This window comes from Ornithodoros turicata, chromosome 1 (assembly GCF_037126465.1).
Source record: "Ornithodoros turicata isolate Travis chromosome 1, ASM3712646v1, whole genome shotgun sequence".
NCBI lineage: Eukaryota > Metazoa > Arthropoda > Arachnida > Ixodida > Argasidae > Ornithodoros > Ornithodoros turicata.
This window is the reverse complement of record NC_088201.1, coordinates 62392720-62535226: the sequence shown is the minus strand read 5'-3', so window position 1 is coordinate 62535226 and position 142507 is coordinate 62392720. Positions and strand designations below refer to the sequence as shown.

The window sequence follows — 142507 nt, the reverse complement described above, 5'->3', positions numbered from 1 at the left end:
CCCGGCGTGGAACGGAGAGAACTGCTCTCGCGCTAAGCCTGGCGACAGCAGGGATCGGAACCGAAACTGAACCCGAACCGAAAACCGGAAAAACCGTTATTTTCTGACGAACCCGAACCGAACCGAACCCGAACGATTTTTTTGCTTGTCCTGAGCCGAACCGGAACTGAACCGAAAAAAATTGATACGGTTACCGGTTCGGGAATCGGTTCAGAGGTGAATTAATTGTACTACTGACCGACCTTTTTTTTTTTTGCTCACCTGAACGGTTATCTCACGCCTTTCTCTTACAATCGTGTAGGTGAGCGTAAGCTTGCTTGCATGTAGCAAAATTACTGCCCGTGGACCGGTTAAACCGAGGCCGAAAAAAGTAACTGTTCCAATCCCTGTAAATGCCCCGACCGCTGACAGATTTTTTTTTGTCTGTGTATGTGCGGGGGTGGGGGGTTCTCCCTGAGCCGAACCCGAAACGAACCGATATACCTGAACCGGTTCAAGCTGATAATTTCAGTTCAGCGGAGCTAAACCCGAACCGAACCAATATGCCTGAACCCGAACCCGAACCGGACCGAAAAAAATACCGGTTCCGATCCCTGGGCGACAGTGGTATACGGCATTCAAAACAGAGAGTAGAACCGAAACGTTTATTGGTTCGGTTCGGGTTTAGGTTCGACGATAAGGGTTCAGTTCCGGTTCAGCTCCGGAAGACAACTATAATGGTTCGAACCGGTTTTTCCCAAACCGTTCGGTTCACGAACCGGTTCAGTGGCCACGGGTGGGTTGTGAGGTGGTGCTTGAAGTGGACAGGAAGGCGTGAACGTCGTTCAAGATCTTCAAAAATTTTGCGCGATATGAAAGACAAGATTATAAGCGGTTACGACAGGAGCATAACCATGAATTACAGGTTTCGGTTGACTTCCCAGCACGTCGCTCATGTTGCGGTGGTTAACCAACCTACCTGGTTGTTCGCAGAATCTCTGCAGGAATATAAGAGTCAACCAAGTCTGCCACCTTAGCCTAAATCATTTAAGTCATTGAAATAATAATTACCATAATTGAAATTATTCATTACCAGACAGTAGACGCGTTAAGCAGCGAACGACGCTTCATGCTAGTTGGATTGGCTCATTTTAGCTCCCAGGCACTGGAGGTTTTAGCGTTTTTAATTAAGTTGGATTGGGACGGTGCGACTCTGAGACTGGGGTCTTAATGTAAAAGGCGCGTTATCGTGTTATCACTGACCGCCGCCGTGCTACCATGTCGCCCTAGAGTGAAGTGTCTGTGGACAAAAGACAGAGCACAGGTAAGAGCAAGTGCAAACCCAAACAGAGGGTTCGACCCATTTACGACCCATTGGCGATTCTTAGATACTATGTCAGTATGGTTCTTTTTACCTATTTTATTTCAAATGCACAAAGATAACCTCGATATGTTCTTTTCATTCTGACCAGCATGAGGGCGGCTGGTCCTTTACTTATACAGGGTGTCCCACCGAAAAAGGGCCAGGGGCTAAAGAAAAAACGGAGTGCTCTACACAAATGGAACTAGCTGTACGTGCTTGGCAGTTGTATGGTCTATCCAAAAATATTTTTTCATCGCCCCTTGTCAATTACTTAGCGGTAATTAATTTTCTAACTTTTTAATTATCGGTTTTAGCACTCAGATGTCAATGATGAAGTTGTAGTACACGTCGAAAAAGACGCAACTGATGTGGTTCAAGGTTGCTATGGCTTGTGGTTTCGTTTTTTTTCCCGGGTTTAAAAGTTGGTTTCAGATGCCGGGTGGACCGCAGATCGCTGCAGACAATCCGGCACCCGCGCGCGACGACTCCAGCGCCCTCCGGCGTGCATTGACCTTGAGATTAGCGCTTGGAGACCATCCTTGGATCACGTCACACAAGAGGAAGATATTTCACCTGTTTCACGGCACACCTATCAGAGTGCACTGCAATCGTCGCGCGCGGGCGCCGAATTATGGGGAGCGCTCTGTGGACTCTGTGGGACTGGCCGCTAATTAATTGACAAGGGGCGATGAAAAATATATATTTTTTATAGACCACACAACTGCCAAGCACGTACAGTTGGTTCCATTTGTGTAGAGCACTCCGTTTTTTCTTTAGCCCCGGCCCTTTTTCGGTGGGACACCCTGTATGTAAGTTCACGCGCTCTATGTGTCAGCAATCAGTTCTGCAGTTAGGGTGGACGTCCTGTATAGCTGAGGCTGATTAGAATATTATTATTACATATGTCGCTTCATGAATGCTACCCAAAACTGGTGTTGATCCCTAATTCTTATACAAGGTGTTTCAGTTAAATCCGGAGATAAATAATCCGGAGAACTTCCTTTTTTACAAGTATCTGTCCAATACCACCTACAACCTGCGCCCCGTGTGAATGAGTGGGTAGCGCTCATTATTTAAATAAAAATTCTAAAGCAGGGCGCCGCCGGCATTCATATGGGTACTACCCATTTGGAGGCCCTCAGTGGACACCTTTTAGAGAAAAATCTACCACCAAAGCGGGTCATTTGTTGCAGTAATTAATTGGTTTCGGTTTACATATTTTTGTCGCAGCCGGTCGCGGCGAAGCGCAAAAGGATGCAATTCATTGGCGCGTAGGAGAGCGTCCTTTTGCGCATCACCGCGGCCAGATGCGACAAAAATGTGTAAACTGAAACCAATTAATTACTGCAACAAATGACCCGCTTCGGTGGCAGATTTTGGCTAAAAGGTGTCCACTGAAGGTCCCAGAAGGGGTAGCACTCAAGAAGTAGAATAAAGTACCAATTGGGGCCTGTTGGTCACACATAATCCGTCCGTCCTAACAGCACTGCGTCCGTCCGCTGTCGTCCATACAGGGTGTTTCAAAAAACGTGTCATTCGGACTTTATAAAAAAACGGGGCGACGGAAAAATACGGAGTAAACGGCGTTTGTGTGGCAACTGAACTTGCCACCTTGTAAAATTATTTTCATTTAATTTTAATTAAAAGAAATTGAATTTCTTTAATTGAACTCCAAAATTTCCCAAGTCAACCTACCGTTTTTTTTACAGAATTAGAGAGCCCGTAGCGAACTTAGTCAGATCCACCAAGAAATCCGCTCGATATTGCAAATCGAACTGCCCAAAAAAAGTCCCGAAACTGAGGCTTCAGAGTTTTGAGTATTCAACGGCGCACCAAGTCAGTCGCAAAGATGCGCAGAGAACAGCACATGCTCCTGCCCCCATGAAAGATAGAAGGTCGAAAAAAAGAGGGCGGGAAAAAAGAGGCGGAATCATTTTTGTTTCCCGCTTATCAACGTATGGTGGAATGTCACCCGCCTTGTTATCGGCGCGTCTTGCGCTGCACGCCGGTACGACGATAAACTGTTCTAGCTTCATGGGGGCAGGAGCATGTGTGCCCTTCGCGCATCTTTGCGACTGATTTGGTGCGCTGTTGAATACCCGAAACCCTGAAGCCTCAATTTCGGGACTTTTTTTGGGCAGTTCCGTTTGCAATATCGAGCGGACTTCTTGGTGGATCTGACTAAGTTCGCTACGGGCTCTCTAATTTTGTGAAAAAAACGTTAGGTTGACTTGGGAAATTTTAGAGTTCCATTAAAGAAATTCAATTTATTTTAATTAAAATCAAATGAAAATATGTTTGCAAAGTGGCAAATTTAGTTGCCACACAAATGCCGTTTACCCCGTATTTTTCCGTCGCCCCGTTTTTTTATAAAGTCCGAATGACACGTTTTTTGAAACACCCTGTATTGTTTTTAGCATTGTTTTAGCGTATTTACCCATTTTAATGCCGACAGCGACTTGCTTTAGAAAGAAGAAAGTCACTGAAAAGGTTAGCCAGCTGTAGGACTCGAACCCACATCTTCTGGATTGGATAACTTTAGAAGTTATGCGAAACTCATTTGAATTTTTATTTAAATAATGAGAGCCTCCCACTCATTCACACGGTGCCCAGCTTGTAGGCGGTATCTGACAGATACTTGTAAAAAAGAAAGTTCTTCGATTGGTGCACCCGTTCGCGAATTATTTAGGCCGGGGCTTTTACTGAAACACCCTGTACATATTCACGTGCACCGCCTTTGTTGCTGTTAATTCGCAGCTATAGAGGATCCAGAGCATTCCTGCAGGGCACGACGTTTTCGGCAAGCAACAGGAAGGCTACACTCTTAAAAATGAACTTCACCGCATAGCACGCTCCTAGCCAACCATAATCTCGAATTATATCGTTATCTGCCCTGATTTGCTGAAAACGGGAGGCGTACGCCTTTTTTGTGACAATTATGAACAGCATAAGTGTCACAAAAAAGGCGTACGCCTCTCCTTTTCAACAAATACGGGCAGATAACGATATCATTCGAGATTATGGTTGGCTAGGAGCGTGCTATGCGGTGAAGTTCATTTTTAAGAGTGTACACTCTTAGAAATGAACTTCACCGCATAGCACGCTCCTAGCCAACCATCATCTCGAATGATATCGTTATGTGCCCTGATTTGTTAAAAACAGGAGGCGTACGCCTTTTTTGTGACACTCATGCTGTTCATAATTGTCAGCGTACGCCTCCCGTTCTCAACGAATCTCAACGAATCTAACGATATCATTCGAGATGATGGTTGGTTAGAAGTGTGCTATGCGGTGAAGTTCATTTTTAAGAGTGTACGAAGGTAATAAAAGAAAAAAAAAAAGTTCATGTGCAAGGTTCCGCCCTCAGTTCTGTACGGACCGTTATATGAAGCGGTTACCGGTATTTTTTAACGGTTCAGTTCCGGTTCAGCTCCAAGATGGCGTCGATGTTTCGGTTCGGTTCAGTTCGGTTCGGCCAAAAATAACGGTTTTTGGTTCGGGTTCGGTTCGACTCTCTGATTCAAAATTAATGGGCTCCAGCATTCTTCGACTCAGAAAATTAATCTCGTATAAATTAAAGCTTGTGTTTTTCGGAAACTTCTGACAAAACTACGGTACACCCTACAAACTGAACTTCACCGCATGGCACGCTTTGCGCCAACCATTGTCACGAATGATAGGGTTGTCGCTCCTTATTCGAGGAGAGAGGGAGGCGTACGCCTTTTTTGTGTCAATTATCATGTATCCAAATTGACACAAAAACGCCCCCTCCCCCCTCTCTCCCTTTGAATCAGAAGCGATCTCTATCGTTCGTGGCAATGGCTGACGCAGAGCGTGCTATGCGGTGAAGCTCTGTTTTTAGAGTGTAGTGTACCAAACTTCGTTGTTATCAGACATGCATACGATTTTTAACGCTATTTTGAAATGTGTCCGAAGATCTTGCCGCACCCTGTAGTGACAGGTCGGATCAGCTGGCGAAGAACTGGCAAAGCGTAGTATCCACCAAAAGCCCATTGCAGACTTATGCAAAAGGGAAAAGGGATATTAGACCGGAAAGATTTTTTGACAATTCTATTGGAAGTTCAGCGTTGAGGACCAGGGAATGGTGGGCCCCGTGGGTGGGCGAAGATTAACAAGGACAGGGACAAAACGAGCACAGTGTGCGCCATCTGCGAGGAAGACGCGGAGACTATAGAACACATTGTGGTGAACTGTGAACTGCGAACGCATTGCCCCCCAAGCCGACACAAACTCCCTAACTGAGGCGCTCGGGTTTGACAAAAGAGAAGACTTGAGTGACTTGAGTTCCGGTGGAGAAGAACAAGCAAGATGAAGGAATAGGATAATCTGATCTGAGGAGGGGAGGCTAGGACGCGCAGTACACACTGCGCGCGTCCGCAGTTTCAAAGGGAATAGCGGAATAGCCAACAGAATCATCGCCGAACAGAATTTCGTGATCTCGTGAGCGCATGGGCGCACGCCTCTAGCGGCTTTGCGCTTTGCGTTGGCATTATTGTTATTACCGGCTCATATGTCTCGTCAGTTCGGCTTTGCCGGCTCTGCCAGTTTTATCAACATCGTGGTGCAACGTCATTAATGCGCTGCTCGCACAGTGTTTTGGAAAGGGTAAATCTTACGTGCTTAGGCTAGCAACGTTATTTACACTGGTAATGCTGAGCAGTGTCGGTAGTATTGGATGCTGACCCTTCGATGCGCTGCGGCATATTTAAGGAGGCCTCTGCACAAGGAATTCGGCGAATGCCTTTTTAGGGCACGTAGGAGTGCTCCCAGGCAACCCGGTAATAGGCTTGTGGCCCGAAGTGTGCACGTTACAGGTAACGCAAGACCCAAACGGGTTTTTGAACTTTTATATTGAACGCTGCCACCCGAAACACCGAAAGGGCAAAAGAAGCCCGTCGACACTCCCATTCACTGTCGCAAAGCGAGAACCGTAGAGTCGCGGCTTTGCCTGCTTGTGTTGTTTTGCGTCACGCTCTGATTATTTTTGGCTTTCACGGTTCTGGCAGGCATTAACACGATGGACCAGAAGAAGGATCCCAAAGACATTACCGAAAAGGAATGGAAAGAAAAATTAACTCCCGACCAGTTCTACGTCTGTCGTCAAAGGGGTACCGAACAGGTAAGTCTTTTGGAAAAGCTGTCAGTTGTGGAAACGTCCCGCCTTGTAACTGTTTTAATGTGAACTTGTTTGCATGCGTTGCCATTTTGTAACATACATACACTGAAGAATATACACACTGTGTTAGGAGCTCTCAGATAAGTTTAGATGCGTCGAGTATGAGGAGTTTCCTTGTTGGTTTAGCGGGCGTGGTTCAACGTGAACCTGACCAGAGGATACAACAGATATGGATGACCTTATACATGGCATATATGTTGGATGTATTTAAATGTACAGCCAAGTCATTCTTGTGCAACGTTACTGATTCACACAACGGCTTTCACATAGCGTGTACTGTCCAGTCATTGTGGTGTTATCGCAGGGTTAGTCAGTTGCATTGTATAGCCCACTATGGTACTCTTTGTTATTTTATCATGTGTGTTATTCCAACAATGAATGTGTGACACAAAGCAGAGTTCAAAAAGCTGTGCTACGCTATAATGCAGAGAATCTGCTCAAATGCAGGGTGTCGGAGCGAACCGAAAACCGGAACCGAAAACAAAAAAAAACACTATTTTCGTGCGAACCGGAACGGAATCGAAACCGTATACGTTTTTTTCGCTCAGGAGGGAAACCGAAAAATATATTTAACGGTTTTCGGTCCAAGAAAAAACTTCGCCGGTTTGGACTACGGATAGGCGAGTGAAACAGACGTCTTCTGCTCTGAAGTCATGTCATGGATACTATACGAGGGTTACGGTTACGGTGGAATGTATGTCGGTATACTATGACCCTTAGGCTCCCTTTGTAATGGTTTATCGCGCACGCACACAGACTTAGAGGTACATGTGACTCTCTAGCAATGTGCCGTAGTGTTCGTTTTAATTTGATCCCCGCCAACTCTTCTCAACTAAACAGCGACCCAAGGGGGCTGCAGAACTGCTTCTTTATCGGTAATGTCGCGCAACGCGTCCCTTGTTGGAGAACAGCTAAGTTGAATACCTTTACGTATACGCGAGGGCAAGCCCGTGCGAAGTGGCAACTCTTTTGTGGACAGGACACGAAGAAAGTAAAACGGAGCCGTCGAGCGCGTTTGCGAGTGAAGGTGTCTCTCGATTTGCGTCCTACTCGTGCGGTGGTGCTTGCTGGCTAGACAGTAGCAACAGACATTCGGATGGGACGCGATCGCTCCAACCCAGCAAGAAAGTACTTTACGTATGACATCACGACAAACAAGTCCGCTTGTAGCACGTGCTTCAAGAAAGGAGAAAGCCCATTTGAACAGACAGTAACCTACAGGAACCATGAGCTACCAATTTCCCAGCTGTCTATTAATATTAAATACCATGTATGCGGAATAAACGGGTTTACATTTTGTAACATTGATTTTTTTGTGTGGAGATGAATATTCCTAGCAGAAGCGGAACCGGTTAAAAACCGGTATGAACCGTTATTTTTTTGCTCCGGAGCAGAACCGGTACCGGATCATTTATGATGTAACCAGAACGAAAACCGGAACGAAAAACGTTTCGGTTCGACACCCTGCTCAAATGTATATGCAAAATACAGTTGTCAACATGGCTTAGACATCACAGATGTTTGGGTTAAGGCAATGGGAACAAACAAACAAATATGTGAGTGCAGTACTGTTCTCTGTTTCGTTGTTGTTGCTGTGACAGGAATAAAGCTTGAGCCCTGTAGCCGATGCATCCTTGACACAACTTTTGTGCCTTGCTTGGCACAAAAATTTTCAGTCCCTGTGCTTCAATCCTAGTCCCTATTCCTTCCCCCATACTTGTTCTTCATATACAGGGTGTCCCAGAAAACGTGTCATTGAATTTTAATGAAAAAACTACGCCACATAGAATATTGGTGCCAACGGTATTTGTTCTTACTAGGTTTTTGCCACCTCCTGATGTGCATGTCATGGAACCTAAGTTTAATTATGTAAATTTTTGCGAACTGAACTCAGAAATTTGCCAAGTACAGGTCACCTTTTTACCCCACCAATGTGAAGAGCGTGCCGAAGTTACTCAAATTAATGATAGTTGACAGGAATATTGAAGAGCTATCGTATCGGAAAAAATAGCCGAAAATCAAGCTCTGCGGAGCTCGCAGAGGATAACGTATGGCAAATTTTTCAGTGAAATCATTTCAAAGGTGGTTGGAAACCCAGCCCACACCGGAATGGTAGAAAGGGATAACACAGACATACCTTATCGCGCCCGGCTTCGGCTGGGACCATACCTTCCCTCTCCCAATTTCTGGAACTGTTACTTTTTCTACTATTGCTCTGTGGGCTGGGTTTCCAACCTCCTTTCGTCGGACTGACAGCGATTGCGCTAAAAAAGTCCTCACACGTTATACTCAAGTGTCCCGAGAAGCATGATGTTCGGCTATTTTTCCTGATAGGATAGATCCTGAATATCATTGTCAATTATTTGAATTTGAGTAAATTTGGCACACTCTTCATGTTTGTGGGTAAAAAAGTGACCTTTACTTGGCAAATTTCCGAGTACTCTTCGCAAAAATTCACATAATTAAACTTAGGTTCATGACATGCACATTAGGAGGTGGCAAAAAACTAGTAAGAACAAATGCCGTTGATCGCATGATTCTAGTTGGCGTAGTTTTTAGAATTCAATGACATGTTTTCTGGGACACCCTATACACAGTGCACCTACACCAGATACACCTTGTACAGTACAGTACAATATCTGTGTATGTCATTTGTGTGATGCTGCTGGGTGCACCCTTGTAATGACGTACAGCAGATGATAGAAATCCATCCTGTATGTGCCTCCTACACAAATTGGAGCGTGAGAACACGCAAACATAGAGTTAGCCATGTGAATGCATAATCTGCCCAGTACTAGATAGGCCTCTGAGATGGCTTACTTGCAGAAGGGCAAGGGTGCTGTCCCCCCCTTTCCTGATGTCCACGTGTGTACGCTGCTCATAGTTGCTTCACGGCGCTAACACAGAATTTAAGAAAAGGGCGCAGGCAGGCTGGTGCATGATAACGAGGAAGATAATAACCTGTGAGAACTAAAGACAAAACACACGTGATCTCAAGAGATCTTAAGATTGTGTGGCTTTCATCTTGAGTTCTTCCTGTCTCTGGTTTTTATCTCCTTCCTCATCTTGTTTGCATTATAGTTTTTATGCATCATGCACATTTAAAATATTGTCTGAAGATAAATTGGCATATTGAGTTGTAATAGTCTGCAACTCTATAACTGGCCAGATGTACAGCTCGAAGAATTTAACATGAACTTGTCAGGGTTACTTAGTTTCACCCCCCTCCCCCAAGCAAAAAAGATCAAAATCCTACGTAAAGCCCTGGCCTGAGTGCATGCTTTTCTGTGGTTTATGGGTGAAAACAACATGCACAGCACACCTGTGAAATGACATGTGCAGGCTGTCCACAGAGGGGTTCCATTTGTAGAAGCAACAAATGCCCAAAACGTCAAATACCTTTAAATTCCACTGAAATTCCTCTTTAAGCTGCAGGCATGAGCAGTCTGCTTTGTTGTTCCCATGCTGTGAGCCTTTAATGTTTGGTGAATAAATAGATGTGCGGTAAACGATGCTTCTGTTGTATATTGTCCTGCTTTCCTTTTTTGTTTTCAAGTAACAGACCTTGTTTCCTCGAAGTATTGTTCTTGCTAACCTTAGGTTACAGAATGATTTGTTGTTTCTTCTTAAGAGTGCAGCATCTTTCCCGACCTATTTTACAGGCAAATCGTGGCAAATGGGTAAATCACAAAGCCAAAGGAACCTACACTTGTGTCGCGTGTGGAGCAGATTTATTCAGGTACGCATACATTTCTGGTATCATCCATAATTAACGCGTGGCATACTCATGTCAGAGAAGGACATGGGTATGTCCTTCTCTGTAGTGTATGTAGAGTAGAGGTCGAGTGTGTTAACCACTATGCTGTGCTGGCAACGACTTGCAAAGGGATCTCATTCAATGAATGGGACATGCTCTCACCCTCTTACCATTCTTTCCTACATGTCTTTTCACCAGGTACGGATCCAGGAGGGGGGGGATGCCTTGACCCCTCCTGAATTTCTGTCTTTACATAGTGTATCTAGCACGCTGTCCAAGGCTGGGCCCCCCCCTCAGAAAAATCCTAGGTCCACCCATTCTGTACCACCCGTAGTAACTGTACTGAGGCATGTCCCACTCCCCCGGCGTCGGGAACTTGGCGCCCCCATCGCCCGGCAGCAGCCGCAGTAGCCCCCTCCTGCACCAACGGTTGGGTCGCCGCAGGAGGGAGACCCCCACGTATAGCTGTGCGTGGCTTTCCCGTGTCTGGGGAAAGGGGGATCCTGGCGGTTGAGTGGACCCGGAGGTTGTTTAGGACCCTTCTGGGCCCCTCCGGGAAAGCAACACACCGCTTTGGCCCCTGCTTCCCATAGTCGGGTGGTCCTGGAAGACCCGGCCAGGATTATTCAGCTAGTCGCCATCTCCCTTTTCATTACTTTCTCTTCCTTGGTCTCCTTCTTTCTCTCCTTTTCCTCTTTTCACCTTCTTTGGCAGCAAGGGTCAACCTTGGGCAGTCTTTCACTCTCCAGAAGCTGCACTTGGGTATAGTGCAGAGGCAAGTGTTAGCGTGTGGGACACGTTCCCTCGTTGGGCTCGATGGTGGGCGACACACCTCCTGCACTGAATCAGTCTTCTCTTTTATGGATTCATCTCGTATAAAAAAACATGATCAGCGCCAAAAGAGGCGCTGCACCGATGCACCAGCTATGCAAATCCTCGACTTGACTCCTGAACCTTGGTTTGCGAAGTTCCTCATAGTCCACTCGGAAGATGAGACCAAACCCATGGCTAAGGTATCCCCATTCACTATTGCAAGAGACTTAGAAAGGACAATAAGGAAGTCTTATAATGCTCGAAAGCTGACCACAGGAGATCTCCAAATTGAAGTAACCACAAGGCAACAAAGCTCCGCTCTCCTTTCACTTGACAAAATTGCCGATATATCAGTCACTGTGACCACACACCGAACACTTAACATCGTGAAGGGCGTCATCTCAGAGTCTCAACTCCTTGACTGCTCAGACACTGAGATCGAGGAAGGGCTTAAAGACCAAGGCGTTGTGACGGCGAGGAGAATTGTGATGCGTCGGGATGGTAAAGACATCCCGACGAGGCACATTGTCCTTTCCTTTCAATTGCACAGGCTTCCTCAGACCATCAAAGCAGGCTATCTTCACTGCCATGTACGTCCGTATATCCCGAATCCGCGACGCTGTTTCAAGTGCCAGCGTTTTGGACATGATTCGCAGGTCTGTCGAGGACACGCGATCTGTCCAAAATGTGCTGGCATGGACCACTCTGCAGAGTCCTGTGCAAACGAAGTCCGCTGTGCAAACTGTAAAGGGAGCCACCCAGTCTACTCCAGGTCCTGCCCCCGTTGGCAGGAAGAGAAAGAAATACTCAAAATGAAAGTAACACAGAATATCTCATACAGAGAAGCAAAGACACAGGTAGAATTTGCCAGAAAAGGCACGTTCTCCGAAGTGGTGCGGCGGGGGGTGGCACCACTGCGGAAATCTGTGGAGACGCAGACTTCTGGGTCTCCACCCCACACTCCCCCCACACAAGAAAAGCCTGCGGAGAGCTTGCTTCCGCTGGCACCAGCTGCTCAGGTGGGCAGCCGGGAAGTAGCGGCCACAACCTCTACGGAGGTTGATGGCGAGCTGTCAGTTTGGGACGGGCTCACAGGGGGCTCATCCCAGGCTGCCACACACACGATGGATGTTGACGATGATGACTGCATGTCGCAGAAATCATCGTCAAGCCTTCCCCCCAATCCTTCCCCATGGAAGGAACAGAGAACGAAAAAAGGAGGCCGAGGCAGGGGTAGTACGTCCCTAGGGAAGCATAAGCCCCCAAGGGTTACACCTCCCACATAATGTACAGTCTCTCTTTGTTGCTATTTATCACTACTTTCTTTATGGGACAGGTAATCCTTCAGTGGAATTGTCGAGGCCTCTTTTCAAATATAAATGACATTCACGACCTTTTTGAAAAATACAATGCAGTCTGTTTTTGCTTACAAGAGACATATCTGAATGAACAAAGTGTAAACCCATTTCGCAGACACAATGTTTTCAGAAAGGATCGTATTAACACCACACGTACATCTGGAGGTGTGGCTGTGGTCCTTCCACTATCCACACCTGCAAAACAGATCCCACTCGTGACACATTTGGAAGCAGTAGCTGTCCAGGTATGCCTGGACAGGGTCATTACGATATGTTCACTGTACCTGCCCCCTTCAGTGGTAATAGAACAGAGAGATTTGGAACAGCTCTGTGACCAACTTCCTCAGCCATACCTAATTCTAGGTGACCTGAATGCCCACAATCCCTTGTGGGGCAGTTCAAAGGTAGATAGCCGGGGGAAAATGGTAGAAAGGTTATTCCTTTCACGACCAGTCTGTCTACTAAACACAGGATTACATACATATATAAACTCCTCAACACAAAGGTTTTCATCCTTAGACATATCTCTTAGTAGTCCTTCCATTTATAATTGTATTGACTGGACCGTTGAACAGAACCCTCGTGGGAGTGACCACTTCCCCGTAGTCCTGACAATTCATGGTTCCACAAACACTTTTCTTACACGACCACCACGATGGAAACTGTCCAAGGCTGACTGGAACTTGTTCCAAAAGGAAGCCAGTCTTGTGGCATCATCCTTAGCTGGTAGGTCTGTTGAAGATGCAAACCGTTTTGTCACCGGGATAATTATAAATGCTGCTGAGCGATCTATCCCGCAGACATCTGGCCGTCTCCCCAAGCGTCCCAAACCTTGGTGGACAGATGAATGCGGGAAAACGCGGAAAGATCAAAATCGAGCGTGGGGTATCTTTCGTAGGTACCCGACTCCAGACAACTTGATCCGATTTAAGAGAGCTCGAGCGAAAGCTAAGTGGACAAGAAAAGAAGCTAAACGTGCATCGTGGAAGAGCTTCTTGTCATCTTTGAACAGCAACACTTCTTCTAAAGTGGTTTGGGACAGAGTTAGAAAAATTAAGGGCGATTACACAGGATTCACAATACCACTCTTACAAGTTAATGGAGTACCTTGCAAAAACATGAGTGAACAGGCCAATGTCCTTGGCGAGCACTTCCAAAACGTCTCCAGTTCGTCACATTACAGTAGAGACTTCATAAAAATTAAGAAAAGTGCTGAAAAAGCAACAATTCAAAGCAGTGGAGGTGACAGGTGCCTCTACAACATGCCTTTCACAATGATTGAACTCTTGAAAGCTCTGTCAATAACAAAGCAAACATCACCTGGACCAGATCGTATAACATATTCCATGCTCCAGCATTTGTCTAAAACTTCCCAAGAAGCACTACTATATTTCTTCAATTTAATTTGGCAAGAAGGGCACCTTCCTTCCAATTGGAAGACTGCAACAATCATACCGCTTTTGAAGCCAGGGAAAGAAGCTTCAAACCCAACAAGCTACAGGCCTGTAGCACTCACGAGTTGCTTAGGAAAGACATTCGAACGAGTGGTGAACAGCCGCCTCGTGTATTACCTAGAACAACATAACCTGCTTGACAGATACCAGTGTGGATTCCGGGCTGGCTGTTCTACCACTGATCATCTTGTTCGTCTGGAAACTACTATTCGCGAAGCCTTCGTTAAAAAACAACTCTGTGTATCAATCTTTTTTGACCTAGAAAAGGCATATGACACAACTTGGCGGTACGGCATATTGCTTGATCTCAAATCGTGCGGAATACGCGGGCGCCTTTTCCAGTGCATTTCGGACTTCCTCACTGGAAGAACGTTTAGGGTGCGACTCGGTACGACTCTTTCCCGCCCGTTTGTACAAGAGAATGGCGTACCGCAGGGATGTGTGCTGAGTGTCACCCTGTTTCTTCTCAAAATGAACTCTGTTGCCAAAGCGTTACCCGCGACTATCACATACTCACTCTATGTCGACGATTTACAGATTTCATGTTCATCCTCTAACTTAGCCACATGCGAAAGACAGTTGCAACTTGCCATTAACAAACTGAGTAAATGGTCCACTGAGAACGGCTTCAAGTTTTCAGCAGACAAAACTGTGTGCGTGCCCTTTTCAAGGCGGAGAGGGGTGCTTCCTGATCCATCTCTTCAGATGAACGGGATATCTCTTGCAGTCAGGCCGGAACACAAATTCTTGGGCCTGATTTTTGATAGGAAACTCACTTTCTTGCCACATATAAGTAACCTGAAAGTGAAATGTACAAAATCTTTGGATCTGTTAAAAGTCCTCTCGCACAGGTCTTGGGGAGCAGATCAACAGACTCTTCACAGTATTTTCACCTCTGTTGTCCGATCAAGGCTAGACTATGGAAGCATCGTCTACGGATCGGCACGCCCCTCCACATTGAAACGTCTGGACCCCATACACCACCAAGGGCTACGACTAGTCCTCGGAGCTTTCCGGACCTCACCAGTACAAAGCCTATATGTTGAAAGTGGTGAGATGTCCCTCGAGAGGCGACGTACTTATCTCGCTATCCGTTATGCGTTGAGGACGAAAAGTTACCCTCAACATGCGACGCTTCCATGTGTCAAAAGTACACGTCTTAGGCAGCTGTTCCTTAACAGACCCTCTGCTACATGTCCCTTGTCCATGCGTATTGCACACCAGGTTCAATGTTATAATTTCACTGAATACAATTCCTTGGTATCCGAATCTGGCAAAGATCTTCCTCCATGGTCAGCACCAACACAGTCAAACTACTCATTAACCAAATACAGGAAAACCGATACCTCCTCAGTTGTACTGCAACAAGAATTTAAACACCTCAGAAACAGTTTTGGTGATCATGTGGACCTTTACACAGACGGATCAAAAACAAGCACAGGCGTATCGTGCGCAATGGTAACGACAACATCGACAAGGGCACATCGCCTAAATCTGGTGATGTCAATATTCAGCGCTGAAGTTTATGCTATAATTTTGGCGCTTAACTTTATCTTACAGAATCATATCACATCATCAGTCATCTACACTGACTCTCTTAGTGCCTTGCATGCGATATGTAGCTTCCATAAAACAAAAAACTGCCTTATTCAACGTGCGAGACATTTAGCATCATTGATCACTAGCAAAGGGTACAAGCTAACCATTTGCTGGGTGCCCAGCCATGTGGGCATTGCAGGAAATGAATGTGCTGACCGGGCTGCAGCTGCCATCCTGCAGTCCGATGATGTTACCCCTTTTGATGTGCCGTTTGGGGATTTAGTTCGCGTGTTAAAATACAAAATGAAGGTGAGGTGGCAGCAGTTTTGGGAAACTCAAACCAATAATAAACTCCGTCTCATCAAAGGTAAAATTGGGAGGTCTACTTATCCTCTTGAAAACCGGCTTCAAGAGAGAACACGTTGCCGGCTAAGGATAGGACACACATATGTTACACATGGGTTCCTACTTGAGGGAGAGGAGCCACCACATTGTATGAACTGCGATACACAACTTTCCATTATACACATTCTCATAGAATGCCCTTTGTACAATTTTCATCGTCAACGCTACTTTCAGCACTTTTATAAGAACTTTATTCCTTTTCATCCAGCTCTTTTACTGGGTGATGAACCTCTTGTTCATTTTGAGAACGTTTTTAAGTTTTTTAGAGACGTCGGTATACTCGACAAGTTGTAACTTTTTAATCCCGTTTGCTCTTTTATCTATGCTACCTTGTGGTTTTAAATAAATCACTACAATTTTAACTTTCACCAACCTTGGCGCATTATGACCTTCGTTGTCGCTGCGCCAAAAAAATCCCAATCATCATCATCATCATGTCCCACTCCTTGAATAAGGTGCCTCGGCAAGTCGTCTGCAAGCTGTTGCCAGCATAGCATAGTGGTTGGTACACTCTTACCGGGTATTGAGAGGTGCGTGGTTCAATTCCCGCCACTGTCTGGCTTTTTCGACGACTGCCATATTTGAAGCTTTCATGTTGAAAGGCACCTCGAGGCTTGTGTTGTGTTCGTCTGTTTGCGTGTTAGCCTCGGAACAGTTAATTTCCATCATGTTCCTTCAATACCATTGTTGATTCAATGCGTTGTAAGTGACATATACTATTTTAATCTGTGCAAGCATCAGTGCACTTAGTTGCAATGTGCCAGTGGGTCACCAAACAATGCATGCTTTCCAGCTCTGAGCACAAGTTTGTGTCCAATTGTGGCTGGCCATCATTCTACATGGCACTAGGCACTGTGAATGGCGATGAATCTCAGTCCAATATTAGACGGAGGGAGGATACCTCTCATGGCATGGTACGCACGGAAGTTCTTTGTAAACAGGTAACTCCCTCACTTCATTTAGCACTAAACACTGTCATGGTCTGTATAGGATGTAACTCTCAACTGTCAGTAGTAAATGATGAAAGAAGGAAGTCACTAAAAAGGTTAGCCAGCTGCCACAAGCCGGTCCACAAGCTAAGCTAACACACCTCCCCAGTGACTTCCAAGGGTGCATCATATGAAGGGACAAACCAACCACTCTCACACTGTGTGTTAGCCTAGCTCAATTGGTAAGAGCCCTGGACCAGTAATCCAGAAGATGTGGGTTCGCGTCCTACAGCTGGCTAACCTTTTCAGTGACTTCCTTCTTTCATCATTAATTTCTTAGACACTTGAGGCTTTGTATGTATTCATCCCTTATTCTGTGTTCCAGCTTCAGAACATCAATTGCCATCATGTCAATAGTATTTCACCGTCAGGTTCTTTTCACCAAGAATTTGGGACACTACACTAAGACTACACTAGCAGTGTATGCATGATGATAGGAAAACACGAAAGGATGAGCAACACATCGCACGAAGACGACAGGAGAGCACTTTACGTGTTCCTCGCGCTTTCCTATTGTCATGAATCATAACTAGGGCCTGAAGTCTTTGGGAAATATTTTTTCTGAATTCAGGGGGTAAAAAATCGGGTAAATAAGCATGTGCACTAAATTTGTGTGAATTCGGCTGAAAAAACTTCCAGCATGCTAAATTCGGGGAGAAATCGGGCTTAGTTACTCCAAGTAACTGTAGTGATTTGATACAAACTGTGATTGAACTGCATTTGCTGCCAAACAAGCAGATTAGAGCATTCCTGCGGACATCCCAGTTAGAGCAATTTGACGGCAAAAAAATCTGGTTTCACCCTAAAGAGGCACCCTTCAATACGGGATGCAAATTCGGGGAAGAATTGGGAACCCTAGAACTTCAGGCTCTAATCGTAACCAGCCCTCTCCAATGTCACTTGTGCTTCGCTCGAAACGTAGCTGACCTCAGTTAAAATTGAATCATAATTTAGTTACAGTTGGAAGTACAAGAGTACACATGAAAAACAATCTGCGATCACTTCAGAGTTAATTTATGTCCAAGTAGGTGCCGTCAAATCACGATGCCTAATGAATATTTACATGATTTTTTCCTCAAGATGAAAGCATTAGGGAAATAATTGCAAACAGAGCACACATAGCATCTGCAGTGCATGCAGTGCTTGCTCTTTTTGGCATTTGCCATGTCAGTGCAGTTTTAACGGGATATATAATGAGAAACGCCAGTAAACTCGAAACCTGTGTATGTTTGCTTCATTTATTTCAGAAAGCTACAATATAGTGTTAAATGGAATATTTATTAAGGTTGCAAAAAAAAAAACAGCGAAAATTGTCTTCCTACTGCACTTAATGTTTGTCATTTCTAATTCCTAAGTACTTGTGGTGTAGCACATGGTGGTCCTGCGCCCATTAACTAATACAGTACAATAGCCGCATTGTCCAGGTTCAAGCCGTGTTTCAAGTCACCATGTTTTAGTTTTATGAATTTGTATAGGACACAGGATTGGATAAATTCTGTAGTATTGTTACTTGTGTAGCTTTGAACTTGTGTTTTAGAGTATTTTGCAATGTATAAGCCGCAAAAAGCAATATGCATGGTAAATAAGACTCAAGCTTTGCATTAGGAATATATGTATAGCTTACAGACTTTTTCCCCCATTGTAGTGTAACTCCCACTTGGGTCATGTATTCACCGACGGGCCCCTTCCAACTCGGCTCCGTTTCTGCATTAACAGCATCGCCCTCAACTTCAGGCCAGCCCCTGAAGAACCTTCACAATGAGTCTTCATTCATCCACCACCGGGTGGGAAGCTCCTTTGTGAACCTAGAAATTTGAATACTACAGAAAGTGCAAAGCGTATGTGATTAGCCATGGAAATCTTTGTTTGCACCTTAGCTGTTCATGCTGCTCCCAAATTTCCCAGCTTTACTGATCTTTAATTTCTCCCACAAGTGGCAAGAATTCGAGGTAGCTGCTGTGAGAACAGATTTTACTGATTTTAGTAGTGTAGTGCTGGCATAAGTAATTTATTATTTGCTTTTAAATTTTCCAAATCCAATGCTGTGCATTGGTATGCTCGTCTTTTTTTTTTTCAGCAAATCATTTAGAATGGTGTAGATGGCGCTTTCTACGCCATTGATTAATGTTTATAGGCCCCGTGCGCTAGTGCTTCGAGGAGGCGATGACAGCGCCCCAAGCGGCGAGGAGGTGCGAAACCGTACTGAAGGCGAATCTGCTCTCACCTTCCTGCCGTACGCAGCTGCTGTTGATTTTTTTGTTGTTGTTTTTTCGACTTTTGCAATGACCAGTACGTTTAGGGTACCCCAGATCCGCATGCTTCACATTGCTGCGTCGGAAGTATGAGGTTGTATTGTTTGTGCTTGTACGGCTGTACAAGCGCGACCACAAGCAACACTGGACACGTAAGTCATTTAGTGCGATGACGAAGCATGGTCAATCCTGCAAATTCTACTCATGTGATACCTGCGTCCTGTTTTACAGTAAATGTGAACGTCTTCATTTCTGCATATCATTATTTTAGGACGTATCAAAAGCATCGAGGTAAAACTTCTGTACACACGTCATCTGCTGTGCATAATGTTTGCACACCAGTTTCATTGTAGGAGAAAATAGCTAGAGAGTGACTTTTTCGGGTTCAACCAGATTCCGGCCACCCCCGAACTGACCTCCGACCAGTTCGTGTTAAACCCGATTTCTCCCCGAATTCCAGTCACTATGAAATCCTGAAGTGACGTTTCCACTGAAAACGAACAAAGGTCGCCACGTGTAACACATGTAAGAATGGGTTACTTACGTTCCCAGCTACACCCATGTGTGTCAACACTGTCTATGCCTTTGGGGATTACCGCTGGACTGTCATGATCCCGCAAAAAAACAAAGATTAGGAAATGACTTAGACCAGTTTCCGCGAGTGACGTCACAAGGCCGGTGTGGGCAAAACAAATTAACAGAGTGTCCGAGACAATGAGAATAATGTGACGCAGTTTGCCAGAAATTACCATTCGACAACACCTGAATTAATCTGCAATTACATACAGCAATCAGGAGTCGCGTTCGTGTGGTTGTCCACACAACAATGGCGTCTTTTGTTTGTAAACGGAAAGAGGCCTATAGACGAGGAGAAACAAAAACGCCCGATAACACCCGAAGGCACAATTATCGCCTGCATTTAACCCGAAAAAGTCACTCTCTAAAAATAGCTGGTGTTGAACACAGTAAGGCTTCCCTATTGTCTTCCCATCCTTTCGAAATCGGGATTTATCCCGCCACTGTGGTAAATCCCTGACAGACGGAAATTCGTGCCGATTGAGGAGTATCTCCTCTGCTGCACCGTGTTTCCATTTGCCGGCCGCTCCCGCTTTACACTCTGTTTTTCTTCATTATACGTAGAGTATGTGGTTTTCGGGATTTGCTTTCAAGCAAATTCAGGGGGTGTTTATCGACACTTATATGGTTTAGTAAAAATCGGATTCCTTCTGCAGCTATGTTCCGTCGGGACGGACGGGATGTCCGAATGCGGGCATTTATTTAATTGCATGTGAAGCAATGCCTATTTCGTGAGTGAAGGAAACAACCAACTAGCAAAAGTGATGCTAAATGAACAGTGATGTTTATCAGTACAAAACAGGAAAACCTATCTTCTGTTGTAATAAATGCAATTAGCCGAATTTGAAAAAAAGTCATTCACAGGGTGTTCGTCAACATTTTTCGGAAAATATTGAAAACCACAAAACCTACGTCTGAGATAAGCATGAACCTGAAATTGGAGGGACTAGTTGACAAAAGGCATGGTGCTATCACCACACTATCGCTTCCCAGGTGTTCGCATCTTCATTTCAGAAACGTGTCCGGACTCGTAAAGCCTTCCACATCTGAGTTTGAGTAGCCCACCACAGCTTGACGCTAGCTGCTGCGTTCGCCATTGCGCAACCACACAACACCAGCCACCACTCAGTTCAGTCATACAGATTTTCTCTGCAAATGGCGCGCGTGTCAAATTTTGGCCACACCCTCTGGTTAGCGCACGGAGCCTATAGTGCCACTTCAACTCTGCTGAAGCTGTGTAGAAAGTAGTGATCACTGGCTCTCGCTGGTGTTTGGTACCTAATAATATATGAACCTTGCGAGTGTCTTCCTAATGGATAAGCATCACATTGCCAGCAGACACATTTGTGGGCACTTTATCCACGTGTTGAACTTTTCAGCTTGCCAACATTATTTTAAACCTTGCAATCATACAGCAGTACCCACAATTTGTGTTACTTTTCTACATAGTTAATGGCAATACTGCACTGCTGCTTTGTGTAGTGCAGTGCCATTTGCATTTGAAGCGTTGCTATACAACTGGTCTGTGGCAAAGCAGAGCAGCATCCACATCTTGTGCATGTGCTTGACAATTTATGTGGGTGCTATGTAGAGCGTTGTGATTTTAGAATGTTTAATTTATTGCACCAAATATTTTGGTGCAATTAGTGTATTAGTTTGGTGGCGCATAGTCATTGGTGTTTGCATTGTGATCCTCATTGTGTTTTGGAAGAGTTTTTGATCACTTTACCAATTGTGAAATTAGTATATTATGAATCTTATTGCGACAAACAACATTAAGCCTCTGATGCGGAGGGCTTGGGCTCCCTGCGAGGTGAAAGGCACTAGATGCACGCTCAGTGTAATACCTCAGAGATGGCTTTTTCGGGGACTACAAACTATACTCCCATCCTGTCTTATTGAGTGTTCTGTGTTGTGACCTTAGGTGCGTTTCATATTCTGGCAACCCTCCGTTGAGAACTACTTTATTTAAGATTAATCCGTGTTGCATAGAAATAAAATGGAAGCTTCTAGACAGTCTTTCTGTACACAGTTGAAGATGCTCTTCTGCCAGTTGCACAGAACTGGAAAGGGGATATACACATAACTTCATTTATATCCTCTGAATACCCATCATAACTGAAGTTTTCTGTCCACTACCTTGGGTAACATAAGCAAGTGGACAGAAAACTTAGTTACAACAGGTAACGTCACCAGAACTGGAGCCTTCAAAGGACCAATGAAGGGATTTACCGTAATTTCACGAGTATTAGCCACGGCAAATGTGGGATTTTATTTTTTTTCTCATGGGCACTCTGCGGCTTATCCACCGGTGCGGCTTATCTCATGGATATTTTTTTCCTGGTATTTTCCTCATACAGCAGTTTTCACGAAAAGGCCGACAATGTCTCTGGAACAGCAGCACCCTGCCAATGCACGAGCAGTGCGTAACAGGGGCGTGTTCACATTTGAGTAGATTGACCTTCCTGGTGCCTTCTCCCAAACAGCCTTATTGAAAGTGGTGACAGTGATTCAGGTCTTCTGGAAGGGCACTGACCCGTTGATCCATGAAGAACACGCAACAAGGGCACAATCCAATTTTGGTAGAACACTAGACCTGACCCTTTTGTTGTACACCATGCCGACACCCGAGTATGGACCACAGGGTTTATAGTAGGGGTGTGCGAATATTGGAAATATTCGATATTCGTACCGAATAACGGTACCGCGCTATTCGTATTCGAACCGAATAACATTCCGAATTCCGCAAGCTGGCTTCAACTCATGGCTCTGAGCGTTTGGTGAAGCCTACTTTACAGTGTTGTGCGTGCGGACTGATGATATCCTGCAAGTTGGCTTCGCCTCATGTCTCCAAGCGTCAGGTGAAGCCTAGTTTACACTTCTGCCAGTGCCGCGGGGTTGCAGGCATGGTTTAAAAGTGCGATTTGAGGGATCACTGAAAATTGCCACTTTTGAGAAATATTTTAGCAAATGTTGGTAGGGATGTTTAAGTTAGTTTAATTATTTCGAGCTTTGGCTGGACCAGCTATGACGCCATAGAAAGAGGGATTTAATCACACAGCCAGCTACTTTATGTCTGGAATTACAATTTTCAGGACAATTCTAGCACAAACGTATTCATCAATGAAATATGTGTATAAAGTTTGCAGTCAGTCTCACAAACTACAACTGAGCACCAGGTTTCAATGCAAGCTTTTGCTTACTATTCAGCAATAAGCACACATTTTTGTGTGGTATTCGACATTATTCGATTCGCTACTATTCGAAGATTTTACTATTCGATTCGTATTTGATTCGAACCCAAAAATCACTATTCGCACAGCCCTAGTTTATAGCCTTCTCTATGATCTCCTTTGTCGCACAAATCAATCGTGTCGTATTGCCCGCAGCTTATCTGCAGGAAAATTTTCAAAACGTTCCTAAAAACAGGTCATGCGGCTTATACGCGTGAAATTACGGTACAATCTCCAGTTCAAACCATCTTTACCAAAGCACACAAGTATCACGACATGGAGCACGACACGTATTTCCCCTGGACACGGATTGCTAGCAGTATGTCTGATCGTGATGTGTTCTTGCAAAAGGATGCCTTTTGCCCAGAACAAGAGAGACCAGGGTGTGACACCGACTTGTCTTTGCGACATAAGTGGTATGCGCAGAGAGTACGCACATGTTGTGTTACAGTCGGACCCACACCAAAGCTAAGAGGTGCTGTCGAGTGCTTGCTTTATGATGCTCAGGGTAACCATGTGAAAGATTTCAATTAAATTCAAATGACAATTATTTATGATCCTGTCTCTAGGTTCTGGCTTTCATTCTTTCGAGCAGTCAGTCTCCCAGTTCGAGACGATACTTGCTGAGTGCGTTTTCTTGCATCTCAAAGCAGTCCCAAATCACCTCTGTCTTGGGCAAATGCCCTTTTGACGTCCTCCATGGCGCAGTAGCTTGTGGTTACATCATCGTGAAACATGCTGTTTGTTTTTGTTTTTTTCCTAAAAAAACTGACACTGCTGGACAAATTTGCATGCAGCAATTACATGTAACTTACAGTTGAGTACACCTCTAATCCCTTTTTTTGCTCAGTGACCTCTGTCAAGGATGAAATCAGTGCCAGGATTAAAAGACATCCCACCAAAGCGGCAGGCTCACCCTGACCGTTTTTCCTTATATACAGATATGTATCAAAAATGGAAATGCAATTAACTGTTGTACATGTGCATTTTATTTTGCTGCTGCCATAAAGTAACATAAGACTTCGCGTTACAGAATTGATCTTCTGAGACTGCATGGGTATGTCAAATGATGTGTCAAAAATAGTGAGTACACGTTTGTGAAGTGTGTCCTGAAGTACAAGTGTGTGTTTATATGGTTGAAAGACACTTCTGTTTCCCTTGTCTTCAGTGCAGAAGTTGCAGCCTAATTTGATAGCTTGTGGCTTCGTGTCGCGAGACAGCTAAGTGGCATATTTTATTACGCACTCTTCACGCACAGGTGGAGGCATTCATTATGGCATTAATCCAGTGCCATCCAAGTACCATTACTTTTCAGAACAAAAGTATTTAGCATAATGAAGTAAACACGACGCAAAAGACAAAGGGACGGTGGAACAGACAGGACTGTTCCTCCATCCCTTTGTCTTTTGCGTCGTGTTTACTTCATTATGCATTCGCACCATCTAGCCCAATTGCTCGTCGTATTTAGCATGTTAAGACCGGTGAACACTTTAGAATATTATTTTGCTAAAACATTTCAGCTATAGGATATGTTTCTGTGTGGCATTTTTAATTTACTGGTTGGGCTCATCTCACTCACACGTGCTGTTGCACGCTCGAGGTTGCAGATAGAAAGTATAAGCCAAGTACTGAGGAACCTATATTTTTGCTATGTGTACCCCTTCTCTAGAAATTTCATAGAAAGTGTGCAGGTTACTTTTTCTGCCACAACCTTGGACAGAAATTGATATTTGTGTCCTAGTGTTTGCATACCTACAGTAATCTTTCTTCAACAAAACCTTAATAAATGTGTTTCTATTGCGACTTTCCTCCACCACACCAGTGAAAAAAAAAATTATGTATATAACGAGGAGGTTGCTTTTGGTTCAGGTTGGATACTAAAACTAGTTCTACTCTTAGTATTTGCACTACCATGTGAATTAAGAGGCATTCTGGTTTCTACAACAGCAAGATTCTGACACCGACTTGTTCATACTGTGCCCCGCATCATACAGGGGTAAGATGCAAGGAGCAAAATGTAGCCTGGCTGGTCATGACGAGTTTGAATAAAGAAATGGAATTTATTGAAAAAAAGAAAGGCGATGTCATTTCTATTCAATGCACAAAATTCCTTAAAATCTGTACCTCCCCCAATATGGCCATTTTTGGGTGGTTTAACAAATATATTTTTTGCGGCTGACAGCATCGCTTCAAAATACGTCGCTATATAGGAAAATGTAGCCGAATGAATGCCCTATTGAATGATGTCAGTTTCAGAAACAAAGCTATCCATGTATGTCCAAAATTAATTTTGGAACAAAAAAAAAACATTGTGCAAACAGCAGAAACCTCATGAAGATACGCCTGTATCTTCCAAAATATTTTAAAAATGTGGCAAATTTTGCCCCGAAATAATATCTACATCACTCTGGATCAAGACGTTCATCAGTTGAGGAAAATAACACACATGTTCATGTAACTGAGTGTAATCTGTAAAACAGAAGCTAACCTCATAATTTCTGCAGAAAACATTAGTTTTATGCTCAGCTTTCCTGTTCTTGTACCACATGTTATTTCACCACTTGTCTAGTCCTCCAGACTATCCTTGAGTTTGCTGACCAAGAGCGAGGGAGACTGGATTATATTTTGACATGAGAATGATTGGCATATACACAGCTAAGTTCAATATTTTTCCCTTACTTGTTTAAAAGCTTTTTGCCACTGCACAAAGCCATGTAGCTCTGAGGGAAAAAAAACATGGTCCTTCTAAACTTTGCTCCAGTGGAAATTTCTGTTCCAGATATATTCCACTATATTCCATAAAGAAGTGAAAAATTGATATGTTAGTAAGATATGTAATGTAGATAACATTATGCAAAAATGTGCAAGCCTGTTTATTATTTTATTTCAGAGTTATAATACAGCTTAATGTGGAAAGCTAGACAATGCAGACAGCAAACACAACATATACAAAAATATTAAGTTACGCTAGCTCCAGAGCCAGAACACTGCTGGGTTAGCTTTTTCATGCAGGTCCATTTAGCAAATATTTCCCTCATAAGGCATATGTGACAGAGGTGGTGGTCATGGCATTATAGATGAATGTGTTGTCAAATGGCACATATTGCCCAGTTGTAAGCTTGATCACTTCCTGAGCTGCACACCCACCAATAAATGCTGCAACAGTGTGAAGCTCACAAGCTCCATACCTGCACCTAAGATTAAAAAGAAGCTATGACAACTTAAAAACAATTAGGTAAAAGAAACACCCAAATAAAAATGGCAACTTGCACACTTGACAACTGCATTCCTTACATTTCGTGCACGTAGTCGTCCTTTGCAATATGACCCGATCCCCATTCTTGTAGTATGCGACCCAGCGATGCCTGAAATGCAAATTGAAATGCATGTGAGCTAAGTGACAGCTAACTTTGTGTGCAAAGTTATTCAAATTTTATAACAATGCAAACGTGGAAGTTGTGATCAAAGAGCCATACACCAACGTGGGCACTGCTCTCAGCAGTTAACTCAGTGCTTGTTACAAAGGCTAAGGTAGTGAGCCAGCTCCGAATGAAACAATGCGCACTGTGCTACGTGCTTCATTGTTGCTTCTCTGTACATCACTGCTCTGTTGCATTTGGAGACTGCTAGCAACAAAGAATGAAATCGTTCCACCATCATGCAAGTAAACGAAGCCAGTTCATCAGATACTTGATCGGTTAGTAAAAACGGGCACAGCAGCAGGAAACTCCACAAACCTTGAGCTTGCTTATATCTGTCTCGAGCTGGTCTTCAAAATAACCTGGGTACCGATTGAATTCTGAATAGAACCTATCCACAGCCCTTAGCATTACGTAGAAGATCATCTCACTGTCCGGTGAATCTAGACTGGACACTAAAAGGGGATATGAGAAAGATACCATAAGGACTTGTTTACCCGATATACAACTTTGGCATCAGGAGTAAGATATGTCTTGCAAATACTGTGAACACTGGTTATCACTAACTTAGGTGATGTACAAAAATTGTGTGTTGAAAAATTTATCAGAAGTTTATTGTTTGGGCCCAGTGCTTCGGGATTAAACCCGGTAAGACCCGTATTTACCCCAAGATTTGTACCATCATCATGTAAGATGGGTAAAACCAGAAATATAGCTGTTCAGAACTGCCATTTGGGCTTTGTGGTGTGTTCTCCGTGTGGTCATCCCTGTTTAGATTTTAGTTTTACTCATGAAGTCAATAAAACCCAAAAATACTGGAAAAAGAACCTGCAGAAGTGCACGGCTAGCCACCAATACAGGCACTGGAGAATGCTAAGCACTGCGCAATCAGCACAAGCCGCTAGGCATCTTAACGTTTGTCTGAATTGCCATCATTTATTTTCCACGTGATATACACCTACATAGCCCAATCCAAAACCACAAGGGTCTATTTATTATCTGTTTACTGATCACTTCAGAGGTGTTCAAGGCTAAAAATAAGGGCACAATGCAACTAGTCAGAATATTATGGCACATTCCATTAGCACAGCTGGGTCAAATTTTTGTCCCGGGAAGGGACAAAAACTGTTCCATTGGCAGAATCGTGTCAGACGTTGAATGTTTCATTGGCGGAGCAAGGGCAAAACGTTTGCTCGAAAGAGGAATAGCTTTTGATCCGCGAGACCAAAGCTAACCCGGGAAAGCTTGGGTTCACGCAAAATGCGCAGCGTGTGCTTCGTTACCTCGAACGATTGTTAGCATTTTATTGATGAAGCAAACCCGTGTGACCCCGCCGGGAGCATGCACTCAAACCCCACCCAGCGCCGGGCAAAATCTGCTCTCCTAATGGAACACTCCATTAGATAACATAATCATCCATCTTTTCCACACGTGGATCAACTATTAGTGTTATGGTAATACTGCCACAATGTTGTTAACTGTTCCTTCACAAGAGAGCCTGACTTCGATAATGTACTGAATGCAGAGCTGAAACCTCTTATTGCTTTTGTTCGCACCTTTCTTACCCTGAAGGTTAATATGATGATACGATACATTCAAACTCACAGATTTCCTGCACCCTTGCAGACTTTGGATCATATTCCTGGTCCAACGACCTCCCACGGTACAGATGTAATGTGTAGGCATTCTTACCTGAAAAGTAAAGCAGACAAAAATATAAATCACGAACAAATACGCATATTTTGTGGACATTTTTTCCAGTAATTCTTATGGCCATTACAGGTCAATGTCATCAAACCAAGCAGCTCTTTATCTCGAGGAAATTTGCACATCATTTTCTACAGCTCATCACCATAAAATATTCGAAAGTAGAAAAAGCAGTTGCGTTTCATAGCATACTATTTCATATTGTTCATTTTCATAATTCACACAAAACTCTGGTGCACCAATTTCCGAGTCACATACAACAGCGTGCGTCTGTCAGCCAGGCTAGGAGCTTGTTTACCAGTTAGTTCCTCAGCCACCAACTGTTAACATCCCTCACCACTTCCTGTAGCACCTGATGCACAGTTAAGGTCTTGTGTTTTATGGTTAGACCTGGTGAAACTGCATTTACCCGCGATTTGCATCATCGTTATTTAGGATACAACCCGCAAAACCCTGAAGACAAAACTTGCTGACGTGCAAATTCAGCCAGCAATATAGGCATCAGAGAATGCTAAGCACTGTGCATTCGGTTGAGTTGCTCGTGTTCATCTGAAATGTGAGACGCCCTTTCACTTGACAAATCTGATATCGCCCGATTTGACCATTTCACAGGTCTTGAAATAAGACTCAGATTTCCAAGAAACAACCCAAAACCACAAGGGTCTATGCATGGTCAATATACTGAGTTTCAACACATTATTTTAAAATTCGTAAACAATTGCTGAATCTCGCTTGGAAAGAAATACTTTTTGGGTATTGTTTGACATGCCCTTTCAAAGTGTTCTTTTGAAGGTCACTGCATAGCCCTGGACAGGGCATTTTACATGTACGTGCACCTACTTACAGAACAACTTTGTGTCACACTCTGTGATGAAGTCTTGAGGCTGTCGAAAGTGCAGTCAAATTACTGTAACTGGGAACTCTCAAATTTCGTGGCTATATCAACATTATGTACCTTTCCCAAGTTGGTGAGCAGCTGTTGAACTCTAGAGTGCATGGCTTGTACATGCCTTTCCGCTTCTGTGTGATAGCTGTGTCGAATTACCACCATCAAATTAGATTATCACCAGCATGCTGAACTTATATCTACATACAGAGAATCATGGTGAATATGGCCTTCAAGGAAATGCAAAAAATATTGTATGTATCATGCGGGAAATCCTATGACATGGGTGGGAGAGCATTACAGATGTAAAAAATGCCAAGAAATCGAACATCTGTTGACATTACATAGACAACTGTATCGTCATAGGCTATTGCGACTGAGAGATATGGATAGAGCTCCCATGAAATTTTGGACCATGACAGTCGATCTACAGGTTTCTTCACTCATTTTAACTGAAGTACAAAATTAATCCCTCTTGCATTTCAGATAATCACAATACTGAAAGTGTGATTCACCTTTAATATTAAAGAAATCATTAAGAATAAATGATATGTCACAACAATTGTCCTTTGATTACTTCTGTTCTTGCTGCAATTAGTGCAGTGTTTGGAGATGGGTAATGACAGGGAGCATTGACTTTGGTCTTTAGAAATATGCCAGAAGAGTGCCTTTTGCCCTGTCAATGAAGACAATATGGCCTTAAATAAACAATTTATTTGAATAATAAGTGGGGAGTTTCGTAAATAAATAAACCGTATGGTACCAATGCATTTTCGTTCATCTTCCAGCCATTTGGTTTCCTGGGTGCTACCTCATTATCTTTGTTTTCATCATCTTAAAATAAAGTTGTTGTTTGTCTGTTTAGATTCTCTTGAATCTCCCTACCATTTTTATATGGATTTCACTTTAACTGTCTTCTTTTTTATTTTTATTGAAGTTATGGTTCCTTTATGCATTTTTTTTTTTATTGCGGTTGCGGTTATGGTTTCTGTTAGCTTTCATTATGTTTCGAGCAGTTCTTTTGAAGTTCTTTGGATTCTGACTAGATACTAATGAACTCATCGTAATTTGTTTGTTTTCATTGGATTTTGGTGCTTTCATTTACATTTTCTTTTTCGATAGCTGGTTCCAATCTCTTGTTCTCCTTATTTGTTGCAAAATCTCTACTTATTAGAGGTCGTCGAATGAAAATGGGTGCACTAGCTGGTATTTTCAAATGGGCATTGCTTTTGTGAGTACATGAAGAGCGTCAAACTACAAAACTGCAGAATTTGGAGGCATTTTATTCGAGATGTCCATAAGAAAACAATAAAAACCGCACTCACATATTAAGCAACTTGACGTAACGCTCCGTGTCTGCTGTCATATCAGGAATGCTACCCCTCAATGGCAGTGTTCCTGCAATTCGCAGTTTCACGGTTAAGTGCCACAGACCCGTGGTTGTGATTTCACTTACCCTTTCCTTCATTTGCAACAAAGTCCTTGAGAGCCCTCACCAATACCCAGAATGGTTTGCTCTAAAGGAAACAATCAAGGGTCACATTGACTTCTGATGCTACACAGTGATTTCTGTCAGTAACTATGTGACATATATAAGCACGTGTCTGTGAGATTTACACTGCAAATGTTCTCTCTTACATCTACAGTAAGGTTTAAGCACGATGGGTCATCGAAAAGCTCTTTCACATGGGCAGGAACCTAGAAGGTTTAAAGAGTTACACCAGCAATTAGTTAAACCCAAAATATTAGCGTGCACACAGTTAAACTTTACGAAGATTGTAATGTATGTGCAAAAATTCAGATATCTACTACACAAGCACCACTGTTCCTGTGATCTATGACAAATTGTTGTGTCTTGTCTCCTGAATATTGAGGCTTACATCTACATGAGCCTAATACAGGCCTGTAGCTGTCACAAGTAAACAAAATTCTATCCAGAGCTATACTGGAGGAGGGGAACTGCCAACCACCCTAGGCACCAATATGTGTAGCCTATGCTAAAAGTACCGTATTTTCCGGTGGATAACGTGCACGCACGTTATACAGTCCACCCTCGATTTATGAACACCCTCGGTTCCCTGAAAAATCGTTCATAAATCGAGAAATTCATAAATCGAAAATTTCATTAAGTGAGTAGTGTCGAGCAAATAGAACAGCATTTTGGAGTTGGGATAGTGTTATATTGTGTAATTTTGCTTTCAACCATATCTTCTGGCGTATCAATCTCACAAAGAACTGACGTTAGCGCTGTCACACTCTGTTTATTATGCAATACTAAATTGTTTAGTTTTGCTCTGGACCATGCCTACCGCTGTGTCAATCTTGGAAAGAGATGTAAGCACATTCGCGCTTGACTGGTCTCGGATTTCCACAGGGAATTTTAACCTCCGTTTATTAATCTCCGTGTGACAGCGAACACCTTATTCATCAATTGAGGTCGGGAATACTTGGTAGCCCCTTGTGCGACCCCGGAAAACCCGTTTGTTGTTCGGACTTCGAGGGGTTAAGAACCCAGGGTGCAAGTATCTGGAAAACGTCTTGTCCGTTCAGGCGTCATTCGTAAGACCACTGAATAATCCCTTTGAAGGTTTCTGTTGACCTCGGAACGATCCGTTCATAAATTGAGGGCAAAAACGCTTTGCAACTCCTAGTTGGTTCCCAGAAATTCCATTCGTTATTCGAATATTGAGGTTCATAAAACGAGAGAAAAATGCATGTAAAAAGTTTGGTTCCTCGTGCTCGTGTTCATACAACGAGGGAATTCATAAATCGAAGGTTCATAAATCGAGGGTTGACTGTACATGGGAAAAAGTGCTGCAAAAGGGCACTGCACGTTATACATCGATTTTTTTCCAGGAGGATGACAGGCGACCTGTAAACCCAATGTATAGCCTCGTGTGGGGTTCAATGCGGCAGTCTCTTGGGAGATTATGAGGGGATTGACCTCTGGCAAAACAGGACACTGAGCTGCTCTAGGTTCCGGATGGATGGCGACCTTTCTCTGCAGCGCCACAGTTCTCGACAGAGGGTGACATGGCACATGTGGTCATGGCACACAAGGGTCAGGGACGGGTTGGATTGTGCCTAACACACAATAAATAACTTGTTCTCAACGTACAGGTTTTAGTTACTGCATACATTAAGGTGATGTAGAATACAGTTTCTGCTCAAAAGTACAGTGTTGGGATCTTCGGCACTGTGGTGTGCATTATCCTTCAGTGCACGTTACACATCAAACTTTTTCTATTTTCCGCTAATTATAAGGGGGTGCACGTTATACATTGGTGTGCAGTACACATTGGATATGGATACCTATGGTTCTGCATTTTCAGCTGTTTTTAAATACGCATGGAGGTCTCAGATGTACAGCTGTGATTTTATGCACCCACTATGTAGAATCTCTAAAGTTGACTCAAAAGGAAGCATTCTCCAGAGAGGCTAAGCAAATATGAAGATAAAGCTCTAATATGAGAATCTGAAGACTAAAACTTTATAGCAGATGATGCACCACTGGTTATTGTCAGAATGCTACCTCAGTTGGGCAAAGGGATACGTTGACGGCTCTCAAAGCTTCTTCAAAGTTTTCCTCATCCTCTTTGACTAAATTTTCTTTAACCCGTATTCCTGTAGGAACAACAAAAATGTACGAGTGAACACATCAATGCTACGCACGTGCAGCTCTTGTCAATCACTTCACAATCCGTCAGTACGCAAATTAATGTGCATGATTTCACCTTGCTTAATTATCTCCTTGAAGGCTGCCTTCTCTTTGTAATTTTGTGGTAACCTTTTACCATTCTGCACAAAGAAAATGGAGGGACATAAAAAATTATGAAAGCACGACAGCCTTGCAAACTTCAGTATATGTATATACACGCAGCACATTACATACCTGTTGCTGCCATTCATCTAACGCCTTTAGGAGGATAACAACATAGGGAGTATGACTGTGGTCCTGAAAAACATTTAACAATGAAGCACAGGTATAAATAAGAAAAACAATAATAACAAGAATACATTGGTGCAGCCTCACAAACATACGTTGCATTCATTTGCACTGGTGTACAGTTGAATACTGCATCAGTCTTGTGTGTGTATTACTTGTGAAGTGACTATGTTCAGTATTGAGCTTAGTTACTCGTATGGGGACAAAACAAGTTTAGTTTTGGATATGTTGGGCCAGTAGTGGATGAAATGTCTTTGCTTTATGTCGAAACAAGAAATGAATGAACACCATTAGTCTGTAGAACTAAAACAGCAGTTATAGGATGATACGGCTCTACAGCCCCACAGTAGCCATTTTCAAATAAGGCTTAGGGCAGTAGTTCCCAAACTTCGCCACCCCACGGCCCATTAAAATGTGGACGACCCTGTCGCAACCCCCCCCCCTCCATCATCAGTTTCCCTCGTCGCGATGCCGGACGTCTTCCAATCTCAGTGCATGGCGGTTAGCCAAAGCGATACGCTGACATTTTATTGGAGCCATATTCAGAGCGAGTTCTCTGGGCCAAAGAGTCTTGTACAACGGCACACTGCACAACTGCATGCTTTGCTCACCGACAACGCACGCGAAACGGTTTTCTTAGGTTTTTGGCATCTGCTCCAATTCGAGAAGACGCCACTGCGCGGTGCACCGTCAAGGCAGGGTGTCCGTGTATGCCGCGAACCCGCGATATAGACGCAGACGCTGTGGCCTTTAGTGGCAGTGAGTGGACCTCACGACATAGATTTTGGCCCTCGTGCACAAGTGAAAGCAGGCGTGAAAACGAGGCTGTGTGTGTCGAAAGCGTCGCGTACACCGCATGCAACCCCATGTATGAGAAACCTCCGGTTCCGCTGCCACGGGCTCCCTGGTAACGCAGGACAGCGGTCACGGCATGGAATTATTTTTTTAACTTGTGGACCACGTCGCAACCCCCCTTGGACCGTGTCGCGACCCACAGTTTGGGAACCACTGGCTTAGGCCATCATCGTACGAAGAAGAATTTATGCTGCACACAATTGGAGTGCAGCTTCTACTCGTTCACGGCTGTGATGTCAGCTGAAGGGAGCACACGCTCTCTCATCCAGTCTAGACGTGACCTTAAGCGGTCCCTCTGCCTCACCGTGAGAGACAATCACCCATTGTACCCTGTCATCTGTTCACTTTCTTTGTTTTGCATAGCTATGTGGCAGATGTAATTGACCCATAAATGGCCACCAGTGGCGTATCTAGAGCTACCTGCGCCCATGGCAACATGGTTAACATGATGTCCTTGGGGATGCGTTTTCATGTGGTCCGCACTAGGTTTCACACTACAACCTCTCTAATGGCGGGTGCTTTAGATCATTTATGAATGTGCCAGGTTGAGTGCCCGACCTGGCACATTCACACCCGACCACATAATGGCGCCCCTGTTCACCTGGCGCCCATGGCACCTGTCCACACCTGCCACACCCTAGATACGCCACTGATGGCCACAGCAACTTTCTACATGTTATTGTCACATCGTGCATACCTTGTTGCTCAATGCCTCCATGTGAATAGAGTCCACAAACTGACGTAGGGCGGGGAATGGGTTGTCGAGCCGCAAGTCATCGAAGGTGTTGTCAGGATGCGTTTCAATGACTGCAAGTGGCAACCACATCAAGTTCTTACTTTACTGAGTCAGAAAAAGAGCACAGGTATTTATCTTGTACCTGGATGTTCATTTATCTGAAGCCTCATATACCCAATCATGCCATAGCTACGGCACACAAGCAGGGGCACGCCCGCATCCCACAGGAGTGACCCCAGCCTTCGTAAGCTTCTACAAGGAAACAGGGTACAAGCTAATGAGTGACGACTGAAATTAAATGAATAAGATCGGAACATTAAAAAATCGTTGTCTATCCGTGAAGATCTCAGTTGTGTCACAACTGGATCACTCATTTGTGGCTTTCAGTGATACTCAACTGATTCGACGAGATTGCTACTGGTGGTGGCAGACTTAGGAAGGTTGATGAAACATATATGCACATACCAAGTGTAGCAACTTATAGTGCCATACACAAATGTTGCGATTTGGCTGCATTTCTAGCAAGTACCATACACAGCTTACTTCTCCAAGAGGCCTGTTGCGATGACCACATTAAAGTTAGAGAAATAACTTGGGTTATGCTCCATAAGATTCTCTGGCATCTGAAAGTCAAAATGTGAAATTATGTTTGAATGTAAAGCTGCAGAAAATTCTGGAAATTGTATAGTGTATCATCTTTACCTCATCTACAAAGTCTCCTCGTACATCAGGATTCAATTCAAGCACAAGATTTGTTGCGACTTGGGCTCTTGACTATGATGCAAAATGATAAATATAAAAGGGTACTCCAAGCATACAACAAATTCTACTATATGAAGAGTGTTCTCTTACCCTGCCGATGCTTTCCTTGTCAAGAAAGAAGCTGCAATATTGGGCTTGCGTTTTCAAAGATGTCAAAGAGTGATTGCGATAGAAAGATGTCTTACTTGTTTCCGACATCTTCAGCCGTGACTTTATTGCCATCAACGATAGTAAATGCGCCGATCCCTACGTGACGAAATGGAACAGCTTGGCATAAATGTGCTCTAGTTGTTTTGAGTGATTGCATGGAGTGACGAAATATGTTTTGATAATGATAATTCGTGGCTTCACGTCGCAAGACAACTGTGATCAATATCATATGTTGGTTCAATAAATGTCTCCCCGATTATCTTGACGGAAGTGGGAAATGCAACTCAGTCTCAAAAGTAACTGTTTGTTACCTGGCAATACGATGCTTTTCAGGATTTCCGTCCCAGTGGCTGTAGCGTTTATCAGGCAAACATGAGCTGATTCCAGTGCTGCCTGACCATGGTCGCCCCATAACCTGTCACAGAACAGTCACTTCGAATTTCATTCCCAAAATGTGACGCTGCGTCATGACTCGCGAACAATGCATCCCATTCGACGAGGCTTTAAAGCTCTGAACCATGCAAGTTGATTCTAATGAGAGTGCAAACACGTTTCCAACGACCACATTATGTACAGTAATTGTTACAGTTTCCAGCAACAATGCCTCGTTCAACGAGTTCGTAAGCCGGCATCAGTTGATGACACTGTTTTTTGCATCTAAGAGGCTGAAGTATGAAATGGGAAGACATTTTAACTTTAGGCGCAAATAGAATTTACCTTCCGGTTTCAAAATATCGTACAGGACGGTCACTTACCTTAACTGTCTATCATACTTCTTACTTTTCTCAGATTCCGGCGATTTTGCTGCCATATTCATGGAGGCCGCCATTGTTGATACTTGCCATAATCACGTGAGCCCAACAAATGCTAATAAATAAAAGTAACGATTACGTTCTTATTTTTTATGAGCGCAAAAATGACTAAAAATGTCCTCAAAGGAATCATAATTTCTGTTACCTGACAATGAAAACTTGCTAGATGGCAGGTGAATCGAAACATAAAAGTCATGATGGCGTCCTAGAAGAAGGTAGCGTTGAATCTTCCACACGAAATTTTTGATTTGCAACGTCATCTGCGCATGCATGTGCCTTGTTCATTCCATCTACAATCAAATGATGAGATCAACCGACCTAGCAATCTTAGCGCATATCGCTTGATCATAACGCTATCATAGTAGCCATCTACAGTTATGATCACCCTGTCGAAGAAGCTTAAAAAAAGCTCAGAGAACAACAATACGGACACCGCTCACAATGTGGTCCCTGACGGCATCCGCAGAGCTTCTGTACGAGACAAACTCCTCGTCCGAGAAGTTCAAGAGATGGAAGCCAATCTCCCATGCACTTGCACTGTGAAATTTGATGATCCAGACGTTTTGCACCGCTTCGAGCTCATCATCATGCCTGAAGAAGGCTACTGGCAAGGTGGACGATTTGTTTTTCCCGTTGAAGTCCCAGAGGATTATAACATGGTTCCCCCCAAGGTGAAGTGTCAAACCCGTCTATGGCACCCCAACATCAACGAAGAGGGCAATGTTTGCCTAAGTTTGCTGAGGCAGAATTCCATCGACGGCATGGGATGGGCACCAACACGAACTCTGAAAGAAATAGTGTGGGGTTTGAATTCTTTGTTCACCGATCTTCTTAACTTTGACGACCCTCTCGATAATGAAGCGGCCGAACATTATCAGAGGGACAAAGAAAGTTTCAAAGCCAAAGTCAAGGATTACGTTCAGAAGTATGCAAAGAGGTGAATGGGTTCTTTTTCTTTTTGTTTCTTTTTCTTCATTGTATGTAGATGCGTGAATTTACTCACCTCTCACCCTTTTATTCGCAGTGTGCGTATTTGAAATACTGAAATAAGTATGTCATGTTGCCCTCATGTATCGATAAATGAAAGCATTTCACCGAATTTGCAACTGTCGCATATTATAATATTAAGTAGACATGCTAAAAGCCTTATGATGATAATGAGTGATTTTATTGTGCAGTAATGTGCCGAGGCAGAATGACTGTTATTGAAGTAAATCTATTGGATGGCATAGCTTTCACTGTTAAATATGTTCTTCCCCGAGGATTGTGGTGTGAACTCTATTTTCTTTTTTGCAGCATTTGAATATATAAATTCTCATGTGGACACACGAAGTGCTGTGTATTTCTTGCCACTGGTTTCTCTCCATTCCTTATGGTGAATCACAGAAACTTGTTTTGAAATGTTTGTATGCTTAAAAAAATGGAAGAAGGCTGGTGAAAAAAAAAATCGTTTTCATGAGCTTTCTCTCATTATTGTTTATCTTGTAATCGCTTTACACAATCACGACCAACACTACTAGTTCTGCCAGTAAGTTAACTTCAATCATTAGGAAAACTTCTGAACATCACCAATCCGTAGCTCACAAGTACATATCAACCGGCATGCGTAGGGTATTGCTCCTTTGTGGGTGTTAGCATTGTGCATGATAATGGCTTTTGTCATCTAATCTTATCTATACATTCTGTAGAACAAGGACACAAGCTAGTTGGTGTAAACATGACGAAGGCAGCATCTCCATGAGTCTGAGGGGTAACAGGACGACGGTGAAGAAAGGCAACAACTGTTTCCTTCGTCGTCAGCCAGTTACTCCCTAGACACAAGGAGGTGCTACCTTTGTCACATTTTCTGTGATACTGTAGGCGAAAAATGTTGTTGGAAAATGCACGACATGCAAACACTTCACTTCCTGGCATTGAACCAGCAACGATGACAAAACCTTTGCAGCCCGTAACAGGACTCTGAAGCATTTCTAACATTTTCATGCGGAACTATGTCTTGCTGCCAAAAAGATCTGCATTACCAGAGCCTGTAGCTGTGAACGGTGCTTCTGAGCTTTGTTAGCCTTTACTTTGACTGGGTGTATAATAAGTATAATGTTTGCATTCGTAAAGGCATCCACCCACTCTTGTTCTCAGTCTGGCCTTTTACAGCTTATGCCACAGATGTTTCCTCACAGTGGAGAAGAATGAGATGAAGCCCGTACAATTTTCGTGACTTCAGGACATGCAAGTTTACTGGTGTGCCCTGCAAATTACACTAACAGTGGGGTTGTGGCAGTCTTATATTACGAAGCACAAAACATGGAAGGAAGCTTCGTGAAAAGGGGAAGCTCAGTTTATGAACGAAACAAAAGATCGTGGATAAGAAACTGCTCGTAAAATAGCTCAGTGCCACATATATTCAAAAGGAATTGTGCGATGTGAGCAATAATATTGAAATTGTGGAAGGCAAAACACAATTGTGCACACATCCTCATCATATAAAATGTGATTCATTTGAGGAAAGTCAAACAAATTTCAATGGGCATTACCCCCTCATAAAGTCTGTGGGGCTCGTAATGTCCTATGAACCATTGCAGCTGTGAAATGTTAGCATTACATATGTGGCATTACATACACAATGTGCTCTGCTAACGTTTGTACAATTTCTTGCTTTTTCTTTACCTTTTTACGTACAATTTCTTACACCTGTTCCAGGGGCGTAAGTGAGCTTGCAAACTGCGTAGGCTTTGTGAATTTGTTGACTCTTTTCTTAGAAAGTTATTGGTCCGTTACAATAGTGTGCACAATTAACTGTGTATTCATTGCGAATTTGTTACAATAGGGGCAACATGACAAAGTGTGTGGGGGCACAATAATATAACTCACTCCCAGCAAAACCTGAATATGTTCAGAGCCTTGTGTCTTAGGTTTAAACGTGGAAAAGCCAATTTTTATCCTCTTATTTGCATCATATCACTGACAGTAAAACCAGAAAAATCCAAGAAGCTAAACTCGCCAAAGTGTAAATTGAGTCACCCATAAAGGCACTGGAGAACACGAAATACTTCATAGTTAGGGTATCACTTTTTTTAGTTAAACCCGATTTACCCCCTCCCCCCCCCCCAATTACTCCCTCCCGAATCAGTTCAGAACCAATTCGGGTTAAACCCAATTTATAACCCAAATTCCAATCACATATCAGGTTTTACCACGTATCACATGCACTATTTACTGATAATTTATACAAATGTGTGATGTAGGTGTTATTTGAGTGCTACAGTAAGTATGCAAGCTTTTGATTTTACAACATGTGGTGCTGGTTCCTATAAATAGCGAGGCATGTATGTCTGACAAACATATGCACTTTAACCGGGGCAGTTTGCTGGACAGAAAGCGAAACGTAACAACCCGATAACACCCAAATGTATCAGTAGCACCCGATTTCACCATTTCAATTCCATTTCATTTCAATTACAGGTTTAAAAATTGTACAGATTTTTCCCTCCCAAATCCGGAAAAGGCATTTAACCCGAAAAAGTCGGACCCACTTGTTTCGTCTATCATCGTATTTGTTTCCCTTGCACTGAAGGTTTTTTTTTTTATTCGTTTTAATCATGAACCAACCTGGCCAATTTTTAACCATCTTCAGTTTCTTCTCATATTTTCCGCCCAAAAATCTGCTCTTTCACATGATATCACCCAATTTTACCCTATTTTATAGCAGATGGCGCTTTGTCCCCAAGCCGATCAACTGAGACTGCAGTGACTCACATAAAAGTTGTGACGACTAGAAGCAGTCCACAAGTACCATATTCTCCCACACATAGATTGAAAAGTTACGTGTTAAAAAGAACTCGTTACGGGTTAAGTTACCGTGTGAAAAATGTAGCTAAGTTAATAACGAAGTTCTTCAGCCTGAAATGTGACTCGCAGTTACGGAGTTACTTAGAAAAAAGAATGAGCTACTTCCAAGTTACTTTGTACACAAACTAGCACTACACAGGTGCAGCGCGTGAGCAGTTGAGTTCGACCTTGAGTTGCCTGTGGAGGAGTGCAACATGCTTAGATCGTTTTCATTTATGTCCAACAATTCGAACACTGCATCTTACTCCCTGTGGGCGCACAATGGTTCAGCTTCATTTCGATGGCAGCAGTTCTTACTTCCTGAATAGAATGCTGTCATTGATTGCATATCACGTTTTATGGCATAAAATGCCATGAAAGAACTGGAGAGAAAGCAAGAAAATATGCGGATGTGTGTGGAAGACGAATTAAAAGTAACTTGGAACTTAGCTTAAGTTACTTTGGCAAAGTTACCTGAAAAAGAAACGAGTTCCTCTGAAAGTTACCACGGTGCAAAAGTACCGAGTTAAGTTACAAGTTACCAAAAGGGTAACGAGTTACCTTGAACTCTGCTCCCGCACTTCTCGGCATGCCACATTATTCGAGGGTGTTTAGCCTCGAGGTTCCTAAAAGCTGGTTCTTTGCCCGGCATGTACAAGAAACATATTTTGTGGCATGCTGGTTGTCTCACTCAGGGGGAATATGGTAATTACTGCGAACAATAAAAATTTTGCCACTTGCTCAACATATTGCTACACACGATTTTATTTTTTACTTAGCATGCTTCAGTTACACCTCAGCAGCATTTGCATTGTTATTCAATGGCAGGGTGCAAATACCTAAATTAGTTGTGTACATTTCTCCTGAAGAACTGTTCATTCATATCACTTGCAGCAGAGTCCACGAGGACACACAACTAACTGCCTCGTGCATTTTGAACACGCATAATTGGACATATGGCACTGTGTCATATCCTGATGCACGAGTGTTTAACATAACCATATCTAAATCTTATACAAAGACTATATGTATGGCATGATAATAGTGCTGGAATGCCACTTCTCAAAGAAATGCACATTACTTGCTTCTGTAATTAGCACACACAACTGATTTGTTCCTTTTCAATGCTGGGATGGGAGTGTAAGGATGCCCACCAGTTGTTGGCCTGCTGAAGAGCATGAATCGACTTTAATGGTCATTCATGTCTAAAAGGATAAAGAATCTCTAACCAGTTATTCCAGTTGTTGTGCCTCAAATAGTAATGAAAACAATATAAAAATCTGTTGCAAGGAGTGGAGACTGTACAGAATATTTGAATCGGTCCGTTATGACTTCATTGGCAAAGCACATAATACACAGAAATATCCTGGTTGCTGTTTTGACAGTGCTCTCTGGAATACCACATCTGAACCACATTAAGTACACATACAGGGTGTTCTTTCTTTCTTTCTTTTTTCTTTTGCTTTGTTCCAGATCTTTCATAAAAAAAAAAAGCGAGTTCAGCATAGATGCCATTTTTGCAGTTGAGTTATACGGCCAGGTAGACAATCTCTTGAAGAGAGCAGGTGTATAACTTTTGGATGACGAATTACCTAAGATTCATTAAGTAACCCTTTAATTTGGGGCTTTCGCTCAAAAGTGAGGCAGCAGAGTGGGAGACAATTCTAGCTGGAAGAAGACTTGTAGAGTAACTTGAGTAGAGTATTTAAGTTACATATCTTAAATACTTTTGCAAGGAATTTGGTATCTTGCAAATACTTTCAAACATCAGTATTTAGTAATATAACTTAAATACTTTTTTCAATAAGCTCTACTGATTTTTTAAAGTTACTTTGAATGTACTTCTCTGTGCGTGACACAGAGATTGAGCGAAAGATTATGTTTTGTCTCGGCAGTGCGCTTTGTGCCGTGCATATGCTATAGTGTCTGAGATATTCAGGACATCCACGTCCCTCTTGGGAAGGGGTAGCGTGCAGCGCCTCGGGTTTCGGAGCATGCATGTGGCGATGTGTTGTCCTGAAGGGTATGCCAGTAGACCACTGACAACCCCATCAGGCAGGATAGAAGACCTTGTGCCTAAAGCCGTAGCGAGAGAGGGGGCACGTAAAATATTATTAACTTTGTATGAGGTTAAAGCAACGATAAAGAGAAATCTACGGTAAATTATCTGGTTTCTGTAGAGCACCTGTTCAGTGTTGGGTGTAATGTGTTTTTAAAAAAACGGGGCAGGCTATCGGTTAGTAATTTTGAAAAGCGCTTGTTCCTGCGACCTAATAAAGCTTTTTGATTATGCCATTTTCAGCTTCGTATTTCTTTGATAGCGAATTCCAACTGTGACATCAAAGTATCTTGAGAGTAATGAGTTACTTTTAGGAGAATTTAATACTCTATCTTAAATACTTTTCAAGATTGGGTATTTAGTACTCTACTCAGTTACTTTTTTGGCCCCATACTCAGTAACTTAACTGCTTAACTAACTTAACTTAAAGTGCCACTATGGACTAAATCTCGTGTCCTCAGAATCCTACCTAAGTTATGTTACTGAAATCTTGTCTCACCTTACATTCCTGCAAAATATTTTGGCTCTACGTGACGCCAGAGCTAGAGAAAATTAATTTTTATTTTTGAGAACTGTGACGTCATGTTAGGCTCCGACGGAGCGCCCGGCTCTCATCTGCGTCTTCTGGGGGTTCACTTTTTGCACTCATTAACGGAGCCCCACGTGACACATCACACGACCGCTCCGACCTTGGAGAAAACACAAAGGAGGGAGAAGACATCTCTCCCATTTTCCCCTCTTTCGATCAGCCTCACATGACTTCTCCACCACGTGACCTTCCCCGGACGCCGGCGTCATTGCTACGAGACGAGTACCCTCTCCAGAACATGACATCATTGCACTTTGTGGGCTTATGATTACGTCACGCGCGCCTTGTGTCATCGAAACTTGTGGAGGCTCAGCAGATCTTCAAAAATTGACAGAAATGCACAGCGTTCGTAAACAGGATTGAAATTCCGCATATAGAATCCTTGAGGCACCTTCTTTTCATGAACTAAATAAAATACACGCTGTTTTCCCCGAGTCCAGAGTGGCACTTTAAATACTTTTTGTGAGTATCTCGTACAAGCCTGGTTGAACGCCACTGAATTTTAAAAAAAATCGGAAACAAGCATATGCGTTGAAATACCCATCGCCAAATTTTGCTGAGCAAATGAGCCAAAACCTTAGCGTAGAAAGTTGGGCCAGTTGGTTTGGACAGTGCACTGCGACAAAACGAACAAAATAATGCGCTGTCCTCTGCTGTGGCGTGTTATTTCACTTATTTCATCACAACGCACCGAGTCGAAACTGCACGAATCAGGAGTGCAGGGAGGACAACGCCCATTCCACATCAAAGTGCCACATGCTTTGGAGCGATGGAGATGATTGGAGTAGGTGCTCATCTGCTGGGCAGATCAACCGCTCTACAGCCCAGATATGCTGCCGACAGCGAAGGTCTCATCCTCCCTGCGCACCTGATGCGTGTGGGTTTCAGCTCCTTTGAATAGCAAACTTCGGCGATCGATATTTCAACGTACCTGCTCGTTCCCGGATTTTATTAAAAACAGGTGGCTTTCAACAAGGACTGTGTTCCATTCAGCTTTTGCCCGGAAGACCCCAATTAATGAGTTAATTAATGAGTTTTAGGTAATTAATTAGTCGTCTAGTAGCTCCGTACTCCCTTGGAGAGGATGTCCACCTTGCCGCAAAAACAGCATCTCACCTGTAACTCACCCGCAAAAATGACATCTATGCTGCTCTCTTAAATCTCTCTCTCTGCTGCTTTAAATAAAAAACCTGTAACGAATAAAAAAGAACACCCCGTATTTAGTAGAAACAAGACTGAAATGTAACTCAACATCGTACATCACTTTTTGCTGAAGCTGAAATGCTTGCCTCAATATTGCTAATTAATAATGGATTAATTAATGGAATGGAAGCAAAATCACCAATACTGATTTTACCAAACATTTTTGCGTGTAAAGAGCAGCAAAAATCCGAGGACAGCATTGTTCTGTGTGGTTGCTTCTCACATTTGGTCATCCTATTTAACAGACACAGCCTTTTGTCCAACTGTTACGCATTCAAGCGGTCTCTACACATACCCGCAGCAGATTCACACAAATAAATTTTTAGTTGTAAGTACTGCTTGTAGTACACTAGCCTGAAATGCATGAATCTGCTTTATTGGATTGAGCACAGGATAAGTAGAGGAAGAAGAGGAGAACGAGGAATCAGAAAAGTTCCAATACTGTTACAGGGTGTTTTCCCATTAACATGACGCAGCCGACGGCACTTAACAATTTTCGGGAGATACTACAGTCCATAAATGTAAGCGTAATCACTACCCTGCCCAGAAAGGTCCTGGAAGAGTATTGCGCATCTTCTCAAGTGTCATGAGGATAAGGACTCTCAAGTGCAACGAATTGTTCAGCTAAGCTCAGCGACGACCTTGAATGTAGATGCTTCTCATTCCTGTTCACCGCAGATGCTGAAACCTAGAACCTAGTACTTCAACAGTTGAGAACATAATTTAACCTTCGTGCAGAGCAATCGTGATTCACAACAGAAAGAAGACGGTTGAGAGCATCTAAATTTTAATGAGACGAGACTTTCGTGCAGAAGGCTGCACTTCTTCAGGTCCAACATCAAGTTACAAAATTCCGAAATTTATAAGACATGTTGTAAGGTAGAGAGCGAAGGTTGGTAGAAACATAAAAATAAAAATACAAACATATAAAATTTAAAGGGGGGGTATGACTCCATCAGTTTCAAACAGACTGTAGCATAATACTTGAATGACCACGGTGGCGAGGTCAGTATTTGGCACAAAAGGCATTCATGGGCGACATTCAGGGAAAACAGGGCTCAAGGGTGTGGGAATGAGGACACATAACCCACCTGGTGTTCCATGTGTCCTCATTTCCACACCCTTGAGCCCTGTTTTCCCTGAATGTAACCAGCTCTACTGGTTATCGAATATTTACTTATTTATGTTTATTATTTACTTTGCCACTCTTGCCATGTATTGCAGTGGACCAAAAAGCTGGGCCCCCTACAGTGGCATGGTTCACACAGTGATGACTCTGCATTTGCTCTATGTCATCTACATTCAAAGTAACCATGGATGACACTGAACAATTCTTTGCTCTAAGGGTTCTTGTTCTTCTCCAAACACTCAAGACATATGTGAAATGTCCTCTGGGATCTTTTTGGGTACCATAGTGATTACACTTATGCTGGAGGACTGCAGGATTTCCCAAAAATCAGTGTCATTGGCCATGTCGCCTCAAAGGAAACAAATATACCTACTGTTGAGTTGGATGCTTTTAGTATTAAAAGGACACAATAGAGTGTTCTCTCCTCATCCTCCGCTTCATCTTCCCCCATTTTGCCATCTCTTTTCTTCTCAGGCACTCAGTGGCTAACAGTTATCGGGAGACTCAGACTTTTCTTTACAGCGCAAGCTGTGGCATGCAGCTTGACAGTAAGGCTGAACATTGCAATGTCATCCCTATTTTGACAGAACAAACTCTGTTAACTTGATTAGTCACAGATTTCCTCCACATCTGGAGGTCACAGGTTGTATGTTTGTTAAAACAAATTTGACTGTTCATGTACATACACACCATTGCTTTACAGGCCACTCAAGACATCAGTGAAAGGTGTGGTCTGCCAATGCCTTTGTGCATAAATTAGAGCCATACAGACAACGCATTTCCTTTTCTATTCTTCCCTGTGATAGCTAAGGAAATGACAACAAAGAGGAACTCCAAAGAAAATGCTCATGCAAAACTTGCCGATAAAATCGTAGGAGAATAAAGTACTCTAGAAGATGACATCAACATAACAATAGTGAAAAGTAATACTGCTCTGTAATGAGGTATGAAAAAAAAAAGAAGAAAGAAATGGCTGAATCATTACTGTTCTTGATATCATCTACACATATCACATGTATGCCATCACTGCTGTTTGTTGTTATATTTAATTTCTAACGTGAACAGTGGATGCGAGCGTAGCTCTTCCTCTCGTACGAGTTCTAAAAAATGGTGCTATTTGAACACAGGTGGATACAATTCCACACATCATTGTTAACATTCATGATGAAACCAGAGCAAACACAGACAAGGACAGAGGAAAAAATTATTTGGGCACCATTCTCTTTTTATATTCTCCACACTGAGCACTTGTATGGAGTACTCCTTGCTCCTTGGTCTCTGTTTGTGTTGCGCCAGTTTCATTATGCCGAGCTGAATGTTTTGCTAACGTTTTTAGTTTTGAAGCAGATTATAGCTAAAGAGGTGAACACAGAGGCACAATTTCCACAGCAAATACTTCACAACAGCAGTTTGCATATTTCCACACATCACAATAATTTGCGGTGCAGCCACCACAACTCGCACTGTACTGCAGTGTGGTATGGTCAACATTTGGTCTGCTCTTGCTAGACCAAGGCAAGTTGGGCAATATTCTATGATTCTAACTCACCGTCTTCAAATACAGGAGCACAGATATTATTCCGGGGTTGCTCACCGCATCCACTCATTCAGGGAGAAGGCAGAACACCAACACCGACACCACCCTCGTGCGCACACATAGAGGCCACCGGTGCCCAGCAGTTTGTGTCAGGATCATAGACCTCAACAGTACTCAAGTTGGACACTCCGTCATAACCACCGACCGCAAAGAGGCGGCCACAGTTGGCAACCAGGGCAACGCGGGATCGCATCACGTTCATAGGGGCGATGAACTGCCAACGCTGAGCACCGGGGTCATACACTTCTGCCGTTTGAAGGAACGTTGCTCCATCGTAGCCACCACACACATAGATTTTTCCACCAAGAACTGCTGCACCAAGCCGACAGCGACGTGTCAGCATGGATGGCACTGGGCTCCACTGGCCTGTTTGGGCATCATAATGTTCCACCTGTAAAAACAAATGGGAAAAGATATTACGGGAAAAGTAATTGCTATATGAAAATAAGAAAATAAAATATTTTCTTTAAAGATCAGTATTGGGCATGTAATAAAATCATATGCTGCAGTAAAACGTCTGCAACAAAAAGCACCACCCCGTTGTTCCGATGTGATCAGCACGACAATAATTATAAGCAAAGCCCCTAGCTTTCCGCGAATCCGCGATACTGCAAAATTTTGCGGAATTGGACACGTCTGCGGACACGTCTACTGGACACGCGGAACCTGCTGTTTCCCTCAGAATTGTGTGTTTTTCGCGGAATATTCGATATATCACAGAACTACGCAAGGATTTCAACCAATCTGCGACATTTTCGTGGGTTAAACCAGATCAGTCGCGACTGCAATGTGTAACGCAACTGCTACCGCTGACACTTACATGGCTGAACGTGCCGTGACAAAAGAAAATTTAATGACAGGAACGCCCGGAGAGAAATTGTCAGAGTTGGGTCTAATTTTCTTTGTGTACTGAAAAGTTAGGAAAGGCTGGAAAAGCGTGCAGGATGAGTCGTTAAGCAAACTTGGGATAATGCTGCAACACTTTTTTGCTTGTTTTCTCTTGCACGCGGAATCCTCCGGATATATAAATCCCACTTTGCGGAAATGTTAATTTCTCACCACAGAAAGCTAGCGGCTTTAATTGTAAATCTTCCTACGATCAGCCAATGTACGTTTGCTCCACTTTAGGGCCAAGCCTAGCTACTGTATGTAACTGAAGTAGTAGTGTGTAACTGAAGTTTGGATTGTTGTTAAGTCTCACTTCTCGTTCTTGTTCTCATTCTCGTTCAAACTGAAATTGTTCTCCAATTCAATTTCTCTCATATTCTCACACTTGTAAAGTAGCCTTACGGCTTAGAACATTCAGTGGTGCCTGTTTTCTATTGACAGATTTGCAAGCCCAGAGTGTGTGTGAAGGTATGGGGCGATACCAAAGAGTATGAACTGCACACATGGGACTCAAGCAGAAATATCTCAAGTCATGGCAACAAGAAGGATACACTAGAGCCCTGCACGGGCCGACTTTTCTGGGCCCGACCCAACCCGGGTGCATCGAAAAATGGCCCGGCCCTGACCCGGACCTTCGTGTTTTTATGCTGCCCGGCCCGCGGTGTTGGCGTCTGTCGGCAAGGGGCCGGCCCGGAGCACACAGCCAATGACATGCCCAGCCCGACCCGCGGGCTGGGTCGGGGGCTCATGCAGGGCTCTAGGATACACCACAACATTTCAGAAGCAGTTCTGTGTCGTGCACCTTGGTTTTTCTATAGCCTTAACCAGCTCGCCTATGCATATTCGCTTCAATTGTTGTACGTGAATGATACACAGAGTGGTGAATGACACAGAGCCCCATGTTGTATTGGACAGATGCAAAGACGTTACCTACAGAAAACAAACTGACAAGTGTTCTAATGGTACAGGAAAGGTGTTAAGGGCTGTATGCATCTCAGGATGTGTACTTTAAAATTCTCTGGCATGGCTACAGTACCTCCATAATTGAAACAACCAAGACTGGGGAAAACTGGAAGGGCACAACAAAATCTCAAACACAGGTGAACTTTTATTCAAACATTTATATACTCAAGGAGGAGGGAAGGGGACAGAATGGCTTTCACTTGCACAGCGTATACAAGAGAAAGACTGCTAATAGAGTTCCCAGAACCACAGATTTCCAGTGTGTCCCCAAGTGGCCACCATCCTTGGAAAAGAGACGGACGACCTCAAATGGCTATTTAGGGAGAAAGCGGAAGTCTGGGAACTGTATTAGAAGACCGTCTCTTGTACACACTGGGCAAGTGAAAGCCATTCCTGTCCCCTTCCCTCCTCCTCAAGTATATAAACGATTGAATAAAGCTTCAGCTGTGTTCAAGATTTTATTTTGTCCATCCAGTTTTGCCCAATCTCTGGCATAGGTGCCGACTGCGGGAAAGGGGGCCAAGCCCCCCCGGAACTTTCTCAATGAGGTGCCAGGCCCCCTCCAACAAGTCTACCCAGCTGACATTCAAGATGAACGTTTCGAGGGATATACCTTAAGAACCGCATATTTCATGCGAGTGAACATGAAGATGCTGTAAAAATTTGCATCACGACGTCACAACACAGAATCCCCGGCCCCCTGCCCAAACACTGGATTAAAAAAGGGGTGGGGAGCGTTGTGCCCGGGCCCTCTCCACCTATGATCTCTGTTTGTTTGTTTTTTATTAATGAAGTCCGTAGCCACCTGCTCGCCCGCATTTTTGCCGTTTTATCTACAGCTATACTCACAGATCCAAAGATAGAAAGCCCATCGTGGCCTCCAAGAGCATAAATGTGCCCATCAAAAGCGACCACACCAGCAGCGCTTCGGTGCTTAGACATGCTCGTCACCATGGCCCACCTGAAATGCGGGCGTCTCATGAGCGACCGTAGTATTGGACTAGGACTGAAACATGGGGTAGTTGTTAGCATCTGAGCATTATCATTATGTCGCAACCTGAAGTCAGGGGCAAGAGTCTGTGTCCCTTCTTTGTCCCTGGCTCCGGGTTGTGCTGTAATAAGAACGCTCACCCTAGTATCGGCCCACTTTTAGGCGGGGCTCATTTATTGGCAAAAGGGTGAATAGCGCACAAAAGAACAACGGCTGAGAAATGAAGGCCACACAACAAGGGCTCAAACAGTGCACCAATCCTGAAAACCGTACCCAATGACGACTTACTCGTTTTTCTCCGGATCGTAACATTCGACTGTGTTGAGAGATGACACGCCGTCATACCCACCGCAGACATATAACTTTCCAAAGAGTACAGCAGCACCAACAGCACTATAACAGTGAAAAAGAAAGAAAGCAAATGTGTGTCTCAGAAAAACACATCATGTCGTGAGGAAGTGTGATGAACAATCATCATTTTCAATCTGAGTTGATGTACAGTGCACAGAATCATGTAGATGAATGCTGTCACATGTGCAATGAAATTAGGCACAGAACTTCCGTAGTTCATATTAAATACTGTGTATGTACCATATTTCCCCATATTAGCTGACATTTAGCAAAGCCATTTTATGGCATGCAGTGGCATAGCCAGAAGGGACTTTCAAGGGTTCAGACCCCCTGAAAATCATACATTTGGTAATGCATTGGAAGAGGCAAAGGGAGGATGCAATCCACTGCCATGTGTTTCCCATAGAACCCCTCCCGAAATATTTTTCTGGCTACGCTAATGATGGCATGCTTCCTGTATATGCACAACCTTTAACAGGTTACAGTACTCGGTTACACCCGACATTTACCCCCCCGCTCCCCCAATTCAAATCAGCATGAACAGGGTTTAACACGATATTACCCTGAAATTTGCGGGACCAGGGGGATCCAAAATCCAAAGTGATCACAACTAACACAGAACTTTGGAAATTGTTGTAAATACATAAATATGATCATACAAAGTGTCGAATCAGAGACCCTGCTGCCTGTTAGATGCATGGACTAAATATTGATATTTTGTGTCTACTGGTGTGTCGTGTGTGTTATGCCGAGTAAACGAAAGATTTACACCCGATTCAATCCGAGTCAATTCAGAATTGGGTTGAATCAGGTTCAGTTCAACCAGATTACACCCCAATTATTGAAGCAAAATATAACCCGATATTTACCCCCTGATGTTGCTGAAAAATATGCTAGGTAAAGCTCAAGGGTCTGCAACCCATAAAGTTGTGTCGCTTGAACAACACGACACACCAAAAAATGCAGGGTAATGCAGTACGTTGCCCCCGTTTCATGCTGGACTCTGTTGATTGTACTCTACAAGCCCATAAAAAGCAAGCAATTGACTTCGAATCAAGTACTGAACGGAACAGATATGGAGAATGAACACAGAACATATGGAGTAGGCACTCATTAATTGAAACTCAAAGGGACCACAGATTTTTGTTTGAATTACCACAAATTCGTCTAAATATGTGTAGGGTCTGACTTTTCCGGGTTAAACCTGATTCCGCCTGATTATTCCCTCCCGAATCAGTTTGGGACTAATTCGGGTTAAACCCGATTTCTGCCCGAATCCTAACAACATATCACGTTATTGTGTCGCGTATTATTTGCACTATTTGGTGGCAATTTGCAGGCGTGTCTGATGTAAATAATATTTCAGTGCAACAGTATGCTATGCAAATCACACCTGATGTAACAACATGTAACGATGTCACTATAAATTGCAATGTGTGCATGTTTGACTAATAGTATACACGCATTGACTGCGGGCGGCTTGCTGGACAGAAATAAAAAATAATAACCTGATAACACCCGAATGTATCAGTAGCACCTGATTTCACCAGTCACAGGTTTTAAAATAGCATCCAATCACCCACCCCCAACCAAATCCGGGAAAGGCATTTAACCCGAAAAAGTCAGACCCTAAATATATATTGCATGACAAAAGTATGATTAAAATTATGGTAATTAAGACAAAACAAGGGAAGAGGTATGAATAAGTTGCCATATGATGGCAATATTTCTTCCTCCATTTGAATGAATGGCATGTGGCAACTCCATTGTGGAATACGTCATCCAAGCACACACAAACCTCCGCTTGCAGTTCATAGATGCAACACGGCTCCACAGTCTTGTTTCAGGAGTGAACACTTCAACTGTGCTAAGCCTTTCAGAGCCATTGTAGCCCCCAATGGCGTAGAGCTTGTTGCGTAAAACAGCAACCCCGACTCGGCTTCGGGTCATGGACATTGCTTCAGCCACTTGCCAATAACCTAGCTTCGGGTCGTAAACCTCTACGGTGCTCTGAGAATCCCCTGCAAATGGTGCATTATAACGATTCATAGAAAGCTACACTGCAGAATATGAGACTAACCGTGTATTCACACGAGCGCCATTCCCGAGAATACACCAGCAGAAGCAGAAGATATTTCTTAGCAGACGACAGTGTCATTGATGCCGTCTGCGATATGCGTAGTGCGCCATTCCCAATATCCCAGCACCGTGCGAATGCTCAACGTAAGACGCACCGGAACTTCCGCACCATAAGCACTTTTCCCCTATTCTTCCACTAGAATATTCCTTGGCGATGTTGCTTGTGTGAATACACAGTAATTTGATAGGTTTTTTTCTATTCCATGTTAGCACCGCGAAGCAACAATTTGATATGTGCGAGTATTACATTATATTCCATCGAAGGAGCAGTTAAAGACCGGACCTGTAAAGTAATTAATTACAAGCAACCAAATTACCGTAATTGATTACTTCCATGATCACTTTCGATGTTATGTAATTGTAACTGCAACTTTATTACTTTGTAGGTAATTTGTAATGCACTTCGAGTTACTTTTGGAATTACTTGCACGTGAAATTGCCCTTTTTTGCCATTTTACAGCTGCATTTTTAAAGCGTTCACCAAGTTTCTGTGATGCTTATGCAGCCTTAGTTCAGGCATGTTCATATGTTTCTGCCAAGGACAGGTTTCAAGCTATACTCCACTAGTTCTTTCATTTGTCCTTCCAACTAATATTTCCATATTAGTGTTTCTCAGGGAAGAGAAATAATGTAACAACAAAATACTGAAAGAAATGTAACTTGGGATAACACAATTAGTTTACAGAGTATAACTGTAATTATAATTAAGTTACAGTAATGATTTCATAATTGCAATTCAATTACTTTTATGAGCATGTAGTTATAACTATAATGCAATTATTTCTTTACAGTAATTTCCACAGGCCTGTTGAAGACCTGACTAAAAATTCAAATTTTTGCAGAGTGGCAGAATGGTCAGTTGCTTAATGTGGATGATAATGCTTTGATTATTAGTCTTCTAAGAAAATTTGTCAGGTGGTGTTTGAATCCCATGGCAGCATACTCACCCCTCCTTTTATGTGGGACTTATAGCTAAGACTGTGATGGAAGGTTCTTGGTACAATTCAATGTAGTCTTTGAGCAATCATCCTTGAACTGAGGCACTAATTCTGGCCTTAATTTCATTCATCAGGAATGCTAGTTTTAGTCCTTTATTGAGCAATATATCCACCCTATAGTTCACCTTCACCTTCAAATGATGTGACATTTCATGCACATAATTTGTCATCTTTATCTTTTTCTCCCTTTCCGACAAAGAAGAGAAAAAGAGTTACCACTTTTAGAAAGCATCCTGTAGCATCCTGCTGAAGTAGTTCATGAATCCATCGGAAAGAAAGAGCACTCACCAGCCTTTGTAAGTCCCCCGACAGCGTAAATATGCCCTACAACCTCAGGACAACATCGAGGCCTGGTGCGGAACCCTTGAAGCAATGGTCGGCGCTCAGGCATGAGTAAATAATCACGTGCCTCGTCGAGAAGATCTCTGCAGCGATGGGAGGTGCGAACCATGGGCTCTCTGGCAACACGATCGGCTAGGAACTGCGGACTGAGAAGAGGCAGCCGAACATGGGACAAGAGCTCCGGTAATAGAGGGCCACGATTGTCTAAGTCTTTTTGTACCCATAGCATCACTGCTTCAAATACCTGCGAAGATAAAAATTTGCAGTTTTTGTAAGATCTGTTCATAGAATGTTTGCGGTGTCAAAAATTCTGAATCAATTAGGAAAGCTGTGCTACAGTACAACAGTTTGTGCAAAAAAAAAATCGATTACGAAGATTTAAAGATATGCCCCAAATAGCGCAAAAACATTTCCTTCGCTTAAATCCCCAAATGGTTCTTTATGTCTGCCGCATTGGCAACGTGTTCACTAGGATCCATGACACACCTGCTCCTCCGAGGTTACATAAAGTTGATCCCAACTGATGATCTCTGCTGCTTCATAGAGAGGTAGGGACAGGAACTCCTCAGAGTGTGAGACTTCAAGAAAATGTTTCTGGATAAACTTGTTCGCTGCATCCACCAAAGCAGAACATCCAAGGGTGTCTGCAAAACTTCGTACTCCCAGTACATTGTTTGGGTGAAGCCTGCAATGTGGAATTGGAAAAAAAATAAATAAAACATGGTACAGTTTGAATTTTCACTGTAAAATGTGTCTCACAAAGCATGTTCGCTTCGGTGGGACGGGAAGGACAACGCTGTCAGGCGAGTCCGTGATGCGGCATATCCCACCCAGTTGCAGCAGACATGTTGTATGTCGTGCACCTTTTAATGAGCATGTTCTGTATGTTCTCTAGCAAGAATGGTGACTTACACCCAGCCACAGAACATAATAAAGCTCTACCCGAGAAACGTCATCATGACGTTGGTAGACAGACTGAAACCGAAACAAATCGGAAGGGGAGGGCTGGGTTCCACGAATGGGCACTAGTTCGCTGCCTCCTATTGAAAAAAATGTAGGACTGAAGGTCACGTCCTTTCGGAAACCAACGTAATCCCCTCAAGGTCGTGGCTTTCGGGTGCGACCTTGTTCGCCCCTAGCTTCGAGTATAGTTCAACTCTACCAAACTGGTGGCGCTGTCGAACACTATGACGTCATTTGTTTGCAAACAGGGAGAGGTCTATTGATCCATAGCACATCTGACAGATATCACATTTATAAGTTTAGTCATGCACAAACAAAACAGATACTTACTGACATAAAAGTCAAGAATTCCTCACAGTAAAACAGGTAACAAGCACACAGGTGTCTCTCTCTGTTTTATTTTATTTTATTTATTTTTTTTACGTCTCTCTGCACGGTGGAATCATGTGACCACAGCTATTCTCGCACACAACAATCACACTGGAAACACAAACAAAAAATATTTACCTTCTCATTAAAAATTCTGAACACGCTTCCCTAACTTTCGTCAACTGCAAAAATGACGCTCCAACCAACAATGATTGCACGTTCGATGTTGTTATATTCACCTTGCCGCTGTACGCAAAGTTTATCAACACCTCCAGTGCCCTACGTACAGAAAGTGAATAACATTTAAGTGCACCGGCTACGACTGCCTGTAAGTGATTTCGGTTTCACTGCGCGTACTCACGAAGATTCAATTCCTCGGATGGTGATCTCTTTCTGTTTGCTTTCCATCATGTCGTGAGTGAACATGGCATAAAAATATGGAATTGTCGATGCAAGAACAATGCGGTGAGCCGTGAAAATTTCATCATCAACCTAGAGATGGACAGAGAAGATATTGCAATCGTGCACTGCAAATACAGATGGAACAAAATGGTGAGTTTTGAGTAGAATATCGGCGCTCCTGAGCGAACACACAGTTTATTGTCTTCAGCATATTGTATACCTTAAGTGTGATGTCACATAGCTTTCCCTGTCGTCTTATTTCTTCTATAAGCCCAAAACTTGACGTTGGCAGATCGCTCTGTGAAAATAAATAGCAATCCTCCGTCGCCATATTTGTAAACAAAGCTGGTTCGTGTCCCCATCTGGCGGTTGCCATGCTCGCCACATCCGGTTTTGGTTTGTGTACTTCCGGTGCTGTGTTGTGTTTTTTATCGCATTTCATCGTGCTCTCCCGCTGCATAGCTGCAGTGAAAATGCGAAGGTTCGGGGGAGCTACTCCCTGAGCGAAGTCGGAAAAGATTCGCCATGTTGCTGCAATGTTTTGAACTTCATCAGAGACCTCATCTAGCAGTTAACGTTTCTATACAACGCAGCTCATGATTCGTGTTTAGCCAAGTGTAATAGCCGGCTTGGAGGGGGCGTCTTTTTGCCGTGATGCGAGCGGGTCTGTATAAGAAACTTCCCTCGGACGTGCATAGTCCTTGCGAGAAGGAGTCCGTCGACACCTTTACGGTGAGCAAAGGTTACTCCATGTTTCTTTAGTATTACCTGTCAAGTACTTGTAAAAGTACGCATCTGTTGCCAGGCAATGAACAAACTAACTGTGTATGACTTGTGAATCGCACAGCAACCTTACTGTGGCAACAACTCCTTAAAATAGGTGCGATCGATGCATCAAGTCGTTCGTCCGCTTCTGTATCTAATTAATAAGTGATTGCCTGTGTGTGGTTTCGGAGGCTAAACACTTAATGTCTCACTGCGATGCGTAAAAAGGGCTCACTTATATTGAAATGCTCTCAACTTTATGTAACTGTGACATACGGCCACACACGGCACTCGGTGGCTCTACACGTGGCTCTGTTGGTGATAGCAGCTCGCGATTGTAATTTTCGTCTTTTTCGTAATAAATTGGTTACTCCGAAGGCACGATTGCTCAGCTGCTGTGCTGTTTATTCGTGCCTTTGGAGGGGATTTTCCCGAAAAATTGCATTATGACCGAGGCCCTGCGTCGTCCTTTCTCCGAGGCGTCGTTCCGTAAGCGGAATAGAGTATCGACTGCATGGTCTGAGGGTTGTTCGCAAAGTATTGGTGAATCGCTCGAAATCAATCACGATGTAAGTACAGCGTATCACGGAGCTCAACTGAGTTAAGTTAGTGTGTCGGGTCGATAGCACTGTTTCAGGCCACCGAATCAATAACCTGCACGTCGGCGGATGCTTTTTGTAGACTCCACTGGCGCTTTATAGGTTATTCGCTGCCGGTGTGCTCTACTTCATCGACGCAAAGTTCATGGTATTCAATTTGACGTCACCGCTGCATGAAACTGTTATTTCGGCCTAGCAGCAGCGCGGGTACAAGTGGTCTGGGTTTTCGAGGCGGTTAGATCGTGTGCAGAGCCCACTAAAAGGACCGGTCCGGGTTTGTCCCAAATTGTTTCGATTCTATTTTCTTAAAGAGTTAGGACACGCTAACAGACATCAGGAGGGTGGGAGGTGTATACAGTTGAAGACAGGTTCATCCCTGATTGCAGCTCCTGGGGCTGCTGCTTAGGATGTCACGTATTGAATGGGCTCAAAGTAACCTGAACAGCCATTGCTGTGGCATCTTTTAATCATTTCTAGCTCGCCTATTTCCTGTTTGCTCACTGTAGAGAAGCATGTCACGCTACAGTGAAAAGCAGGGCAACACAGCACCTTGCGTTTGTTGACCAAGTGCAATGGTGTTTTTAAGTACTATAACTGTGTATTCGTTTGTGCAGACATGTAGTGAAAGGAAAAGTAAAAAGCTGCTGACGGGAGTTAAGTTCTGCTGCATCTTATGTTGAGCATTCGCATGGTGCCAAGATATTGGGAGTTGGAGCGGGAGTATAGCAGACGGCACCATTGGTCATGTTGTCTGCAATGGAATATCTTGTGACTGATCTGCAGGATATTCCATGCCGTTAGCAGAGCGCGAAAAGGCATGATGCTCATAGCAGACAACACCTGTGGTCCTGTCGTCTGCGAACGAATATCTTGTGACTCAGCGACAGGATTTTCCCTGGGGTTCGAAGAGCACGGAAAGACATCACGCACATCCTGCAGCTTAGTCACAAGATCTTCCGTAGCAGACGACAGAACCTATGACATCGCCTGCTATGGGAGTCATGCCTTTTAGTGCTCTTCTAACCGCGCGGAATATCCTTCAGCTCAGTCAGAAGATATTCTGTAGCGGACGACAGCAGCAGTGGTGTTGTTTGCTATACTCCCGCTCCAACTCCCAATACCATGGCATCGTACAAATGTTCAACATAAGACAAGGCAGAACTTCAATCCCATCAGCAGATATTTATTTATTTATTTATTTTCCTTTTCCTTCGACTACAATACAGTACGGAGATGTCCTTCGTGTGATTACACAGTTATATTGCTTAAAAACACCATGGATTAATCAGATGGCACTTGGATTAAAATGGGCGGGAAAACCTGTAGTTGTTTCGCATATCGCAAGGCTTCTGCCATGGTGCACCAATCTAACCAACTGCTTCGTCATCCGTTAACCAGCAGCTACCGCTGTTTTGCCTGTCACAAGGCTTCTGCCATGGCGCACCAATCTAACCCACGGCTCGCCGTCTGTTAACCAGCATACGCACGACTCCCGCTTGGCCTCATTCCCATGACGACGGACGGCGAAGCCATTTGTTAGATCGGTGCGCCATGGCAGAAACCTTGCGGCAGGCGAAATAACAGTGGCTACACTCCTGTCTAAGCCTCGTTCAGCCGTTGGTTAGATTGGTGCATCATGGCAGAAGCCTTGCGACACGTGAAACAACGGTAAAACTGCGCCATCTCTTAGGCGAGAGCAGAGGCTTGGGAAATGCCTGCCCTCCACGTCCTCCTATTGGCCGGCGTCCAGGAGACAGAGCCTCCCTCGCTCTTGGTCAGCAAATGCAAGGATAGTCGTAGTGGTGACCTGTTACTAGAACCCGGAGGTTGGGGACGAAACATCGACACAACACGACAAGATCTCAAGGCACATTTCAATGTTTAAAGACACAACCAGAAAACATTTAGCTGTGTTTTGAGACCTTGTCGTGTCGTGTCTGCATTTATTCCCAGTCTCAGGGTTCTAGTAATGGATGGCATTTCTCCAGTGGGATTATTTTGTGTCAAATGTTTCACACATGGAGACATACTTTAGGTTATTGCTATTCACTTAAATGTGTGTATTACGGGAGGGAGAAGCATTCAGGTGCAGCCCTTCTAGGGACTAGAAAAAAAGTTTCTGCAGTAGCTGCTTCGCAGGCATTTATGAACTCCTGCACTCTGTTTCATTGGAAAGAGGCCAGACCAAGCAAGATGTGTGTTTACCTTGATGTCCAGAGGTGATAATTAAAGCCCATAAAAACTTAAAATGAGGAACTGGGCTTGTTGGTATTCCGACGTTGTACTAAAAGTGCTATAAACCACAGAGATGAGGATAATTAAAGGTTAGGAGGTTGGGTGGACTTTAGTGAAATGTACAATTTGATACATTTATGCCCTGAGGTGTGGTCCAGGTACACAGCTCAATTGCCAAAATGACTGATTATATTGGATGAAGAACTAAAACGCTCATCTTACAGTCCTGAGTATGGTGAGGTATTTCCAAAAATGAAAAGCAATCAAAATGCGTTCAGCATGATTTTATGCAGTAATAATAGTGAGTAAAATTTATTAATTTGCTGCGGTTCAATCGGTGAAATGGATTGCGATATTTGCGAGGCTTTCCTTATATTTCTTTATTAGCATTTATTAACCTTTGCAAAAAGGGGGCAAAACCATGTCAAGGCGCAGGCACGTTGCATTTTATGAAGTTCAGTTAGAAGAATCAAAACATTAAACACTCCATCAAAACACCGCAGACACCTGCCAACATTGTTGCGAACATTGTAGTCACTCTTAATACATCATGGGGATACTTAATGTCATCTTTATGGGCCACCATGACATTCAAGATAGAACAGTGAAATTTCGAATATATGTGATCTTTCGAGGGCAGCTGTGATTTAACCTCAAGTGTCGTGTGGTGGCAACTTTTGGATGTTCCCATGTGTCGTGCATTGGCACATATTGGCCGAGCGTGGATGAGCCGATGCATGGATTTTGTTTGTATGCCACAGTGCAGATTTAACCAGAGGCTACTGTTAACTTTTCTCTTTTCTTTTTTTTTTTATGGCCCATTGCTGATGCCTTTTGATCAACTGCCATTATTTAAATAACTTAATTTTATTGTTTAATTTAACTGCCTTTAATTTTGGCAGAGATGTGACAAATACAAGGACCAAAAGGTTCTTTTTGATTATTTGCTACTGTGTGAAAGACTTGAACTAAAACCAGTAATAGTGTGTACATCTTTGTGAGAACTGATAAGTAGGCTGTACCAGCGGCATGGCCGAGTGGGTAAGAGCATCCGCACGTTGGTGGTAGCCAGGGTCGTGCTGAGGACTGGGAGGTGGTGGGTTTGAATCCTACCACCAGTTGTGCTGTCTGTGGTTTTCCTTGGTTTTTCCGACAGACTTAACAGACGAATGTCGGCACAGTTCCCCTTGAAGTCGGAACCAGGATGCATACTAACACCCTGTCCCCCTGCTGTCCTCTCTCCATCTGTCCACATATGTACGCTGCTCATAGCCACAGTTGTTTTGTGGCACTAAAATGAATTTAAAAAGGTGGGCTGTTGTTAGGGCCTTGTGCAATTCATAGGCAAGTCCGAAGGATGCTGCCATATTTACGCGAATGTCAGGTGGTCCATAAGTGTCGTTCGTCTGACTGATGCCTAACATTGGCATGCATGATTAGGGGTGAGGAGGGTGTTGACAGGGTGTTCCGATCACGAGTGTCGGCGTCGCGCGTTTCTTGACAAATTTATTTATGTGCATATAGCAATCTCTAGAATGAGCTAACGGTATTTACAATGAACTCCCATGCCAGTCTGTGCCATGATGCAGTACAACTTGCATGCTTATACCAATGATGATGTTGCAGGCACGATGCACCATTAGCAGGTACTGTCAAGGTGTCCCGTTACTGGATCAATGCCAGCAGTGCCTGCATACTTGCATAGCGCCACTATTTTTCTGATAACTCAGAATGCTCAAATTGAGGCCGCAAACTTAAGCGACGAAAATACGCAAGGTCGCTTTTCTCTGCAAACAGTTCAACCAGTTGTGTACTAGTTGTGCGTCTGACTTCTTTGCATCCTCTGCCTTTTGTCCTGACAGACTTCTTAGTTTATAACTCTTCCGTTATTGTTCCACACAGTGTGTGTTCTTGTGGTCTGTCTGTGGTTTTACTGTTTGTCAAGACCTACGCACCTCCGTCACTCACAGGTGCAATGGTGAAAGGCTGTGAAATCCAGCTCCTGTTGCACCTGCTTTTACCAAGAGCTGAGCGGCCATAGCAGTGTACGTGTGCGGACGTATGTTTTTCCTTCACTGCACACATATTTACGAAAGCCGCTTTTGTTTTGGATCCGTTCCTGGTTCTGCCCATTCCAACCTCATCATCTTCCCTCACCCTTCCCGGCGGGTGGGTGCAACATACATGCAGGAATTTCCTGTCTATGGGATGTGGGAATCTAGTCATTTATAGCCTCTACAGTAAAATATTTTGGAAACATCCACTCTAGTAAAATGAAAGTTACAGACCATGGGTGCTTACTGTGCAAAACACCACAGCGTGAGAGCATGACAGATTGTACGTGTCAGTATGGAGTGCATTATTTAGAGAATGCGAGAGCTTTTGGTTAAATTTTTGCAAAAGCAACTGATCTGTCGTTCCTAAATTATTTGACACGTGAAAATTGGGTAACTTTTTCACAACTTGGCTTTATACTACTACCTTGTTTTTCCTCATTGGATTTGATATTTGTTGCGGTAGGGGAGCTCAGGTACATGTCATAATCTTGTTTCACATTGTCCCATCCAAGCCAAAAATAAAACATGCAGTAGCCCAGCCTTTAGAATATGCAGTAGCATGACTGCTAGTACATTAATGTCACAATAGGTGCATTGTTATATGTTGTCGAATCCCATTGTTCTGCCATGGATGAAGGAATGTGCTTGTTGGCTTTTACATTCATGACATTGATCAGGTTAATCGATATGAACATTGCCATGATGTAGGAAAACCAAGAGGCACGGACACAAAAAGGGGACAACACACATTTCCGGAATCTTTGGAAATAGCCAGCAGAGGGAATGTGATAAGCAGTGCTTCTTCCTTCTTCTTGCTCCTCTCCTGCGGTTTTTGGCAACATGAGTTGGTTGGCCTTAATAAATCTCTTTGCTGTGTGCGAGTGTCTGTGTGTGTGTTGCTCCTTTTTTTTGTCCGTGCCTCTCAGTTTTCCTACATCATGATGAAGTACCAGCTTGCCTGCACCCTTACTCTACTCTCATTTGAGCATTGCCTTCCATAAGAAGCTTGCTGTACTTTTGCTTGTCTCCCTTCTTGCGGCATTAATTTCTTGTATGCAGATATTTCCAACTTGTTGAACTACTTGGGCATGCTGCCGTCTGCCCCCTTCTCACTTTCTGTGTGTCGCATCCCTAATTTGCTGTCGACTACATTTTAATGGCATTCCATTCTTATCTCAGATGCAAAGGTTAACTGTGCATGAAATCCTGGCAGCAGAAACAGTTTCCTAGTCATTTTATCAAAGGCCAGGTTGCTTCCTCTTCTGTCTTCTTTCCATCTGCTGCTTTATATTCTAGGTATTTCGAGCCTAATGTATATTTTTTTATCAGCTGAAGTTTCTGTGGCCTGCAGCAGTGTTGTGCATTGAATGGCTCGCATTGCGAAACAGTTGGGAAAGGTGAAAACCCTTACATGTTCTGCCTGGCAGCTGCTACAGATGGCATACTTAGCTGTTTGCATTCGCAGTCTACATTAGCAGACACAATAACACAGTAACACACTATCATGCAAGGACGAGACGACAGAGGGTATTGAACGTGGCAGACACGTGTGTGTGTGTGACAGTCTTGTAAGAAGCTTTCGGGAAGGGCATGTGCACCAGCGTTCGACACTTGGAAGGGGTAATTCAGTTCACTCTGTTTGGTAGTCTTCTAAACTTGAATGTAGCTAATTAGAGGAAAGGGTGAAGATGGAGCTGTGAGCAAAGAGTGGCGGTGTCTCTTGTGGATCAACTCGGGTGTCCGGGTCAGGTATGGAGTCGTGGGGCCTGGGCCTAAGAATGCGGCCCGTGCTGTGCTATAGCCAGGGGTTCTTGCAAAACATTTAAAGGCACAGCTGGTCTCTAGGAAGCCAGTGGTTCCACCTCCTGCTCTGCTTCCATCTCCTCTGCTCCATCTTTTCTGCAAGTCTTCGGATGGTCTTTGTAATAGAGCAAGTGTGTAAAGTCATACTGCAGTCCACAATCCTCTTCCCTGGGGAGAAGTCCAGATCCCCAACTAGTACCTAGAGTGAGGCTACACTAAACACACAAACAACTTTGTTACAGCTGACGTAGTGGTGGAGGATTTAGTTACGTAACTTCTGATCCCCATGAACTGTAATAACCTACTTGCCATGGTGAAGGCATTGCTCATCAAATTTAGGGAACAGCAGGGAAACCAGAAGGCTTGGCAGTGTAATACCTGCACATCATTGTAACCACTGACTTCAAGGGCCTGTGTTATCGTAGGTAGCTCCCCTATGGTAAGGAATGTCTATTCCTTTCTTTCTTTTTCTTTTGCTACACATACATATTCAATGGGTTTCAAGAGACGTGCTGAAATTTTCATAAATCCATATTGCGTTTTTCATTCAAAAACTGTACTGCATGTAGCACTTATTTGTGAACAGTCAGTGATAACCGTAATGAGGTTATAAAATGAGTTTAACTAATAAAAAATACTGAGTGAAACCACTCACATTAGAAATCTATAAACCAAAGCCCCGATGTCACTGATCTGCATAAATGGATAGCCGAGTGGGCTTGTTTAGCACACTAAAAAATGCCAAATCCCTATCTGTCCTGCCAAATTTTGGCAGGACAGATGGCACGACTGGTTTGTGCCCCTTGACCTCTGTGTTGAGTCCGTCTCAATACACTAGCAACCGCTCCGCAATGCGTGATGCAGGAGTGTATTATTTTCCAAAAATTTTTTTTTCTTTTCTATGTTTATTTTTTGCACTTAATTAGGAGAGAGTGTTAGTAGTCGTGAGAGTGAGCGTGTCTTCTAAGGTGCCGTTCCTGCCACACCCGATCAGTGGATGAGCTTCTTACGCACACTGCCGTTTGCTCTGGTAGGTACGGTATTCTCATAGTGACGCTATCAGCTGTCTACAAACACACACTATTATCCGAAATTCTGACAATGAATGACAGGTATGAGATGTGTTAACAGAAAGAATGAGAAGCTGCATTATCTAAGCTGTTCCTGTCTGCTGTCTAAGCTGTCCCTGTCTGCTGTGCGGGAGAACTTCCAGACGACGACATCTGCATAACAATCACCTGGCGATGTGAACATCTGGAAGTTGGGATATTCCTTGCCATAATCACAAGGCAGCTTTCGATCATGTCCCGCCTGACGGTCTGTGTTCTCTTGTTCACTTTGAGGAGGAGGGATAACATGATTCACAGGAAAGGAAAATCCTAGACGCTGGACAACTTCCACGTAGACCTGGGAAATGGCCAAAATGGCCTCAAAATGCCCCTCGTGTTGAGTAGAATCAGCTATGTAATGGAATCTCCACACAAAAGGAGAAGTAAGCCCAGTCAACCAGCCATCAGGGTATCACTTTTCCTGCTGAGCTCTCGGTCACTGGAAACCCCAGAAGCGAATTTTTTGAATAAATTTGAAAACCTAGAACCCTACTTATGGTGCATATATGAGCTTACTGCTGCGCTTTCCATTTTTGCATATTAGAGACCTCAGATAGCTTTGCCCTACAACTGTCTTGTTCAAACCACTGACATATTTTTGTTAATTGTTGTGTAGTATGGGACCCATTCGCAACTCATAATATAGGAAAATTGAAGCTGTTCGTGCATGGGCACTCAGGTTTATATTTAATTGATATAGGCCAAACACACATGGAAATTACCTATACTCTAGGGCGGAGGTTAATACCTTGCAATTAAGGAGGAGGATGCATCGAATAAGGTTGCTATACTCATGTGTAAATCATGGTGTAATAAGTAATGTCGAATTATATTCTCAATCATTCCAACAACGAATGCTCCGTAACGCTAATTCAAGACATCTAAGGAAGTTCAGTGCCAGAATAGACGCTTTCAAGTACTCTTTTTCTTTTCTTTTTTTTCACGCTTTATATTGGAATGGAACGCACTGCCAGATGGCGTTGTCACTGCACCTTTGATTTACGCATTTTCTAATTGTTTAAAGGGAATGTACAATGTCCGCTTAACACTACTTGAATGTTGTGTATCGTGCGTAAAGTGCTGTATTTATTGTATACTTGTGTCCCACTCCTCCATGGCCTTCACGAGGAGACTGTGATAGTGTTAAATAAAAAATTAGTTATTGACATAAATTTTGTAAACTCATTAAGGCTAGTGCTGGCTGTTCAGATTACATTGGGTGTAGGTTTGGAAGGAAAAATGCAAGCTGGATTTTCGAAAATTTAGCCGGTTTCTCAAGACACTCCCTGTTATAGCTGGTTGATTCTTCCACACCTCGCACCCTAATTTACTTTTGTTGGCACTCGCAACTCCCTTCTATCTTCGCTACAAGCTGTTCTTACCTACAGCCTTCATGCAACTTTCTTTGGATTGGGCAGATACCCTGTGTTCGTATGGAATCGAGCTTTCTTCACTGGCAGGGTTATTTATCATCGTTGCCCCATCCCTATTGCCATTAACACCTTGCAGTTCCGATACGTGCTTCGTCATGTCTTGATCGAAACCAGAGACTCTTTATGAGTTCTCTCCTCTTAAACTCTCATATACTTCATTACACCTCAGTGTTGCTAATGCAGTCTTAACTGTGTACATCGCACTGCCACTTTAGACACGCATGCAGTGTCTGAATAAGACACGTGATGTATTATGAGAAATAAATAATAATGGGAGCCTGCTTCTTCCATCTCCTCTGCAGCCAACTCTTAATTCCCGGGTAACCATCTCTAGTTTTATTTTGCTAGTGTGGCTACAAGTAATGGCATGATAGATGCTTCGTTCTTCTGGAGTCGTGGCACAAAGGACAGAGGTAGAGAGGTAGAAACATGCTCCGGTTCGCTATCAACAAAAATGTATTTACAAAACGAAATTGCGGAAGGGGACGGCACTATCTCTGTCCCTTTTGTGTTTGTAGCCCCAGAAGAACTAAACATGAATCAGCACCAACAAGTGCATATCGCTGCAGTAATGACACGATGTCAGCTGGAGCTGTACATTGTCTTTTTACCTAGGACAATTGTGGCGGGGGTGGACGTGGCCTGGACGAGGACGAGGGGGAGGGCATGTTGTGGGGGGGACTATCAACCGAAGAGGCCGCCCAGCGCTCCTATGAGGACGTAGGGGAGCGCCTTGGCACAGACATCCGCAGAGGCTTAAGCTGGAGGGAGGCACGACGACGCCTGTTAGCTCTTGGACCCAACGAGTTTGAGGTGCGGCAAGAGGACCCGCTTTGGAAAAAGTATTTTGAGCAAGTGAGTTCAATTGTTCGCTGCCATTCTTTTGAGCCAAGAGCATTTATGGCTAGAGCTCTGCACGGGTGCAGTTATAACCACGGATCCGCCCGGTACAGCGTGACCTCCTGGTTTGCGGATAGAAATATAACATTTTGAAATCCGCTCGGGTAAAGTGTGGATGACACTGCATGCCTTTGCAGTGCGTGTGGATATCCGCGTTTAGCTCACAGATAAGCCTCAGTGTGTCTGCCGATGTCCACTAGGTAGAGCCACAGTTAAAAGCATGCAGTGAACCCCAAAATGATGTCGACGTGTCATCCGTTGCATTGCAGTGCTTTAACCTGCTATTTTTGAAGTTGGACAACTGTGGATAACAATGTTCCTGAGCGGTTTGTATGCTGAAAACTGAAAACGATTTCTTTTTTCTTTTTATGAGGTTTTCATCGTGCAGATTTTTTTCCTACAAACGCGACGACGGCAGATATCCTGTTGGTACGACTAGACCACACCCGATTGAAAGTGGTGGTTAGTTAGATAAAACTGGCTTACAGTAGCCCCAACTCTAATGTTTACACATCCAAGTTTTCTTGGAATCTGCTGTACAGATTCAGTCAGCAGCTCTACAGGCAATAGATGGGGGGAGCTTTGCAGAGCTTCAGGTTCTGTTATATTGCCCAGCAGATTTTGAGATAATACCTGGAAGAATGTCCTCAAGGTATTACGACGGCTTCATGCGCATTAAAGGTGGCTTTATAGATCTCAGCATTGTGCAACCATCTCTTCCACTGGAGGAGCAGTATATTGTGTAACTAAGTACGAGCAGAGTAGTGGCACAACTCTCTGAACTGCAGTGCCCTCAAAAGTTGTTTTCGGAAAGCTTATGGCATACGTGTCTGACAACAGCTTTTACTAGGCTAAGTAAGAGACAAACGGGGCCGGTTGGTACCTGATAACAAAGACAATGCAGAAACATGGAGACGGACAGGGAACGTGTAACATTGTTTACTAGACTGCTTGTCACTATGGATAAAGCTTGTAGAGCTCAGAAAAAATTAGAACTGAAGACACACATGTTGTTGGACCAACATTGCAACCATCATTTACAGCTTCCCTCCTGAAAGCTACAGATACCACTCTCATTTACGGTGGCCTGGGGTTTTGTATTGTCCAGTCGTTATGTTTATACTTACCCTTATTCTTCAGAGAAGAGTTGAGTATTAGCTGTAGGTATAGAAGTTTGAGAGAGCTATAGAATAAGAGAGGAGTCTTCATGGTGTCTACCAACCTGGAAAACCTGGAAAACAGGGAATTGTCAGGGAATTTTGATGTGACTGGAAAAGTCAGGGGATTGTCAGAGAATTTGGCCAAAAAGCAGCTGAAGTAAGGGAAAATCGCAGACAAGTGCCGTGACGATGCGCAGCAAATCGCGAGTGCCGACAGGTGGTTTAGTGGCGATCCTGCAGCAACGTTACCGTGAGTATCAGTTCGCCAATACGACAAGCTCTGAGGGAGAAAAGTAGGGTAGCCTCACTAATACGTAATAGATGGTCTTTTTTATAAGGGGTCTGTATCAAAACATAGGAGCAGGCACCAAGTTTCCTTTTGTTTTTGTCAGCGAATTTGAAGGCTGCAATTCGGTAGACACCCTGGTCTTGCAGTGCAGCCAAGGCATGTGGTGCCATTACAGTTCGCAGAGAGAATAATGAAGGCTACTACTCCCTTGCAATTCATGTGCGATAAACCGACATATAAATTGCCACTGGTTCCCCAAGTTTCCTGAAACATGTTCTTGAAAATGTTCTCTGTGTTCGAAGCTAATTGGTCTACGGTCCCAAAAAATTAGAAACTATGGTTGCGGTAATAAGTAAGACCTTGGCTGCCTGTAATTGCAGTAATGTGTTCCCCTGCCTTCTGGTATGTGCATGATATGGCAAGACATTTTTGTAGTCTAACATTATTGTAATATTTGTAATATTAACATTATTCGTTTTTATATCGCTATGTGCAATGTTCATATTTTTGAATCTGCAAAGCATGAAGCGATTAAGTAGTCTTATTGGTAATGATTTGTGCTCACCGAAATTGTTTGACATTTTGGCATTTTCCGACACAGTTCAAAAATCCACTCATCGTGCTGCTGTTGGCATCCGCCTTTGTGAGCATCTGTATGCAGCAGTATGATGATGCCTTTAGCATCACAGCGGTAAGCACGTTGTTTAATCTTCGATTGTTATGTGTGGCTGCTTGTCAAGTTCCTGTTTCCATCAGCACTTAGCTCATCTACTACATCATTTCCTTCCAGGCTATTATTATTGTTGTTACTGTAGCATTTGTGCAGGTGAGAATTTTGCTTTTTATTTGAGAGAGGTACTTTTGTGCACAAAAATTAGGATAGGCCAAACATCGCTGCGGTAATTTCAGGAATATCGTTCCGAAAAATCTCTAGAAGAACTCAACAAACTCGTTCCGCCAGCATGTCACTGGTGAGTACTGCCTCCATTTGTGTACTCAAACTCTGCATAAATTTTGGAGTAATTTTGAGATCCGTAATTTCAGCTTACGAGAGGGTCAAGCGGAGACTTTCTTAGCGAGGAACTTGGTTCCTGGCGACATTGTGATACTCAACGTTGGAGACAGAGTTCCAGCAGATCTGAGGCTTTTTAGTGTATGTAGGCTACATTGAAGCCATCTCTATATTTAGCTAAGCATTATGCTTCCACTTTGTTGCTACTTTTAGTATGTCAAAGGATGACTTAGGAGCTGTAGTCACTGCACGTAAAATGCAGTTAAGTTTTTTGAGATGCAATCAGTTTATTTTCATCCAGCACTGTTCTACCCATACTGTAAGAATAAAAACAGTGCTCCAAAAGTAAAAAAATCCACTACATGGAGCAAAAAGGAAACAACGAGAATTAGCCGAGGCATTGTTACAGACGTGCATGAGGCAAACACATAAGCCTCAGGGCTCAGGGGAGAGCCATGCTGGCGTGGTGCAACAGTAGCACCCCTGACTGGAAATTGGGAGGGGTTGAGTCCTGGTGTCAGCATCCTGTTCGTCAGTGTTTTGAAAATAGGAAACTGCTTGATATTGATTTGGTTAAACTTAGAGCAAAATTTAACCTTGGACCTGTTTTCTTTTCCATATATGTAGTTACATTGTACCATTCTTGTTCATCACTCTGTACATATTTTTTCACATGTTTTTAGTATTACCATATGTCATGTGCAGGCATGTGACTTGATGATAGATGAAAGTAGCTTTACGGGAGAAACTGAACCAGCAGCAAAGATCACTACACCTTTGGAAAAGACTGGAAATGGGGTAGCATCGAAACACAACATCGCTTTCATGGGAACACTTGTTCGGTATGGGAATGGAAGAGTAAGTGTTTTTTTGTTCATGCAGTTTTGTGGGGTTTTTGTCTTCTATAACAATCCTCCTGTTTACTTCAGGGTATTGTTATTAACACTGGTGAAAAATCTGAATTTGGAGATATTTTCAAGATGATGCAGGCAGAGGAGGTAGGTGTAAATTTCTTGTGCTTGCTTAAACTTCTGAATTGAAACATAGTAAACCAAAAGTAGGTGCTAATAGAGAACTGTATGTTGGAGCAGTATTGAATATCGCGAGAAATGTCACATGGTCCTAGAAGCAATAATCTAGCTTAACTCCAAGCAAATGCCTTTACCTGCATTCTTTCTGCATGAAAGTGAGTCCTAGGGCTGCATCTAGCCCTGCCAGAGGAGAAAAGAGCAGCACATTCCAATAGCGATCTGTTTTGGCTTGACTGGTTTTGATTCTCTGACATGGATCCCGTTTCAGGGAAACAGCTGTATACAGCTGTATGCATTGTGCACTGTTATTCGTACATTGTTTCAACTTTCACACAAGAATCCACAATTCTGGCCAAACTTCTGGCCAAACTTCTGGCCACCTCCTGGTCGACCCTCCTTCTGGCAGTGTATAATGTTTTTGTTTCCCTGGCATGCAGGCTCCAAAGACCCCTCTGCAAAAAAGCATGGACACTTTGGGCAAGCAACTCTCTTTATATTCTTTTGGCATCATTGGTCTCATCATGCTCCTGGGCTGGTTCCAGGGAAGACCCATCCTAGAAATGTTCAACATCGGTGTCAGGTCAGTAGCCTGCTTTTTTTAATTAGGAGTTACCTTATTGTGGTAAAAGCTTATTATGCAATTACAGTATTAGTACAAACATAATCATAATGATATCGTTTGTGTATTAGTGCCGGTCTCTGATGGGCAAAGTAGCTCAAATTTGTAAATATTAGCATACCTGCCAAGTTTCCCGATCCTCCGGGAGACTCCCGGACTCAGACCGTTTTGTACGATTGTACGACCGAGAAGCAAATCTCCCGGAAAATGCAGTTTCCCCCTCTATATCTAGAACGCCTGTTTTTTGTCTGGCCACACAGACGTAAACGTCAATCCCATACCAGCCCGATTGCCGTCGGTATCACTACCGCTTTCTATTCTAGTTCTAGCTCTTCTAGTTTCCGGGCATTTCCACGGTGTTTTTGGGCGACAAGGGTGCCTTTGCCGTGTTTTTGCCTTGTATATTGCAGATCACGGCTCCGTGTAAGCGAAACAAGTATCTGCACAGGTTTTTGAAGCAATAGACAACTGAATTGGGACGTGTGATTGCATCCAGGAAAATGCACCATGTGTTCTGCACAGTTTATGACTGCAACATCAGCATTCCGTGTGGAGGGTGGACCGACATTGTTTGTTACCCATGTTACGTCGGGGGAGAATACAAACTGTACTAGCTCCATCAGTTTTTCTGAAATCGAGACAAGGGCCGGACTACGATCTTATCCGTGCGGGCCCTTCTCCTCTGTGTTCACAACTCCCGACGTAGCAAAGCTGTACATGTGTGCTCGAACCAAGTCGGCTGCAATTGTCGGTGAAATGGGAAACTGCGCACAAGAGCTCATGATAAACGCGCTAAACGGAAAGTGTTTGCAGTCGCTGTTTACGTAACTGACGACAGCGATGTACAAATGTAACTGGTGGTTCTGACGTATTATGCAATCTACTTTTATAATGACTTGTTAACTAACTGTTCAACAACTACTATGTAGCTCTCCTGGGCAGTCCAGATGGACTTTTGAAGTTTAGCCACGTTACTGGGGCAGTGCTGAACTAGTAGTGCTGAATCTGAGGGCAGTTGAGTATGGTGAAGAGAACACGGACATAGTTTTGTGTCTTCACGTTCTTTTGAGAAAGTATCATAGCCTCGTCACAGCTAGAGACCCAGATAGTTTCTTGGAGAGGGCAAACTCTGTTGCAGCAAAACTTGTGCCTGATGAGTCTACTGGGGTCAAGCGCGCCTCTGTTACACGTGCAAATAAAAGCCTCCCAACATTGGCTTTCTCCTATATAACATGGCAAGTCCATTTGCCAATAAACGTACCCCCCTCCCCCCCGCATGCTTTTAAAATCTCCCTAAATCGGATGTTCCCAAGTTGGCAGGTATGTATTAGCCCTTAATAAAATACCTTACTGCAAATGTACGTAAAGCAAAGTACAAAGTACTTGGCAAAGTGCATTATAGTATTTGCCAGGTACACTAGTGACCAATTTTTCAGACTTCAAAAATTCAAAGTTCTTGAACTTGTCATATGAACAATTTAAACCAGCTGTGGTACGTTTTCTATAATAGAGTTGTATAATTAGAGTTTAATAATTAATAATAATTTCTATAATTGGGTTGTATAGAAGTAAAGTTCTTCTGGAAACCTTGAATGATGATGAGGTGACTGACAGACATGCTGGTGTGTGAATTTTCCACAACACTTGAGAAAAACTCCGTAACTAATTTGGCACATGCATGTAATACTAACTTCATACCAGTCCAACTCTTACAAATAATCATACAGTCAGCCCCATAGTGACTGTGGGGCCGTCAGTGAGAACAAATCTTGTTACTACATCTTGCATCACACCACATATGAAACCTGAAGAGGCACATGGCACTTAATGCAGCTTATTGTACTTGCAAGGACAGTAATTGAGTCCCTCTCTGCAAAACAAGCGTTGCACCATATTTTTAGATATGATAATAAGTATCATAAAGCCTGGAATGTCACACTACCCAAAAGATTTTGTTCCTGAAGGAGTATGTATACTAGAAGTGGGTCATGTTAAGGGGCGGAGCTTCAGGACGAGAGCCACCGATATTTCGAACAGGGACCGTCCTTCATCTGGGCACTAGAAAGAGCGCAAGGTGCACTTACCTCCAACCCATTGAAGTGGGTCAGTTTTGTTGCGTTCCATGTGTGGAACCTTTGAAACAGTGCCATGAAGATTGTGAAGTAGAGTGCAGAGATGTGTAAATGTGGTACGTAATTTCCCAGACAACTGTGCTGCATTCTCAAGTGGTGATAGGGTTCCCCAGAGTGGACATTCCCTCAGCGTCCATAGATGGGCGTGTCCTTCGACATGTTAATGACCCACATCAGCAGGATGTTGAGGAGTGAGATGCATGACTTAGTACTAGGTGATGCTGATGACTCTGCAGTTTTGGGGAAATAATTAAAATTTTCAAAATATCAGGAAAAGTTGTCATTTTTTAAGTATTTATATCTAAGTATTCGTGTAAATCTACTCCCAATTATTATTATTATCATATCGAAGTATTCTTGTGTTGTGCAGCTTGGCTGTGGCTGCAATCCCTGAGGGCTTGCCAATTGTGGTTACTGTGACGCTTGCACTGGGTGTAATGCGGATGGCAAAGAGGAAAGCTATCATCAAAAAGTTGCCCACAGTGGAGACACTGGGTGAGCATGTGCTTTTTTTTTTTTCTGTGCTATTGAGCATTGTGTGTTGTGGAGCAAATATTTCCTTTCATGCTGATCTGTCTCAGTCTATGATACAGCGCAGTCCTGTTAACGTGAACTCGAAGGGGACCCAAGGTTTGTTTGAATAAAGCGGATTTCAAACTAAAGAGAGGCGCTCTGAATGAGTGCGCTGATATGCTGGTGCTGGTGGTTGCATACTAGATGTGTCAAAGACTCGTCATGCCTCAGCAAGCCTTGCCACACATTCGCAGTCACACGATGCCGGAACATAAGGGGCTCATTCATGTTCCAAAATTTTCCTTTACAAGTAGGCACTGAAACATCGCGGATGTGAAAATAATCTGTTATAGGCGTCTACATTCGTTTCTTCGACCTCAAACCCATCGCGAACACTAGTCCCACGGATCCAGAGCGGGAAAGTATCAGCAGTCATCTATGCCGTTTGCTTTGCTTTGCAGTCAACAGAAAGGCTCTTGATCCTCTTAAAAGGTCGAGGCTTAACTCTCTTTGCCGACCACGAGTAAGCGGTGTCGTTCCATGCTTCTCGCATTTGCACACATTTTTTATTGAGATTTATTCCTTGCTTCTCATTCCTCCAGCATAAGTACCGCCTTTATAAGTAATGTTCTCATAAGTGATGAGTAAACCTAACACTTGGTAAGTAAACGTGTCTCTGACGCATCAGCCGGGCGCTTCCAGGTCGGAGCGTGGTCGGACATGTCCAAGCAATCTCGTTCGAATAAACCATTGCACACTTCATGAGCTGCGAGTTTCCAGGCATTTTCTCCCATTCAAATGCACATTACTTTGATAGGGCACGAGCATCAGTTTGAATGATGCAGGATTGCACTTTACTTTATACTTTATCCCCGTTTTTTCTTGAAATGTTAATCTCAGCCTGCACAGTCCAGATGTTTTGGCACCCCTGTATTTTGCTGTATGTGTTTGTGTTAGTACATAATACAGTCGCCGACCGATTTTTCTGACAAGCTCGATTATTCCGGCGTGTTTGCGGAATGGCCACGGGCTCCATAGAGTCAATGTATAACAACGTCCGAAATTTCGGATTGCGTACAGCTCCGTTGCTCGAAATTTCGGATACGGTTTGCCCAGCCCGCGAGTGTCCCGAGAGGTCGCTAGCTCACCGCATGCACATGACGCAATGCAAAGGTCAAGGAAGCCAAATATAAAAATTGATGCAAGAAAATAGGCAATGACTGTTTATTTTCCAGTCCTCTGAGTGAAGGAGTCGTGGCGCTTCGCGAAGCCGAGCATGTCGCTGTCCACCCGCGAAGTAAAGCGAGCTTCACCTAAAGCACGCAGGTGTTAGGTGAAGCCGAGAAGCGGATTGGTGACGCCTAATGTTGCCAGAAGTTGTCCTGACATATTCCCTCCGCGTGTTCAGGATCTCGACGACTTCCCGTCTCCCAGCGCATCCGTCAAACTCGGAACTAATGAAGGCGACTGCGGCACTTTCGCCCGTATACAATATCGCTTCGGGAAGTAGCAGCGGTAGAATGTAGATGGAAGTAGAAGCCGATGTTATCAGGCAGAGGTGGAAGACTGCCCATTAAGAAAGCATAGACAACTTTTTCCGGCCTAATAGCATTTAATAAAGTTGACTTTTGAAGCGAAATGCATTTTTTCGGACTGCTCGATTATTCAGACATTTGTGTGATCCCCGCCAAGTCCGAAAAATCGGATGGCGACTGTATGTATTTTTATATTAGTATCTTTTACGGAAGCAGTGTTAATTTTTACAAAAAAATTTTTGTTCCATTGTGTAGGTTGCGTGAATGTTGTGTGTTCAGACAAGACAGGAACTTTGACAAAGAATGAAATGACTGTGTCCAACGTAATGACGTCTGAGCTTTACCATGCTGAGGTGAGCTGCTGCCTTGAGTGAGCTCGTTCAATTGCAGCATAGAGATGTGTGTGCACATGAAATGCCTAAAAGATGCAGAGTTTAACATTGGGTGTAATAATGCCTCAACAGGTGACAGGTGTAGGGTACAATGCTGAGGGTCACGTCATGCTCTTCGATAACGCCACAAGCAGAGATACTCAGATGAACTCCCTGCGCTTGTTGCTCGAGGTAATATGTGACAAATTTTTGTGTACCTATGGGTTGCCATTGTTATCTAACAGTATTAACTGTCTATTACTAACAGTACACAGATAGCTCAATTCGACAAGTTGACATTTTTTTTTACCGGAGCAATCCTATCTATGTAACAACTTTGTGTTTCAGTGCGGCTCCATTTGTAACAATGCCGACATAACCGAAACGGAACTTCGAGGTCAGCCCACTGAGGGTGCTTTGTTGGCTGCTGCACACAAAGTATGGGGTGATTTCCTAATTACTTTTTACAGCGTGCATTTTTGACATTGAATGTTGTCATGCTGTATGGTGGCTTTATGCAACTTCTGTTTGGTCCGTTTATTGTATTATCATTGTGCCTTTGTACTGTACTTCTTAAATGAATGTGGGTAAATGTGTGGTTTCATAATGATATGAACTGTTCTCATTTAATTTAGATGGGCATCTACGACGTACGGAATCACTATGTAAGACTACAGGAAATCCCTTTTAGCTCGGAGCATAAAATGATGGCTGTCAAGGTTATTCCAAAGTTTGGAGGGGTGAGCTCTGATCTTTTATCACAAGTTCAGTATGATCTTCGAAAATTTGTTGATAATTGGAAGCGAAAATGCGTCCACTTCCCACTCTAGTCTGATTATGAAAGAATTGTGTGCAGTTTTCTTTTCACAGGCATCTTGTTGCATTCACATTCAGTGTTAGTGAATCACTGACATCACTTAGCCAGCATTACATATTCCAAAATTGACCTTTTGAATATTTCAGTGTAGATGAATTGTGCTCTTTGTTAGTTGTAATCCTTTACTATAAATGTATAAAATTGCATTGTGAATTTGCGATCATCCATATAATTTCTTTATGTATGTTGTGGATGCCATATTGATAGGGTCAGACTTTTTCAGGTTTTATTTTTGTCAAAATTTGGGGGGGGGGGGGGGGGGGAATCGGGAATGTGAACAACGAAACATGTTAGAATCAGATGAAATATGTTTATTCGGGTACTTTTCGGGTGAAAAAAACATTCTCTTACAAATTGCCAAAACTACAAAAATTCAGAGTAAATGGGTAGCACCCAAACAGTTGCGTGACTATTTATTACAAATTTTTGTGATGCTGCTGTTGTGTGGGTGGCTACAAATGCAAGTCTCAATGTAGTATGCAAAAAAAAAAGTTGTGAAAGACAGAAGGTGAAAAAGGATATTTGCAACTGTTAAACACAGAACTATGAACCTTGGTAAACACAATATTTTTACAGTAATAATGCTCCACTGCAAGTCCACTATTGCACATGTTCTTTTTGCATATTAACTTTTTGCAACTTGTAGTGATAACACGAAACCTTTGATAAGATAATCAGCAGTTGTTGACCAGTAATATCAGCTGGGCCTTCAGATGTTCGTCATCTATCGAGTTCTTTGTGGCGTCTGCATGTACCGCATCCTTTATGTGCAGAATCTTTACCGCTTCCCCGTCGTTCACATCTTTCACTATCCTTTGCATGTACTGCGCAGAATGACTTGAAATCACTATCACGTCTGTCCACGACTTTCCTAAGGATGTCGACACTTCGCGAAGCACATTTGCGACGGTATATGTGTTGCATAGCTTCAGTTGCTTTACGTCTACAAGGTAGACGACGTTTTGCTGTTTCTGGTGGCTGTAGAAACAGATTAGCGTATTCACCGTCGGGTATCCCATTATATCGGGTGACTCGTCGACGATAAAACTTAATTTTGAGTCCTTGACGTCATCTCGAATGTCTTCTACCCAAGTGGAAAGTGCCGACTGCCAACCATCGGCCAGTGGTCGGTTTTTGGTCGGCATGCAACTTAGTCGGCCACTGCACCTTGGACCAACGTTGTTATGATGTCACTCACAGTTGTTTGGGAACGACGTTGTGTGGCGATTTGCGGGAGGCCTATTGAGAGATTTGCACAGCATAGGAGGGCCAATGTCGACCCTGCACTGCAAACAAGCCCAAAAACAATGCAGCTGCTACTCGAAACAAAAAAAAGACAAGATGCTTTGATGGTTGGCAAAAAATCGGATGACTCTTTCGGCAAGCCAACGTTGACGCAATCTTACATAGTGATAGGCAGAGCAAGGTTTTGCAAGCCGTCGGCCAGCGGGCAGATCTATACCAAGAACGAGCTCGTTGGCCGAGCACTTGCCAAGCACGGCTAGGTTGGCCAGCCAAACTCTTGCCAAGCTTGGTCCAATCTCTGTATGTTTCCTTGCGGAGAGGGAAACCCGGAATGGTGTAGCACAGCATAAGCTCGACTTTCGATTGGCCAAGTGATTGTCTCAAACCAAAAGCAGTAAGAAACAGAGACGTTATCTTCATGGTGAGCTAATACGACCAGCAATTCCCCATTTCAGTGTTGTTTGTGTACGCGTCGAATTAAACTTAGACACCTCACCCTTCATTTTGACTCACACACGAACAGGACTCTCGAATTTGTGGAAGCTCGCGAGACAACCTATGTATTGTATCTGCTCTTCCTCAGGAAAGAAATGCTTACACTTGTCCCATCCTAGCGTTGGCAATACGAGAAATGCAATTGCTTTTCTTTGTGAGCTGTTTGATTCTAGTGGCCTCGGGAATATGCAAGCTTTTAAGATTTTCCCTCTCTTTATTATGATTATTATTTGTTGCATTTTGAAACCCCATGTCCATTGCGGGAAATTTCTGTGCTTTAAAACGGCGTGCTCACTGTCCATTGTGGGAAATGTGAGCAACAAATAAAGAATGATAAATTGTTACCCTACGCCACGAGACAATTGAGTATGAATAACGTCCATCCAATGTTGGCCCTACATTGTGGCACGACGATGACTGTGGACTATGACTGTGGGGCCCATAGTCGGCCCATCAATAAAAATAGATTGCTGGCTAGTGTGAAGCCAGGGATACCCCGAGCTGCAACAAATCTCGGTTTAAGCTGGCACTACCTTGGGCCTATGTCGTTTAAGTCGGCCATGTACGTTGGCCCATCCTCCAGCAGATTAAGTCGGGCCGTGTTAGGCCAATGTCAGTCCCCGACCTTGGCCCGGTCACTTTTACGTAGGTCGGGCTGACAACTTTTAGTCTGACACCGTACATTGGGCCGACTTTTTGCCGACGTTGTTTTTCCCCTTGGGTAGGTGCTTATTGAACACCTCCAGCAGTTGTTTACAACGGAGCTGGTGGCTTGCGGGCATAGCTCTTGCAGCAGGGCAGTATTTCCGGACAAATTCGTAGAGTGGTCCGTCAGCATGTTCAAGGCTGATTCCGCTTTTCGCTATCGCGAGCACGAACTCGTGGATGGCTCCTTCTGAACTTTTCTTCCTGTCCAGCGATAGCAGACATCAGACAGTGTCTGCTCTCCATCAACTTTACTTTTGAGCGTGCCCTGCCTTGCGGATGCGAAGTGTTCCTTAATCCTATCATAAGGCTTCTTTGACGGATCTGATAGAAGCACTAAGTGAAAGAACCGGCAGGCGAGCACATCTTCACCGTCACGCAATGAAAGGAGTTTTTGGCGCCAAGGCGGCGCTAACGTCTGCCAATGCTTCCGAGGACAGCCACACGATGGCAGGTCCTGACCGGTAGTTTTCAGGTTAAACCTGATTGCCTAGTGAGTCATTCGGGGGGTAAATTCGGGCGATATCGGGTTTTACCCGAAAAAGTCCAACTCTACATATTGAATCATACTTTTATTCCCTGTACTGAAATGCATATGCTCTGAGGGTAAATAAAATAAATAAATAGTCCCACAGGGCATAAGCCGGTGCCTACTGTGGGGTTGTTGGGATGAACTATGGAAAATAGTGTTTCTTGTTTCAGGCACATCCTCCTATGAGCGTTATCTCACAACTGCAAACCTTGAAGCCTGTGCTGTCAGTACTGACAAGAAATGCTTGTCATTTGCTCATTGCATAACGCTCATTTCATCTTTTCATAATGCTCTTTTCATCACAGCAACAATATCGAAAGGAATGGATAGCATATGGTGTAGACCTTTTCACTTATAATTGGCTCAGTGTTGTATTTCCTTCAGTATCGCCCACGGCGATGAAACTCCTCAATCAGAATCACAAAATAAAGTTGTTGTTTTTCCTTCAATACTAGAAGAATCAACAATTGCTATTATGGAAACATAGCATTAAGCCACCATCAATGAAGAGATTTATGCTGTATGCTACTCATTCCTTTTGATATTGTTGCTGTGATGAAATGAACATCAGACAAGTATCTCCCATCAGTACTGGTAGCTCAGGCTTTGAGCTTTCCAGTTATGAGGAGACACCTGTAAGACTATGTAGCCACAAAGAAACTGACGCCAACACCCAATACACTAAGGCCATGAGGTCAGCATTATGGTTCATATTCAGTTTTTTCAGCATTGGCCTTAGTTTTATGTAGTAGCACCCCATTATTGTAACCCCACTTTGTGAAAATCTTGCTATCGTAACGGGGAGCACTGAGCCCCATTGTATTGCTATACTCTCTATGGCTAAAAATAGTTTACCTCAGATATAATGAGTGTGCAGGTGATCACAAAATGAGTCCATATATGTATCTAGCACAGTACTTAAAACCTCCCCACATTTCTCGTAATTTCCGGACAGTGTGACCAATGGGAGCTTGCTGATTGGTGCATCCAATCTTTCTATGCCTTTTCATTAGATTTTGGATATTTTTAATGTTCATTGTAGACAATAATAAAATATCCAGGTTCAATATAATTGTATTCAGCTGTGTCGTAAACTGCAAAAGTTCAGGATAACAGTTGTTGGTAAAATTAGTTATTACATTGTGACCAAAGTAGCCATGCGGTCAGTGCTGAATTTCAGGAATTCAAACTGTACATTGTGACCCTGCTGCAAAGCTGTTGAGTCCAACATGCATTGATTCACCCCCAAATGTTTTGGCTTTCTGTTAATGCCAGTCACGATCACAAGGCTTGGGAATGCAAACGGCACAGGAAGCAGGCCTGCTGTCATTGACCTTGGTGCATAAATAATACCACGGTCCCTTGATAGCTTCCTGGTCATGCAGCTTCTTCGTAACTCTATGGGGAAGCTTTGCCATGGGACCGGAGTGCCCGCGTGGTGGCGCTGCCATCGGAACCCGAGAGGGAAACGCCTGCGTCTCCCATTGCAGTACACGTGTTTCGGCTGTTGTCGCACGATAGCTGTGTGCTAGCAGGACCTCCCGAATTTGAAAAATCGTAAAACCCGAAAACGAGGAACCCTAGGTATCCGGGAGGTGGCAAGGTATCCATCTTCGTGTTTCCTGCGGATCCTGACAAGCGTGAGCAGTGGAAACGTGCCATTCCATTGAAGGTGGGCGGTTCAGTTTTGACTCTCCTCGCGCACGTGTCTGCGAGAAGCACTTGGACCACAGCGACATCGTGTGGCACGACGAATTCGTCATCAACGGCGAGAAAAGTGCTACACAAGCGTGGAAAGCCAAAGCTTCGAGGAGGTGCAGTGCCGCGCATATTCGACGGCTGCCTGTCTTATCTGAGCACGCCGAAACCGCGAAGCCGTTCCGTCAGACAACATGCCAGGGAAACAGCCCCGTAAAAAGAAAGCGCGTGCCGTCGACACGAACAACGAACACAGTGTCCAAGCCATCGTCTGCTAACTTTGAGAGTTGCTTCCTCGGCAGCTTTCTCAGTGCGTTTATGGATGGAATCTTAAAGAAAATTGCTCAAGCAGCTGGGGCTTTTGAGCTGATTTGGCTACAATTGATGTCAACTGGTGCAATAGTCGTGTAATCACGATCGACCGATCGCGTCCAATACTAAGCGGTCGTGTAACTGTCAGCGATTAACTGTACAAAGTCCTCTATGCGCTAAATAAAGTGTGCATTATTAAAGTTGCTTAGTGTGGCAAAAATGCTGGTCGAGATTGATTCACGCAAGTATGTCGAACACGTGGTGGTTCCTTTCAACCTCGGAAAAGAAATTCGGTCGACACGAGATGACTACAACAAGAGATGGACGACAAGGACACAGCAGCTAAATTTCGTGACATGTCTGAGTCTGTCGAGATCCTTTTAGAAACTATATTTTTGTCTTCATCAGCTTCGCAGCAACAATTGAGAGTAAGTCATCTGGTACCACATGAAAGAGACTGGTGTGATTGGTGGTGGTCAATTAGTACGCCGTCATGCGCGCAGTAACTGTCTGCGATTAACTGTAGAAGGTCCTCTATGCGCTAAATAAAGTACAGATCACCTTACCGCCAGGCGCTATGCACATAAATGGTGCCGTAATCTCCGGTTGAGGGTTTAAAGATAGGAGACTCCCGACAATACGTCCATGTCACTCAATGTGGTCGGCAGCTGCTTTCTGCATAAAATAAAGTCGAACAGAAAACGATTCACATTATAGCTGCTGCAACATAGCAGGAAGCCATCGCAACGAATAATTTTCTTGTGGGATGTTTGGAAAAGCGCAATAACAACTGCATCTGCCGTTCCCTGGCTGGCACGAGCGGGAGCTTCTCCCTGGTTTCGATCGCGGCGCCGCCCAACGTTTTGATGGAGCTGCATGACCAAAAGCTATCAAGGGACCGTACTAATACTGTTTTCTTTTCAATACTAGCCTTGTACCCCCTGTAATGGGGATGGTGAGCGTTTATTGATGCTGAGTTTTACTCCTGCCCTTCTCATATCTGATGAGGGCATCCTGTTAAAGGCGTAATTAGGAAAAACACAGCCGAATGTTTTGAGCTGTGACATACAAAACCAAACAGTTGTCATCTTGTGATGATGTTAATGACGTGGGGCTGTTGCTCGAGCAATTTCATGTATTGGTGTTGCCGCGCATGAACTGCCCAAGCACTGTGCCATGTGGTGATGGTCCTAACAAATTTACTGTGAAGGAACTCTATTGTATTCAGTTCGATCCCACATGTCACTATGCACCTGCCCGTCGGCAACGTCTCTAAAGGAGCGTACTACATGTGTTCGGCTAAGCACATGTTGTCCTATTTTTATTCAGGAACAAGAGCAGTACTTTGTAAAAGGTGCTCTAGAGAAGATTCTGGCACACTGTACCTACTACAGTGCCCATGGAACACCCTTGCCCATTACGACAGATAAGGCCACACAGTACATCAAGGAGGCACAGTACATGGGTCGCAAAGGTTTGAGAGGTATGCTGTTAACCTCTCTCGGTTAACCTCTGCTGTTAACCCGAGAAGATCAGGCCCTGGGTATCAGCCATACACCCTTTTGTTTCACTGTTCCAGTTTTGGCTCTGGCAAGTGGCACTCAACTCAATCAACTGATGTTCCTTGGTCTCGTGGGCATTCTGGATCCACCCCGACCAGGGGTGCGAGAAGCTATTGACACCCTGCACAGCAGTGGGGTTAACGTTAAGATGCTAACAGGAGACTCCGAAGAGACTGCCTGCACTATTGGTATGAGATTTCTAATTTTCTGTGCCATCACATATATCATAAAGGGCTTAGACTTTGAAGGGCGCGTATATTTAATTTGACCAATTTCTTTCAGCTGCACGACTTGGCTTGCATGCTGCTGGAAATGCAGTTCTCTCTGGAGAACAGATGGACTCGATGTCTGACGCTGAACTCCAACGTGTGATCAGCTCTGTTTCTGTGTTTTACCGTACTGGTCCAGGTCACAAGCTTAGAATTGTAAAGGTGTGGACATGATATCATCTTGATTTGTCCTGGCATCTCGTCATTTTAAAATGCGCGAAATTAGGTGGCTTAAGTACATCGTGGTAGCATATTATGCATTGATGATTCACCAGGTCACCCTTTCTTGCCTCAGTAGTCCAGTATGCAATCATTAACCTAATGTCATATGGCAAGCACCATAATTTTAAATTAAAGAATGCAGCCATAACTACAGTGAAAGTTGCATAAACCTTAGTAAACCTTCAAAGTAAAAGCTATTTAATTTAAGCAGTCTCTTAATATCAGGATTTATTATGTTCTCACTTGAAGTTGCAACTTTTCATCAGTGTTTTTCTCATTTTCTCAATGTGTATTATGTGCATGCAGGCACTTCAGCATAACCACTACATAGTTGGTATGACTGGCGATGGAGTAAATGATGGTGTGGCACTAAAAAAAGCAGACATTGGAATTGCGATGGGCAAGATTGGCACAGATGTATGTAAAGAGGCAGCTGATATGATCCTTGTTGATGATGATTTTTTCACAATTATGTAAGTACTTGGCTGTTTCCTTTCATTCAATGCCTATTATTGCTTATTTTTTGTGTGCATGATTCTCCATTTTAGGGCTGCCATTGAAGAAGGAAAGGGTATCTTTTACAACATCAGAAATTTTGTAATGTTTCAACTGAGCACGTAAGTTAAGAGCAGCGAGGACCAACTGATCACACCTGTTAGGGCTGTATAATGTAAACTTGCTACTTTCAGGAGCATCGCTGCACTGTCATTAATAGCACTGTCAACGTTGATGAAGATTCCGAACCCGCTCAACGCCATGCAGATTCTTTGGATCAACATAATTATGGACGGTCCCCCAGCTCAAAGGTAGATATCAGACAGTAGCAGTGATTCTGTGCCATGCTTTGCTTCGGAGCTAATTTTGAAGTTTTGCTTATAACCTCTTGTACTTTTTTTGTGCTACGTACGAGTAAACGTGGAAAACATTTGTCAAATGTACTCAATGACATGATGTTGTCTTGCATGTTCAGCCTGGGTGTTGAACCAGTTGACCACGATGTGCTGAAGCAGCCTCCACGTAACACGAAGCAGCCCATGATCACTCGAGACCTCATCTTCAACGTCTGCCTCTCTTCGCTCATCATCATTCTTGGAACTTTGTTCATTTTTCGAAGAGAGGTGAGGGTCCCAGCACACCTTATGGTAACACAACATAGGGGTCAATATGTGCTGTGGAAAACGATAGTGTAAGCAGGTACCCAAGCTAAATCATGAATAATCATGATCATCTTACTTCAGTATCATCTTACTTCAGTATACCTGCAGTGATTCTGCTCTTTGAGTCATCTATTTGCTCAATAGTCTCTGACTGGAATGAGCATCAAACTAAAAATTATTTTTGACCACTAAAGGTTGAACATGGGTGCCTCTCAGAGGCCACTGCACATGAAACGAGCAGCTTGATTTGGCAGCGAGGCACACGCTGATATCACAGCAGCACCTGTTCAGTATTGGATAGATCTACAATTTGATGCAAACTGTCACTCACGACCACTTTATGCGGCACTACAGATTACTCTTCATGAGTGATGTACTATGTAGTGAATACAATTTATGTTTCAGATGAGTGACCAAGTAGTCACACCAAGGGACACCACCATGACTTTCACATGTTTTGTCTTCTTCGACATGTTCAATGCTCTCAGCTGCAGATCTCAGGTTTGCCTACTGTTTGATTGTCCTGTTTATCTAGGTGCAGCTGCCACATTGCAATAACCATTTGCCCTCTTTTCACCATAGACGAAATCCGCATTTACGGTGGGGCTGTTCAGCAACAAAATGTTCCTTCTAGCTGTTGGCTTCTCAGTTGTGGGACAGATGCTTGTCATATATTTCCCACCTCTGCAACGAGTATTCCAGACAGAGGCACTCACCTTTCTAGGTAAAAGCATATTTTCTCATTACATATGCATACCATATTTACTCTCATACATGTATTAGATGCACTCACGTATTGACCGCACTCCAGCTTGAGTGCTCAAATTCTGGTACTTTTTGTTACTCGCACATTAAACGCTCCCCGACTTTAGTAGCACGGCCGGATCGTCTCTTGCAGCGGCAGCCAGCGTATGCACAGTCAACGAGATGGAGTGCCTGGCACCATAGTGATGAATGGCGAATATAATGGACATCGTGGAGTATTTTGTGCGCGCTTGATAGAACGGAAGACTATTTGATGTGGGAGAACCGCAACGATGAGGGACAATCGCGACATTCAATTCCGGGGAGATCGCCGCGGATATTTCGGAATGAAACAGGACTTAAATGTAGGGTTCCAATTTTCCGCCATGTATTGAACGCACCACTTCAGGGGCGCGATGTTTTTGGGCAAAAAATGTGCGTCTTATACGCGAGTAAATATGGTAACTTTAAGTTTACTTCTTGTGATTCTGGAACTGTGGTACCCAACCTATTCTGAACAGCTGAACAATTTGAGATAATTCCAAGAAGCATAGATGGTCAGCAAAAAACTAGGAAGAATATGCAGGTGGCATGAAGTTTAAAGCAGCAGTGATAGACACTATGGAGAAATAATGTGATGATCAGATTGCTATACTGCAGCCAAGGCAACACAGTGATTGTAGCTCTTGATAATGACAAAATGCCTGGGGACTGCTGTTGTGGGGACTTGTGATATGGTCCTGTAATGAACAAAATTATCATAACTCATCTTAAGTATCCAAGGTACAACTGCTGTGTGGTATCATCCCAGTCTCGCCTCCATTTCCATGGATTCCTGTCGTACGTTTAGTGTTGCGTGACAGAACGTGTCAGTTGATCGAGCACCCTAGCCCTGGAAGCCAGCATTGAGAACTGCCGGCATAAAGATGATGGGATGGATGAGACAAAGGATAGAATTCCACACAGCAGATTGCACCGGGAAAATGTAGGATTCTAAGTAGCGTTGTCGTCTTCCTCTTTCTCTTCGCACCTTTGTATTTGGGTGCGAAACATTGGGCAGTCACATGTGTTGCCCAAATCAAAAGGTTTTCTTGAGCACTTGAAACTAGGCCAGTTTGCCTCCATTCCTGTTCAGAACATGCAGCAGTGGCCCCTGCGCGTAACCTCTCCTCCTTCCCATTCTTTAACAGACATCCTCCTGCTGGTGGGAGTTTCGTCAACAGTGTTCATAGTCTCGGAACTCAAGAAGCTCTTTGAGCGAAGCGTTTCCAGAAGGGTGCGGAACAAACAGTTCTTTGGAAATGATTTTGTATGATGCTACCTTGGTGCACCACACTCACGTCTTACATTGCCTTTCATTTTTTTCTTTTTTCTTCTCTTTATTTCTTTAATTTATGCACTACAGCATGTTTCCCAAACAACACATTTGCCATTCCTGTGCGGAGTCGCATTTCCTTGCGCAATGTCACCTTCCTCATGCATAACTTATTAGTTACCATTCGTTGTGCCATTCGTGTGTGTTTTCATTCTTGGGACTTAGCACCTGCAGAGCAGCTTTTTCTTACTTTTTGCAATAATTCTTCCTGGACTTCAAAAGCACTGTTTCTTTTTGGGCTACTTATTCTGTGGACTCTTCGTCCAGACAAGCTCAAGCATTGCTCTCTGTAGGTTCAGAATGCATCATAACTGGTAATCATAACCGACGGCATAGTGGTAGTGCAGGAAGGAATGGTATTGCTGCAGATCAATGGCGGCTGTAAAGATCGCATCCGATAAGGCACACGGAAATATGGGTTAGGTTCCCTACCTCAGTGTCCTCACTGTACCCAATGTCTCGTGGAGGAATGTTTTGATGCAAGTGGGCTTGCACTGCAAATACTTCCCAAAAATTGTAATTTGTTGTTAACTTTTGCAAATTGCACCAGAAAATACGGCTCCTAGTCTGTGTGGATACACACACACACATACACACTAAGCTTTCCTAGCATGTGTCCCATCAGGCTTGCAAAGCGTTTTTCTCGCAGAAATGCAGCAGGGCAGTTGAATGGGAAGTTCCAACTGCTGAAGTAAACACTGTGAGGGGTTCCATGTCAGACGGCGACGACCTCTGCCTTACGCTTGGCACCGAAGGCTGTAAATACTGATTTGTATATACATAGGCTAAAAACATGAATTTGATGGAGGAGTCATTTGTTGATGATTTCTTTCTCTGGGTGTTTTGTCTGTCATGTGGGACTGTAGCTGTACCGTCATAGATTGCTTAAGTTGTACATTTTGGCCCTAGTGTGTGTGCTTCCATTTGTCAGCGTGCCCAGATATTGAAAGGCAAATTCAAATTTGACATATCGTTAATGACAGTTGCAGATTACATATGTGTATAACAAGATGTTCTTTTTGTTGGGGCGTTGGGGGTGCTGACAGCACAAGCGAGCAAAATTTTGTGGTGTGGCTTCTGTCTTTTGCTAAGTAGTCTTTGGTTGCAAACTCTGGACGTCTCCCTTGAAGTTGGCATTTGCAAATGGGCCAGATTTCGAAAGCATATACCCATATTTTTGTTACACAAATGCATTCCTGATGCGACATGGCCAGCTGTATGTGGCTCGTCTTCTTTCTTTATTCCTGGTCCTTCAGGACCTTCTTCAGGTCCTGTTATAGTACTCATGCAAAAGAAATTCACTGTTCAAGATAACAGTTAGCTGCATCTTATTTTTTATATAGGTGTAGGCATTTCATCATTTTTTATGGAAATTTTAGATATAGAAACCTAGTGGAAATGAATTCAACTGTCTTATGAAATAAACCTCTTATCTGAAGATGGGTGCTGATTTCATAAGCCAGATAAATCTGCCTGGATCATCTAGATCGGTTTTAATTTGGAACATATCTTTTTAGCACCCTTTTGTGTGTATTGTTTGCACTTTTTTAAGTAAGACTGGGCTGGTACTTCTTACACATCAGGTTCAGTAATTGACATCGCTTACCATACCATTTCCTACTTTGCGGATGCCAGCCTGTTGGTAGCTAAATATCAGCATCCGTGCAGGGTACGTTTCAGGTTTTGCTGTAAACAGCGGGACTACAGTTGGCGTAAATGCTTTCGCACAATAGCATGCTGTACTTAAGTAGGAAGAAGTGTGGTACTGGTGCCAAATGTCCACTTTCTTGTTCCAAATTGAAGAAACACTTACTCAGTTATCTCCTATTCTGATCACACTGTGCATAAACAAACATAAATGAATGCATCTGTACACATTATGAACAATCAAACAGTATTATGTGCCCATCATTTTCAACTACTCTCCCTCCACCTGCACTAAACATGGCATTGATGGATGCAGAACAGCATTTGCAGTCCACTTGTAAAAGCACATTTCCTTGTTGCTTGTAACACGAAGAAAATGTCTTCATTTTAGGTACTTTATATTTTTGAACCTATAACTACCTTCAAATGAAGATTTTTGTGCTCAAGCGATGTGGGGACTGGAAGCTTCAGGGTTGTTCCACTTCTTTGCTAGTCTCCCGTCCCTCGATTGGCCCGTGTAGTGCCTTTTCATAACGTGAAGGCTGCGCGCATTAGGAACACACTCATCGAAAAGCCTTATTTCCATATTGTAGAATATTTTTGTCGACAAAGTCTTGACTACAAGAGTTGGTACAGTAGATAGTTTGTTGCGTACAGTATCGTGAAGCCCTGTCACGGTTGGTTAGAGTTCAGCTCTGAGTACGAAATACTAATTCTTTGCATTTTCTCTGACCAAATGCATCAAAGAGAACTGCTTTCACAACTTTGCGTAACTTTTGCATTCTGCTTGAAGCCAGCTCTGTGCTTGATAGAACACACACAAAAATATGATGACTGATTGGTTGCTGTGGTTGGTTGGTTGGTTGGTTGGTGGTTATTTTGTGTGCTCTTTCACTTTGTCTTAATCAGTTTTTTTTTTTCTTTTTTTTTTATTACTGCTGACACTAAATAGGGTATGTATGAAGCGTGCCCAAATTAGCATCATATCACACTGTGACATTTTATGAATAGCAGATCTGTTTGTTATGGTGCTTAGATGGAATGCATATTAGCCACGTTTTTTTAAACGTGAGATTTGTTCATAGTCTACCGTGTGTACCCAGTACTTACTGTAAAGTATTTGATGCAGGCATTTCAGAGCATGTAGCTTTCTTTTTGTGTGTGCTTTTTTACACTTTATAGTGTGTCGTGATGGTCAACCACTATGCTCAGGGGTTGTGAGATAGATTTAGATGCAGACACGCAGAGCACTGTTTTTTGTGAAAGATGAAAGTCGAAATACCACTGGCGTGTCTATTAGGGTGCCTGAAAAGCAAATTCTGGAATGAAATGGAATGCTAATGTCGAGCAAACCAAGAGTACATAGGGTGCTCACTGAGCAATATCAACTGGTCCCAGTCACGTAGTAGTAGATGAGGCAATTAAACATAGGACGAACACAACACAAGCCTCACAATGCCCAGTTGCATACTTCAGTTGAATAATGGCAGTTGAAGGAAAGGCACCAGCAGTGGGTTTCGAAATCGCAGGGTGTGCGTTTGAATCTCACTGCTGGTGCCTTTTCTTCAACTGCCATTATTGGTCCCAGTCATTGGTGACCTAAATTCACGTATTGTCACCCTCCCAGTCATGTGAAAGCTCAATACCTGATATTACCTGTACTGAGAGGAACTGCCTGACTTGCACTGGGCATTGTGAATAACGAATGAAATGCTATGTCGTCCAACTCTTTGTGTGTGGCTAGTTGTGATTTATTTTTGTGACTACAAGTGCAGGGTTACTGTTGCAAATGAGTGCTAAGATTCAGTGGAGAGAGTGTGTAGCTAATATGGGAGGGCTCACAGATCCTCAACCCACGACTGAAATACTTCGAAGCAATTGTGCAGCCTTTAAGTAGATAAACATTACAAGAGATTAAACAAAATAAGAGTGGTCACAGCTCATTGTGTGTTTGCTAGCCAATGGCATTAAATGCAAATTATTTTGCTAATTTTTGAATCAGTTGAACTGCTATAATATTACAATATCTTGTTATTCCTGAGACATATGTAACATTTCTTAGGTTTTATGCAGCATCTCTTTTAATTATACAAATGGTACTATGCTACGGCAATCTTCCATCGTATCTAGAAGTTTTGGGTGGGAATCTCCCCAATAGGTGTGCATTAATTGTAAAATGTAGAACCCTATGTACATAAGATACGACATTGCTATTTTTTTACAATGAAGCTGTAGGCAACACAAGGAAAACGCAGCTGTACAACTTGGGGACAAAAGTTTACGGCACTGGTGCATATCTGCATCGGAGCGGCCCCTTTTCTGCTACTAGGAAGAAGTTGAATAAGAAATGTGTGACCGGCTATTCTATCCACCTCAGTATGTGTGTCCACTCCTGTTTGCTGGTAGGGTGTCACCCCAACAGACAAATGCGGCACCCCAGTGTTCCGTGAACTTTTGTCCCATGCTACACCTTAGATGCTTTAAAACAAGTTTATCTTTGACTTGCTCATATGCTCAGCTCATGACCATATTGGTTGTATTACCAGTTTATGTTCAGGTACATGCTTTTCCGTATGGTGACAATGACCGTGTAATGTCGCCAAAGCGAACCAACCAAGCAACAATCTATACATTTGGTGAAGTGTCCCCGCACTTGGATAGTCATGTGGTATTTCTTCTGTTCATCTAATCTCACCTACGTGGACACACTTTGATATTGTGCTGAACATGCATGCACAAATGAGTGTTCATATATTTGCACAGCCCTGGTATGCTAGAATGTCCACTATGCTAATATCTGAAATGTTTTTTTTTCATTTTGGGTTCTGCATCAAACTATCAAAAGTGCACTGGCTGACAATAAATTGCCATTAATGTGTTTTGTTCATGTTAGGATAAAATAATGTGTTGAGTGACATTGTTGCTATTATTAATTGACTGTGGTATTGTTGCTCTTGTTGGCGTCTGGGTTACAGGGCTTTGTTTTATCTATTTGTGAGCAATTATGACGTTGCTTGAGTAGCTTTGTTGTGAACTTTTGCTTCATCAATATTAATATCTGTAGCAAATGGTGTTCTACTCGTCTTATGGCAACTCATAGGTTGAGAAGAATTCTGCTTTGAACTGAACTGTTTATAAAAAAGCTGAGCTTATTAAACAAAGAAAAACATTGTACATATTCAGATTGCATATTACAAACTGTCAGCTACAACATGAGCCACAATTGTGTCAAACACTGAAATCTTAAAATGCAAAGAAGTTTCAGCACACACAATCCTGTAGAAAACATGTATGTTTTGACCAGTTGTTTTGTCGAAAATTAAGAAAAGGAGAAGGCATTGAGTGTTCAGATTACAAATTTTTGCGTGGGAAGCTGGAGCTACACGAATCTTTCGTGGCCTTTTAGGTAGGACACCAGGGAACGTAAAGTAAGGAACATGGTAAACAAGTAGAATATTTTTCTAATGTGATCTAGCTGCACTGGACCTTGTCTGTTTGATGGCCTGTCAACATTTGTCCAGGGACAATGCTTACATTCTTTGCATAATGTCTCTGTTTGTTGCAAGTGAATCTCAGCAATTATCTCTCCTGTTTGTAGATATTGGTTCAGTGTACAGTGCCTCCAGAAGTGCAATTTTTTTTCTCTTAGCATTAGTGCCTAATACCACACACTGTATTGCATGGAGCTGCTGTTCTCTTTTGTGGCATTGTTGTTAGCTCTGTTACTCTGTTCATGGTTCACTGAGCTTGATTAAAATTACCCTGTTGTCACACAGTTGTAAACGCACTGTGCACTTACACCATGTGTGTATATTTTGCAAAAACCTACGACCTTGATACATGCTACTGTGCTACTTACAGGAAAAATTGCACCAAGATTAAGCGTGCAGGTCTCAGCTGCACTTGGTCTTGCAGTTCCTGGCATTGCAAACTGCATTGCTGTGAGAATCTGCAGGTTATGCATTTGAGATGAGGTTAGTAAAAAAAAGGGAACATCTGCATCCTCTTGTGACAAAATACTGACAAGTAACAGAATCTGAAGAGTATTATCTGCTGAAAAGCTGATGGGTGCTTGCCTTTGTCCCCGCACCTGTCATATAAATGAACTGAGATAACCCGCCCTGAGCTTACATACAGAGTATAAAGTAGTACATATAATGAAATGAGTTTGGTGGTCATATTATGGGGCAGATGTTAGCTCCTCAAAATACGACTACCAATCCTAGCAAGCAGAATGCTATCCCCCTTGATTAGGACCAACAGGGTCATATCTTGAAAAAAAAAATTTAAAAAATCTTTGAGGTTGTAACTATTTTTGTTTTATTCTGAGGAAATGTGCGGGAACCCTGTTCAGTAACTCCCGCTTGCCGAAGACTGCAAATAGTTCAGGCATTGTTCCACAGAAATTGCTGCTAAAACGACGACAGTTTGTTACAATAAAGTGATCTCATGTACTGCACCAGTGTTATACTGTACTCTACCCACTAAAGTGCAGTTGTTCACGTACAGCTCTAACACACCAACAGGAGGACTTTTGCAGACTGTATGTTTGCCTTGAGTATTCCACCGCAGGTGCGCCAGTGACTTTCCAACATTTCTCATTTCATGCTTTTCTGTGTGGGCAATCACGGTAACGTTACATGCTTCTTTTCATACCTAACAGATCTAGCCTATGCACCCCATACGTTGCTATGTGCACCAGGGATGTTAGTACATTTGCACACGCACTTCTTTGGAGCACCTTCGTGATTACATCTGCACCTAGTTTGATACAGAGGGGACTGTGTTTTTAGAATTTGCACATGGCACTACAGTGGACTCAACAGCGCACGAAACCTTGATGTGTCTGGGCAACAACACCGTACAGAATTATCCAGAAAGTCGATATCCTTCTAAGAAAATCGGTGATTACAGTGTGTTCCTAAAACAGCTTCAGTGTCTTCAAATTACACAGGTTTTGAACTGAACTATTTCTATTCGTGGAATGTTTTTGTGTAGGAGTAGAAGTGACTCATTTAGAGTTCAATTACATTAACTAATCTGGAAGACAGTTTTTTTTTTTTTTTTTTGCTTAAACTTCTAGCTTCCGGATATGGGATCGGACCTTACACATTAGGGATACATCTAACTTGTGAAGTGAATAAGTACCTCATATTTATCAGACAGCAATAGAGGGACTACAGAAGGACAGTGGCTATATGGGCTAGTTGGTACATGTCCGTAAAGTAGGAGCATAAACAATGCAGACGAGGAGGAGGACGGAAAAGCACATCCGGGCTCTGGTTGTTAGTAGGAGCCCGTATGTGTTAAGCGTTTTTTTTATTTGTCCTTGTTGTTGTCCGCGTTTCTTATGCTCCGACTTTACATACAGAGGGATTACAGGAGACCGGATTGTGCCCATGACTAGGACATGTGCAGGTTTATTTTCTATTTAAATAGGTGATGCATTTATTTGCTGTGATGCATACCCAGCAACATAATTATCTATAATAAGAGGTAAAGAGGAGGAATATGTCTCTATAGTAATTGCCATCTGCATCTACACAAGTACTCCACCCAAATTTTAGATGGTGCCCATTTTAGGAAGACTTCTTCTCCAGGTGCTGGTTGCATGCTCACAATATAATGCAGATTCTATGAAGCTTCAAGGAAGATGCACTACTACACAAACTACCTGAGACCATGCTACATTGCATGAATAAACTGAAGCTATTATCTATGTGATGTTCATAGTGTGCCTTTGTTGTAATAGAAAAAGTAGGAATTTACTCCTAGAGTAGCACATCTATAGAGTGAAAGAAATGCACAGCTGTACTTTGTGTCTTCTAGATGTTGGAGGAGGGGGGGGGAGCAGTGTTACTGATTTCAGTCAGCCTATGACAACTCCAATCCAAGGAACAATGACACATCATTGGCACTTTGTTAGGAGCTAGCTTCTAGACATTTTCATACAAACACATGCAGGGTGTTTCACCTAACATGATAGAAAATCTTGCTAAAAAAGTCAACTTGTCTGAACATTATGGCATCAACACTGTCTCTGGGAAATTTTGCCATTACTTCTGAGCACTTTTATCGAATTTAATTTGCAAGAAATTGAGTTTTCCCAATTGATATCCAAAATTTGCCAAGTCAACCTGACATTTTTTTTACAGAAACAGAAAGCGCAAGTCTGGTTTACTCCATTGCATTACAAAGTACATTCCCTACTACTTTGGTAATAGCCGAAAAAAAAAGAAGAAAAGACTGCAAAACCTGTCATTTTGAGACTCACAAATTGTCGATCGAGCTCAGTTCTCTGTCAAGTTAATGCAAGATGCGGCAGGAAAATAACGGTCACTTGCCCCTTCCTGTTTTCTTCTCTTTCTTTCAGATAACTATGCATTACAACCATGCTGCTGCTATCAGCAGAGGCTTGGAAAAGTGAAAGGGCAGGTACATGACCACCTCGCATTGCTTCTTTCGGAAATCTCAGCGCGGCCAGGAATTTGCGCGCCTCGAAATGACGGTTTTTGCAATTTTTTTTCTGGCTATTACCATAGTAGTAGAGAACATATTTTGCAATAGAATGGGGTAAATCTGGCATGTGCTTTCTGTTTCTAAAAGAAAAATGTGTGGTTGACTCAGCAAATTTTGGAGTTTAATTGTGAAAATTAGTTTCTCGCAAATTCAATTCGAAAAAAGTGCTCAGAAGTCATGAAAAAATCCCTCGACATTTTTAATAAGATTTTTTATCGCATTAGGTGAAACTCCCTGTAGAATGCAAACTGACTCTGGAAGGATGGTGGAATTCACTACATAGTACCCATACGAGTACTGTATAGCCCATTTCACGAAGTATTCATCCGGAACTTTAACACTACGCAGTTGAATGTTCTAATTATCTTTGTGCTGGAACAGATGAGCTTCATGAGATGACAGCAATCTGGCAAAATTGGATGTCATGCCATCGCAACAGCAAGAAAAAGTACTGATATTTTTTTGTGTGTGTGCACAAAATTTGGGATAATTGTTAATGGTAGCCTCTTGTAGACTAACAGTACTTTATGCTAAATATAGGCTTGCACTGTTTAACTTGCTTGTTCCGTTTTGCAAAATAAAGCTTTCACTCCATGCCTTTTGAATCCTAGGTGTCAATTCATAACACTGAATTTAAATGAAAGTCAGCACGAAGGTACCTGTGAGAAAAGGGTTACAATACAAACTGAGCCCCTGTTTTGTGCCAAATTAAGAAAAAAATATTGAAAGACCAAGGCTTTTCAACACTGTCATGCCACATGCCTGTATTTTCACACCACCTCAGCTCTTACTAAGCTTTTCCTCTGCAGTCACTTTTTTGCAACTGACAACAAGTTACACACCAGACCTTTTATAAGCTCCTCAACAAATCCACATCTTCCGTACTCATCAGAAAATCAGCAACCAGAATTCAGGAAGAGAGTGTTAATACTTCGTTCCCAAAGACTGATGCTAGTGAACTCCACTGGCAGCATACATTACATAAATCAATCTGCTTCGCTAAACAAAGCTTGACACATTGTGTGATCTATCGCACGTTTACAAAATACTATGTTACAAAACATATTTTGATGCCCATGCAACACGAACTATTCCGTATAGCAAAAAGACAGTTTATTTTGTGCAAAAAGTGCATGGAACAATTCAGTACAATTTTAAAAAGAATGCACACTATCTTAATGAGCACAGTCCACATCGTAAAAAACACAGAATCATCAAAGGACGCGAAAACAAATGCTACAGATATACACGTTTATTTACTTTCACCCTCGTGGTGGTGGTCGCATCCCTGGAGGTGGGCCTAATGGGAGTAGACAACGAAGTCATGTGAACATTTATCGTGCACAGTCAGGTATCTGCTCTGATACTTCTTAGCATCAAACCTGAAAAAGTACTTTCACCACAGAGCAGGGGTTCTCAAACAGGGTTCCGCGTCCAGTCACCCTGTGTTGCGGAATGTGCGTATCGGTAACCATACGCACCGTGAGAACGGCTGCGACGAAGAAGCTCATTACCACGATCGGATAGCCACGTAGAAGCGCTAGTCTCAAGCGCCTTGTGATCACAAAAAGAAGGTGCGTACAGAATAACCATTGACGTTTCTTGCAAATTTAATTGACATAGGAGTAATACAGCTATCAGTGGGCTCAGGTAAAACGGCACAGATCTGTTCATCGAGCTCGCGAAGTTCAAGAACCCCTACCACAGTGGATTTTTCCCAGGAGTCTGTCTTACGACCATGTCATAGGCACCCCTTCCCAGCACCACATTTCGAAGCTCATGGTGGCGCTACTCATCAGTCCGGTTATTGCTTCCTCAATTTCTGCAATACTTTGTACTTCAGCTTACCTTAATATTTCTGCACAAGCGTTGGATGTCCCACAGGAGATTCGTTTCTTTCTAAAGTTGATTATCATCATCGTTCTACGCATTTTCATAGCTGTTGTTGCCGTCGTCTGCTACGGTAGTCGTACGTCCGCTTCTGTGCATACAAATTTCCATTGTCCAATCATGATGTAGATCTCGCGGGCCAATGAGTAGCGCCCCTGGCGAATCGTGCGGACGGGCTCCTCAAAGGGGGTTGCCGATTATGACATGGTCGTTATAATCTAGTAAGTCATGGTACGAACACAGACAAACGACACGAAATCTAATAATTACCCCCACGCATCATCCCCGGAGGTGGTGGCCCTCTCATGCCTGGCGGTGGGGGTCCCATGGGTGGGCGTCCTCCCATAGGGCCAGGACCTGGAGGCATGCCACCTGGTGGCATTCCACGCCCCATCATTCCCGGTGGTCCCATCATTCCTGGAGGGGGTCCTCCACGTCCCATCATTCCAGGAGGACCAGGTGGAAGACCAGGTCGCATCTGTGGGGGTGCCGAAACTGCTGGCCCTCCTGGTGGAGGTCCACCTCTACCGCCTTGAGGTGTCATTACCTGTTGTGATGGTCCACCAACGCCTCGTACTGGGCCTTGAAGGCCTAGAGAAAGACGTTAAATCAAGACGAGTTTCAGGTAATATAACGCAAATGTCCCATTAGACAGATTATGATAGGGCACAACCCCCCCCCCCCCCCCCAAAAGGAAGCACATTAACAAGATTGTTTCCTGCGAGCGAGTTGCATCAGTATACTGGGGTGACCATCACATATGAGGTTATGGCCATCGGTTATGGTCACAACCTCATGGGAGCATCGGGGAAACTTTATCCAACTTGAAGAAATGTGGTGAGAACTGGCACAGTCATGACCACTGCATGTAGTTGTACGTGACAGGAGAGCAGTCGACGAGCATATATACCGAACGATGTCAATGACTTCTGTGAATGTCTAAGGATAAATTCCGGACAGTCAAGCCTGCAATAGGTACAATACCGTACCAAATGCATATGGCATGAAAACGTCTGATTCAACTGGGGTTTAGCAATTCCCAGGGATATAGTCCTCGGGCTATTCTGTAGTAACATCTCTTCCAATCAAGCCAAACGTTTCTGAGTCAATGTTTACGCCACTCCTGCGATAACAAATGCATCGCAAATATATTACGTGCCTGCTCAGGGTTTTGTTTCCTTACCTGCTGGAGCAGCCCCAACTGGAGCGGCAGGGATGCCTCGACCAGCAGCACGACCAATACCTGGGCCTGGTGCAGCACCAGGGATGGGGACCCTTGGAAGTCCCTCCTATGAGGAAGACAATCATATACATTAATCGGTGATAGAACTAACAACAAGCCGCCCGTAGCTACTCTTGGAGCAGGAACAATCCGGTTTTGTAGCAGCTTTTACAGTCCATGGAGCAGAGTATACAGACTCCTAATTTCCTTGCATATGGCATAAGCGCTGTTCTACATCACAAAATTGTTGTTCGCATAAGATTACGTAAGGCAGGCACTAGCCTCGTGTGCTATCATGGAACTAAATAGAAAACGTTCCAATGCAAAAGCACTAAGTTTTACATGAAATGTTAGAACATAGAGCCAGTAGTATCATTTCTTACACTTTCTCAGGGCCTCAAGGTTTGAAAGAGTTGCAAGAGTTGAAACATGCGAGTGCCGTCGCATTTAGAATACGGTGACAACGAAGACAGGATTACGTGTGTGAAATTACATACGCAAAATCGTATGCACTCAAGACATTCACTCGTTATTAGGAATTGGACAGTGTGTATCACTTTGCAAGTTGGAACTTTGTTGCAATGTGTCACTAAGAGCAACGCAGTGGGCTTTGAATGCACGGTGAACACGTGTCAGACCATTCAATCAATAAGATATATCAAATAAATGTTGATTTTAGTGAAAAATTGCTTGAGTTACTTTGGAATACTAAACAACTGGGTGTCAGGCGTGAAAATCAGTGCAAGTTGATGGTACCATGGACCGGCCGAAACGCGAGCCAAACAGGAAGGCTGCGACTGGTATGCATAACGTCGTATTTTCATTGGTCATGTGCCTAATGTTGTGTGAATTATCTCAAACAATGGGCTCTATAGGAAGCTGTTGGGGCCTGGTCTCAGCTCATACCATGGAATGATTCTTCAGAGAAGCATCACCACAACGGGAAGAACAACCATACAAATTTCAGTTTAGTTTTCATTTTCATTGCACGTCCAGCAGAGCACTTCTCGCATTTTAGACGAAGATGTTGAACACAAAGTGCAGAACAGCTGTGCAGATTATGCAATGCTTATTTTCCAGTGCCCATATTGGTGACTGAATTGACACTTTACAAATTAGTTTTCAGGGAATTTCAGGCTTTATCCCAAGTGACAATAATGCAAATCGGGGGAGGGGGTAAAAACAGGTTTCATCAGGTTTAACCCTGAAACACAAGGTCCTAATTATTTGGTGCGCCAAGTCCCGCAGTTTTGCCAAGCGCGGTTTTGCCAATGGTTCTTTGGGTAGACAGACATGCTTCTGAGACATGTCAGTTGGGATGGCACAGCAAAACTATGCAAGCATGGACAACCATTATCTATTTATTAGTGCCAATTTCAAACTGAATGCAACACTTCTTGCGGCATGTTTGTTCAAACTAGTACATCATCACAAGTTGACTTAGAAGATGCACGGCCCCCTGTGCCACACTGCACTGTATTTCTGAAACACATCCATCATTTCCAAGATAACTTCCGGAACCTCACACACCTAACATAATCATTGTGAATTGCAGTGACTGATTTAACACGATTATATTGCTTGAAAAGTTGACACACTGCCATACGGACAATGCTTGTATTTGAACACAGCTCACAACAGTTGGGCCATATAATTAAATATGCATAAGGTATCGCCAGTTAGATATATGCTTTCTTTCCTCCATAACTATACACAGAGAGGGATGTACCTACTAAGCACCTTGACACTGCATGGTAACGTAGGTTGCAGGACCACTCAGTTATCCCCTATGATTAGCTAAATTGTGACCTTTTGTATTGGGCAGTGATTTGGAATTACATGGCTCTTCAGCAATTGTATTTGCTTATATGCTGATGATGATGCCCCTACAGCCATCCAAACGTGCATTACTCTTTTCTTATACAGCGCCCACACATTTTAGCAATACAAAATGCATCTTTGGGTGTATCTTCAGACCCAGTGGCACAGTTTTTCAGGTGCTACTACAGGTTTTAGGGGATTAAAAATTGATAATGTAGAATGATAAGTTGAGTTTATTTTCACTAACTCCTTGCTTGTGGAAATATTTACCTAGGGTATTTTGGGTGCTTAAATTTTGTGAATGTCATAGTGCAGTGATCAGACATTTTCCATATATGCAGAAGGCAGCCACGAGATGCATGAAGAGTTTGTTGTTACGATTGCTTGTGGTGTGAAATACAATGCCTGCATTTGTGGTGTCCTACTTGTATTAGGTGTTCCCTGTTAAATAACCAGAAAATAAGCAAAAGGATCTAGTTTCCTGAAGGACCATAACCAAACATGTATTGGACGCATTCAGATTCTTAAAAACAAAGGTCCCGAGAAGATATAAAGGGTGGAGCTTGTTGTATTTCAGAGGCCCTGGCAGATTAAAAGACGAAGTTCGGGGCTTCTGCACGCTACTTGGTTAAGGTTCACAACATCCTTGACTGTTTGACGAATACACAACATGCAAATAAAATATAACAATATAAACTGCATTGTTGCATGTTATGTGCCACTTCTAAGTATCGCACTCAGTTACCTCACCTCCAGCAGACACAGTACAAACTAGCTTAGGACTTTGTATGCAACATATGTATTCCTTAAGTATGCGTGCTCCTCTGTTTCGTATTTGAGTTATGTTTATGTCCTGCATTTCTCTGTTCTTTCCGTGTGCATTCTCTCCGTTTCCTTACATACAGAGAAAAAACACATGAAGGGACAATACTGAATGTTTCCCTGTTCCTCCTCATACTCAAGGAATATGTTGCCTTCAGTCTGTTACAACAGCTTGCTTGCTTCCCACTCCTGTGTTCAATGTTATGTCTTCGGCCTTTCTGCATGCGACTTGAACATGGACGTAAAGACACACTTACACTTACACAAAAATGCAAAACAGGTAGGGGTAATGCACGCTCAATACGTCTATCTTTGAAACTGAGTGTGCTTACTAGACATGGGCATAGTAAGGACACTCAGTGTAGACCCTGTGTGAGGATACTTACCTCTGGCGGTGGAGGTCCCTCAACAGTGAGAGAAACAATGTTCTCGCCTCGCAGTAACACCAACCCCAAGACCCTTTTTTCTTCTCTTTCGACTCCCACTTGTTTTGCTTGTCCTTTGCCTTTCACCTTCCTAAACTCTTCACAATCCCCCAGTATAAGGTTCATGTGCTTGTCAAACGCCTTGAATGTACCGATGAATGTTCGACTGTCTTGCAACATCACCCTCATTCTGTAGTTGATGTGCTGTAACATCTTGTTATTCTTACTGACCGTCTGAAACAAAGGCAAAAAAGGCAACCCATTATGCGTTGTTATGATCGGCGTCCAGAAGCCGGCTTCCCGCGCAATGCACAAAGCCCAAATCCTAAACCAATTTGTAAGGTGTAACTTAAAACTACGTTAGATCTTCGAAATTACACTGCACCTTACGAATTGTATTACATACCATTTTGACTTATTTCTTTGAGCCGATGTAACGGATTACAAACTAACTACAACCACGGGAGAACACCCGTATTTCGTTGTTGAAGCGTTTTCCAGTGTTGCCACATTTCGTTCCTTAGAACTCCTTCTATGCACAAATTACAAAATAGAAAGCAAAATAAATTACAATTATAATGGTAATTTATGGTGCGTTTCTACTAAATATCAACATATTTTAGTGTTGTGAAAGAAAAGTAAGCAGTTGCATTGGAAATGCTCATACGAAAATGCGTGTACTACACCGATGTCTTCTGCTTCATGTTGGCTATTTGTGACGGAATCAGAGGTCACGTTTTGACATTTTCAACCAATTTTTGCATCAGTCATGGTATTAAGAGAGCCGCTTCATGCATGTAGAAGGCTGGTTACTAAACTTAAAAGTTTGGGATCTAGCTCAGTTCCTAAGCCGCCTTACGAGTTTATTACACAAGTAGGTGATCCTGTGCTCAGAAAACGAGCAGAGCCGGTTGATCCTGAACAGATTAGGACTCCTGATATTCAAGAGGTACGCACGCCAGCTTGATTTCAAAGTTAACAACTAATCATTTGTTCACGAAGGTTAGTAATAAGTTCCTAGCTTTGTCTTGCAGGTTTTAAGCAACATGAAACATGTAATGAGAAGAACCCTCTCAATTGGAATCTCAGCGCCACAAGTTGGATCCTCATACAGGATTATGATGGTAGAATTCCCGCACGCCTATTTAAAACATCTCTCCCGGGAATTAATACAGTCACGGGAATATATGGTTTTCCCACTGAAGGTTGGTCATGTTCATTGTGCATGAGGTGATACAGAAAAATGAATCCTCTAATACTAACAGAAATTGCAAGAACAATTGAACGCATGACATATGAGCACCAATTTTACGTTTCCTTAGAACGTCAGGACGTCCAAGTTGACCTTATTATCAATAATCAATTGATCAATAATATATCGATTGACCTTATCAATAATTATGCTGTATGCAAGTCGGTGAGAGGGATAGAAACCTGGCCTGCACCAGGGATTTGCGCAGGATTTTCATCTTGGGGTGATGGGATTCTGTAGGGTGGTGTGTGACACCTGTATGTGCTGGCTTTTCAGGCTTTTCTGGCAGGTATTTTTGGAGGGGTATTAAAAGGGGTGGCAGGGTGCAGTGCAGGGGTGCATCCCTGTTCCCCACACACCTTCTACCCCTCGTAACCAGCAACAATAAAGATAGGCACGGAAAGGTGAGGGAAATAGAAATGATTAATAAATTACAGAGAAGCACAAAAATACAAACATGAGGTAAACTAACAGTGGTGGTTAAAAGCCAGCTATGCGAGCGCAGAGCTGGCTCCCGTGTACCAGACAGATGCAACACCACAGATTGGGAGCCCTGTCACTATAGAGCCCCATGAATTTTAACCAACACTGCACAAGAGTGTGTACACTACACTTTGTCTAGTATGCTCGACAAATAGGCTTCTTTATTCTTCAAAGGTTTGTGTTTCACATGCATTTTTTCTTTTGTAACTGTAGGTATTTATCAACCCTACATTGCAAGTCATTAACAGTTGGAAGATTTGGTTTCCAGAAGGGTGCGAAAGTATACGTGGATACAGTGCAGATGTTCCACGACACTATGAAGTAAAAATATCAGGTGAGAATCCAAATGATACGAATCACCTTGGCCACAGCGTACAATGCTTTTGGATGCACAAAAGAATCTGTAAAACTCTGCCTTTCTAAGACCGCTAGCCATCTTGGATGGGCAGGCTTTTATATTTACTTGTGCTGAAAAAGCATTTAGCAGCAAAGCAAAACGTAGCTAGTCTGTGCACTTTCCCATCTGTCAAGCGTTTAGGATGTTAGACGCCTCTAACAAAGGGCATAGTTTTAACAATATTTTGCAGGTGATCAGTCCTCCACTGTCTTCTCCCTTTTGAGCAATAGAATCGATCAGTATGTCAAAAGTTGAAGCAATCAACGTTTCACCAAAAAGCTTGTGCTACAAGTGCCCACACAAACTCCCGGGTGTGCATAATAAATCCACAGAGTAGCCGCTGTGGCGTCACTTGTCTTGCTACCACAAAAATATACCTTAGTGTGTTTAATTTGCTATGTGCGCATGCCCATTTTGAAGGCTGCATAAATCAGTATCAGGTTTCTGTATCAGAAATGTTGTTACAGCTAGGGATCTAATTTTTACGGAACCGATTTTTATTTGTTTTAATCAAACTTTCTATTGCATAAAGCAGAATTTGACTCTTCTTTTCTTCTTATGTGATGCAACTTTCATCATTTAAAGTGCTTAGAAAAGACAATGTACATGTTCTTTCACTACTCAAGAGGTGGAACGTCACCTAAACTTGTAGACAGGTCTTCTGGAGCAACTGGTTGTTTCTGAACTATAGATTGCTGCGCACAATATTGCGGTGCGACTTATTTCTGAAGCTAATAGAAGCTCTGTTGCTGTGATGTAGTGGGACAAAAATCATATCCAAGGAACAACTGTTCCAACAATGCCACCTATACCATAGATGCATAAAGAAGGCCTGTTCAATGCAGGTGTGGGTCCAGACCCTCACTTTCGGGTGGGGTGGGTTCTTTCGCGAGGGGTGAGAGTGGAGGGTATGGCTACAGAACGTATGCAAACTGGGGGGGATCACCCCCCCCACACACACACACCCTCCGTCTGGATCAGCCACTGCGTCGATGCCAACTCCCTTTTCTCGAAGTTGCGGTGTTGTCCGCTTCAGCCAATCGCCGCAGTCGATTTCAGACACAGCTTGCGGCTTGTGGCAGCTCAGCCAACACCACCTGACAAACGAACAAAGACCAGCGGAATGGCCGAGCAGGTAAAGGCATCCGCTCGTTGACGGTAGCCAAGGTCGTGCCGGAGACTGGGAGGTGATGGGTTCGAATCCTATCATCGGCCGTGCTTCCTGTGATTTTCTCTGGGTTTTCCGGCGGACCTTCCAGGCGAATGTTTCCAAAACGCTACCCCCCCCCCCCCCCCCCCCCCCATCTGTCCACGCCTGTAAGCCGCCGCTCACACACACGTTGCTTCGCGGCGACAACAGAAAATAAATTTTGTTAAAAAACGAACAAAGCATGACAATGAAAAAATGGCTAGGAAGCAAGCGAGCTGGTGAAGATGATGCATAATGTAAAAAACCCCGAGACTGGGGAACACGAAGGGACAGACACAAACACGAAGTCTCATTATTGAGACTTCGTGTTTGTGTCTGTCCCTTCGTGTTCCCTAGTCTCGGGGTTTTTTACATAAAGCATGATCTCTCAAAATGGCGTGACGTAACAATACAGTATGCCAATCACGACCGTACCAGACCGTACTTTCGGCGACCGTAGCTATGGAGATAAGCCGGCATCAGCCGCATGGGCAGCCATTGGTAGCCACAGAAAGCCTGTGTTTGAAATCGTCTACGTCGATTGGCTGAAGCAGACGACATTCCGACTTTTGTGTGGCCAGGTGGCGAGGCGAAGGAGTGAGGGGAAGCATTTTGCGTGCCTTCTGTATACCGTACCTAGATGATAATTGTTCTTTGTAATGAAACCGCCATCTTTTTCTGGACTGTCCTGTATGGTTAGGGTTAAACGAGAAAGCCGAACCCCACGAGTGGCAAGTACGTGGTTGGCCAGCCCGGATAATCCAGCACGAGGTGGACCATTTGGATGGTATCCTGTACATAGACCACATGGACTCGCGGACCTATCAGTTCCACTACTGGCAAGCAATCAGGAGGTTGCCATCGTAGAAGATTGAATAGTCTTCCTTTTTCTTTTTTTCGCTATTGGTGAGTGTAGGGTCCTCCTCGATGTGTACGCGATAATAAAGTCAGTAATAAAGTAAATAGTTACGTTTTCTGGTGGAGCTTGCCTGAGGTCAGCCTTTAAAGGGGGTGCGACGCTTCGTCCCAAGATATTTCAAATAAATGTGAAAGGCCCGGTTTCACCAACGCTGGTTAGCTTTGAACTGAGATCGAGGGTTCCTAAAACTTTAAGTGAACACTCAATTCTTTTTAAAAACGTTAGTTGGTGACGTGATTAATGTTTCACTGACAATAATTCCCTTTAGTGAAGCGGAGTTGAGCGTTAAATTCAAGTTAAAGGGGTTGCGACATATCCCAGGTTATCCCAGATATACGTAAAAGATGGTTCTTTGTACCGATATGAACCTGCATTGAAAGTTTCACAGCGAAGAGGGTAATAGAAGCGGAGTAAATGGGCACCGCGAATTAGAGCCCTGCACGGGTCGACTTTTCCGGGCCCGACCCGGCCCGGGCGCATCGAAAAATGGCGCGGACCTTCATGTTTTTATGCGGTCCGGCCCGATGGCCCAGTGCATAGAGCCCGGCCCGGCCCGGTGACTCAGCGCGTAGATCCCGGGACGTACGCAACAGCACGGACCAAATTAAATCCAGGACGCACGCTAGCAAGCGCGTTATCGTTACACTACCAAGTTTTTGTGGATGTAGAGGGTGCTGTCGATAAACTCCTCCCAATCCTTACCCCTCTCACCAAGCTTTGCGAACGTGTTTGTGAAATACGTGAAGAGTCAGGAGCAATGTAAAGTTGCTTTGAGAATGTTATAGAGGGTCGAATAATACGCATAATATTGCGTCCCTTACTTGTTTTTGCAAATACTATGCACAGGAATGACGCAAGCACGTGATGATATGAACTAATAGTCCTCCATTGCATGGAATTAGCTGCGTTACCCGATCGAGCCTGGCTCTCGGAAACATGTTTGTCGGCCCGGCAGCCGTTCTGGCGTCTTCTGTCGGCCCGGGCACGGCCCGGCCCGAAACACACGACCAATAACAAGTCCGGCCCGTGCGCGTGCAGGGCTCTACCGCGAATACCGCAACTCATGCCACTCTGGCATCACCGCCCTCGCCGCCGCCAGAGAGGCAGCGCACGAGAACTCACGTGCTTACGACTGCCATTGGGAATGGACGCAACTCTGAGCTCTGTGACGTCTGCGCTACTTTGCTCGGCAGTGTGTTGGAGGGCTTGCATCTCGCTAAGTACGACACGTGGAGGAATAATGATATTTTTCCTCAGTATAAACGACCTGCGCCCCTGCGTCATCAATTACGTTTCACCACTGCACAAGGCCAACACCACCTAGATAGAGAAAGTCTGCGCATTGCCTCCCGTTTTGCGCTTTATTTCCAAGTTTTCCCATTTAGTACGCGGGGACGTTCAATGACAACTAGCAGACGACGGTGGTTCTTCTCCATGGCCACGGCCGTTGCAAGCACGATCCTGATTGGCTGACTCTTAATTGTTACGTCACGTCGACGAGCGCGCAGGCTTTCTCTATCATTCTATCTACACTCTTAGAAATGAGGGGGGGAGGGGGGTCGAGGTAGCTTGCCGTTGTTGGCCGCACTCAAGTGGGCATCGTCACGACTATAGCCAAAAAAAAAAAAGGAAAGTGGGAGAGGGGAGTTGAGGACTTCAAAGTGATGCATAGGCAGGATGACCGATACTGATGGGCCGAAGGCACACTGCTGGTGAGAGGTGCACTAGAGTGGTCTTTCCGCTAGGCCCGTTTCTTGAAGAAAGCGCACGAGGCCGCGAGTTTTTGAAAGTCGTTCCGCACAAGAACCTTAGAAATGAACTTCGCCGCATAGCACGCTCCTAGCCAACCATCATCTCGAATGGTATCGTTTTCTGCCTTGATTTGTTGAAAACCGGAGGCGTACGCCTTTTTTGTGACACTTATGCTGTTCATAATTGTCACAAAAAAGGCGTACACCCCCCGTTTTCAACAAATCAGGGTAGATAACGATATCATTCGAGGTGATGGTTGGCTAGGAGCGTGCTATGCGGTGAAGTTCATTTTTAAGAGTGTAGGTGGTGTTGGCAAAGCACGCTGGTGGGCACTATCAAATTCATCAGCTTTTTCGGCCTATCAGCCGACGCATTTTTCCCGCTTCTTGCCCACCACAACAAAATATAACCTCGAACCGGTCTTCTCGTTACGTCACATGTTTGTAAACAGTCGTCTATTCGAGCGTGCAGCACAATGCGCCCAAGATGTATATCATGTATGAGAATGTCCCAACGCGTTGATCACTGTTCGAATGTTAATTGGCGTTGGTGAAACCGAGTCAAAGACATTTATTTGCATCAATGTGAGCAAATATTCGATCCGAATTCTGAACAGGAAAAAGCCCAACTCCTGTCATCACAACGAGGATGTTCAATTCTTCAATGCAGATAGGTCCGTTCGCTTCTGCATTGTTTGTCGTCGACTGAAATGACCCCCGAAGACGTCTAGGCAAGGTGGCTGGCCGAATTGGCTGAACACAACAAAACCGGAATCTGGTTCTTCTCATGTGGATTGTTCGACTTTGATGAGATGCCACTGGGCTTCTGAAGCGCTCTGGCAACGTATACGAGCGCATGCAGGACACAGCGAGGCACAGCACTGAGAGACCTTCGATTGAAAACGGTTTTTACTTCACATGTATGACACAGGCTTATTCTACTTATTATGTGGACATGAACCTGAGCATACTATCGCCCAGACGTGCAACTTGACGCTCTGAAGACTGACGACAAATTGCCCGACGTCAAACATTGGATGTCCAAGCCGGGTCGGCCAAAAATCGGTACGATGGAACACTTGTCAATCCTGGACAACTTGTGTTGCTGTTAATTCCTCCGTGAAAGTCTGTCAAAATCGTTCTGCCACTATGTGGGGCCGGCAAAGTCATACGGGCACTCACTAACGTCACTTACCTACCTCCTTCATCCTTTGAGCCTTCACACTGACCGTCATCGGCGCTCGGTCATCGGGCATTCCTCGCAGACTTCGGCGCCCGCATCAAATGTTTCGCCAGGATGGCTTCACCTCACCGGAATGGCAACTGTGAAACATATTTCATTCCCATCGCCACCCTCACCACAGTAAAGCGCGCTGTCGAATCTCAACGTCAGTCATGGCACAGTCAGCAACCGGAGGTCATCTTTGTCTTCTTGTGATGCATTGATCCGTCATGGATTCACTGAGATACTATGGGTCCATCGCCTCCATGTACGCGGGTCAACAACAGCACAAGTGTATTCTTCCCCAATGGTTGTTCGTGCAATGCGATACTAATTTCACCACAACACGAGTCACGCGGAAGGACAGAAAGACAATGCAATATAGATACAAAATAAAATAATACATGAGACGCATAAAATAATACTTACTTCATGGAATAGGCTGAGAGTAACATCTCGTTTGTGTAGCATCGTGAACTAAGGTACCTCAAGTATACGAGGCAGCTTTGTTCTATCAGATGTCGCGGTTTGCCCCGTGCGTGAACATGCGAACGGGTATATGAAACATGTAAGAGTAATATGGGCCGGCTCTTCGCCGATGCGGTTCCTCGTGTACGTTTGCGGTCCCGCGGTCGAGATGGGAATGTCGAAAGATATGCATGTTTATCACGTGTGGTTTCACGGTATACACATGACGCTAAGTTTAATCATTTCGTGTCCTATAATAAGTTCTTAATTGTCCATCTACAGCGATTCAAGAAGTAGCTTTGAAACTTTGGCATCCGTATTTATTGCGGAATCTCTGGCGTCAGTAGTGCAAAATGTATTGCACGTTCACTCTGGCACTCGTGAAAGGACACGATATCCAATTTCAATGGACCCCTGGCAACTGCGGCATAGTGAGGAATGAGGCTGCGGACGCTGCTGCATCCGAGCACTTCAGCGAGGTCACGTTCAACTGAGGTCCATATGCTTCAATAAAAATGATGCATACCGTGATCACTGAATTCGGGCAGCAAATGTGCAGCGGCTTCTGTTTCACTGGAGCTGCATGTGCTCACGAAATACCATTGAAACTGAAGATCCGCTCCCCACATACGACACGGAATTTTCTCAAGTTGCCCTTCGCTTTCGTTGCGCAGCAACATGCTTGGCGTGTCCTTCACCCCATTGTCTTTGTCGGTAGGCCCGCCTTCGAAGCAAGACGCCGCTCTCGCTGCTCGGGAGTCCCTCTTACGCCTTTCTATCGGTGCGCCTTGGCATGTTTTCACGTCTGCTCGATCTTCTGTACTAGAGCACTGCACGGGCCCGGGCTTACCCGAAAGCCCGACCCGCGGGACGGGCTTTGCGTTTTTTATGCGGGCCTGGGCCGGGCTCGGGTTTCAGCCACCGGGCCGGGTACGGGCTTGACAACGCCGGCCATGGTCGGGCATGTACGCGAACATGTTTCGCGAGACTGGACAGCTGAATTTTCATGTCACTTTTTTTCCCCATTGGGTATGAGATATCATGGTATTCTCATGTGAGGATTATCACTTTTTTTTATACGTGATCATACTTATTTCGTGTAATGGGTCTGGATTTCACACGTGCACTCACATACATTTGGGTACGATTGGTGTGGCGGGCGCGCTGAGGGTCCGGCATGAGGGTCAGTTAGGTTAGGTGTTCTGACATATTTCGTTCGCGTGAGAGTTCGAGAAAGGGGAACGAACACCGGTGCATGCGCAATAGAGCGGAGGTGAGTCTCTCTTGAACCGCAAGGTACATACATATCGCCCACGCGCCGCTGCACGTTGCCTTCACAAGCAAGCAAGCAGAAAGCACAGAGCGGCTTGCCGGCAGAGAAACACAGCCGTTCCGTTCGACTGTACCTCCTTATTATCCACCAATTAGCTGCGTCCTTTTCCTCGCTGCGCTGTGCCCTTTTGTAAATCTAAATACGCCTCCGGGCCTTGAGAACATATAGAGCAGAGGTGGGCTGGGACCGGGCCTGAGCATGGAAACAGTCGGGTACGGGCTGGGCCCGGGCCGGCGGAGTAAAGCACGGGCCGGGCCCCGGCTGTAAATCTATAGAAGACGTCGGGCCCGGGCCGGGTGCGGGCCGTAGCAGCCGGGCCAGGGCCGGGCACGGACCTGAAAATTAGGCCCGTGCAGTGCTCTATTCTGTACTTCAGTGAGAGGCCGTTTTCTTGGTCGTGCCATGAGCCCCTTTTGTAGTAAAACGCAGCACACATGACCCGATTATACTCTACCAGCCACTCCTGAAGACTCAGTAACGTGGTCTCACACTGCCGCGAGCCGTGCCAGCAGTGAGCCCGCCAGTGGGTTCGCAGGCAACGCCACGCCACACGTCCACGCTCCGCGTCTTGCTGAGCCGCGCATGAGCTGCTCCAAAGATGGCGCCAGATTGGACTGATTCAGCCATGCATATGCAGCCGTCCGATCGGGACGATTTTCGTATCTCTCCAAAATAATTGTTCAAACAGTAATTGTTCAAAAATATTTATATTTTCAGTTCCGATAAAGTTACTTGAAGTACTTTTTAGTTTATAATTAACTGTTTGAAAACTATTTTTTATTTTATTATGGCAGTTCATTGCAGTGCATTGTCATGCACAACAACAAGAGCGTTCCTTTCCCCCTTTCCTTTCCGCAAGCAGTGCACATTGACATTGTCTTTCAACTTTTGACTGTGACAATGACGTTTGTTAATCGCAGCTCGTTATGAAGGGGCTCGTTATTTTATTCCCCCCATTCCATCCAGCAATGGGGTAGAGTATCGCCTGTGGCGATGAAACTCCCCACTCTCCAAGGTCGAAAATAAAGTTGTTGTTGTTGTTAATCGCAGGCATGATGTTCAACCCATTCTGACAGTATATAAACAACTGCACAGCAAGTGTTGTTTTGTTGATGGTACATTTGGCTATATGAATCCAATTGTATATTGCTCAATATTATAACGACAAACAAAGAAAAAAAAACAGACTCTCACAAAAACCTCAGTTGTCAGTTGTCTCTCAGTGTTTATGGATATTTTTCTTGGTAGGAAAGTTATAGTTTTCATATGCGTGGGATCGCAATAGCGTAATCGACACATATGGAGTCAGACTATATGTATTGGCGACGGAACGCATGACCATAACACTTTTGCATTTCAGTTGGAAGTCAAAAGAGAATCTTTTGATAGTCCTCATTAGAAATACAGTAAGGACAATCATAAGAAATTATTTTGACTTTCTATGGAGGAAACTCATTAGGAGCTGAGTTTCTATAGACTTAATAAAATACATTTGGCTCTCTATAGGCACTTATTTGGCATTTTGCGATCTGTCGCCCCTCAGTGGTACAAGTGAGTTGTTTTTTTTTTTTTTTTCGCATTGCACAGAAGAGCCCGGAAGGCACCACAATAATGCCACCGCATTAATAAACTCGGAAAATCTGACTCCCCAACCGCAGCGAATGCGGGGTTGTAGAGAAGGGCAGAGCATTTCGCCTCGGATGTTCGAAAAACGTCGACAGCTGCAGAGTCTTGCAAGCGTCTTTGGCTCGCCTGGACGCCATTTGATGTCGAAAATTTGTTTGGTCATTGGCCTGCGCAGGCTGTACTGCAAAGCACCTGAGCGTTTCCTTGAAGAAACTCACCTGGACGCTTTGTTGGCTTCAACTTGTGCATGGTGGCGGACACTTGTGCAAATGTCGAGCGGTGCATGTATTTCCCCTAGTTGAATGCCCTCTCCCACTATACTCTCTGCTTCTTTCCCTTCTACTTGTTTTCTCTCTTATTTTATTCTAATTTTCTTCTCATTGGATAACGAATGCTAGGGTCGGTTAGACCCTGTCGCGACTTAGACCTTTCTTTCCTTTTTTCCCGTCAGCATCATGATAATGTAAGATAACTGTTTTGCTGAAGTTGTTTGTCTTGACTTGAGGCACCGTAGTTCACAAGAAAATCACGTCGGTGCGGCGGAATCGGTAGCTTATCGGAAATTTGAGCGGTATAATTTTGTCGTCTGCGGTGTCACAACAAATTCGTCAAGAGGTCCCTGAATATCAGTGCCGGTCTTTTTAGGAGTCTAAAAAACAGTTTTACCAGCGCTACGTTACACAACGTGAGCATACGATCATTATGTGCATCATGAAAGGCCTTTCATGATGCACATAATGATCGTATGCTCCATGTTAATAATTTCGAGGGCGAGATTTTAAAAGGATGTCCGAATGTGATTGTGCTACACTGAACTGGGGCTCCGTCTAAAGCGGAGCTCCTCGATACTGTTTATGAGAACTTGAGAACTTCGCCATATGCTGTTTAAATGGGGCGATGCTCCTGTGTATATGCTCCGTATGAGCACGTGACCCGTGGATCACCGACACATGAGAAGCCGAACAAAGGTCTCTTGATGCCTCTTTCGTAAATAAAACCGTCATCTCACGCCCAAGCTACGAAGTGATCGTATGTTCTTCGTTTCCTGCTCGCGAAGTTGGGGCGCCACCGTTTAATTGACCGATTAAAGACAGCATAAAAAAAAAGACTTCTTTGAAAGAAGTTTCACACTCTTATTGGAGGTTGCACTCGACCAGTTTTACTGTCCAGCTTCTGGACCATCGACTTACACCTACTTATCTCCGAACTACACTTACACATTAACACCCTGTTTTCTTCCTATAAAACTATTAAGTAGGCCAGTAAGATGCACCATGCGAAGTAATTTACACGACAGAGTCATAATTATTGAATTAAATTGAATTTAAAGTACGCCACAAAAAGCGACCGTGCGCAACGGTGAGCAGTACCAGTCTGTGACCTGCCTGGAACCTCGCGCTGACGCTATAAGGAGAACGCTCGCTGATTGGCCTAGAGAGATGTTGTGTTCTACTCGGCTGTTCGGGGTTCTGAAAAAGCCTTTCTCCTTGCTCGGTGATGCTTCGGCCGCTCCTTTTATCCCCAGTTCTCCGGGAGAACTGGCAAAACTGGTTTACGGCGGCAAAGGGACAAGGCGCCGATCCCCACTGACCGGCGAACGAGAACGAGTTCTCCTTATAGCGTCATCGGTGACGTGGCATCATACCTCCTCATCCTCGTTATACCCGGAGTGGCGAGTTAAGGGTGAACGCGCGGAGCCACGTTTATGTGAGTTTTTTTCTGGGAAACAAATTGCACACATCAAAACCTTTCGCGCTACTCGGTATAATGACACACATACTTTCATCGGATGTCTTAATCTGAAATTTTTTTAGATGGCCCTGTAGTAGAAATTATGAGAAAGCAGCACAAATTGAAGATCTCCCTCTCTACAAGTTAAAACGTTCGATGGGTTCGGCTGAAAACTCGAAGAAAGAAGGCGACGAGGCAGTCAGTTCGAGAACAAAATGCAATTAACTTTATATACAGAGAAACCGGGAAAAAGCGGGAAAGCGTGAGAGGAGAAAAGACATTGCTCTGGGTCGGCTCAGGTTGCAGCCGAGGACGACCGTCGGCGTAGCTCACAGTGGGGTCCCTTGAAAGGGAGCGTCCACTTAACCATCTGCACTTGTTTTCTCAACAGCCCTCTGTACTCCTTTACCGTAATTGTCGCTCCTCTGAGTAGAAAAAGGAACAAGGTGAGTAGAAGGTAGTAGAGAAGCTATCCTCGGATACCTTACGTCTTGCGCAAGTGATTGTACAATCGTTTCTAGACTATATGGTTTACACTCGAGCTGATACCTGTGAGTCACATGAAGTGGCACGTGCGCTGCCACAAACACGTCCAGCTGTCGCTTCTCAGAAAAAAAAAAGCGATATTTCCTTGTCGTTTATTAAGAACATGGTAGGCACTTCGAACATATATTTTTTATCGCGTGATATGAACATACAGCTTCAAGAACTCTCACGCCAAATATTTCCTTTGGGAAGCGCGCATTTCCAGAGAAAATTAGTTTATAAGAATGCACGCAGCGGCGATGACCTCTCTGTCGTGTACGGTCGTGTATCTCCAATGATGCCGAAGACCACACTCTAAAAGCAGAACTCCACCGCATAGCACGCTGTGCGCTAACCATTTTCCACGAATGATAAGGGTATCGCTTTTGATTCGAAGAGGGAAAGGGGCGTACGCCTTTTTGTGGCAATTTGGATATACGAAAATTGCCACAAAAGGCGTACGCCTCCCTCTGTCTTCCAATCAGAAGCGATGGCCCTATCATTCTTGGCAATGGTTTGCGCACAGCGTGCTATGCGGTGAAGTTCTGTTTTTAGAGTGCAGAGACCAGATTCACAGTGTTGGGATCCGGGATACAGGATGTTCCATACGTCCCGTATTCCTGGTATTTTCTCGAAGAAATCTTGGTATTTCGGGACTTGATTAGAATACTGCAAATCTACACTCTTAAAAATGAGGGGAGGGGGTAATGGCAGGATCGGCTCGCCGTTGTCGACCACACAGAAGTGGGCTTCACTACATAGTACGCTCCTAGCCAAACATCACCCGAGTGACATCGTTGTCCCCCCTGATTTGTTGAAAACGGGAGGCGCACGCATTTTTGTGACACTTATACAGAAATCTTAATAGTCACAGAAAGGGGTACGTCCCGCGCTTTCCACAAATCAAGAGTGATAGAGGTACTTATCACTCTGTACAGCGGTTGGCCATCAGCGTGCTATGTGGTGAAGCTTTGAAGACAATAACGAGTTGTTTAATTTCTGGTGCTCGTTTTGAATGACAATTCCTTGTCTTTAGCACCCTCAAGCCTCCTAATATGCGTGGGCATATTTACTTCCTTGCGCGGTGTCGGGGAGCGGGCTTCCACTGTTGACGTCTGTGACACGCTACACTCTTAAAAATGAACTTCACCGCATCGCACGCTCCTAGCCAACCATCATCTCAAATGATATCGTTATCTGCCCTGATTTGTTGAAAACGGGGGGCGTACGCCTTTTTGTGACAATTATGAACAGCATAAGTGTCACAGAAAAGGCGTACGCCCCCCGTTTTCAACAAATCAGGGCAGATAACGATATCATTTGAGATGATGGTTTGCTAGGAGCGTGCTATGCGGTGAAGTTCATTTTTAAGAGTGTAGAGTATCCGTGCATTGCCTGCTCCTTTGATGGGTATCGGTGACGTCCAATTGCTTGTGTAGGGGAGTGCACGTGAACAGCAGCACAAGAAAAATTGCTGGGATCGGATATGTCGGTTTAGTTTCTACGATGAGCAGGCAAACGAAGTGCATATCGACCTCCCGCAGATTTTAGGAGATTTATCCCGCGTATTGTTTTCAGAGATGAGGAAGTTACACGACAAAAGGAACTCGTTACTGTGCAAGATGTGTAACTATTTAAGTTACTACGAAGTTACGGGTAATGAAAATGAACTTGAAACTCCTAAGCTAATTTGGAAAAGTAACGAGTTGCTTTCAAGTTATTTGCTACCTCAATGTAAACTCTCTAGTTCTTGATTCACGAAAGGCGGCGCAAGACGTTTTATGCAAGTAGTTTTATTTCTACGAAAACTACAATAGTATTTGACGTGACGAAAGAAGCGTACCTTACTGTGTCTCTTTAGCGAACCATTTAATATTGGTACACAGCGCCCTCTGTCACACAGCTCGTCGGTAGCTCCCTCATCTCTCACTCTCCGTCACCAGCTCCCTCTCCTAACCAGTGGCGTAGCCAGACCTCCAAGGTAGGGGGGGCTCGATACGAAAACTCCCCCCCCCCCCACGCTGATCATGTGCGCGGCAACACACACATACTTGTGCACACTGCAGAGTGCGAATGAAAAAAAAAAAGAGTTGATTGGACGTTCACAATACGATTACATGTATAGGCTGCCATGACCAATGAGGTGGTGTCATGAGATTCGAAGTATGTTGAAAAGCTCATACATTGAAAACCATTCAAGAGTGCTGCTTAGATAGACGCCTTGATCTGCAAGAACTTTCGCGAGCGTCACACTGTCCCCCTCCCCCCATATATTACGTTCTCCTCGGATTGGCATGATTTGCGTGGGTCGGTCCGTGGCAGGTAGGGGGGGCTCGAGCCCCCCCCCCCCCCTAGCCCCCCCGTGGCTACGCCACTGCTCCTAACATGCACTATGGCGCATATTTGAAGCTTCATTCCGTAACCAGCGGTCAGATTTTAATGCGAGTGGTCTTAGTGACCACTCGCATAGCCTTATTGGAAATTGGGGTGGACTTATAGCCTTATTGGAAAGGGGACAACAAGATCTGTAACATGTGGGGCTCGGAATTTTGAAATTGTGCTCAGTTATTTTATGATCAAAGGTTGGAGGGTATCCACAAGAAGCCTAAGATAAGTTCTAAAATTCCGGGCCCTACACGCCCCAGATTTTATCGTCCTCTTTCCAACGATACCACAGGTATCAAAATTTTACCGTTGACTCTGCTGAGAAGAAGTATCAGATCAAAGCATCAGATCACGCGCCATAGGAAATGCACGTAGGAGGGGGAGCTGGTATTCCCTCGTATAAACGGGGCAATAAAAGTCTGGGTCACAAGCGATAGGTCTAGGGAGGCGTCGCGAGGAATACCCTACGAGAAACCTACGTCGCCCTCGCGACGTAGGTCTGTCCCTCTGAGGGTAACGTCGTTCAGTGTCACCACTGTCAGCCTCTGGTGCGGTAGCGTTTGTGTCGAACCGACGCTGGTCGGTGCTGTGTGTGTCCCTGTTGAGCGGTGCAGGGATCCATCAGACGTCCTGCGAATCTTCTCGCTGCCGTGGGCCAGGCTTCGTTGTGGGCTCGTTGCGGCCGTTGAGTAGTTGGTCAATGTGTCTCCTCCACATGCACACTCTTAAAAATGAACTTCACCGCATAGCACGCTCCTAGCCAACCATAATCTCGAATGATATCGTTATCTGCCCTGATTTGTCGAAAACGGTAGGCGTACGCCTTTTTTGTGACAATTATGAACAGCATAAGTGTCACAAAAAAGGCGTACGCCTCCCGTTTTCGACAAATCAGGGCAGATAACGATATCATTCGAGATTATGGTTGGCTAGGAGCGTGCTATGCGGCGAAGTTCATTTTTAAGAGTGCATGAACCTCGACCAGTCGTGACTTTGACCTAAAAAGAGACTGGTCCAGTTTGTTTTAGCACAATTTCTGGGAACCATTGTGGTGTACCCCGGCAGTTTCGTGCTGACGATACCTCTCGATTGTATGGGCTGATGTCGTTTTAGACATTACGAAAGCTTCAGGCCACACTTAGAGTGCGCATCAACAATGACTATAAACCATGTCAACATACATATGTCCTTCGCATTGATTTAGTCGGCCATACCCATGGGTGCAACGCAGAGCCGTAGCGAGGCGAGTTTGCGCCCAGGGCAGGGAAAATCTGAGCCCCCCCCCCCCCATCCTCCCTCACTGCCCTCAGAAGCTTTGTAAACAAAGAAAAGAAAACGCCCATTCCCACTGCCGAGACCGTAAATTCGAATTCTTGTTTTTCCTACTGTATACTGTCCAACCAACCTGCCAGGGCTTGCCGTTCGGCGCCCGGGGCGGCTGCCCCTCTCGCACCCCCATCGCTACGGCTCTGGTACAACGGAGCTGAGCATGGATCGCTCCGCTGATCCTGGCATTGAGCATAGGTGCCCATCACCTTCTCGATTTCTTCATTTAGTGACGGCCACCACATATAACTCCCGGCCATTTGCTTCATTTTGACACTCCCGGGATCGATGGCTGACATGGAGTTCGTCCAAAACTCTATAGACTGTATAGCTTAGGAGGTACTACTACACGCATACTCCACATGATGCGATTCTGCTGCAAGGACAGTTCGTGTCGGCGAAGCTCAATGTCCTTATGCTCGTTGAGAACTGAGATGAGGCTTTTCGCAATGTTTTCCCAGACCTGTGGAGGTTGCTCATGCATTTCATAGGCAATGCATAGTCACGCAGGAAGTGTGTCCATGCAAAATCCCTGAAATGGGTACTTCCCCTTCGCTGGCTTGTTCCTCTAGACGTAGAATTCTGAAAAAAACAGTGCCCCCACTTTTCCTTTGATGGCCTGTGCTGAACATCTAGTCGTTAGCTGAAAGTGTTACACTCCATCGCTGTAACCTTGTAGCTGTGTCCCGTTTTTCGAACCAAAAGTCGTCTGAGTGGCTTGTCATTATTCACAAGCTGGAAGTGGCGTCCATACAAATAGAAGTGATTTTTTTGACCCCCAAAACAAAGGCGAGTCTTTCTTTTTCTTTTTGACTGTATATAGTTTTTCTCCGCGCTGATAAACTCCAAGATGCGTAGGCGACTGGACGACAGTCGTGCAGTCTTCGTGGACATGAGAAAGTACGGTGGCTGGCATCATACACCAGTTGTACAATGGCTTGTTGGGACCGTAGTGCGCCAGGACTTCAGTTGACGTCAGCACCTTCTTTACCTTGTTGAACACGGCAACAGCTGCTGTCCCACGTTCACTTAACGTCTCAGTGTAGAAGTTTGTGCAATGGATGGAGAATGCTTGCCAACTGTGGTAGGAATCTTCAGTAATAGTTAATGAGTCCCCAACAGAGATCGAAACTGGTACTTGTTTTTTGGCCCTTGTGCGTTGATCACTGCACTCTCTTTCGATGGACGTATACCTGCGGCGTGTATGACATGTCCTGAGTATACAGTCGCGTATTCATAAATTTGTACTTGTCGCACACCTCAACACCTGAAGAACGGCCTACAACACTGCACGGGCCGGGCCGGGCTCGGGTTTCACATTATTGTCCCGGGCCGGGCCTGGGCCGGTACATTTCCGGTCCTAGTACGGGCTCTAACCTGTGTTATCCCACTGTTAGTTAGTCACGGTCAACTTTTACATCCCGCTACACTGGGCCGAGCTGGCCCGGGCCGGGCCGGTTAGCCTAGAAATTTATCGGGCTCTAGCGGGACCGAAAAACCTAGAAATTCTTCGGGGCCAGGTATGGAGCCATCAGGCCCTGCCCGGGCGGGTAACTCAAAGGAAGGCCGGGTCCGGGACCGGCCTGGGCCTAAGAATGCGGCCCGTGCAGTGCTCTACAAGAGCCTCAAAATTCTTCAAATGCTCTTCTTCCGTGGCTCCGGTGCCAGAATGTCGTCATGGCACGTTCTTCCGTGTTCAATACGTTCTTTCGTGGCGCCCGGAGTCCATCTGTGCCAACTTACCACCCGTCTCGGCAGGCAGATCGCCCTCTCTTTCTTATTTTTTTTATTTCCTTCGATAAACGAACCACGAACAACAACAACAAACAACAAATGTCGGCACAGTTCCTCGTGAGGTGGGCCCAGGACGCACGGTCCCCCCTGCGATGGTCGTGATGTTGCCCGCCTAAGCGTGGCCGACTACGGCAAGCAGTTCCATCACCACCACCACCGCCTGTGTTGACTGTTCTGTGTCAGGCGCCGGAAGGGCGGGGCGAAATACAACCGCAAAAAGAAAGAAAAAAGAGAAGAAGGCGCGTGCCCCATTATTGGCTGGAAAACGTGACGTCGTAGACTTGCAGCCCAGCATAAAGATCATAAGGAGAGAGGCTAGAAGAAAAGCTGGGAGTGAGAGAAATGGGGGAGAGCAAGGGACTTGTACGGAGGCGATACCTCCTCCCAACGTCGAAGTCTGGGAGGCGACATGATCGACACGGTGGATTCGGCCACGGCCTTTCCCGCGCTAACGCCAGTCCGCTTCGGCACCCTGGTATCCAATCCAAGTCGTGTTTTTTTTTTTTTTCGCTGGGCTTCGTGGTGTCATGCCGTGTGCGAAGTGTGTTTGTTTTGTGTGCTATCGTCGTGTGCGCTTGGATTACTTCCTATTCCGTAAGGAGCGGGTATTGTACTGTTTAAACCTTATGCTGCGACATGCGAGAACGGCGCACAAAACGATGCCGTTCGTAACAAGTTAGGCTTACAGTATTTATCATGGAGTTGGAGTTGGAGTTAGGAAAGAAAAATATGGAGTTGGATGCTCCTACAAAACACAGGAGCCGGCTACTCCACAACACTTGAAAATAAAAATCAGTAAGTCTAAGAGGGTAGAGGTACTGCAATGCAGTATTTATCATGGCTGCTCACTTGTTGAGATGTCCCCCTTTGCTAGCTTTGATTTCTAGTTTTAGTGAGAGCTCTATGCAGCCAAGGGAAGCAGCTTTTGTGACCCGCGAGATTGAAAGGTGTCTCGCGCATCGGGATTGCGTGCTGCACCATGGCTGCACCAACGCCAACCTGGTACAGACAGCCTGCTTAATGCCTCATCTCCCTCCTTAACTATACGCGGACACAAAAAGTCAGAATTCGTCTGCTACTCGCCGTTTCGCCATTTCGCGATTCGCAATCGAATTCAAGAACTCGCAGATGATTGCAGCTATTCGCCAATTTGAACCTGTAGTCTAAAAGTGCAACACGTTTTCCAGAAAATTAGTCTTGAGAAAAATATGGGACCGTTTTGCGCTTTATTTTGTTTTCCTATATAGTACGCGGGGACGACCACTACTCGCAGACGACAGTGGCTGCCCGTGCTGCTGACGGTGGCTCGTCTCCATGGCTACGACCTGAAAGCGCGTTCGTGATTGACTACGGCCGTTGAAAACACGACTCTGATTGGCTGACACTTAGTTGTTACGTCACGTCGACGAGTAAGCAGGCTTTCTCTACCTAGATGGTGTTGGCTGCACTCGCAGTTTTTGCGCGAATATGTATATACCAGGGCTTGTAATCCCAATTTCTACTCCGCCACATATTTTTTCGAGCCCTCCCACGCTCCTTTAACGGAATATCATGCTTACGTCACTATAGCATTCCACATGTTCAGACATTGTACATCTTTTTTTTCTTCCTTTTTTCTTTTTCCTTTCAGTGTGTGCCGTTTTGATGTGTTGATGTGTGTGCTGTGCTATATGCAGTGATATTTGTGAGCTTTGTGAATGCCCTATGCCCAGCGCGGATCTCGAGGGGGGTCTTGGCGACATCTCAATTTCTGTCTTCACATATACTGCTTCAATGGACTCTAGGTAGTGCATGTACATGCTGCCCAAGGTTGAACTCCCACCCCTTCCCTCAGAAAAAGCCTGGATCTGTCCCTGCCCATTCCCCCGGAAAATGCCTAGTGGCGTTGCAGAGTATTCTAATAAGTAAAAAATTAAATCAAGAAATATCGTGGATCTTGGACAATCACTCGCTCTGTGCTTATAATATGTTCGTTACTGACGCAGATTTCGCCAGCCGTTAACTTCGTGCTTGGCACTAGCCATTGCATACGTGACATCACATTGCGTTTCCCTGTGGACCTTAATCATGACGTATTATGATACTATTATTATTATATGCATATTATGTTATGTATGCCTTTATCACCACGAGCGTGGACTGATGGAAGCTTCTATGCAACGTATTGACAAGCGGCCGTTCAACCTCGCGAAGATCCTCGGACCGTGGTCGAACGCTGCCACCAGATGCAATGCCTTCGTCTTCTTGCGGAGTACTTGCGCTTCACAGGTCTGGTGACGGCTCTTTGAAAGTGCTCCCCCCATCATCATCCACTCATCCGTTCCCAATGCGCAATAGGGCAGTGTACCGCCTCAGCGGCGGTGAATCGCCCACTTCATCATCATCCAATGTGTGTGTACGCCTTTATTTCACTTCCATTGGGGATGAGGATCAGGTATAAAAGGGAGAAACCCTGACAAGTATTACATATTATATTATAACATATTATACTAACAACAACAACAACTTTATTGCGAGATGATGAATGGGGAGTTTCATCGCCAGGGGCGATACTCTACCCCATTGCTGGTGGTGATGCCGGGAATGAAATAATGAGCCCCTTCACAATAAGGATAGAAGTCCATTGTATCCAGAAAGGTGAAGAGAGCTTTGAGGGTAGAGCGTTGGTGGGCTGGATGTGGTCAGGGACCAAGCAATTTTGTGAGAGAGGGGGCGAGAGTCTAGCTCGTTAAGGGATCCGGAGAGTACGGTTCGGGAAGGTTGGTAGTGTGGGCAATGGGTAGTGTGGGCATATTATACTATATATATATATATATATAGTATATACTCTGTATGTATATGTATGATATGACATATAAGTAATCTGACCTAGGCGTAGTGCAAAGACGACGCCTTTCGCATCCAACCTCATCAACAGCTGCAGAACTGTATGCTATTCTATTATTTTCTGCTGTACATCGTTGATTTTAGCCCCCCCCCCCCTTTCCGAGAATGGACAGTGTTTACTGACTCAAAATCTGCACTGCAAGCTATGAAAACATAGGCATACGAGGCTCTTCCGCACCCCTAGTGCTGGATGTGTGAATGGCTTACCAGCTTGTGTACGAAGCAGGGCATAGGCTGGTTCTCCAGTGGGTTCCAACCCAATTGTCGTGCCGTGGGGAATGAACAGGCTGACAGCGCCGCAGAAGTAGCTCTCTCATATCGGAGACGTACGAGTATTGCACTGCTGAGAGGAGACTGTTGTTCCATTCTTCGACGTCTATAGTCGCACCCCTGGCTTCCCGCAAATGGACAAATGACACCCCCCCCCCCCATCTATGTTTAGAAGAGTTGACCCAACGCTCGCTTTCCGGATGCCACGAAACACCTCTCGTCAAGACGCCGAATTAATTCATCGGATGCGACTCAATGTGGCTTTTACTGCTCAGTGGCGCTACCGCTTGATGGCAGATTGACTCTCCATGCCGTCACTGCTGTGATCTGGAGGATCTAGAACACGTCCTTCTTCATTGCCCACACTACCAACCTTCCCGAGCCACACTTTTCGGGGTCTCTCAATCAGCTGGACTCTCGCCCCAAAATTGATTGGTCCATGGCCAAATCCACTCGTCAACGCTCTGCCCTGAAAACTCTTCTGACCTTTTTGGACACCGTAGGACTTGGGTCCTCACTGTGAGGCCACTGATCATTCCATTTCCCCCATCATCATCACAGTTCCATTTCCCACATCATCAAATAAAGTTTGTTCTTTGACGTATCCATCCTGCATCGCATCCGCGGCAACGTCACGGAAGCGCGTGTCAGTGTGAAAGGATTCAGGGACATGAGATGTTACATGGAACAATGTAAGAAATCGACACACTTAAAAATGAACTTCACCGCATAGGACGCTCCTAGCCAACCATCATCTCGAATGATATCGTTATCTGCCCTGATTTGTTGAAAACGGGAGCCGTACCCCTTTTTTGTGACAATTATGAACAGCATAAGTGTCACACAAAGGCATACGCCTCCCGTTTTCAACAAATCAGGGTGGGGCTGTTGCCCCAGTGCTTAGGTCCCCAGTGCTTAGGCAACACAAAAAAGTCGCAGTGCATTGACTTGTACGTCCTTTTTGTGTTGCCCAAGCGCTGGAGTTTTTAACGTTTCCTATGAGATGATAATTTAGAACGTGGCACCCACTGTATGTTACGTGCTCTGCCATAACTTTGCAACCTTTGAGGGCTGTCACGATTGGAACTTTTTCCAACGAGCCAGCCAGCCTCCTTATTTGCTTAAAATGGGAGGAGGCGCCTATTTGGGACACTTTATGCTTGTCCCGGATAAGCTCCTCCCCCTGTTTTGAACGAATCATGACACGGAATGATATCATTCGGTATGGTGGTTGGCTAGGAGCGTGCTATGTGGTGAAGTTCTGTTTTAACAGTGCAGGATCATGCGGCTTAAGTACCCTGGGAGTAATGGACAGGATGAGGCCGGAGTTCACAAGAGAATTGCTAGAGCGTGCTCCAACGGCAGAACATAGACTATGAATTGTACATTCGCCTTTTGCTCGTCCAAGTTATGTAGCACAAACGTTCTTCTACGACTGGACCAGGCCTTGCCTTTTCATTGCGAGCTTTCTCGCACGAGAATGGCAACAGGGCTACCCAGCGTTTCAAATAAAGACAAAGGCCAAGCATAGAGCTTTCAAAACGTGTTTTTATATATTATTATAAGTATGTACAGCTTCTCATGCAGATCAAAAGAAAACCATAACCTGCAACGGGTTCACTCGCACTTGACTAGGCATTCGCATCAGCTTTTTGTTCTGTGACCATATTTATGAGATGTCTGATCCATGTGGAGAAATGAGTGTTGGCAGCCAATCATGTTCTTCAAACAGTTCCGTCCACATGCCTGTCGCAAAATCTTGCGAATAATCGAAATTATTGGAAGGCGACAACTCGCCGCACTGTTCATTTCGTCGCGTCACTTGTGCTGTATTTTCGAGGTTCTCTATCAGGATAGGTTCACTACTGTTGCAATCTCCAGCGGAGTTCTTTCGTACTTTGGCCGGCAAAGGACGCTCAGCAAAGGATCCATGTTGCTCCAGAAGCTCTGCCATGTGTACGAAAAAAGGGACGTATTAGAGTTTAGTCGTCATTTGGATTTTCTTTTCAAGCGCTTGTATTATCTATCGCGCCATAGTGTGCGTGGCCGTGGAGAAGGAACAAAGAACCCCTACACAGGTACCCCTACCAACTACTCATTGTATAGTAATTGCATGACCGGATGCATTCGCTTTAGCGGAGTAATTATGTTAAATTTATGTTATAGTAAATGTATAATGAAAAGTACAAGAATAAAAGGCAGCTTTATAACGATGTGATTTTGTGAACATAACAGCTGAAATTTGAAAGGGACATTGGCAACAATAGGGTTCGTTTAATGCTTTCACAGGGATCACGGATCTGGGATCAGGGATTCTCGGGCCATGGTCGGACCAGGCAATGCCTATATGCAAGGCCTATGAGTTGTTGCTTAGTTCCTCTTCAACACTGGACTACAGGACGAATCAGCTATCATTTCCATCATCATCCCTTTCTCATCCCTTCCACAAGATCAATGGGGCAGTGTACCGCCATAGCGGTGGTGAAAGACCCAGCACATCATCATCCCATTTATGTATGTATGTATGTATGCATGCAGGGGCGGATCTAGAAGGGGGGCGGATGTCCTGACCCCCTCCTCGATTTCTGCTGTTTTCACATAGTGTTTAATAGACCTCTACCCGAGAAACGTCATCGTGACGTTGGTAGACAGACTGAACCCGAAACAAATCGGAAGGGGAGGGCTGGGCTCTACGAATGGGTACTTGTTCGCTGCCTCCAATTGAAAGAAAAGTAGGACCGAAGGTCGCGCCCCTTTCAAGGACCATCGTAATCCCCTCAAGACCGTACACTCTTAAAAATGAACTTCACCGCATAGCACGCTCCTAGCCAACCATTATATCGAATGATATCGTTATCTGCCCTGATCGGTTGAAAACGGGAGGCGTACGCCTTTGCCGTGACAATTATGAACAGCATAAGTGTCACAGAAAAGGCGTACGCCTCCCGTTTTCAACAAATCAGGACAGATAGCGATATCATTCGAGATAATGGTTGGCTAGGAGCGTGCTATGCGGTGAAGTTCATTTTTAAGAGTGTAGCTTCCAGCGTAGTTCAACTCTACCAAATTGATGGCGCTGTCAAACACTATATGACGTTATTTGTTTACAAACAGGGAGAGGTCTATTGACCCTACACTCTTAAAAATGAACTTCACCACATAGCACGCTCCTAGCCAACCATCATCCCGAATGACAACGTTCTCGCCCCTGGTTTGCTGAAAATAGTAGGAGGAGCCTATTTTGTGCCATTATGCACGACACAAAATAGGCTCCTCCTCCTGTTTTCAACAAATCAGGGGCGAGAACGTTGTCATTCGGGATGATGGTTGGCTAGGAGCGTGCTATGTGGTGAAGTTCATTTCTAAGAGTGTAGATCTCGTATCCAGAATGCTGTCCATGGCTGGACCACCTCCTCGGAAAAATCCTGGATCCGCCCATGAATGCATATACATACGTACGTATGTGTGTGCGTGCGTGCTTTTTAAATAGTGAAAGCGCTTGCACCAAGCATTCCACGTATTTAGGTAGAGTGAACCCCCTGCGTTTACTCTGCGCAGTTTTTAGACAAAATATGACCATCAGTTTAACAAGGCTTCTCGAAGACACACCTATCGCCCAAGTCCCATCTCCAAACAGCAGTGAGTGCGATGTTGTCGAGGACACAGAGCACATCCTCCTCAGGTGCTCCAAGTATGCCGACAGTCGCAGGACACTAGAAATAAGTCTGGCTCGCCTGGACGCACGGCCATTTGACCTTGTAAAGCTCCTGAGTCCTCAGCCGTTCAATCACCAAGCGGCTGCATTGAAAGCGCTCCTACGTTTCCTCGAAGAAACTCATCTGATTGACATTTTGTGAGACTTTCTGGTCCCTCGTTTGTGACAAGTGTTCCCGCACTATAGTTCGGGATGTTTGTCTCCCGGCCCCCAACTACTGGGTTTTCTCCTTCTTTTTATTTATTTCGACTTACTGCGGCTAAGTGGTCTGGGGTAGCCAGACTGACTTTGTCGCGACTTAAATCCTTTTTTTTTTTTTTCTATCACATCACATCACACACATATCATAGAACAAGGCCGGCAAATTTATGTGCGCCCATCTCGAAAGCTACCGAAAATTCATTTCCGCACCGTATAAAACGGGTATGCCTAATTTTCCACAAATAAAAGCCTATAATTACGAGTAACTTACTTAGATCCTGCGTGGGTATTTGCCTGAAATGGTAGTATTTCGGAGGATGCTTGTGTTTCCACGATACGAGTTTCTTCACATCCATTTTCTTCAAAGCCGTGCGAAACCTGTGTTTGGCGTCACAGAAGATCTTTTCACTTTCATCGCATTTGTCCCTCTGTCGTCCTTTCAGACAATCCCAAGCCTGCAAAAGAGACCGAGTGACGATTTCTGTGCTCCGCTATCGTGCCGCATCGCACAACTATAATCAAACTCAAACTCAAACTCCACAGACAACTTTCCTACCTCCCCATGTACCATGTACTCTAGAGCGTATTTCATCCCGCGGTACGCGAGTAGAAATCAAAAGAGCGGCCAAAGGGGTTTACATAATAAAGAGACTGAGAGGTCGGTCACAAAAAATGAAGACCTGCTACTGCTAAGCATTCGTTTATGGCGCGTCTCTGATTTTTAAACCATGGGTACAGTTGGACAGGTATTGCCAGCGGCGCCGTCTGAGAACAGAACGCAAACCCAATTTAAAGCACTCATTTGTAAGTAACAATAGTAATTTTTTTAGTGTTATGGTGGTATGGCAACGTGTGTGCCAGTTTAAAAGAGCGAGCTCCGCAAAGAAGCTTATTTGCCATACCGCGGCGCCAACACGTTACAGCTGTAACAGTCTATCGCTTTCGATAAGTCACTGCAACAAAAATTACACATTGTGGGTATCGCTCGCTGACAGATAACGGCGAGTCTTCTATTGTTGTAGCCGGGTTTACGTGAACTCGACAAAAGCGGGTCAAGTTGGTTTGTCGCAGCAAATCCTCTCCCATCAGGACGTGTCAACCAATCGTCTAGGAAGGATTGATGTGAGGAAGTGCGATAAGTCAACTCGATCCGTTCCTGCCGGGTTCATATAAGCGCAGCTTGTATCGGCATTGAAGCAAACGTTACGCAGAGAGGACTATGCTAAAATGTACGAGTATAGTAATATCTAGATGACATAATACAGCTGAAGTCAAATGAACTCATCTCCAGTACTCCATATCGTTGATTTTGGAACGATAGCAAACCCCGATCGTGCTTGTTAAGAAGAAGGACGGATGGACATAGTTGGCGTTCAAGACAGAGCATTGGATCAGGGCTCGTCATCTTTGATTCTATCCGACTAGGGCAAAATTAAACGAACAAGATCGTAAGCACCCTGTCAACAAACAACTCAATAATCATCCGCATCGTTAAAACAAACGAAAAACCCCAAAGCAGTCAAACGGCCTATGAGGTGCTAGCGAGAAATCTAATGGCTAATCCACTGGTCGTTGCAGTGCAGAAAATATTGCACTGGCTTTAGTGTGCACGTTACATTAGTAGCTTCAGCGCAAAGTACGTCTCATCCCATGCAGCACAACATATTGGCCCAATATTGGACAAATATTGGCAATGTCGGCCCAATATTGGACAAATATTGGCACTGTCGGCCCAATATTGGACAAATATTGGCACTGTCGGCCCAATATTGGACAAATATTGGCACTGTCGGCCCAATATTGGACAAATATTGGCACTGTCGGCCCAATATTGGACAATATTGGCAATGCCGGCCCAATATTGGACAAATATTGGCAATGTCGGCCCAATATTGGACAAATATTGGCACTGTCAGCCCAATATTCGACAAATATTGGCAATGTCGGCCCTATATTGGACCAAGATGGGGCCAGTATTGCCAATATTGGGCCAAGATGTTGTGCTGCTTGGGATTGGTCGTTCCCTTCGCCCCCCATCGTTCGTTTCTCCACCGTACCCACACCGGCAGACAACTCTGATTGAATGATGGCAGTTGAAGAAAAGGCACCAGCAGACGCGTGGGATCTCTTCAGTGTTTTTTTTTTTTTCAACTGCCGTCATTAAATTGAAGTTTGCAACTGTGCGTTGTGAGACTCGTGTTGTGGCTGTCCTGCTGTGTTTAATTGCCTCATCCTCTACAACGTGAACACTGCGCTGCAACGAAATCGACCAGTGGAATTCGCCATTAGACTGATCAAGCTGTCCGTTATTTGCGAGTATCAGTGTGGCTAACGTACAGCGAATACTGCGTAATCCATTTTCCTCTGGAACATGCAAGCGTTCCCATGCGGCCAAAGTATCCGAAACACTCCGCATTCCTTGTCCAGCCAGCAGAGCCTGTCGCCGAAGGTCTCATCGTCCAAGTGACGCACGAGGAACCTGCATATCCGTCCTGTACCTCGTGATGGCATCTGAAATGAAGCAAACCAGTTATGGGTAAGTTACTTCCGAAAGTTAACGAACTAAGTTACGGAAAATAATGACTGTGTTGCAGTTACATATACCTTGTTCGATATGTAACTACTGACTGCTTAATTGATTTGAGTTTTCTTTTTTTCCCGCAACGGCGAACTATGGCCAAATACTGTGCCAAGCTCAAGGCGAATCCTTGTGCGATAATATCGGTTTCAAATTAAAGTTGCTACGATGATTAACGGCTAAAAGTATAGTCGCAATTCTGTTCATGAGGTTATGTGGGTGCTGAAATTCACCCTTGGGGTGCGAGCTTGGCAGTACTCCGGGCCAACACCGGACGAGGGAGACGCCAATCTTCCTCTGTCTCTCTCAGGCGAGACTTTGGGGAAGCCCAAGGTGATGGGGTTCACGTAATAGAAATAGTCACAGCTACCACTTTATCACATTAAAAGTAACTTAGTATTATTGAACTTCATATAAGAAACGAAATCCTCGCAATCGCAACTCTCAAAAACTTCATTTTACCATTTGTACTGCCCGACTGCAATTACATCACGTATCTGTTACAATTAAGCAGTAGTTGTTTCCCCGAAGTTATCGCCAGTAAGCCACTCCACCTCTTCAGCTCAAACATATCCCTTCGAACAGGAGCGCTACACTCTAAGAAAAAAGGTTGTGAAAAGGTGGTAACTTCTATAGTTACCACCTACACTCTTAAAAATGAACTTCACCGCACAGCACGCTCTTAGCCAACCATCATCTCAAATGATATCCTTATCTGCCATGATTTGTTGAAAACTGGAGGCGTACGCCTTTTCTGTGACAATTATGAACAGCATAAGTGTCACAAAAAAGGCGTACGCCTGCCGTTTTCAACAAATCAGGGCAGATAACGATATCATTCGACATGATGGTTGGCCAAGAGCGTGCTATGCGGTGAAGCTCATTTTTAAGAGTGTAGGTCAACATAGCGTCTGATAAAGGGTGTAAAAGGGTGGTAATAGCAATTATCATATATTCAAATTGTTACAAAAAGGCGTACGCCCCCCTCGATCACCGAATCAGAAGCGGTAACCCTATCATTCGTAGGTAGCAGGTAGAACTTTGCAACCTTGTAGACACAACAGATATGCGACAACTATTACCTCCTAAAAGGTGTAACTGTTCCACCCTTTTTTCTAAGAGTGTAGAAAGGGATGCCTGCATCATCTTCACGATGAGAATGTTGTTCAGAGCATGCAGACATATGGCAAAAGTGTTGCACTACCCGAAGAACTAACTGCAGTTACATTTTGCAGTTACTTTCACCAATGTTACTTTCCCGGAAAAGGATGGACGGATAGATAGATAAAGAAAAATACGGGGATGGTAGTTCCACAAATGTGGATCCGTCTATATATACTCACCGTGACACTTAAAGCGACAGAATGCACGTTCTTTACGTTCAAAATGAAGGGATATGGGCATTATTCATCTGAACAGTAGTGGCTGCTACTGCGATAACCGGTCACGACACTCTTCGGCATCTGCGGGATTCCCCACGAGATAAATTACCCAGTTTGCGTGAAATATTTTTTTTTACACCTACGTTAGTGTAAGAGGGGTGTATTTTGCAATATACACCCAGATCACACTCATATTACATCCTTCGAGGCTGATGCTCTCATAGATGGGAGTGAATCGGGTGCGCATCTACATTGGTGTGTTAAGGGTGTAATGGTTTAAGGTTGTTTTGCCTTATTGCAAAATGTTGAACATTGTCTGACTGACTTAACACACTGACTAACTGAGTCTTAATTTTCCCTCATACCAAAACCAGTAAGAAACACAAACGTTATCTTGATGATGAGTTGATACACCAAGCAATTCCTCACTTCAGTGTTTTTTTTATATATATAATCAAATGAAACTTAGACATCTCACCCTTCGTTTTGACTGGAATGCAAGCAGGGCTATCGAATTTGAGGACGCAATGTATATAGTATCTGTTTTCTCTTAGAAAGGAAATGCCTTTCTAAGTGAACTTTTGGTTCATCATCCCATATATGTGATATTTCAAATTTATCTCTTAATTTAAGCGCGTATATCCTTAACCGTATATCAAACCGTTTATGGGTCCAATATGGCACCAGTTCGGAATTGCATTGCAACACAATGCATTGCATGTTGATGCCCCACCCCACCCCATGCATCTCCTCGTCATCATTTATTGTTGTTGTTGTTGTTGCATGTTCATGTTGTACATTTACTTTGGTTGATATGTATGATACACTCACTATGGAGACAAAGCTGCACACGTTACGCCATTGCTTAAGGGTGTTGATTTACACCAAAAATTGCAGTTAGGGTATCGTCCAATTACCAGTGTGGACCAACAAGCCGCGCACCCGCTAAGTAGATGTTACACTCTTTCAGAGGTAATGTGGGTATACCATAACTCACACCCTTTTAAGTGTAAAAGTTTGAAGGTGTTGTGAAATACACCTTGAGAGGTAGGTGTATTTCATTACACCTGCAGACTTTTACACTCAAAGGGATGTGAGTTATGGTACACCCACCTTACACTCAAAATGGTGTAAAAAAGTTTAGTGAGGGTAGATTTCAGTGATATATTCGATGTGACCCGTAGAAACTTTTCCTCCAGACGGTGACTAAAAAAATCGCATTTCCTGCGTCATCCACTTTTTTGATCACTCACAAAATCAAGGCACCTCGAATGAAAATTATAAACTCACTATGCGTTAGAAAAATGTGTCATGTATCAATACACCCAACAATATTTCGTCTACGTTGCGACATGTTTCTACACAGTGTTTTGTCAGCTATGGTTGGCCGCTCACAACAGCTCATAATTCGGCATATATTCAACAATATTCAACATAATTCAGCTAATATTTCAGATTCAAGCTAGATGCAGACATGGTCACGTAACATATAACGGGTAGCAAGGAATCCCCCTGCCGAGCGTGGTTGTAGAAACAAGGACGGCACCATCGCTTTAATTGCGAATCAATGTAAATTAACAAAAATCATAAGATATCCACTGCACACAAGTAATGTTTTGTGAGAATATTCCTATTTTTAAAGGAACGTTTTTAGCACTTTATCCGCAGTCCTCAGTAAGGAAGTCGGCTCCTGTAAGCTGGAATGGGCAGGAATACTTCTCTTTGTATAATAATAATAACAATAATAATATGTAATGCTTCACCAAAGCGCGTCTTTACTGAAGTGTATTGCAGTACGTAACACAATAAAAACGTGTCAGAGTAATACTATTACAACACAAAGTAATGTAATACAGGCGCACGGCCTGCCAATAAGCCATCATATACACCACTCGTAGAATAAACGTGGAAAAACTGGCGCTATAGAAACATTGCAATTAGTGGGAGAAGTGCAAAATACACTTTCTGAAGGGTACCAACAAGAAAAGAAAACAGTAAAATGCGACTGCGTTATTCTGCAGAATAAAAAAATACATGTATGGCAGTTATGCCTGGGAGTAGTTACTGTGATCTAACGTCGACTTTTTATGTAACTGGAGAAGAAATCCCTCTGCAGAAACTTACTATTCGGAGTCCTGAGTGTGAGTCTCTATCACAACTTGACACAACTGAGGCAACTTGGCTTTGGATGATGAAGCGCAGCAACAAATATCCACAGCGACGAAGTGAGCCAAGCAGCAAGAAGCATGTCGCTCACGGGGAAGTCCCGGTTTGGAGGCCAGGCCGCGTGGAGTCGCCGCTGCTCCCCTCCCCTAGCAGTGTTGTACATAGCGGCGCTACTAGTAGCGCTTATTAATGCCGCTACCGTCCGTCGCTACGGTCCGTCGCTACCGTATTCGCTACTTTTTTCAATAGCAGAGTAGCGATCACGCTACATTTTAAATTGGTAACGGAAAAAGTATTTTCGCTACAAATACGGGTAGCGGCGGACTCTTTCTCCACTACGGCTACCGCTACTTTTCATAATATGGGAGACGAGGGACACAAAGAGAAAAAGTGAGATAACGATGAAGCAGAATTTCTTCTTGTTATACCTTTTAGTTAGTTCGGCAGACTGATGTGATGATCTTCCTCAATTTCACTAACTTTCATAAGCTTAGCGCATAGTGAATACATAAAACATATAATTTGTGTTATTCTGTGCGTTTTCTAGCTTTTTAGCTCACTGCTTGCGAAACACAAACAGGTATGTATAACATACTGCATACTATTGGCTACGAAGCTAGTTTCCGTCATACAATCAATTACAAGTGTGACCGTGTTGATAGCACATTTAAAACTGTGTTTTGCAGCTTTACTGTTCGGAGCAGATAAACGAAGCGTCGTTTGTTTTGGAACAGGAATACGAAAATATGCCGGAAACACAATGAGATATCACTATAGTTATTCATTGCACTCCAAACGTACCGGCAACTTTGGTTTGTTGTGCCCCAGGTGAAGCATTTCCGGCGAGATAGAATTACCTAAGCTTACACAGATTGCCGAACGCGGTCTCGTTATTCTCTCACATTACATACGTTACACTGTGGGTATATGAGCCACACAAAGTGAATAAATAATATTATTCGAATATTATTCGGGAGTCTGTATATGCCAACATGCTTATTAATGCTATTTGACACTTGCTTGGTGGCGTTAAAAGGCGATTACCCTTAAAGTAATTGATTGTTGACAACGTTTGACATGTTCAGGGAAAAGCTACGTGATTTTTTTTTCTCTCTCTAAATGTTTCATTACGGAGGTAATCTCACACGGGTAGACTATTCCTGAGGAACTCATGCTCCCGGAAAAAGCGTATGAAACGTAGATTTTCGTATAGTCAAATGCTTTGTAAGAGAAGCCGTCGTGCGGAGAGACAGAGAGAAATACATGATGACGATGATATGGGGATGACTTCCGCTCATTGAGCGGAATGCTACCCCATTGCTATTGGGGGGAAATGAGAGGATGGTGATGCGGAAGGCAAACTGAAGGTAGGCAATAACAGTAAGTCATAATTCCTGTGAGACCAAAGTTTTGGTGCACTATGCCAACAGCACTACATTGGCCCGGTCGAGAGCAAACATTATGCCATTCGTTCGATCTTTTCACCTCCTGCTGGCCACTTATTGATGGCTCGACCAGTGGTCGCTTATGATGGCAGCCACTTGATCACAGGGAGAACTGATCAATCCGTCGGCAGGCAGCAGACGGACGAGTTTGAGGTTGGGTTCCGCGGGAGGATTCAAAGTTCGTAGGGATGTGCGACACCCATATCTACTGGCTTTTGGAGCATTTTTGGCCTTTATATAGGAGCTTGGTATCTCTCACGAAAGGGTTTTGAGACGTGATAGCATCTTTCTGCTGGCGTTGAGTCTCCAAAAATTAGGTAATTCCTTTGCGAGCAGTTGCCGACGATGAAGCAGTTACGTCTTTGTTAACTGTAAGCTGGACGTTGCAACAGGATATGTTCTGTCGTATCGAGGGCCGTACCGAAACTCAGCTGGTGGTGGTGGTGGTGGTGATAGGGCTTGCCGTTGTCGGCCTCACGTATGTGGGCAACGTCACGACTACCGCCCACTCAAACTCAGCTTGCTGCGACATCGCGGCAGTCATCTTCGCCAGTGAGGCGGCCGCGGGATAGGTCACGTGCTTACGAGAACCAATAGTAATGGCTGAGGCTGTCGCTCCTCTGGCGTCGGACCTCAACGCCGAAGTGAGCTCAGGGTTCAACTACGACCAGTAGAAAAATAATTATTTCTTCCTCAATGCTCTCGATCGTCATCCACGATTTGCGACATTCGAATAGAGGCTCCCCCACAGTAAGCCCTTCCCACTAGATGGATGCTAGGATATACGAGGATGAGTGGCATTCGGGTAAAAAGACGCACTCTTTATTGAAAATTACAGTAAAATTGTAAAATTCAATTCAATTGTAAAATTGAAAACAGTAAAAATATTGGGAAAGTTCGACAGAGAAAGAGATAAAAAAAATCCTACCGCGAAGTGGTCTTGTCCGGGCGGTGACACTTGGACCTCCGTACAGGCCATATGCTCTGCAGATAAGTAGCGTCTTTCGATAAAAGGTTTGTGACGTATAGATGCGTCGTACGTGACGTATAGAGTTGATTGCGTCACGGATACATTGTCTATAAGGTCAGTTTGGTTGTAGCAGCTGTTATCGGCGGCGCTGAAAGAGATTTCTGTCCTATCGTCGATCGTTGCCCTTGGCACCGGTAGCCAGGCGCTGCGCGATAAGATTAATATGCATTCAAGACCCAAACCGCATGTGACATTTCTCGAGCAACAGAACGTCGAGCTTCACTCGGCGGCAACGGACGCTGTCGAGGAACGCCCAAAGCTAATCGCATGCAGCGTTTCCACAACGGCGGGTGCACGGACGACGTCCCAAGCCCCCAAGCGAACGTTTCCCTACCCTGTCACGGAAACAAGCTCCATATGACTTGATGAACACATTTATTACGAGTCACACACACGAGTGTTTTTGAGCGATACCATATTATAACGAATAAGATACTGCGACAATGTGCACGCATGGTGGTGGTGGTGCTTCTCAAAGAGCCCGCCGTTGTCGACCTCACATGTGCATGGGCAACGTCACGACTAACGCTCTGGGGGAATGTGCGTCCTGGGCCGACTTCTAAGGAAACTGTGCCGACATATGTCTCACAGCTCTCTTTAAAAATTAGTGAAAGCGTTTGAAAGGTAAATATTGCATATGCGCGTGAAAGAGGGTCATATACGGAAACTAAAAATATCGGAATTATAAAATTGTGTGGTCTAAACCTTTTTGTATGCATTTAAATAACACAATCTGAAGCATTTCTGCAGCAGAAGAAACACGGCCTTGCTAAGCCTAACGGATGTTGAGGTTGTCGTCTTGGAGGTTAGGTTAGCGTACCTCTGTGAGGTTAGTCCAAGTGAGGTCAGGGCAGACTGGGAGGGGGGGGGGGGGGAGCCGAGGTAGTCTTGAGGCGGTGAAGGCGGGTCTAGGACTTTTCGGTACAGGACATTTCGGTGCACGGACCTTTCGGTACACGGCCACACCGCTGGAAGGTGGTCTTCGGCTTCTTAGTCATAAAACGGTGACTGTTTCTTTTTCTTTTTTTTCGAGTACCTAAAATTGCGAGTACCTAGACTATGCGATGTGATGCATTAATCATGCAATGCGTTGTTTCATGTCATCCAAGGGAAATACTCGAAGCATCCCATGCACGATACATGTCTTTAGAAGGTCGCCGCGAAAAGTATAATTTCCAGGCATTGCCTCTGCAGGGAGGGGCAGCCATAAGACCGAAAAATCGAATCCCCGAACAAACCGAAAGTCAAAATTCAAGGCTAAGGTTAGGTTAAATTTTCTTTATATGGTTAGTTCAAAAAGAGTGTTTACAGTTTACACGCGCTTGGACGGACATTATGTTGAAATCTTGTGCGAAAAAATTGAACAATGTCCTTATTAGGCCTTCAGATAGGTCGGTGTTTTGATTTTTCGGCCCTTCGTCTGTTGGCCGTTTTAATCTTTTGGCCTTTCGTGTTTTGACCTTTTGATGGGTTTCCCTCTGCAGGACACATAAGGGCTCAAGAATGGTAGTAAATGTGGTGACGGGAGTGTAGATGTTCCCCTAAAATTGCCTGTATCTGCATGCTGCAATGGTCGCAAAGTAGCCTTTCTGCAGTGCCTGACGGGTGGCAACCAGAAGGGCGTAGGAAAGAATGACCCCGGAGAAAACGTTCCCGGAAAAAAGTACCCCCGGTATAGCAGGCGGGCATTTTTATCTGGCTTATTTTGTCCTACTCTCTTTCACAGAAGACATCGCAGATGCCCGTTGTTAATGTAGGTCGTCAAAAATGTTATGTTCATAAAAAAGGAAATGAAGAGGTTGCCGGACTTTTCAGCAAACGTATTTTCGTTGAAAGCCGTTAATAAAAGAAAAAAAGAAAGAAAGGAAGGTCATGGTAATTTTAATTTACAGTGAACAACGCAACGAACAACGAACTGATGTTTTCGTACGTGCAAAACCTTGTAATGCCCTTCCTTATACAGGGTGTCTTTTTCCATACAGATTTTTATTTAAAAATCTATAAGAGTCCTAGATATGCCGTTTGGGTGACAATAGCTGGCAAAGAATATCTGCCGTCCCAGAGATGTTAGAAGTGAAAACAGGACGTCTGTAGCTCATACATTTTTAATAAAAAATCTGTATTGAGAGCAAAACACGTTGTCATAACCAATAAGCCGAAGACCATATTCCAGCGGTATGGCCGTGTACCGAAACGTCCGTGTACCGAGAGGTCCTTGTACCGAAATGTCCGTACCGAAAGGTCCTGTACCGAAATGTCCTGTACCGAAAGGTCCGTATCCCGGTGAAGGCATCAGACGGTGCTGCCAAAGTGTCTTTGCCTCCTCAGTAAACATGGCGGATCATCTTGAAAGAAATCGGCGACAAACAGTAATTTTTATGTGTTTCACGCAACATACGACGCTCATTTTTGTTTTATTTCCTTCGTTATTTGTCCCTGTTTTAGGTAAAAGCAAACCGTTTACCTGGTCATTTTCTTTCGTTAGAAAAACTCAGTGGTCGAAATCCCCGTTGCAAAATAAATTGCTGGGAATACTTGTTTCGTGGTCCCCCGATTGAAAATAATCCACCTAAAATGCTCAGTCGCGTGCGGGAAATTGCCAACAGCGAACTTGGAAGAACACGGACAAAGAATGCAAACACCCAACTTGAACTAACCTGATAATAAACTAATCAACATGTTGTGCCGGCGTGACCGCCCTGCTAAGCATAACGGCCGCTGAAATGTGGCTCATTTGCTAAAACGACATCGACAGACATCAAAGACTCAAGCTAAGAGGTTAATCAGTGATATCGGCTTTTTAAACATGGAATATCAGCTTACGAAGCAATCGAGCATTTTCTTTGTTTAGAGACCGTGAATTTTGAGATCAGGAATTTCGCGACCGGGAATATCGAGGCCCTCCCAAATAATTATACCCCATGAATAAGAACCATGTGCTGTGTAACCTAGTCTGCAGGATTGCAAGCTACTCAAAATTCCAGATAAAAACATAAATAAAAAAAACGCCCTATTTCATGCAGTCGCGGGCACGCATTGGACAAGAGGGACAAAGCGGGGTAGTTGGTACTAGTTCATGTCGGCTTACTGCAGCAATAGACGTGGACAAGGAGTTAGAACATAAATGGGATATTTATGTTCTAACTCCTTGTCCGCGTCTATTGCTGCAGTAAGCCGATATGGACGCTGTGGAAGTTTTGAAAGTGTTCTACAGTTCCGATCCCATCTTTCTTCTATCTAGGTATGGGCACCGTGCGCAAGAGTTTTCTATCGACGGCAGCGGCCCCTCGCGGGGAAACGCGGCGTAATGCCCTGGTACCAGCCAGCAGCGTCTAGCAGTGCTGTGCTAGTTTCGCCGTTCGAAAAGAGCGATTTGAAGCTGCCTGCATAGAAAGTCAAAGGAGAAGACAAAATGGAAACTAATTCTATGTGGTAATCTGCCACGACAACCAAGTTACTGTGAAAGAGAGGCAACTTGCCGTAAAGTTCTCGTCCTTCTCGCTGTATCGTCCCGCCGATCACGTATTTGAGAGAGCGCTTTCATGGCAATCCACCCAACGTGCCGCTCAAATCCGTTGTTTCAAACAACTTATTCCTTGCATTTAGTATATTTGTCAATGACCAGTTGAGCATCACGATGCGGACTTATAGCACAGTAACTGACGTGAAAAAGTTGCGAAATACACCAATGAATGACCAATGAACATCGTGGAGCTTGGCTAAAATTAGTGTCTGCCATATGTCGTACAGTATTTATCTCTTTTACTCGGACCCTAATTTTGCGGCGTGTCGGCGAAGACTGGAGTCGGACCTCGTCTTCCTTCAATATAAAGCTTGCATGCGAACACAGGGAGTTATTTGTCCTCCCCGAGCTGCGTTTCGCAAGCCGTCATCATTTTATGTAGGTGCATTCTGTCCCTATGATCTTATTATCGTTGCCAAATCTTGTGATCTCGGTTTACAAGTGGTTCTTTGCTCCTTCCTATTCGTCCGCGCACACACACGCAAACACACACAAAAGTAATCATGCGTTTGTCGAACAGCAACCTTTAGCAACAATAGTTTATGTTTTGTGTTTCTTTCGCGTGATATTTCTGGCTGCTTCTATGTTGCAATTTGCGACAATGTGTCTGATCCGCTATGTTCACCTATACTAAGGCCGCTGTGGTCGTTGTTTAGCACTAATAAAACATTATTATCATTACACATCCAGTTTCAAACAAAAACACGCCTTATTTATATCCTGAAACAATCTTGATTGACTGATTGATTTTATTACTATGACTGTGCATCAAATGCAGGCACTAAGGGCTAAAAGGGAATCCCCCGACTTGAGCGATGCAAGATTGGGAATAATTTGACTAAGAAACTTATCCTCACAGTGCATCATCACGTTAACGGATTATGCATAAGAAAGAAACGAGAACGTTTTTTTTCGCTATCTTCGTAATGTATATTCCAATTTGTTGTTGATTGTATTATTGTGAATTCTTCAGTGCGAGATTTCCGTCCTCATAGCGCAGGTACTGGACGTAGCTAGTCTCTGATGTGTAGTCTATAATTGGTAGTCCCTTGCGGATAAATGCACTTAACTTCACGTAAATACGGGCCACGAATACTACACGCGTGTCTGCGTTACACACTGTGTCACACATTGTGCATAGACACATAATGTTCCACGCGCAAAAGGCTTCCCCATCGCATACATTTTACGTGACAAACCACTTCCACACAAGTAGTCTCACGGGTTAATGAGTCGAAAGCCCCAAAGCCGATATATAAAATTCGGGAAAACACCCGTACGCACCAAAGCTACATACGCGAAGGCGCCGATACGGCGTCAGTACCAGACCGTTACGCGCGAAATCGCCACGGGTGGCGCTGTCGATCAAGCGACCGCAGCGTCCTCTCGCTAGTGCACGGTGCCCATAGTAATCTTCTAGTAGGGCACAAAGGGTAACACTGGGACATTTTCCTAGACGCAATGCTTTCAAAACTCGGTCAAGACCAAACAGAAGAGGGCCAACTGTCGTGTATAGCAGATGATTAAGCCGCACGCGCATGTGTGTGACGTCATAACCCCAGCTTACCCTGCTTAGGAGCAGAGTCGAGCTCGAGACTTCATTTTCGCTACTCTGGCTGTTTTTTTTTTTTTTTTTGCCCGCTAAGAGTAACTCCGAGTTGCCAGAGTTGAATAAGAAAACAAGCCCTCTAGAGTAAAGACACGGAGCGAACGCCCAGCAAACGCTTGATGCCGGCGGTTTGCGAGGTTTGCAAACCGCATTTCTGAGCGGCACACCACAGCGTCGAACAATGGGGACGCGACGCTCTCCGCGAAGTCCAGGACAACTAGGTGGCCAATCAGAGAATAGTCTCAGGTTAGTATCCAGCACGACCATCTCTATAATACACGACCATAACACTCGCCCGTTCGCCTATGGGACTTCCGTCCGCGCCTCGAGGAGCGGAAGTGCCGTATTTACGCGCAGAGCACCCGCCAGGGGCGCCACTTGCGGGACCCAGAAGAGCGCCTGTTGTAGCTCAGCTGTGTGCAATATGAGTGGTCCTTGTGGTTAATTCTTCGTGCGTACATGTTTGTGTATTGTTGCAGGTTCTCTGTTCATGTAGAGCTAAGGGTTCTGAAACTAAATACTCAGAAATAGGCTGTGCTCTGAAGCGTAGGTGGCATGTAAAACTGTGAAACTCGCGCACTATGTGCCATACATCGTACACATAAACTTGGCAGCAGCACCTTGTGTGTTGGGCCACTTATCATGCGTTTATGATTGTCAGACGCAAGCGCGTTCAGACTTTACGTTTCACGTGAGAGGCGTTCCGTGTTAACATACAGGGCAGTTACAGAGAATGGGTGAATACGAGCGTAAGAAGGAACTGTTCCTGGCAAAGAGATGACTGACACCTGTTACGACGTCCAACAGAATTTGTTGTATAAGCAAGCACTTCAATTTTAAATCAGCAGTTGCTTGTTTTGTTTTCCTACTTATTGGTCCCTTTTTATTTTACTTTTACACTTTTTTTTCTTCTTTTGCGGTTTGCCATTACAATGCTCTGCTAACCTTTATTATGCTGTCTGTATGCTATTTGACTGTCACGTTGGGGGAGAGAAAAAAGCAGTTGCTGACTTTACGCGACAGCGGCGGCGCTGTCTTCCATTTTACGCTTTTGCATGGAAAGCTATGGGGATAGCAGCGATTTTCGCGAGTCGTACGGCAGCCTCCACGGATGAAGGCAAACTAATGAACGTGAACGATGTTTGTATTGGCAAAAAAGGTCACGCATGTCAACTACATAGCGCTTCTTGTTTAGCGAAATCAACGGAAAACAATTTCGTTCTCTCGTGTCTCGGTTCTGTTGAGCAGACGACGGGAGCACGATAATCGCGAAAGCGTTTCGTCTTCTTCTTTTCTAGCGTTTAATTCACGTGTTTTAATCACGCCGCCGGAAACGCGACACTGTCACGTGACCGCATGCTTCGCAAATTCTGCGTCGTCGTGCAACAGATGGCACTGTGGACTGGGGCGCGGAGCGCGCGCTCGTCGTACATTCTCCGGTCGCGGGAGAGAGTGAAGTTTCATCTCCTAGTCTTCTTACTCCGTGAACGGTGCGTTCGCTCCAACGTTTGTTCGCTCTGTGTTTGTCCTCCTCTCCACACGCGCCACGTCATTGTCCGACACGATCGCGTCGGTTACATCCAGGGGCGCGTTACCGAACACTGCGCGAGCTTGACGACGACGATCGGCCGACGACGACGACGACGACGATCCAGACGACGACGATCGGCCGACAAGGGCAGCACGCGCTCCACGAGCTCGAAAAAAAACTTCGATTGTAGGGTACATAGCGTGTTGTATTCACTTTGCGTGAGCTCTCCTGCTTTGTTCGTCGCATGGTAGCTCGCCAACGATCCTGTCTTCGGTGTGTTCTCTGGGAACCGGAGTAAATGTCCCCAGCCGAAAGGTCCCCTCAAAAGTCCGTCTCGTGGAGTTATACTTATCGCTCGTAACTCGAACCAGTGACTATTAGAGCGCGAATTTTCATGTCATTTTTTTATTGTTGACATGGTCTTGTACTTGAGCGCTTAAAACACGATTCTGGTCCAAACCTATGGGACTTTAGAAGAGAAGGCCATATTACCGAGGGCAGAATACACATCTTTTTCCTGTATTTGTACGAATAGTCTTGGCAATTCTATTATAAAGGAACTGTCATTTTAACGAGTATGACACGCAAGGGATTGACGTGGGGACGGAATGATTCCCGAGCAGAATGGCCATAGTACGAGGACGTGAGATTCTGCGTATTGGGTGCCGTGCTTCCATAGCAAGTACAGTGCAATATCTTTATAGAATGATATCTTATTCATAGATATCTTTATAGATATGCAATATCTTTAGAGATTTCAATTTATATATTTGCATGCATATTTCAGGAGCTTTTAGTGCACAGTTATCCGCACTTTAGTGAATGCACTGTGTGCACGGTATTACAAAATGTGTTGCCAACAAGCGCAAACCAATAAAACAGCAGGCGAGAAGCAATCTTTGTGGTATGCACTTTTGAGGGGACCTCTTCTCCTACACCCGTGTTCTCTGGGAAGTGCCACTGAACGGCAACGAATCTGGCACTCATTCCATTGGACCGATGCTGTGTTCCTGGCCGCCGCGGCAACTATTAAGGTGGACCAAAAGTGTGTGTCTCTCGTTAGAGATAAAGTTTGCAAGGAAGCCTAGTTCAAAGATATTCACGCAAGGGTCTTGCACCGAACTTACATTTCAAGATAGGTGTCTGAACTTTGAGTGCGCAGTGCTAACTAGCCCACATGTTCGTCATAATCGGTTAGCAGCTTTAACAAGGGGTAACACAACTTATGATGCTGTAGTAAATTGAGTAAACTAAGGACTGTTATCCGTTTCTTCGTTTGTTGCGCAGTTCTGAAGCTGTACTTCCACGCATCCGACTTCGTCACCAACACTCACACCGCGATGAAGTTTCTGGAAAAACGATCGAAGTCAAGAACGACAGAGTTCACTTGGCCTTCGCACTTTACCTTTAGGTTTTCTTTTTTGAAGCTGCCCGTCCTATATGTCTTTGATGCCAGTTCTTCGCAAATCACCTTCTCCCAAGTGGGCTACGATTCAGAACCAGGCCCTACATTTGAAGAATTCACCAGGAACAAGGAAGGAATGCTGTGTCGTCCCATGAAGACTTGAAAGGCATGCTGCCTGGTGTCTGCAACATTGAATTTTTCGACAGCAACTGTGAACGACCAATGTGCAATGCTTGAGAGTGATCAATCACCCACGTGAGATTTTCT

General features: G+C 44.2%; 8 protein-coding genes across 12 annotated transcripts; 4 read left to right on the top strand and 4 right to left on the bottom strand.

Moving 5' to 3' along the window:
- Positions 1–5575: 5575 nt before the first annotated feature.
- On the top strand, positions 5576–18695 carry LOC135378306 (peptide methionine sulfoxide reductase MsrB-like). 2 transcript variants are annotated; one of them, XM_064611303.1, is made up of 6 exons: positions 5576–5968; positions 6024–6177; positions 6370–6482; positions 10202–10278; positions 16659–16806; positions 18500–18695. In XM_064611303.1, the coding sequence occupies exons 2-6, from the start codon at positions 6039–6041 to the stop codon at positions 18614–18616; spliced, it is 594 nt and encodes a 197-aa protein (XP_064467373.1). In that variant the 5' UTR covers positions 5576–5968; positions 6024–6038; the 3' UTR covers positions 18617–18695. The 2 variants fall into 2 exon arrangements, with proteins under 2 accessions (XP_064467373.1, XP_064467374.1); XM_064611304.1 differs by having other exon boundaries at positions 5578–5968; positions 6074–6177.
- Positions 18696–25777: 7082 nt separating this feature from the next.
- LOC135378305 (NEDD8-activating enzyme E1 regulatory subunit-like) lies at positions 25778–36239 on the bottom strand. Its single transcript, XM_064611302.1, has 20 exons — positions 36132–36239; positions 35688–35791; positions 35412–35472; positions 35317–35347; positions 35167–35238; positions 35008–35087; positions 34607–34716; positions 34426–34535; positions 32820–32882; positions 32662–32725; positions 32460–32551; positions 30566–30625; positions 30384–30444; positions 30253–30325; positions 28997–29072; positions 28886–28925; positions 27940–28026; positions 26653–26789; positions 26210–26280; positions 25778–26109 (listed from the first exon to the last, which is right to left on the bottom strand). Exons 1-20 carry the CDS (start codon positions 36203–36205, stop codon positions 25950–25952), a joined length of 1626 nt encoding a protein of 541 aa, XP_064467372.1. The 5' UTR covers positions 36206–36239; the 3' UTR covers positions 25778–25949.
- Positions 36240–36380: 141 nt separating this feature from the next.
- On the top strand, positions 36381–37512 carry LOC135378304 (NEDD8-conjugating enzyme UBE2F-like). Its single transcript, XM_064611301.1, has one exon. It carries the CDS (start codon positions 36566–36568, stop codon positions 37127–37129), a length of 564 nt encoding a protein of 187 aa, XP_064467371.1. The 5' UTR covers positions 36381–36565; the 3' UTR covers positions 37130–37512.
- An 8508-nt stretch (positions 37513–46020) lies between these two features.
- LOC135378302 (kelch-like protein 18) lies at positions 46021–55367 on the bottom strand. 2 transcript variants are annotated; one of them, XM_064611298.1, is made up of 9 exons: positions 55217–55367; positions 54956–55086; positions 54733–54873; positions 53749–53947; positions 53209–53506; positions 51582–51804; positions 49721–49825; positions 49291–49402; positions 46021–46981 (listed from the first exon to the last, which is right to left on the bottom strand). In XM_064611298.1, exons 1-9 carry the CDS (start codon positions 55325–55327, stop codon positions 46601–46603), a joined length of 1701 nt encoding a protein of 566 aa, XP_064467368.1. In that variant the 5' UTR covers positions 55328–55367; the 3' UTR covers positions 46021–46600. The 2 variants fall into 2 exon arrangements, with proteins under 2 accessions (XP_064467368.1, XP_064467369.1); XM_064611299.1 differs by having other exon boundaries at positions 54956–55121; positions 55217–55307.
- On the top strand, positions 55078–91170 carry LOC135378301 (calcium-transporting ATPase type 2C member 1-like). 3 transcript variants are annotated; one of them, XM_064611297.1, is made up of 25 exons: positions 55078–55146; positions 65613–65852; positions 67948–68037; positions 68137–68172; positions 68256–68317; positions 68391–68499; positions 69064–69216; positions 69288–69356; positions 69827–69969; positions 72511–72635; positions 74444–74541; positions 74653–74751; positions 74908–74997; positions 75195–75299; positions 81753–81906; positions 82003–82173; positions 82268–82416; positions 82783–82949; positions 83025–83093; positions 83166–83282; positions 83447–83594; positions 84039–84134; positions 84216–84357; positions 85568–85653; positions 86402–91170. In XM_064611297.1, exons 1-25 carry the CDS (start codon positions 55093–55095, stop codon positions 86519–86521), a joined length of 2892 nt encoding a protein of 963 aa, XP_064467367.1. In that variant the 5' UTR covers positions 55078–55092; the 3' UTR covers positions 86522–91170. The 3 variants fall into 3 exon arrangements, with proteins under 3 accessions (XP_064467367.1, XP_064467366.1, XP_064467365.1); XM_064611296.1 differs by lacking the exon at positions 55078–55146 and adding an exon at positions 55393–55728; XM_064611295.1 differs by lacking the exon at positions 55078–55146 and adding an exon at positions 56126–56330.
- Positions 91171–95014: 3844 nt separating this feature from the next.
- LOC135378303 (small nuclear ribonucleoprotein-associated protein B-like) lies at positions 95015–100601 on the bottom strand. The gene is made up of 5 exons (XM_064611300.1): positions 100505–100601; positions 100060–100332; positions 96992–97097; positions 96079–96399; positions 95015–95218 (listed from the first exon to the last, which is right to left on the bottom strand). The coding sequence occupies exons 1-5, from the start codon at positions 100505–100507 to the stop codon at positions 95181–95183; spliced, it is 741 nt and encodes a 246-aa protein (XP_064467370.1). The 5' UTR covers positions 100508–100601; the 3' UTR covers positions 95015–95180.
- Positions 100602–100794: 193 nt separating this feature from the next.
- LOC135399533 (peptide deformylase, mitochondrial-like) lies at positions 100795–104395 on the top strand. The gene is made up of 4 exons (XM_064631278.1): positions 100795–101047; positions 101133–101303; positions 102047–102167; positions 104120–104395. Exons 1-4 carry the CDS (start codon positions 100868–100870, stop codon positions 104284–104286), a joined length of 639 nt encoding a protein of 212 aa, XP_064487348.1. The 5' UTR covers positions 100795–100867; the 3' UTR covers positions 104287–104395.
- An 18842-nt stretch (positions 104396–123237) lies between these two features.
- LOC135399521 (interferon regulatory factor 4-like) lies at positions 123238–131778 on the bottom strand. Its single transcript, XM_064631269.1, has 4 exons — positions 131656–131778; positions 127909–128082; positions 125843–126026; positions 123238–123602 (listed from the first exon to the last, which is right to left on the bottom strand). Exons 2-4 carry the CDS (start codon positions 128080–128082, stop codon positions 123325–123327), a joined length of 636 nt encoding a protein of 211 aa, XP_064487339.1. The 5' UTR covers positions 131656–131778; the 3' UTR covers positions 123238–123324.
- Between the last annotated feature and the right edge of the window lie 10729 nt (positions 131779–142507).

Excerpts from the sequence above, each read along its gene's own strand:
- LOC135378302 (XM_064611298.1), bottom strand. The coding sequence starts at position 55,327 with ATGGCGACGGAGGATTGCTATTTATTTTCACAGAGCGATCTGCCAACG. Across the intron at positions 54,874-54,955 it reads ATCCGAGGAATTGAATCTTC|GGCACTGGAGGTGTTGATAA; the intron begins GTGAGTACGCGC and ends TTCTGTACGTAG. Across the intron at positions 49,826-51,581 it reads TCTATGAACTGCAAGCGGAG|TGCTGTTGGTGCTGCTGTAC; the intron begins GTTTGTGTGTGC and ends TCACTGTTATAG.
- LOC135399521 (XM_064631269.1), bottom strand. The coding sequence starts at position 128,082 with ATGCCATCACGAGGTACAGGACGGATATGCAGGTTCCTCGTGCGTCAC. Across the intron at positions 126,027-127,908 it reads TGGATTACGCAGTATTCGCT|GCTTGGGATTGTCTGAAAGG; the intron begins GTACGTTAGCCA and ends TCTCTTTTGCAG. Across the intron at positions 123,603-125,842 it reads AATACCCACGCAGGATCTAA|AGCTTCTGGAGCAACATGGA; the intron begins GTAAGTTACTCG and ends TACACATGGCAG.
- LOC135378303 (XM_064611300.1), bottom strand. Across the intron at positions 97,098-100,059 it reads AGGGACCTCCACCGCCAGAG|GAGGGACTTCCAAGGGTCCC; the intron begins GTAAGTATCCTC and ends TCTTCCTCATAG. Across the intron at positions 96,400-96,991 it reads AGTTGGGGCTGCTCCAGCAG|GCCTTCAAGGCCCAGTACGA; the intron begins GTAAGGAAACAA and ends GTCTTTCTCTAG.
- LOC135378306 (XM_064611303.1), top strand. The coding sequence starts at position 6,039 with ATGCTGACCCTTCGATGCGCTGCGGCATATTTAAGGAGGCCTCTGCAC. Across the intron at positions 10,279-16,658 it reads TGTGGAGCAGATTTATTCAG|CTCTGAGCACAAGTTTGTGT; the intron begins GTACGCATACAT and ends CATGCTTTCCAG. Across the intron at positions 16,807-18,499 it reads CGGAAGTTCTTTGTAAACAG|TGTAACTCCCACTTGGGTCA; the intron begins GTAACTCCCTCA and ends CCCCCATTGTAG.
- LOC135399533 (XM_064631278.1), top strand. The coding sequence starts at position 100,868 with ATGGTATTAAGAGAGCCGCTTCATGCATGTAGAAGGCTGGTTACTAAA. Across the intron at positions 101,304-102,046 it reads ATATGGTTTTCCCACTGAAG|GTATTTATCAACCCTACATT; the intron begins GTTGGTCATGTT and ends TTGTAACTGTAG. Across the intron at positions 102,168-104,119 it reads CTATGAAGTAAAAATATCAG|GGTTAAACGAGAAAGCCGAA; the intron begins GTGAGAATCCAA and ends CTGTATGGTTAG.
- LOC135378301 (XM_064611295.1), top strand. The coding sequence starts at position 56,208 with ATGACCGAGGCCCTGCGTCGTCCTTTCTCCGAGGCGTCGTTCCGTAAG. Across the intron at positions 74,752-74,907 it reads CCCTGCGCTTGTTGCTCGAG|TGCGGCTCCATTTGTAACAA; the intron begins GTAATATGTGAC and ends TTTGTGTTTCAG. Across the intron at positions 75,300-81,752 it reads TTATTCCAAAGTTTGGAGGG|GAACAAGAGCAGTACTTTGT; the intron begins GTGAGCTCTGAT and ends ATTTTTATTCAG.
- LOC135378304 (XM_064611301.1), top strand. The coding sequence starts at position 36,566 with ATGATCACCCTGTCGAAGAAGCTTAAAAAAAGCTCAGAGAACAACAAT.
- LOC135378305 (XM_064611302.1), bottom strand. The coding sequence starts at position 36,205 with ATGGCGGCCTCCATGAATATGGCAGCAAAATCGCCGGAATCTGAGAAA. Across the intron at positions 34,717-35,007 it reads GCAACAGGCCTCTTGGAGAA|AAGCTTACGAAGGCTGGGGT; the intron begins GTAAGCTGTGTA and ends GTTTCCTTGTAG. Across the intron at positions 26,110-26,209 it reads GACGACTACGTGCACGAAAT|GTGCAGGTATGGAGCTTGTG; the intron begins GTAAGGAATGCA and ends TTTTAATCTTAG.